The 120,676-nt window shown below is 38.5% G+C and overlaps 1 protein-coding gene across 8 annotated transcripts; it reads right to left on the bottom strand.

Annotated features, from left to right (window-relative positions):
* Nucleotides 1–1,259: 1,259 nt before the first annotated feature.
* Nucleotides 1,260–118,105, bottom strand: ARHGEF10 (Rho guanine nucleotide exchange factor 10). Of its 8 annotated transcripts, none has more exons than XM_074861678.1 (30): nt 117,991–118,028; nt 117,313–117,418; nt 104,069–104,144; nt 86,574–86,744; nt 84,973–85,263; nt 83,655–83,718; nt 82,413–82,492; nt 81,266–81,322; nt 78,457–78,620; nt 75,175–75,291; nt 73,843–73,957; nt 71,812–71,924; nt 67,960–68,037; nt 67,562–67,741; nt 66,143–66,259; nt 63,894–63,986; nt 62,252–62,422; nt 60,286–60,431; nt 57,317–57,492; nt 41,761–41,876; nt 39,969–40,096; nt 39,382–39,482; nt 38,051–38,172; nt 34,501–34,587; nt 32,891–33,114; nt 31,588–31,745; nt 20,162–20,304; nt 14,033–14,207; nt 7,256–7,378; nt 1,260–5,246 (listed from the first exon to the last, which is right to left on the bottom strand). In XM_074861678.1, exons 3-30 carry the CDS (start codon nt 104,103–104,105, stop codon nt 4,732–4,734), a joined length of 4,062 nt encoding a protein of 1,353 aa, XP_074717779.1. In that variant the 5' UTR covers nt 104,106–104,144; nt 117,313–117,418; nt 117,991–118,028; the 3' UTR covers nt 1,260–4,731. The 8 variants fall into 8 exon arrangements, with proteins under 8 accessions (XP_074717779.1, XP_074717780.1, XP_074717777.1 ...); XM_074861679.1 differs by lacking the exon at nt 117,991–118,028 and adding an exon at nt 117,810–117,824; XM_074861676.1 differs by lacking the exon at nt 117,313–117,418 and having other exon boundaries at nt 117,991–118,105.
* Between the last annotated feature and the right edge of the window lie 2,571 nt (nt 118,106–120,676).

Raw genomic sequence — 120,676 nt, 5'->3', positions numbered from 1 at the left:
GTTGTTGCCCTAGTGCTGGCCAGTTCACTAGCAGACAGTTTCAACAGCCACATGTACAGGATGCCAGCAAGGAGGAGGCAGTTTAAAGGGCTAATCATGGGCTTAGAAAGCAGCAATGGCATGAATCTGTGTGCTTTTACAGACTCAGCATGTCTGTAAAACACCAACTCAGTTTCTTCCTAGCTACAGCTGATATTAATCTGCCTTCTTAACAGGATTATTATTATGTGAAGTATTATTACTATGAAGATATGTAAAGCAAACTAAAAATACTGTATCAACTCCATGATATCACTCATTGTAATACGGATTAACCCTTACAGAACTGTCCCTTATAGTTGCACCTTTCAAACCACAATTCTTCTCACCCCCAGATGCATTTTACAAAAACTAATTTGTCTGTACATGGTAAGAAAGTTAAATAGGACAGAAGAGAGAGGAACAGTGAAGTTTAAGCACTGAACCACAGTTCAGGAAACCCTTCCAAATATTCAGTCCTCTCTCAAAAAGGCAGTAAGCAATTTTTGGCCCTCAGCCTCCTACCCATAAATAATGAGTTGTAAATTCCCACTGGATCAGAATCTGTCTTCAGGTGTGCAAATGTACAGTATCCTGCACTCATGCAGCTTGATGTTTTCCAGAATCATAAAGAGATGTGATATGAAAACAGCAGCAAAAAGGCAGTCTTTACTAGCAACCAAACAGTTCTCAGTAACTCTTCTTGTTTATTTGTATTAGTGCAGGTACACACAAAAAGGCTATTGCTGAGTCTAATGAATACAAGTCTCAGTATTTAAACACGATCATGGGATTCTGTATATATCCTTTATTATCCAGATTAATTAAAATGAATTGCCAGTTAGCAACTGAAAATTAATTGCCTCTGTTAATGCTTTTGCTCTGCAATACTCATTTTGAATATTAATGCTTCTCATTTTTACACATCACGCATGCTGCCCAAGTGCTAATGTATATTCCATGTAGACAGCATAGTAGAAATTTAACTGCTTAGACACTATCTGAGTCCATTGATACGGGGATCAAAATTATTATAAGAGACTGCATCATTTTCAGAAATTGCATTTGCTGGTGTTTAAATTTTAGAAACTATAAAACTAAAAAAATATACAACTTAGTGGTCCTAGTCACATATCCTACCTTCCCTTTCATGAGTCCATTAATATATGTTATTCATTAGTGCATGCCACAAATTCTAACCTTATGGTTAAAATGACAACACAAGAAATGTACTTCTGAAGTTAATTTTTAACACATTTTTTATTAAACATTTTTCTCAGTTTATACTTTGAACATAAATACACAAGTTTTATGGCTCGTTATAAAAGACACTACTATGTGTTAGAAAACATATATAGAATAAAGCATAGTGGTTACACTTGCTCCTTTCTTTTCCTAATATTTTCGATAACTTCTATTAATCTAGAAAAGCTGTATCAGAAAGCAAAATCCAACCTACCTAGCAGCACAGTCCACAACAGCTATAAAGACTATTTGCCAGCTGTAAGAGAAACTTTGGTTCCTGCCTGTTTTCATAGTAAGGTAATATCAGTTAGCTGCATATCAGAAAACAAACATTGCACCTTGTGCTCAGTTAGTTACTAAACATCTAGTTCATGACAATGTGTATTTTTAAAGACAGACATACAGCTTCTCTTCTGCTTTACAGCTTAGTAAGATAAATACGTATTTTCAAAACAGTACAATGTAAATGAGGGACCCACTTCTGTTCTTACTGAAGTCACTGGCAAAACTCCAGTGTACTTTCAGAAGAGCAGATCTGTACTTTGTTTCTACTGTTTTATTGAAAAAAATGAAGAGAATTACATTTCAGCTGGAAGATAGGATGAATTTCACTTTAAAATTCTCATGCATTACTGCTAGCAGACCCTGTAATAACGCCATGCATGGATTTCCAGTTGAATGTCTGGTGGACTCTGCTTACTGTGCTAGTGATAAAGATCCATGATAGAGTGGACATGATCCTCCAGTCCCAAAGGCATGTACATGGAATCCCACACCCAAGGAGCATGCAGAATAAAACCTGTGGTCTTTTTACTGCAGTGTAGCAAATGGATACTAGATTATATATGCTTTATACACAGAAGAATCTTTAACTTGTTTTTCAATATACATACATTAAACTGTACAATGTAGTACTTCCACACAGTGGGCAAAGAGCAGCTCCCAGGGCCATAGCTATGGAAGAGTGTAGAAGATGCAACTGGCCTTGATCCCTCAAGCCAGGCAAGCCCAGGCAGTAGGCCAGGGAGAAGAGGAAAAGTTTGGGAAAATGTTGCCAGCTTCCTGGCTTAGAGGCACTCTGCTTTTTTTTTTTTTTTTTTTTTTTTTAAATTAGGACTCATGCCAACACTAAGCCCATGCCAACACTGACAACACCCAACTACAGTTGCAAGATACACAGTGAAAGACACAGAATAAAATCACAAAACAGTAATGAAGACCCTACGCCTACAATCCCGTCTGTAACAAGTGTCCTTTGTGACTCACTGAAGTCCGTGCTATTAGGGCTCAAGAATCCTATTCTGATCAGGATGTAGAATGTGGGCAAAACCTCTGAAAAGAAATCAGGGTGCATATCTGATTTCTGAAATGCCTATTTTGGTGCCACCCAGCAGGCAAAGACTGCTGCACTGGCATTCCCTCTGTCCCGCATTCTTGGTGTCAGGTGGCAAGGAAGACCTGACGTTACTCTGGTGCTCCATCAAGCTTGGTAAGTCAGCCCACTCACCGTTTTTGGGGTCACCTTGATACAGGTTTGCTTTTCAGAGCAGACAGACTGAGAATTTAAGAGATACACAAATCTGCTGCAAAATAAAGAAAATAAATTTCAGCAACATTTTTTAAAAAACTCTACTATTTTGAAAAAAAAAAAAACAACAACCTGCATCTTGTATCGAACAAAATAATTCAGTCTCTAGTACTGTTTCCCTTGAAATGTCATATGCTGGGAAACACTGTAGTTACGGTTCATGTTGATTTAACCTAGGCAGATTGAAACAAAACATGGTAGAATAAAGGAGTTCGTATTAGAAGTAGCAGAAATAATTTCAGAGCAAATCACCACATTACTGGGATAGTAATGGTACCAAAGTAGCCAAAAGTTTTACTTGAATCTAAGTCAATGCATACATCTGACAGACGTTCTGCTTCAGATATATTTAATTTTCATTTTACTGCACTGATGGACAGTAGTAGAGGTTCTTAACATATTCAACTGAAACTTAATCATCCTAATTTCTCTGTATTTTTCAATTTACTGACGAAGGAAAAGGATGTTGTCAGTGATTCCATTCAACATGTTATCTGTATTAAACACATTATGACTGAAGGATGTGTCTCATCACCATTTTTGGCAACATCTTTCTGAGCTGAAGGCTTTGTCCTGTATTTCACATGTTCAGAGGCTAGTGCAAAAAAGCAATTTCAGTAGGAATCCCAAATTCAATGTTTCCTCTGGAAATACATCAATTCATTAAGAAACAATGATTAGGTCTCTATTTAGAATTCAACCCTCTAACACTACCAAAGCAACGGCTTGCCCAAATGAGTGAATGAAGCTGTGCGTGCTATTTTCACAATACCCATTTACATGATCATGCTTTGTTGAAACTCTGGGTGAAAAGAGGTGACCGCCACTCAGATATGACCATATCTCTGCTGTTGCTGTTATGCTGTGACATTATTTGATAGGTGTTTGCCTAAGGACATAGCACAAATCAACTTATGTAGGACCTATACCCACAGTGATTACCTGCATTCCCTATAGATATTCCAATATTAGTATATTTCTTCCCAATTAATGATTTAATTAATAATTTCGTTAGTAATTTACTGGATGTGCCTCCTTAAAAATGGCATAGTCCATGTCTAGCTTTGATAATGAGTTGCCAGGGGCAGAATGTGTCAGCAGCACTACCATGCACAGCTGTCCTGTATCTGTATTTTCTATTTGCCCTAAGCCATAGCGTCTTTCCAGCTTTCTCTGTATAATGAAGGCGAGTCACAGACACATTGCACCTACCAAGAAAATTAATGAGCTTTCTTTACTGCAACATTTTTAATAATACTGAGCATTAGAAATAATAATAAAATCTATTTTCTATGTTGAAATAAACAAATACCCATCAATTAATATAACTGCTTTTACCCAGACCAAACTCTGGCTTGTGGAATGATGTTACAAACTATTGTAGTAATTACCAAATTAATATTAGCTTACATTAGACTATTTATTGTTTTAAAATATTTGCTAATTTGTTAAAATCTACAGTCCATGCAATATGTCACTTTGGAAAAAGAAACAACAGCTGATTTACATAAGCAAAAACCAGCATGAGACACGGCATGTGTTTCTTGCCTTCCCTAAGTGCTATAGAACATAATTATGGTATTTATAAATGTGAATATAAATAAAGTAGAGATTTTAAAACCATTTAAAAGTGTCTAAAAGATCCTTTTTGTTCTAAGTATCAAAGACAGCATCAAGGGCTAAACATTTTTCAACACCCTGACACTGCAGAATGTTCTTAGTATGTGAAGACTGTCGTGCAACCCTTAATCCTGTGATCAAAGCCTACTGAAATTGCTCCCAGGTGTATACAGTCTATCCATTTGGGTCCTAAGCTGGCATTTGCTGTAAAAGGATATCAGACTTTTTTAATAGCAGAAAGTATCTTGGATGTAGTTCAGTTAGATATTTAATAGTGGGATTTGCCAGACCATCACTGAAGACACTAGTTCATCTTGCCGCTGCTGTTTGGTCTTCTTGTTCACTCTTCTGTGTCCTTGGCCACCAGAAATGACTAATACTGAACTTGCTTTCATTTTTCTGGATCTCTGTCTTTTACTTTTAAATGAGATATTTTGATCCTTCAAAAGCTCATAAATGTTGCTGTCCTCTGGCCTATGTTCTAGGGAACTTGATCCGTGAGACAAAGTAAGGGAACCAGAAGATGACGACAAGTCACTTTTTTGTGCAATGGATCCTACTGAACCCCCCAGCCAAACTGCAGCCTCATGGGTGTTACCAAGTGAAGAGCCTGGTCTTTCACTGTGCTGAATATTCTTTTGGTCATCTTCTTTCGGTTCTGAGCCAGGAGGCAGGCTGTTCCTCAATTTGTTTCTGTTCTTCTTGTTTATAGATGTAGCCATTACAAGAAACTTGACTGGGCCATTGTGTGCATGATATGACACCATTCCTCTTCCTGGAGCCAAAAGGAAAAGACAATTAAAGAACTCTGTTTTACCAGTGTTCTACCATAATTAGTTCATGAAATTTACTCAGAAAAGCATAACTCCTAAAACCCTATTACATGCATCCAGTCTGTCTTTCACCTTGTGTGTACGCAATTTACAGAAAAAATGTACCAAAAAAAAAAAAATCTATTGTACCACAAGTGTCTTAGAACTGTACTAATAAATCAGCTGAAACATGGCATTATGAATTTTAGTTGACTTACTTTTGTGCTCTGTTCTCACAACAGCATGAGTACAGAAATGCTGCTAACTTCTTTTTGTTGGCATTGACACAAATGTAAACACTGTGAGTTTTCTCCAGTAATCCACAAACGAAATATGTGGTTTTCAACTAATGCTATTGTACCTCTGTACCTCTCCAAAACAGCATAAGAACATCTGTTTTATTGTAACAGACCCCTCCACACTATACAGCAGGAACTAAAACTCATCCTTCTGAATGGTTGTATAGTTAGCACAGCAGATTCATAAGGAAATGACTGAACAATTATTACTTTTTTCTTTTTTTTTTAAAAGTATTTAAATACTGGGATGTTGGCGGTACAAGGAAGATTTACACTGTGCAAATCATTAGAAATTATGAAAAACAAATTGAATACAGCCTATTTCAGAAGCTATAGCAATATCAGTATATGAGGCTTTTACAGCAAAAAAACAAGGGGGAAAAAAAAAAAAGAGTAGGATTCTGCAAAATCAGCTACAATATGGAAAAGAGCTAGGCTATCAAGGGGAAAAACCCGCAACCCTACAAATCACTCTGTCCATCCCTAGCTCCCTAATGCATTCCAGGTTATAATAAAACATATTCTGCTTTTACAGAAAGTGCAATGATATAAAGATGAATTATCATTATTGGAAGCACAACTGGAAGAAGTCACAATTTTTCAGTTCAAACTCCAAATAGGGGATTAAAGACTATAAAAATAAATCTCTAAATGTAATGTTGATAGATCTGTGAAATCTGACAAATCTTGACCCAAAATAAATGCAAGAACATACAGATGACATAAACCACAAAAATCAAAACAGAAAATGGAAGCATAACGTGAGAGATTTTTTGATTCTGCTACTATGGATTTTTTTTGCATTGCATTTATTTTCACCTATCACAGGTTCCACTTTTTTAAGAAGCATTTACCCTGTGTCATACTGGATTATTGCTGCGTATTTTGCTGAACACAGAGGATTTCATTTTCATTTTGCCGTTACATAAGCTTTTTTTATTCCCCTGAAGGAAGTTGCAAACAGCTTGCCTCATAAAATCTGCCAGCTTCCCTCCACTGTGCAGAAGCTCGAGCAGAATTCTGAACCCAAAACATAGCATGGCAAAGCCCCTATTAAACACATTTTTAAAATCTTGTTTCTGCTAGTAGCTTAAACATTTGCAAAGTGATACAGCAGCATTCACGCATTTGTACTTCAAATGGGGTAGTATGAAAGTAACTCAATAAATACATTTCTCCCAAAATGCAAAAATCTTGATCATTATCAAAAAAATGAAATATAATCTCTTGAGCATTCCAAGTCTCCCATTTGGAGAGAAAGGGCACAAAACCAATTTACTGAATAACTAGTCAGACAACATATTAGATTTTAGGTATCTATGTCTCTAAACCTAATGCATCTATTTTCCCTAAATCTGGAAGAAAGATTGTTTGCATTCTTTTCTCATCCCCATATATTTGACTGTACTTCAACAGGATTAATGCCTATCCTATTCCTATGCCCTAAAGAAAAACAGTTGTCCCAACTCAAACGACTGAGACAAAACTAGACAAGTATCTGGATATACTGTAAAGCTCGGGAAGAACAACAAATATAATTTCATCACAAAGCTCTGATATATATCTAAACAATACAGATAGTTTGACAGGTTCACTTAAGCTACTGACAGAAGAGAAATGAAATCTTAAGTATAAAACCATTGTACTCGATCTGTTTGAAAAATTTCACTCACCAGTTACTTTGGGAATTCCCTGCAAGCGTGGCACTGGTAATGCTACTATTATACCCAGGTTTGTTCCAACCAGCAATAAACCATGGCACACCAGGAGGCTGGTCACAGAAACACGCTGCTGCCCTGCAAAGTTTAGGAAGTGCTTTGTTACTTACAAGTGATGATCTTTGCCTAGATCAAAGTAACTTCAGGCAAACACAATCAGCTGTACCATCTCATTCAGCAAAGCATTCATCGCAAAGGCAAATATTTTGCTGGATTGTGGTATTAAACTGTACATACATGACAATTTAAATACTATTGAACTTCTGAAACCTTCTGTCCTAAATCTCTAAACAACAGTATCTAAAAGTAGACATAGATTATCTTTACAAATATGCTTTTACAAATAGACTATGTTTGCATATTCTCAATATTAAAACTGAAAGGCATTTCACTTCACAATACTCAATAATACGTTGCTATAACACACTATACTCAAGCCTCAAACCTGTTCATGACTACATTTTCTCCTAGTTTTTACTCTGTGAAACTGTATCAGAAGTGCTGTGTCCCGCTGTCTGAGTTTGGGTCCCCCCGTACAAGAATGGCATTGGCATACTGGAACAAGTCCAATGGAAGGTGACCAAGATAATCAGATAGCGTACAAAGAGAGGTTAAAAGAAGTGCTGTCTTCACCCACCCTCGAGGGTGCAGAGAAGACAGAGTCAGACTCTCTTCAGATGTGCACAGCGATAGGATGAGACACAATGGATCAAATCTGGAACATGGGAAATTTGGATTGGAAGTTGGGAAAAGCTTCTTCATTGTAAGGGTGGTCAAACGCTGCAAGAGGTTGCTCAGAGAGGTTGTGGAATCCAAAGATATTACAAATTTGGGTGGACAAGTCCTTGAACAACCAGATTTAATCAGGCCTGCTTCAGGAAAGATGGACAAGATGACCTCCAGAGTAATTTCCAATCAAAATTAATCTATGATTTTCTACAACATATTATTTATGGGATTTTTATTTTTCTAATGAAAACAAAGTCGGTTTTGGTTGCAATGCTTACTAAACAGGTTTGATTCAGATGAAAATGATGCAGTTTCAGATGGCATTGACAAGTTTCAGAAACGGAAACTAAGGCTTGCCCAAACTTTTGTCATGGCTCAAGTTTACGTGGAGGAGCATTTAAACCTTGCTGGAATCCTCTGGGTCCAAAACCTACATGTTCCTGGATTTATGATTAACTTTACATGCAAGAGAGCAGTCATTCCCATCTTCATCACAGCTCTCAAGTTGTTAATCACTTCATCAGTAAGTAGGGAATTTGGATTCCACATCTGATATAATCTGGATGAACCCCTGTGTTCCACACTTTGGAAAAGGACCTTAATTATGGTACATCACAAATGAATGCATTTTCCACCTCATCTCTTGAAGCTGAGCCAATTTACATCCACGAATATATGAATCACAGAGCCAGTGATAAAGCAGTGAAGGAGCAGCTTGGCTGTAGCCCAAAGCACTCAACTGGAAAGCAGGAGGCGGACCACAGTTCAGGTCTTTCCTTACAGAACTTTACAAAACCAAAGTATTAACCCAGCAATGCTGTGTGGTACAAGGCACATGTAGGGCCAGAGCTGGAGTCCCAACTCTGTCTACCCAAAAGCACATTCTAGAATACCCTAAAGGCATGATGATTAGGTCACCCTCAGCAGGGGTAACAAGCATGAGTAAGGTGAAGAGGCTCCATCTACTCATGCAGACCCTTCAGAGACACCAGTTGTTTTCCATAAACTATAGGTGTTTATGCTGGTAGGATTGCATCATTCCTCTTCTGCTAGATAAGCATGGATGGTCTATGCCTATAGATAAATTAGAAGCCTTTTGAAGCTTGGAGTTTGCTCTTTTGATGGTGTTTTTTTGTTTGGTTGGCTTTGTTTTGGTGCATTGTTTTTTTGGTTTGGGTTTTTGAGACATTAATGGGATTAATTTAGTTTCCAAAACAAAGCACACAAAGGCACTCCTTCAGCACAAAAGAAGTTCAAATGGTGATGTCCAAACACCTCTGTGTATTAGTTTTCAAAACTTCAATTTTGTGATTTAGAGCTCAGGCTCATTCGAGTTATGTATGACATGCGAATCCTCTCCCAGAGCCAGTGCCACAGCAAGTGCAAGGTAACTGCCGGTTAGTTTAACCTTACTCCACTTCACTTAAAACTGGTTTTGCATACAGAAATACTTAAGTACAATTTTTAAACTTTTAAAATTATCAAAAACTCCAATTGTACTTTTGCCTCTCAAACCCCTTGCAGAAGCAAGACACATTTTTAGACAATAGATCTTTAATGATTTTTTTAAGCATTTCAAATGTAAAATAACATGGATGATTTCATACTCCAACCCTGAAGCAACTTCTAACCAGTAATTTTTACCAGGGAAAACTGGTAATATGCATTACTGTTTCCATAGGTGAAAACAGCAAATTATCAGCCAACAACTTAGAATGAGCAACAACCTTAAGCATGAGCCATCTATAGTGAGACCAAAAGGACAACCTCTTGCTTTGAAGTCTTGGAAAAGCAGGAAGCATTTGCATCTGAAAATATACTTTGCAATAGCATATAACAACTAAAAAAGTTATATATAGATTTAAAAAACCAAAACAATTAAAACACTAATTTAAAATATTATCTGCTAGCCAAGGTTTGAAATCATACTTTTATTTGTTATTTTGTAACTTTTTATTGTGATATATTTCAAATTCAGAGAAAAAAAAAAGTAAAACCAATTTTCTAGAATGGGTTACGCAGTAAGCACAGAAATGAACAAGAAGGGAAAATTATAAACATAAATGTCAAAACCAATCACTCTTATCTTTAAATGACAACTTCTAAGTCACACTGTCCTAATTCATACAGAACTGTTAAAACCTGTAAAATTATCTGACCAAGACCTTGACTTTATGAAGAACTGAAGACAGCAATTAAGCTTATCGATGGACAAATGGCTTTATTGCCTATGTTCTGCACCATATTCACCTTTCTCAGGTCTCAGTTACAACGACCACCAGACCTGGGTAAATCCTCACATGTTCCCACATAGATTTTCTGAAGTCAACCCCAGGTAGGTGCAAGGGCATACCAGTGCATACCCTCTTACATGACCATGCTGCCCTTACTACATAAAAACAAGCCCACTGGACAGATCTATTGGGCTGACCTAAAGTTTCCCCCAACCTGTTTATCATTTCCCAGCAGTAAAATCATTAAAAAACTGCATTTTATGGTTTGACACCTGGTGGGGTGGATACAAAAGAAAGCTGTAAGCCTCAAATTATAGTTTGTTTTGCACAGAGAGGAAGTGATTTTTTTTTTTTTTTTTTTTTTTTTTACTTTGCTTTTCTCGTCTGTTTTCGGGAAACACACATGACATTACAGGATATATGGATACAAACAGAATACAGCAACTTAAGCAGAAATCATCCCTTTGTTAAACAGATAACTGTCACGGTCCATATAAGCAATGAAATTACATGTATCAAGGTCACAGTAATCTCTTTAAAAGGACAAACTCTTTTAGAGCTGAAAGGAAAAACATGTTTAAGGATATTCTTAAATAATTAAACATTGAATGTGACTATGAAAAAGCAAGTGGACTGTCTATTCATGTACAGTATGATTTTTTTGTGTGTGTGAGCTGAGAAAAAGGCTGGAGAAAAGCTGCCTTCATTGAGATTTCAACTACAGATCACAAATACTAAGCATAAACTTTCTGTACAAATGAAGTACATTGCACTAGTGAATTGTTTACATTTGTCTTCAAATGTTACTAGCTTTTTTTTTTTTCTGCTGCTCAGTATGCCCTCTGCTCAGCTAACAGAGCTGTGCTTGGGTCACTTCTAAGTAATCCAGCTGTACTGTGATTTTATAGATAGTGAAATTAAACAGTTACCTGGACCTATAACAATGATGATGCTCTTCCTCTCAACCATTCTCTTCCTTTCTCACATGGCATTTGTGCTTTTTTGGTGTTTTATTATAGAACACAAGCTTGTTATACGTTAATAAGAATTAGTTCTGATGAGGAGTGAAGTAAAGGTACTGAGGGCCACTCTGGACTGAATGTCTATCCCATGGTTGCCTCCATGACCCTGATTTAATTTCCAGTCCTGCATTCCTACACACAAAGTTCTCATAACACCAGAAAGCAAGAGCCCTCCCAGCTCCATTCTCATAAGTCGACTGCCATAGATTTAAAAAGTTACATCCAGCAGATAAAATATTCTGTCAGACACAGTCTGCTTTTTTACATCACTGAACTTTGCCGAATCGTAAGAACAATCATCTCCTGTGCCATTTCCCTTACACTTCGTTCCTCTCTGATTCTGTCCTGTGTGTTGTGCTTGCATGTCTTCCTCAAAGCAAATGAGGCACATCCTTTACAAGGACATCAGACAGTGATAAAGTCGTCTTCTCCTAAGAACAAAATTGTGAAAATCTAATGCTATGAGTACTGGTTATGAAGGTGAGAACCTCCTACTTCGCTGTCTTAATTAGTTACTACAGCTATCCTTTAAACACAGCACTGTAACTCACAGTAATCATTCCTGACCATGACAGTAAATTTTTCTTTTACTTCTACAGTATAACAACAAAATATTTTCATTAACTTCATGGAGTGACATTCCCCTCATTTACATTGCTTTAAACAAAGACACAGATGACATCTCCAGGTAGCCTATTACATATTGTTGTTCCTACTAAAATTTTGGGAAAAGAAGTCTAGCTTCTTTGAAGTTATATCAAGATCTTGCCTTTTTAATCTCTCTTCTTAAGACTCTTAGCAACATTTTGACACCAATTTCTTCTGTCTCGTTTCAATACCAGTTGAATTTTTACTTATCTGTTATTTTTGCATATTAAGGAACTCCTGCTGGATTTCAGAAAACTAATAGAGCTGTTTCCTTTAAAACTAAAAGTCCTAAAAATCCTCAGTAAAGGCAAATGGATATTTTCCAAATACACAGCTATTTCACTCTTCTTCTGTTTCACTTTATTTTTTTCTTTCTTAATCTCAGTATATACTACACAGAGCTTGATTTATGCTTCAGCTGCTTTTAGTTCCAAAAGGTCCTTACTGCTACTTTATTATGTAAACCTCCTACTCCTCTGTCTTTTAGCCTCTGTTGTTGCAGCATTATTGGGATCATATAAACAGGCCCAAGAGCTGCTGCTAAATAATTGAAATTCATTTCATTTTTAGAATGGATTTTCCCTTGGAACATTTGCTGTAATAATGTTCTGCTCCTGAAATAAATTTCCATTTCCATTCACTAGCGTGTTTTTTGTGAAGACACTGAGATAAAAAAAGGAACTAAAGTGGGTAAGAATGACACCAAGGAGATATAATTAGCTAAAAACTCTTTTACAAGAAAAGATGGTATGTTACATCAGCAATTTTATTACCATGGCAATGAACACTACAGCTAGATTTTTGAAGATTTTTATATGCAGAAAATATGTATAAAGGAGTCCCTACTTCCCTTTTCCCCCCCCCACTATAAACAGCAGAACATCTTAAAAGTTAATCATCTTTTTACAAGTGATCTTGAGTTCTTTGCGTAACTGTGATGAATTCAATCAAATGACCTATTTAAAGGCAGGTGATTTGCTGCTGTCCAGTGTTGGAGCTACAGTCAAACACCACATGTAAAAAACACCCTGTCTAGAACATGATATAAATGAACACAATTTAAAATAGAGCTTCATTGCAAAGCTAATCTCATCTGAAAGAAAACACGATAAGACGACAGAGACTGAAGAAGTGAAACATTTTTGATGCAAGATTTATAGCTAACTCTTGTAAGAATATAAACATCATCTCAGTGCAGGAAGAACTGGCTTCTGGTAGAAATGAAGCAATAAAGCTGGGGCACACATTGCCCATAAAAACTGCAGAAGCTCACGAGACAGACAGAAAGAACGGTTGTCTCCTCAGGAACACCTTGTGCTCAGCCATGCCAGTACCACTTTTCTGTCCGCCTCTTCTCATAGCACTGCCACAGTTTCCACCTGATGTGTTTGCTGATGCCGAGGTCCTAGCCACCCACTTGCAAAACTGATACAGGACAGTGCAACTGTCTGTGACACTGATGATTTGAGGATGATTGAACAGCCTCTGTCTTAAAGCACTTCAAGATCTGCTAAAGTTTATTCTAACAACCACTGGTTCCATCTTTACTTACAAGACTAACCTTTCAATTCAAGAAATTAAAGCTCCAATCAGCAAAACACTGAACTCCGAAATGGCAGCATATGAGTGGTTCAGCTGAGTTCACTGGGACTACTGATGTAACTAAAATTAAGCAAGTGGTTTTTTGGTCCGGATCCTAGGCAAATTGACTCCATCATGTACTTTGATACTAAGCTCCAGAAGCAAATGCTAAACTTTGCAAAGCAAACACATTTTCATGGGAGACTGCATTGTCCTACTGCTTCACTGTCACAAAAAAAAAAAAAGAAAAAGTATTAAACAGAAGAATCCACTTGCTTATCTATATAACTACATTTTAACTTCTAAGGAGGAGACCTGCTACTCAACCAGCTCACTGCACACATTGTTCATCCAGGCAGGCAACAGACTGTGATATAATAAAGCAAATAGTCACAAAACAGTTATCAAACTCAAAGTCCAAGATGGACCTTCTGATTCTGGCCTAATCTACAACACTCTGGAGAACAACACTGATAAAGACAAAACAAAAATGTTACCATACAATATGATTCAGCTACCTGGCAACATATTGTGAACAGGTGTGGCAATGTTAATATCCTGGAGGTGTTTCAGTGTCTCAGTGTGGAACAGGCGAAGCGTAGACCCAGATGTGAAGGCAATCCAGATTCCCACTCCAGCAACAGCCATGTGAGAGATTACCATCCCTTCCTCTTGATGGGCTTCAAAATGGCTCTGTAAGAAAAACAAGGACTCTGTGGGGACATGCAGCTGAACAACATCCTTCAACCTGCCGTATCAGCTCTTCAGTGTAGGCACTGTATCTTTGTCTGCTGTGTCAAGGGCAAAGCTGCCTTCCTCTGCTTTGCTCAGGATATGTTCTGACTGCTGCATATGATGCGTTAATTTTCCTGTTACTTTTTTTTGAAAATACTTCATCATTAGTATGGAAGGATTCTCAGCTCTTGAGCCAAAGTTCTACCTAATGAAAGTAACTTCACAGTAACTTAGATAATATATTTATTAAAAATATTGCATGGTTGGGGCTGGCAAGCCCACCACAGCTCAGACTTCAAAGGATTTTGTATTTCTTTATTGATACTCCTTTGGGAAAACTACCACAGATGAAGTTCCTGGAAGTGATATGTTACTTATCTACAGCAGAACTCCTCTTTAAACAATAAAAAAATATTTTTCTTCTGTTCTGTTAGGGGGTCTTTTCAGAACAAGGATAATAGAATCAAGGAAAAAGCAATCTTTAGAAAGTAGAGTGTTTATGAATATAAATACACAATTATTTGCTCAACTACTTACATAACAATGTGAGCCTTGATACTGTGGCTTGCTTTTTGACTCAGACACTTCTGAACTTCTCAAGGATTAGCTATTTTGTTTTCCTGTCCTTCAAAATATTGATGCTTCTCATTAGAAAGGCCAAAATCCTCCTTCTGAAGATAAGTAATAAAAGACTTTGAGGATAGACCTTTTTCCTTAACGCCTTCACAGTTACAACTTCTGCAGGGCTCCATGAAGGCCGAACCCTCTCTACATGCCCCTGTTAACATGCAGGATAAAGCTGTAGTAAAGTTCTTTAATCATTAAGAAGAAGTAGGGATTTTTTTTTCAAGGTTTGTCTTGTAAGTAACCTGTCTCTGAAGCTAAACACACCCTTTTAATGTTGTGCCAGCTAATATCAAGTAGAGAGAGCTATTCTGATAAACATAAAACTTCCTTGGCTAAATAAATGACAAAGTGTTCCTTGGATACAAGTCTCTCTCTGAGGGATATAGAAGTAAATATCTGCTCTAATATTCACACTACATATTGTATACTCTTAATTATATTTACAGAAAAAAATGCAAAAGTCCCCCCTTCCTCCTTGTAAATGTACACTTAAATTTTCCATGCATTACAATTAAGAGTTACATTTTGGTCATTTTGCATCAAAATCAAAATTACATGTTTCTCAGGATAAGCTCTTAGCCTAAGACAGTTATATTTTTAATATATTATGGTCATAGATATATTGTTCAATTTTACCATCTAAATTCAAGAAACAGGTTAAGATCTGAGATAAAGAATAGAAGTTTAAGCTTTCACAAAGTGTAACTTTTGATATTATACTTAGTAGGCACTTAATTTTCTTTTCATACTTTATTATTCCATAAATTAGTATTTTCCACTGAGAAACTGACTGTGGAGAAATAAGGCAAATTATTTTTTTTCTTTTCATTTGTTAACACTATTCTTCAAATGTTCCATTTTTAATAAATGAACAGAGAAATTTCTCTTCAGCTATTAGGCAGTGGTTCACATTTTGAGTGTTACTGTATTACCTTTTGACTCTTTGAATAACAACACTGCAGAATGCAAGGTAAGCACCTCTGGCAGGCACATTTATATTCATTGCTTTCCTCAAGTAACCTCCATTCATTCTTTACCAAACGATATACACAATTTGAAAATCATAAGATTTATTCAATAGAAGAATTCATCCATGTACAACATCTTTCAAAGCCAGAAACAGCTCTTATGACTAAATTTCCTGATATTCTCATCATGCATGTTTCACTGCGAAAAGGATTTAAAAATAGTAACTTCTGTTTACAGACTCATATATCCCTACACTGATGACCACCTGACTTCTGAAAACTTCTCAGGTACAGAACCAAGACCGCTGAAGTGGACCCGATCAGGAACTTGCACTGTTTGACATTAGAAGAAAAATGAAGCAGATTGTAAGAAATTAATTTTCTCTGGAGTGGTCTGACCACAGCTGACAATTCTGCTGGTGCCACTGTAAACAACTTGCATATGCATTTTTGTCACATTCCGTTTTTACCAGCCAACTCATTATACTCCCACTTAGTCTGTCCTGCCATTCGTACAGCTGTCTGCTGAAACACGTAGACGCATTTAAAGTAAAACTGTAATACTGTCAATGCCACAAGAAGCATGTAAAAAAAGAACTATTCTTCTCATTCAAAGGGTCTTCTAACATAGAGCAGGAACATACCCCAAACCTGTACATTCTTTTACAAATGCATAAGTTTTCATATAGAGGATAGCTTTGACATCTGGTTCAATTACATGTCTATCTGAAAACCAATAGCTGGCCCTTTTCTTCAGTTTTTTTTTCTTCTCATAACAAGAAATACAGATACAAAAGGACAAAAATGTCTTTCTCCCTTTGTTAAAAAAAAATAAATAAAATTGAACTTCATTTTACTTTTTCCTTCCATATCTACATTCCTCTCTATTCAAAGCCCAGCTTCTCTCCCCCTCAGGCTCTCTCGTTCAAACTCTATAGCAACACAAGAGCTGCAGAAGACATTTGGGATGCTGCAGCCCGCCTGCCCAGCAGTGTAGCCCAACATAACTCACTATTGTTTCAGCAGTGCGGGGCATAGCTGGAGTCTTTCTTTTGAGGGGGTGCTCGCTTGCCCCAAACAGCTGCACCAAGAACTGAACTGCGATTTCTCAAGCTTCATGAGAAATGTATAATGGGTACCATTGTCCACAAGGTAAAACAAATTACTTTTACTACTTGAAAGAAGTTACAGTACTCAGGCAAAATACACTCCTGTATAGGGATTTTCGTTTGTTTTGTTTATTCAGCTGAACATTTCAAAATAACTGGTATGTAGTTAGCCAAGTATTAAAAACAAGACAAAACAACCAGGATTGAATGCCATTCAACTGGTGACTTTGTTTTTAAACAAACACATACCACCGTTGTAGAGTATAAGGGTCTACAGGCACAGAGACCACTATGGGAATCAAGGTCTATATCCAACAGCAATACAACAGTCAGAAAAGGTCAAGACTAGGGACTAATTTCTTCTTCAAAGAAGGAATATCGGAGTATGTAATTAATATATAACTGCAGTTGAAGAGGTTTTCACATGTCCCTTGCCAAGGAGCTTGAGGCAATGTGCCCGTTTGGGGCACTGTGCCATAAAAGACATTTCCTAAAACATTCTATTGCAGTAACATATCATTAAAACAAGTGAATTGAGAGTTATCCATATCAGAGGGGAAAAGAAGCACGAAAAGAGAGTAACATCCAAACTCAATATATAGGATGCCAAACCTGTTCGTTTACTAATAGTTACTAAAAAAAAGCTTAAATAAGGATCTTAGAAAAGCAAGGAGGCATGGAATGAGATTGTTTTCAAGGATAATGTACTTTGTACTTTGCAAATACACAGACAGGTAAATATGAGGTACCCGTGAAGCAGGGAGTGCCTCACAAAGTTTGCAAAATGGTCTTGAAAATGCTCATGGGCTTGCACAAATATGGTCTTAAAAACTACTCAGGTCCTTTGTAGATAACTTATATGATTCAGAGCATACAATATCTATGCATGACAGTAGAATGAAATGAACAAAAGCAGCTGTAATTTGAATTATATGGTGATATAAATAACAGCTGAGCCCTGTGCAACACCTGGATTCCTGCTGATAGAGCAAAGATTAATATTATTGAAAAAATCTCGAGTCAAATCACTACTACTCTCAACAAGAGAATTATAGGGAGAGCAAATATTTCCTTGCTGCTATTTCCCTTCATATTGCAAAGCCTACACAATAAGAGGTAGCTCAGATGTATTCAGCTGCTGATATTGTTAAAATATTCCCTATAAACAGAGTCTAAATTGGCTCATGTATAATATAATATTGAAACAATATTGCCAATGAACACAGTATGCACATCATAGCAGATCACTCTTGGAAATATAAACCCAGGAAGTTATCAGAACAAGTCAGGTAACTGAGCAGGTAGCAATAGCGAAAATATTAGTGAGCTGTTTAGTCTGGTAAGGTGATGAAAACAAGGTCAGTATTTGTGTGTGGTTTAGAGCCACTAAAGAGGCAACAGAAGACCATCACTTGTTCACAATTCTATGAGGAAGATGACATGCTATGGTATGGGTATCTGTGTGGAGTAATGACCCTCAGCCAGTCATAGAAAAAATCATCATGTTCTTGAACAAAACTACCCGTGTCGAGAAAACATTATTCAACTCATATGCACTGTTTCCAGTTGCACCATTCCTTATACATTGTTTGCTGCAGCATTCCTTCCCTGTATATTAATTATAGGTATAAAAGTCAGTGCATCTATAACATTCTGAGCTATGAATACAATGGACGTGTCAGTTTACAAAGCACTCTGGAAATGAAGCGAATGCTTCTGTGAAGCTTTTATAGGAAAACTTGTAGTAACAACTGAAAAATGAAACTACCATGTCTGAGAGATACGGATAGAATATTTGTTATTTTATCTCCTAACTTCTGTTTTCAATACTGCAATCCATTATGCTATACTGCATTTTGATAAAGTAAGCTTTATGCATTCTTTAATCCTCAAAACTTGTCTAACTCTGGTTTTGTTCTCTTGTGCCAAAACAGCACAGCATCGCCCAAACTCCAGCCATACAACCTGATCTAGGAAGAGATTTCTGACAGAATCAGGCCAGAATTGCCAAACTTATTTACAGAGATCTGGTTGTACGAAAACAACCTCACACAGCAACACTCTGGTTGTGATCTCTTATAGCTGCTATGTATTTCTTTGTGAGAATCAGAGATTCATCATCAAAGTCTGTAGGACAGTAACCAGGTATCCTAGAGGCTACCCTGCCCCTCAGTGATGGTAACAAATTTAAGGCATCTATCCAAATCACTCTTCCAAAATCTTTCCCTCGTCATACCATTCAAACTATCAACAAAACAAGCCTTAAAGAAAAACAAAGTAGGAAAATATATATTCCAAGCATCTACTTGGAAGAAAAAAATCACCCAGAAAGCACAGATAAAGACAGAGAAAATTAGGATGTTGGCTATTTCCCTGCAAACCCATGACAATGAGTCACAGAATCAATTGTACCAAATAGACAATTGTTGGGAAAAACCACGATCATCAATGAAACAAAAAAGCAGCAACAAAAGCACACAAAGGAGGCGGCTGTGAGCTCATCACGACTCCTGTTTGGAAGAACTTCATGGCTGTAAACATCATGCAACTCAGTGTAATTCTATTGTAGGTTGAAGGAGAGGCTTAATTCCTAATGTTTCACCAACTCCAAACTTTAGACCACTAAGACATTCTTTTGGTGGAGGCTGCAATTTTGCCAGAATTGAGAGCTTAACACTTTCTGGAAAATGTGGTCACAAATATTAGCTTGATTCCTTAACACTCTTCTCTCTCCTTCCAGAAAAGCTGAGTTTATATGTTTATTCACTGGCAAATGTCCTTACACAAAGCAAATTTTTGTAGGCCCCTGGGAAGCAAAACTCTGAAGAAATATATTATGAAATAATCATCTCTTAGTTAAACCTTCTTCCAGAATTAACAGGCAATTCCTATAGGCAGTCACTTCCTTGCTACCCTTCCTCAGATCTCATTTTTAAGCAAACCTCTTGCCCCACATACTCTACGAGTTCCAAGCACCTTATGGAAACCTGGGGGGACATGGCAGCAAACCTAGGTCTAATGAGACATCAGCAGAGAATGAAATGGCAGAATTTCAAACTGCAGGGAGTGTAATTTAACAGAACTGAAATCATATTTCATTAAAAGCTTCCTGAATTGTGAGACTTCTTAAACAGATTTTAATGTTTAAAATTTCACCACTATATACCTTGTAGCACAGTATGTGAGCAATGCTTTTAAAAGAGTTTACCTCTATGGAATGTGTCACAGTGCTGATTATAAAAATTTGTCCACCACATGCAGCCCAGATGGTCTCCTCCATCACAAGCAGACTTCTAACAGGCATAACCCCCAGTTTAACTATCTTCTGAGGTTCCGTGTTCCACGTCCCATCTTCAACAGAAAAGAATAAGAAAGTTAGACACAACAAAATGGTAATCTTTGTTTTAAAACAGTTTTAAAACCACTATCTCTCAAGCCTACTGCTCAAATCTCTGCAAGTTGCCACTTTAAGCTACACTGTGATTTGCATATGTTTAATTTTAGCTTCCAGGGTAAGTTTGTAAGGGTAATACAACATTAAGGGGAAAAACCAAACCCCAGCACTCCTATATTTGTTAACTGAACAAATTTTATCTGGATTAGTTGATAAACAAGGAATCCCACACTGCAGTTCTGATACAACTCCTTTCCTTTCCACAGGAAATACAGTAAGAAAGCCATGGCTGATATAATATATAACAATAAAGGAGCTCACGACTTATTTCAAGATGAATCAACTTCCCACCAGGACAGAATCATCTTTCATGTGAAAAGTAGTTAGCAAGATTTTCACTATAGGCTCTAGTGAGATCAGATGACTCTCTAAGAGCACATTGATGGAATGGACTTCCTGCTACTAGATGCTTGATTCAAGGAAATTTTTAAAAAAAAGAATTAAAACTTAATTTTGTGTCACATGTTCACTTTTCCTATTTTTCCCCCCACCTATAATCCACAGTGTTTTCTCTGGACTGCATTTAGCAGATCCAAATTACATTATGGATGTGTTTGTGGCACAATCAATTATTCAGAGACCTTCAGGTAAAAACGGCATGCTGCCACTTACCACTCTGGTCACTCTCACGTGCTATCTCTTTGAAACAAGGATTAGTAGATTATTTCTCTCCAAATTTAAGAGCTAGCAACACAGACTTCTTCAAATAGTTGTTGCTGTGTCTTTTATACAATTTGACATACTAAATATGTCAGTAATCATTTTAATACTTTTATATTAGTTTACTTCTATTGTAAGTGCTCACTGAACATAAAGCCTCAAAGACTGCATTTCTATCTATTATGTTTTAGTAATATCAAAATCTGTTAAAGTAGCTGTTTTTACATTGAGATAAAATATGTCAAGAAGGCCCCATTTCCTCATTTTAAAGCTTTCTTCCTGCATAAGCTGCAGAAAAGTTGTCTACTGTATTGATACCGGTTTCAACTAAGTAAACACTTAAATTTTGATAGATGAGACCAAGGTAAACACATCTTTAGGCAAGCACTGAAGTACAACTTCTTTTTCCCCCAATGAGAAGTGCATCTTTAATTATCTGCTTAGGTAAAGGGGTACAAAATTTCCTGCTTTACAGTAACAGCAGCAACAACAATGAGAAGCCTCAGCTCTGGAGTACTTCTCATCGCTTCTGCCATCTGCATGATACAATGTTCGCTGAGTCATTCTCAGGATGTGGCCCTCTTCCAAAAGCATCTTTGTAAAAATGACATTTAGTTTCAGGCCTTCAAAATAATTTTCATTATGTTAGTTTGCAAGTGAGAAGAGTGTTTCTAGTTATTAGCCTGCAAACTTTCCCAGCAATGTCAAAATCACTCTGTGTTCTTCGTGACTCATATGTACCATTAGTAATAAAGAAACTTTGGGAAAAGTTTTCATTTCCTAGCAACCACATTATCCTCAAATTAAATTCTTAAATGGAGGCTGCCCATACCATATGAATGCTTTAACCACTGTGGGCAGTTCAGTGCAAAGCCTTCAGAGCGGAGCTGCACTCATGTGTGTATCCTGACTTCTGTTGCACAAATTATGCTGACTGCACAAGTCGTAACAGCATCCAGTACACAGCACCCTTGAGTTTCCTTTTTAGGGATCAAACCAGCATAATTCTAGTGTATTCTTACTGTCTCTTCTGAAGGATAAATGCTATGAATTTGGACAAAGAGCAGATATGCTGAGCAAGCAGCTATCTTTTCTTCTGCAGTTATATTTTCACACTGATTAATGTACAGACAAAACCATTCAGTGAACTCAACAGCTCTTTCTCTTAAATATGTTCAAGCTATACATTAATCTATGCATAAAGCATAGCTGATACTGAAGTGACAGGTGAATAGGGATTTTCAGGATCTCAACTGTGGACTCAAGATTTAAATTTTGCTTTAATTTCATTTCAAGCATCTAAGGTGTTTTGTTTTTTTAAACTGGATCTTTATGCCCTCAACTTCCATGCAATTATCAGATGGCTAAGCATTAAGCCATGTTATTAATTTTAATCAAGTCTTATTTAAAATTATTATCTAGCATTTGTAATAGTTTTGAGTGAAAAGGAAAATTAGTACTGGCATCACGTGGATATGGATTACAAAATAAAAATTCTAAAACAACTTACTGCAAGGTAAGAAGGTGAGTTCAATATTACCAATATTATGAATACTACCAGTGTTATGAATATTTGATTCAACAAATATCAAAACAAATTTAAAAAAAAAAATCAAAAGTTTGTACAAAACCATTTTATGTGGGTGCTGTTACCACAGCATTTAACAATCCAGTGGGCTTTAAGAGTTCAGTGGGATCAGACGTACGTAACAGGCGAGATAGAGATCTGATGTCTTTCATGTTACCATGACTTCATGCAAAGAAACAGCAATCTCACTTGATATATCAGCCCACGAAAAATTCAAAGCTATCACTCTACCCAGAGACCCTAGCCATGTGATAAGGCTATTCTGTATTACTTTTTCATTTCTTCCTGCAAACACTGCTGTTGTTCAGATCAGACAGCATCTAAGACAGATGAAGGGGAAAAAAGGGCAGCAGGGACACTCTATAGCCCGGTAATTAGGGCAGTATTTAAATGATGGGTCAGCTGTGTTCTGGTCCCTACCTTGGTGAATACTTAATTAATTATACAAAGTGGAATGGCACCAGGAGGAGAAATTAAGCACTGGCCATCTCTCTCTTCTTATTTTATGGCAGCCAGGGAAATCTCTTGAGAATTGGAAGCATGGGTACAAATCCTCTCAAACAAGGCAAGGGATTAAGCCTGGTAATCCAACATACTTCTGTGAATGCTTTAACCACAGGCTGCTGGCTAAAAGCAAGATCACGACTTCATTTTCCTGACCAAGAATTTTAATCGCCCATCACCGAGATTAGTTGGCAAGTCTGTGTCTATTTCACAAGTTGTTTAAAGACTCTCAAAATCATATTTTTAAGAAAATGTAATACTCTGTCTGCCTCTCTGTCCAGATCTCAGCACACCCTATTCAATACCTGCCTGCAGATTTTATGTTTGATGTTGGCTATTACTGGCTATCATGTTAACTGTCTGATCCAAAGTTCATTGCTTCTAAAATGTAAGTGAAAAGAAGTTTTTATCTCTATTCTACTTGTGTAAACACCTGCAGATTCAAGACACACTTATGTAAGCAGGTCTTAAAACTCTGTTCAATCGATGTCTTGTTTCTGATCTCTAAAAAAGCATTGTTTTAGTTTTAGGAAGATTTTATTGTCTCTAGAATGCTGAGAAGTCACAGACAGTTGTCTTCTACCTATGAGGTAAGCATATAGATACTGAATGAGATGCAGTATGCAGTACATATATCCTATAACCAGAGGCTAGTCTGTATGTGGAAAAATCAGTTATCTGCACCCTGAGCAAATATAAGATTGAAGCCTCACACCTGTGGAAACAGGAAGGAAACTGGGAGAAGAGATATGGGGTTTCCTTCTGCTTTGTGAGAAAAGTCCATACGAGTATTGACACCACATAAAGATTTCTGTATTTGCAAGTTTTAGTTGACTCAAATCTTAAACTGACCACATCAGAGCAGGTACAGACTCTTACTATAGATACACCAAATGCCTAGTACACAAGACATGACAGTCTCTGGCAGTCTCTACAACATTACTGTAATAGAATATAGGCAGCTCTACGAATTGCAGGTACAGCTATTTGCAGGAATGAGATGTGACTACAGAATCTGAGAACAGGGTCAAATACAAAAACAAACCTAGGGGTTTTTAGAAATAAGATGTCATAACTTCTTATATTTGCATATTAGATGAACATTTAAAACATGAGAACACAGTTTTTAAGCACTATTGTGTCTATGCACTAATAGATCTGTTATGCCACTATTTGTAATACCCTCTGCAAGTTACAGTTCTCCAGTGTTACATGCCAGTTTATACCCCAATGTTGAACAATATCTTTCAATGCTCGTACCAGGCTGTTTAGCTGCATCAAAGGTGTCTTATGATCATAAAATATTTCTAAGACCTTAATACAAAAGGACATTAGTTCCACCAGTGCATTTTGTTATTAGTCTCATGATTTTTATGAATTTTAGAAATTAAGTTATCCTTCTATTTACTACAATTTAATCAGATAGGAAAAGTTTTAAAACAGTGTTCATTTTATAGGACAGAATGTTGGCTATTTTATCTTTCTGTGGTTGGTTTCCATAAAACCCAATGATGGAAAGTAATATTATTTTAGAATAACTCATAAAAATAAGTTTCTTATTGTTACTTAGTTTATAAATAATTTATTAATATTTAGTATTTTTAATAATTTGTTGGTGCTCTCAGGTTTTCATATGTATGAGATAACCTAATAAAATATAGTTTATCTCCTCAGAAGGTCTTTTTAAAGTTTGTAGTTTTCCCTTCCTTTACACCTTCAGTCGAGCTGAACTGAACATGCTTTTCTGTTGGTAGCTTCCTCTCTTGCTCAGCAGCCCTATTGATGATTTCAACAGAGCTGCCAACACAGCCCTGGGAACAGCAGTTGTTGGTTGATCTGTGCAGTGGAGCACAAACATTTTTTCCATCACATGGTACATAAACCAGCACCGTTGAGGAATAAGATGGTAGCTACAGAAGTAAAAAGTTTAGCACATTTCTTATCACTTGGAAATAAGCTGAGAGACTTGGGTCTGCTCTTCTAAACAAGGTGTAACTAGGAATGTCCTGTGCTACACATGCATATAGTAATTTTTTCATACATAAGCAACAAATTCTTCATGCTAAATAAGTACCTAAAATTATAGAGAGGGCTGGTGCTGGAAGTCCCAGCATGAGATAGGCAAATAAGACTGAAAGAAATGTCAACGTATTTCTGGTAACAAGTATTAGGTGGTACTGCTAACATTGATAACACAGTCAAGACAACAGTATTTATTTATTTTTTGATATCACTGCTCTAGTCCTCTCCCTAACAGCTTAATACCATTCCTTACTCTGCATAGCAATACCTCTCACCACATCTACTTTAAGTGGCAATCACATGCCAGAACTGCACTCTTCAGACACTGGAGCAGTGTGTGGATCCACCCAAAGCTCTGAAGTTTGACATCAGTGCTTTACATTCCACATATTCCTCCTTTCCTGCATTTGTCAAAGTACACAATTGTCTTGCCAAATTGATCAAGGTATCTTGCTAATGAACTGACCTGTTACTCCTTTACTGTAGTAACTGTCTCCTCTTACTCATATATTTCCTTTCAGTTTTGGAAGGCCAGCAGAGAGCAGTGGCAAGTGGCATACCTCAGGGGTTGGTATTGTTTTTACAGTGTTGTTAAGTGTTTAACATCTTTGTTGGAGACATGGACAGTGGGATTGAGTGCACCCTCAGCAAGTTTGCCAATGACACCAAGCTGTGTGGTGTGGTTGACATGCTGGAGGCCAGGGATGCCATCTAGAGGGACCTTGACAGGGTTGAGAGGTGGGTCCATGAAGTTCAACAACGACAAGTGCAAGGTCCTGTACATGGGTCGGGGCAATCCCAAGGACAAATACAGGCTGGGTGATGAATGGATTGAGGGCAGCTCTGAAGGAAAGGACTTGAGGGTGGTGGTTCACGAGAAGCTCAACATGACCCAGCAACATGCACTCGCAGTCCAGAAAGCCAAATGTATCCTGGGCTGCATCAAGAGAAGTGTGACCAGCAGGTCAAGGGAGGTGAATCTCCCCCTCCACTCTGCTCTCATGAGACCCTACCTGGAGTACTGTGTCCAGCTCTGGAGCTCCCAATATAAGAAGGACATGGACCTGCTCAAGCGAGTCCAGAGGAGGGCTATGAAGATGAATCAGAGTGCTGCAGCACCTCTCCTATGAAAAGAGGCTGAGAAAGTTGGGTTGTTCAGCCTGGAGAAGAGAAAGCTCCAGAGAGACCTTATAGTGGCCCTCCATTACCTAAAGGGGGCTTACAGGAAAGCTGTAGTGGGACTTTTTACAAGGGCATGTAATGCCAAGGAGTAATTGCTTTAAACTGGAAGAGGGTAGATTTAGATTAGATGTAAGGAAGAAATTCTTCATGGTAAGGGTGGTAAAGCACTGGAACAGGATGCCCAGAGAAGTTGTGGATGTCCCATCCCTGATTCTATGATTCTGTGATTCGGTTTTGGTCGTTTTCCTTGATATTAATCCTCTATAAATGATCACTGATTAGTGTCATGAGGCCTCTTTGGACTGGTGAGTCATCAAAACTCTTGACCAACTTCAGAGCTGCCTAAGTTTTTACCAATGAAGTCTCTCTGAAGAATGCAAACTTCTGTTCTGTGCATGGCCAGAATTGCTTCAGCTGTTGTTCTTGTTCACATTCAACTGCAATCCTCAAAGTTGAGCTTTTCTTCCTTAAGAACACCTCAGGGCCAGAACCTAGCAGCACACACCTACAGGAACAGGCCCTGCAAAAACCTGCTGGAAAATACAGCTTTCATTAAAACATGCAAGAAACTTCCTATTATGGGTGTTCTCTCTATGGCAATGGGAGATTCACAACAGTATCTTTGGGCTTCCAGAAGAGACCCCTAGCTACCCAGGCGAGGACCACTCAGAGTGGCAACAGCGGGATTCCCAATCCCTTCCTCATGTTAAAGCTGAGCCAGTGTTGAAAAAAAGAGTTAAAGACTGTGTGAGAGGCAACAGAGCAAAAGTTTATGTATTAAGTAATCATTTGATAAAATAGAGATCTCTTCGGCTGAAAGCCTAGTGCCTTAGCCATTAGGATACAATATGAGAAATTACATGTCCTATTTCTCCTATCCTGTTTTTAAAGAGAGGCACGATTCACCCTCAGCTTCAGAAACTGATCATAGGTGCAAGCTCAGCACTGTGAATCACAAGTGGCCCTTCTCTAGCTCAGCAGCACCTGGAAGTAGGATGACATTAAGAAACGTCTTGTTTCAATGTCTTACTGGTTGGTTTGGACATGTGTCTACTTAGAGAGTCACAGAATGGCTGAGGTTGGAAGTGACCTCTAGAGGTCATCTTGTCCAACCCCCTTACTCAAGCAGAGTTACCCAGTGCTGGCTGCCCAGGACTGTGTCCAGATGGCTTCTGAATACCTCCAAGGATGGAGACACCACAACCTCTCTGGTCAACCTGTGCCAGTGCTTGGTCACACTCACAGTACCAAAGTGGTTCCTGATGTTCAGGGAGAACCTCCTGTGTTTCAGTTTGTGCCCACTGCCGCTGCTTCTGTCACTGGGCACCACTGACAAGAGCCTGGCTCCATCCTCTTTCCACCCTCCCTGCAGGTATTTATAGACATTGATGAGATCCCCCTGAACCCTCTCTTCTCCAGGCTGAACAGTCCCAGCTCTCTCAGCCTTTCCTCACAGGAGAGGTGCTCCAGTCCCTTCATCATCTGAATGGCCCTGTGCTGGACTCCCTCCAGCATGTCCATGTCTCTCATATTGAGGAACCCAGAAACCGGACCCAATACTTCAAGTGTGGTCTCACCAGTGCTGAGCAGAGGGGGAAGGATCACAAAACATGACGAGTGCTGTGAATATAATTCTAGGGGTAAGCGTGCAAGAGCTTGCTGTGGGTGCTGTACGCATGAGTGAGAGGCTGCACATACCAATCGTGTGCTGAAAGGATAGCCATTACAGTCAAAGCAGCATGTCTTTTTTGTGCATCTGTTCTCTCATCTTAACCAAACTCTTTCTGAAACTACTAATATATTAATTCTTCCACTTTTTGTCACAATCATTCTGAGTTTTTATTTTCTTTTTCCTGTTTTTCTCCACACTCTTTACAGGACATTATGGAAAGGAAATGTATATCAATGTCTAGAAGAAAGGAAGTAGCTGGAACTGACTACAGTATATCAGGAACAATACACCTATATTATATAAAGATTGTGATTTCCCTTTCCTAAGATACTTTTGTGAATGAAAGTCAAACGCGCTGACCTTTTTTGCTATTACATCACTCAAAAAACACATCTGCTGGGCTGTCTGCAATCATCACAAAGGCGTTTTGTTATGTTTTTTAAACAAAGACAATACAATACAATGTACTTTTTCCTTAACCTCATCTAGAAGTATTTTGCCTGGAAATATTCCTAATATTTCAGCCTGAGGCAAACACTAAATACACAATATTTCAGACTGATAACTGTGCAAAAGTTAACAGCACTGTAAACCAGTTCCCAACACACAAGGTGTCAGAACCTTTACAATCTGCATTACCACCATTCCTATATATAACAGCATTTAATGCAATTGTTGTTTCATAGTTCCCCAAACTAGACTTCTCACCCACATAATATTAAGGATTATTGAAGATAATTATCAGAGCTCCTGTTTTTATGATTAACATATTAGCTGACCTAGTCTTTCTGTGACATTTTCACAGATCACCATGTTAGCTTACATTTAAGAACTGAGTAGATTTTATGATATCAGCGCCTCATTGACTTTGCTTTTAATTTATGTTCATTCAGGCTTAAGTACTTTTAAACTCATAAGTGAAAATACACAGATACAGAGGTGTCTCAGTAAAACATGACTACCCTCCATAAAGGCAGAAATCTCACTGTGCACCTTCAAGTCTCCAACTAACATGGCACGTGTTCCTCAGTTTACTATACATACTTCTTAGTTTCCATTTTAAATTACTTCAAGACAAGACTTTCTGCAGTCAGAGTGCACTCTGGATGCTGTCAATCTGACAAAGTTCTCTTGTGAAGAAAGTCAGAAAAGGGCACTTGCTGTTTGTAAACAAGCTGTATATATACATGCACGAAGCCATATGAAAACAACAGGAGAAATTAGGGCTATTTGGGTACTGAAAACTGAACGACAGAAGTTGTGGGTCTTTGACTACATATATAAAGGCATCAAGCTTCAGTCACTGAACTGATCCACTACACTTTCTGCCCAGAGAGCAAGACACAAGGATCACAACTCCAATAGAGACTGCGAGGTGGATTTTCATCCTAGAAGAAAGATTACCCCTTTTCATTCATGGAGTCCCACAACAGGCTGCACAACCATTTCACCTGTGCGTCCTATAGCATTTGTTCTTCTCGGGCTTCAAATCAAGATGCCTTGTAATGTTGTGACCATATTTCATATTCACTTTTAAATCTTTCCTTAATCTCCTTTATGCTGACAGACCAAAACTCAAGTTGAAGTGCATGGCTGGAAAGTGACCCCCTCTGTAGAACAGAAGGCGACCCTGATGAATTGCACAAAGCTCCTTGGAGGCTGCATTCCCCCTCTCTCCTGTTTCACCACTTGGATTCCTTTGTTTGGTAAAATAGGTCAGTGCTCATAAAAACACCCCTCCAGGGCTGGCTGCCTCACATGACCGTGGCAGACAACTATAAGGAATACGAAGGCTAACACGGGAGCAGCCGATTCGCACAACTTTCACGACGCATGAAGAACCAAAATAACACACAGAAACCAAACTGTAAGGAAAGGGACTACAAGATCAGTCAGAAAACCATGAATGCACATTTCCTGCCTCAGAGCTTCAACAATCCTGAAATAGACTGTGATAGCCGGTATGAATATCTAGCTGCACAAAACTGATGTCTTCAGAGGAAGATAAACAGGGGATGCTATGATCCCGGTCAATACAACATAACCTTCAGCTCATAATGTAATTCAGTGTGGTTAACAGCCCTGCCCCATCCTTAACATCCTCTGCAGATAGGCAACCCATGCATCCTTTCTTACCTATACTGCCAAGGATGCCACTTGTGTTTTTGAAGTGGTCTTTTCTGGAAAAAAGTTGAGTGACGGCAACTGCAGTCTTAAAACAGGTTAAATACACCAATCCTTTTCAGAGAAAATGACAGATTCACTTGACTACGCCACCCAGCTACATACAGAAACATCAAAAATTACGTTATGAGACTAGGATCAAGGCCTCACACTCCTGTGCCTCTAAAACAAAGAAAAATTTGCTATTCAGTGGTAAAAAGAAATAAATTTAAAGGGAACTAAGATCTAATGTCTGGCTTCAGATCAGAGACGACAGCTCAACAGGAAACCCACTGGGTTGAAGATGATAACTGGTGAAAGGAAATCTCTTTTCCAGCACTTTTTTCAGATTCTTTGTTGCTTGGAAAAAAAACTTGCACCCTGTACCTTTCCCAAACTAAGTCTTTCTATGATCTAACACTGGACATATAATTTGTTCCAAGATTCAAGATACTGACCTTGGTTCCTCAGTGAGACACTGGCAGGATTTAGTAGCTGAGGTATAGTGCCATACAAATGCAACTGCACTGTTTACAGCGCCCACCTCATTAGAGAAGTATGACAACCATTGTTATGAAGTTCACACTAATAAGGTACATCAGACTTTGCAAGGTTAAGTGTCTCTGTGCTAACATGTCACTTAAAAACTCAGGTTTCAGACTTTGAGTAAAGCCTCGCTAATTTTGAATTGAATTAACTATGTATGTATGCAATATTGCAGAAACCAATACCTACAGTTAGTGAGATGTACTGGAAGTACACAGACAAGTACCCAAACCAGTTCTGGAGAAGACAGCTCTGGTTCAGAAGTATTACCTGGTATTCTCCTTTACTCAAATTATTTTAGCCGATTACTTAGCCAGATACAAAACAACCAACTGTGATGCTAATGGAAAAAGGAGTCCTACTGTGAAATACACAAGCCACACACATGGAAAAGACTTCTTTTATCTGTACAGCAAAAATGGAGTTGTCATTTCAAACAAGCTATACAGGAATGTCTACCAATAGGGAATTTCTGTCTTTCATAAACACTAGTACTGGGTAGTTGAGTGGAAATAGCTTTGTGATGTGTAAAATACAGTATACTGTCTGTTATCACATAAACTTCTGGATTCTTGTAACACTGAAGACTTTAGGGTTAAAGCTAAGGGGTACAAATCAGTTTTCGTATGTATCCTACAGTAAAAGTGGGAACAGTATTAAAGTTTCTACTATCCTTCAAAAAGAGAAAACAAGTCTTTTTGGAAGTACTAAAAAGTGCAGTAACCTTAGTTCAGCAGTCTTACAGTTAATTTTTGGAAAATATAATAGTGGAAAACTACTCCTGCCAAAATATACTAACATGCAAGTTCCTCAGGATGTTATCAAAACATATCACTACACTACCTTCTGCTTTTGTGTAGATTGAGATGTTTCCATTTACCAAGCCAGCAAACAAGTATTGAGACATATATGTTAAGCTCATAACAGTCGATTTTTCAGGAGTGAAGAAGTGCTGAAGTCGAACTTTCTTTGAGCCTTGGCAACTTTTGTAAATAGAAATGCTATAAAAAGAAGGAAAAAAGAAAAAGTAAAATTATGTTTTATTTAGTTCTTATTAGAATATGCACAAAAGAGGTTCAGAATAAAATATTGGGGGCAAATAACCTCTCCTTTCATTCACAGGAAGTATTCAGTATGAGTATTGAAAGGAGTATTCTTGACCCTCCAAAATGTCTATGTAGACAATTTGCATACAGCAACACTTTTCATATTATCTTTTCTGGATAAATATTTATTCAACAAAGAGACATAATAAAAATTCTGCTCAAAGTCCTTACTATGAGTCTATCCAAAAGTTTCTATTAGTTTTAAAAAAAGAAAAATTAAATATTACCTGGAGAACTAGGGAAAAGAAGAAAAACTCACTACCAGACATCAATTCCCACCGTTCCTACAGATTATTACCATGGGTGTGTTAGGAATATTGCATAGTTAAATCTGGAATTAATTGACCTTCACGAGCAAGGATAATCAGTACAATTAGATGTTCGAATTTCTGAAAACATGCGTTTTCTTTGGAGAATTTTGTCTTCCTTCATTTATACCAGTTAGAAACACCTTCAAAAGCCACATGTATTTACATACTTAGGCCCTCACTAGCTGTAAGAAAATCTGTTTGCTTACTGACCTATAAGTTTAGAAAATGTAGCTTTGTTCTTAGCAATGCAGTGAGAGCTCTGACTCCATAAGGTCATCAGTTCAAACAGAGCAAAATAATTCATGTCAATAGTAAACAGCAATATTATTTATTCACATGACAAATCCTGCATGATATCATAGTGGAGAAGGCTAATGGGTTTCTGATTAACACTTTGTCATTCTGAAAATTTTCCAATATCTACAGATTATAACATTACAAAATTAATATTTATATTTTTCAGACATGATGTATGATGAATTAATCCACTTTCATCAAAGATAAACATTATTTTAATTTAAAATACTATATAGCGTATTTTAAAATCACGTAGAGGGTATTTTTTCCTTGATTTAGGTGGAAAGGATAAGTTGAGATCACTGGGTTATTACATGGATACCTTTTTAAAAAGAAAACATTTTGTTGAAAGTGTCCCACACAATTATGCTACAGAATAGTGAACCAAATGAATAAAGTACACTAGTACAGTACACTAGAAATGAGAATCACCTTCCTTCTTCCATGCCAAGGCAAATAGTAGGCACATTAGAAGCTTTTGGAAGAACATTTTCAGAGTCGAGAGCCTTATTTTGCTCTTTCAGTTTCTCCTCCTCTGGTATGTAGACCATGCAGAGAATCCGTGATTCCACATTGAAGCACTCAATAACCTTGGGGCTGGAGCTTTGAAATGAGACTATTGCAATCTGGCCCATCTGATTAGTACAACTGCCAATCTGAATTGGAAAGAGGAAAGGAAAAAAAAGACCAAGACTGATACCTGTGTCCAAGAAGATCAGCATTAACAAGAAGGAATGACTGGAATGTTAACTGAAGAAAGAGTGCCTCTCAAGTTATATTCATGAATATGAGTTTTCATGCATTAAGACATAAACAAGAAAATAATTCAGCGCAAATACAAGAGAGGTCAAACCATTATATACACAAAATTCTCTTGTATACTCAGGAAAACAGTTCATTCTTTTTTGAAAGGAGGAATACTATGGCCTATTCTAATGTCTGACTCATACATATATACATAATGTAATGCATTTACAAGAAGCACCTGTGTAATATATTACTTTAATAACCGGTGTTCTAAGTTATCTCAGATTCTCTTAAAACAGGTAACATATCTGACGCCAGTCCTTTGCACAGTAACAGGTCCACAAATAAATGCTCTGTCCTAACAGAAAGAGGGATTATTAGTATAATCCCTTTTGTAAACTTGCTGATACAGGATCCTAAACTTCTCCCTGATCCAGAACTAAGTATTATCAATATGTCCACAAATGTGTACATTTTAGGGATCTGGGAAGAGTAAAAAAAAAAAAAGAAATCTGCACAAGCAGCAGTAAGCGTTTATATGTAGTAATTCTTTATGTTTATATGAAATAAAAAAAACATAGCAAAGGGAAAGAAAGACATTTTGTGGCAGTAGAAAGATTTTATTGGCATATATTTATGATGACTATTTACAAATAGCAAAGACAAAGAGAAATTATATGGGTCACCTTGAAAAAGAAAGCTGACGATAGCTATTTCTAACTTCTACTTCACAAAGGGTTCCCTTAAAATCTCAGTATTGTAGTAACAAGAAAAGCTACTGAAATAATTTATTTTTTTTTAAAAAAAAAAAGTACTGGCTATTTCACTTAGTCTGCTGGAATATCTGCATATTTGGAGTCATAACAATATGCCAGAATAGTTCTTTTTTCTATGTATGGACTTAAATTATTTATGGCTAAAACATTTTTAAAATATGGAAACAAACAATAGGCCAGTGTGAGCTCATATGGATTTTAGCAGCCCTCATTATAAATTAGCACATAACTCTCTTCTGAATATGCTCACTTTGGAATTCATTCTGAGCTGCACTAACAAGTCATACACACATAAGTGACACCCTACAGAGAACAGTGAGATCACATGGACAAAATTACCAGCTAACCTTCATAGAAGGTCTATCTTAAAACAAATGAACAAAAAAAAAAAAAACACACCAAAAAAAAAAGATAAAACCCCCTAAAATTTATTTCAGATCCATGTTGCTGGGAGTCACAATAAACAATGCAGAGAAACAGGAGACAACCCCCTTTTTAGCTTTGAAAGATTACACTTACCCAAAGAAAACCATGTTCCATGGCACAGGAATCTGACTCCGTTCCGCCAGAGAGGTACAGTTCAGGATTATAAGCAGCACATTCAATCTTCAAACAAAGGAAAAGAGGAGTAGTTACCACATTAAAAAGATATGCCAGTTCCTAATTTAGTCTGTAATTAACTAAAGCATTTAAGGATATCAAAGAATCACAGAAGGCAAGAAGTCAGTTTAGTACATCCAGCTTCCAGTGTGCAGGGTTGACTGCACGTGTGTTGTTCTTGACACGTTCCTTATCATTCTTTATCCTGTAATTCCTTGACACATTACAGACGTTAAAAGCCAAAGACTACAAATTGTCTAGGTGATCTGCTCAAATGTTTCATGAACTTTATTAAGTTTTTCCAAATACCCAAGCTAAGGTCATCCTTGTTGTAATTGTTACTCTGTTTCTTCTCATCTCACCCACCAGGTACTTCTCTGCAGCAGTGTCCTTTTACATATAAGGCTGATGTACGTCATGAACCTCTGAGTCTCCTCCTCATTAGGCTAAATTCACATTATCACTTCATTAATTAAATTTAAAAATTTTTAAAACAATTGATTTTTTTAATTCTTGTTTTTAAAGTTCTTGATTTTTATCACTTTTCCAACTGGCATCGCTCCAGCAGATAGATCAGCTTCATATATTTGAGAGCGCAGAACTTTCTCACCTAAGCACGCTATTCTAGCAGAGCTGTTAGCAGCACTACATCACAGTTACCTCTTTTGAAGTCTGTTTGTACCTGTTCCATTGATTATTTGCTCTTTCTAGCATTACTACATTCTTAACCAATCCTTATCTTGCTGCTCTAATAAAAATTACTTTTACAGACCTTCTACTCAACCACCTCCTCAGTCTGTACTTGTGAATCTCTTTATTTCTGCCTGAGCATACCAAGTGTCTGTCTTACTGACATCCCTTTTTTTTTGTTGTTGTTGTTCCTTTTTTCCCCTCAAATTATTTCTCCAAGTGCTTTACTCATTTTGAATGCTAATGCTATAATCCATAATACTCCTACTCCCTTCCAACTTCATGTCATCATGTTATTGTCAGTAAATCAGTAACCATACTCATGATATTATCATGCAGGCCATTTAAAAAAAGCCTGAAAGCTACACCAGACTCAAGATATGTATTTAAGTCCATCCCAACTCCGAAAATCATTCAAGCACCAAGGCTCTGAAAACAGGCAATTCTATGAGCAGTCATGGATTTCTATTTTCCCTAATATCCATGACAGAGATCCCTAAAGCTTATGTAAACACTTTATAATATATACAAGAAATTCATAACTGTGTAGAGAATAAAAAGATTTCTGATGAGGCATGATACTACATTTTTAGATAAGATTCTCTATAAGTCACACTAATGTTCTCGTCTCAGACATCAATGTCATTGCAATTATACTGCAGTACTAGAGACAATTTGGTTAGTATTAACTTAGACAACTTCACCATAACCTAGCAACATCACCTCCTGACAGTGAATAATTTAAAGAAAAGGAAAAGAGCAGGCATAAGTTAGAGTTCTAAATTTCCAGTTTACTTAATTTTCAAAAGTGCAAAGAATTTCACAAATCTCCCTGAAGTCAGCAGGCATCACCAAGTGATCAGCAGTAGTAAAAATAATGTTATATATTCACAAAAGCATTTCACTATAAGAATAAAAGATGGAAATTGATAGATGAGAAAAAGAAAAAAGAGCTATCCATGCCAGTCTTAGCATGTCTCATTTAACACATGCTGAAGCTATCTACTTGTAGTGGCAATTTACAGCAGCTGCAACAGCTAAATACATCACTAGTGAAAGAAAAGACAGCATGCATGCTGGATATTTCTCAAGCTGCTTGTTACACCTCTGTGTTACTTTGCATCTTAGTCAAAACTGATTTTTTTTCCATAGTTAAACCCTGGTAGTTTAGCTCTCAGTCTTGACAGAAGCCCTTTGCCTGTAACAACAGAAGTTGTTACACACCACCAGGCGGCCTGAGCAGCGCACAGAGAGATAACAAGAAGGATCAACCAAACAAACGGTCTCTTCCCACCCCAAGCTGTGGACTGACACCCAAATTACAGCTGAGGCTGCAGAAAACCGCCAATAACACCTAGATCATCTTTTCCAGTAATATTGAGAACTTAGGAGCATCAGGCATGACAGCTGGGCTCACACTCATGTTATCTTTAGGAGCTGCAAACTGGCAAAGTTGACCCAGAGCTCAGACAAATACTGCCACACACTGTTCCTGAGGTGACCAAGACATTCCTTTGTGACATTCCAATGACATTCCAAGACATTCCAAAACAAACAGATCCTGTTGTAACTCGATTACAAGAGTTGAGCCTGGGCCTTCAAGGCTCCTCGCATAGACCTACAGGAATTACAAACACATAGGCTCTAAGGAAACAAATATTTTAAGTTTCTGAAAAAAATTAAATTAGCTTGGTTATTTCACCAGTGGTGACTTTAGAAAGCATTCAATACTGAAAAAGCTGACTGTTTAATAAAACGAGAATGACTATGGTTGTATGGAGACTGGAGACTTTCAGTAGACTTTGGCTGCTGTAAACCACAGTTCTGCTGTGAAAACCAGTATCATAGGAATGGCTTGATTTAACACCATTACACATTTCAGATGCTTTTCCAGCTAGCAATTATTCCCCCAACATCCAGGCCTATATAATCACACCTGAAGTGAAGCTGACAGGTGAACTTCCCTCCTGTGTAGGCCGTCCTAGCAATGAGGGTCTGCAGACTTACTGCTTTAGGCAGTACCAGTGTGATGATGTTAATTTAACATTGTGATTCTGGTCATACATATACAATGTTATTTCCGTTAGTGTTTTTGCACAAGTCTGACTGACTGATGGTCAATAAGAAATCCTGTTGATGCATAGGAAAAAACAGTATCCAGCACACTTCCCTTCCATCTGTTGGGCTGGACATGCTGTATGTACTTTCATCACTGAAGTCAGTGGTCAATATGACTTCCAACTGACACATTATTTTAGGACATGAACCATTAAGACGATTTCTGTATCATTGTTCAGAACAGAACTACATATATTTATATAAGACTCCATAAAACTGAATTTTTAAAATTATTTTAAAACTCTCTATGCACTAATGAAAACCAGAAATTTGAGGAGGATTCAACACAGGTACAGGTTACACAGGTACAGGACAGCTATCATGGAGATCAGATTCCTGCACCTTGTAAGCTGCAGGTTACTTTGGAGCCTCAAACACACACTTAGAAACCTAAAGACTAATTCAAAATTCCCAGCAGTTTTGTTTTCATTGAGTGATGAATTTACATCTGAAAGTGAACGTCATACTACATAAAAGTAAACACTACGTTCCTTAGTGCCTCAAAGATTGCTGTATTTTGCATTCCTGTGACCCTCTTGGACCTTCCACTGCTACTGCTCTTACGCCAAGGTAATAACCCAAGAGAACTAATAGACGTATTCTTTAGCAGTTATATCACACAAGAAAAGCAACTGTAATCTCATATAAACATTCTGTTCACCTTAAACTCCTGTTGTTTGGCCATCATCACTGGCATGTGTCTAACAAGGAGGGGATGTTTCTCCTTTTTGATTTGATTCCCATCATCTTCTACACAGAACCAACCTAACAGGTTATCCTCTGCTGTAATGGAAAGAAGAAACAACAAACATCTTTAATCACTTTAATCTTTACACCTCTCTACAGGAATAGAAAATTTTCTGTTAGGATTGGTTAATACTGATCAAGCTGTTCTTATGCCATATATGCGTAAATGACAATGTAAAACTATGAGCAAAAATTCAACATGATAGACAACATACATGTTGATAATGCAAAAAAGAACACCTTACACTACCAAAATGTTAAGGGTGTTGTCTTAATGATCTTGTTAATAGGTTATTAAAGGAGGAAGAGGCACATCAAACCTCTCCTCAGACTCTAGGAAATCTGTTTTGCAAGCAGCATTTCTCTGCCTGTGTAAGTGACATAACTACCAACTACTACCTATCATAAGGATCCTCCTCCTGGAATGATGAAGACATCCATTCTCTCTTTTGTTTATTATTTTGCCTGCCTTCAGTGAGATACCATGAAAGCACTTATTTTGAGGATGGGCTGGTGAAACTTGCTTTCTAGCAAGTGCATATCTTCAAAGTTTCTCAACTTAGGCATTCAAAATCCCAGGTATCTTTGGAAACCTATACCCCCTGTGCAAACACAGGAGACTAATAACATCACAGGACAGCATATTCTTTATTGTTCCCACTTAGATCAGGTTTGTTTGTGACGATCCCTCCAGTGAAGACTATAGATTTATGTTAAAAAAACCACACCTCCCCCCAAATAACTTGAGTTTTACATATAAAAATATTGCACTATATTAAAACTACACCCGTAAGTTTATTTCATGCTCAGAAAGCTAAACAAATGCACCCAACAGCTTTATGGATATTTCCTAGATAAAATCATTCTGAGCTAAAACTGAGAAATTTGAAGTTAAGTTTAAAAGCTTCATAAGATCTGAAGAAATAAGTTTATAATGGAATAACTTCCTCACCTGTCTGTCCTGTAGTGTATCTCATTCTTGTTGATTTAGATATAATAATTAATGATTACCACAGAATTAAAATACTGTAGAAATTATATTCCTTCATAATGAAACCCCCAGCCTGTCTAACATCATTACTTTGTAGTGATACACAATCACTACTATTTACTGTATGGCAATTTTAACATCTGCAGAAGATTTCACAAAAAAAATCATCTTCTAAAAAATAAAAATTAAAAAAATTACACTATACATTGAGAGCTACCTTAACCTGTTAGGAAATTTAAGTAACTAGGAATTACCAAGGGCCAGTTTAGCCATTTGTAAATTGTTGATCCAAGACTGTTTGATAGCAGGGGTAAGCGTATTGAACACAGCTGTAAAGAAAGTGGGCCGCCCAGACCTGCAAGACAAAAAAAAAAAAAAGCCACTCTAAATGCACTGAGTATGAGATACAGGCAAGGCTAGAAATATTGAGCAAGATGAAATGTCATTGTTTTCTACTACTTAAAGACACAGGTCCAATACAAGCATGCAGGCTATGATATGCCATATGCCCACCTTCCTACACTTTACATGAAATGGTATGAGAACACCACACTCTTTGGTGAAGGAATATAACAGCGACTGTTCCCTATTAGCTGTCACTGCCACAGTTCATCTCTTGCTTCTTGCATCTGGAACACAGGGCTGAGGAACAGGAGAAAAACTACAACTATGCCCTGAAACATGCAAGTACTCAGCATTTTGGCATGAGAGCAGAAGTCAGAAGCTAACAGTAGAGACAGAAGAGGGGGGAAGAGCTACAGATTCCCAAATCCTCCCTGGTATATCCATGCCTAATACATAATCCCATTTAGAAAGTTTTGTAATCAAGATTGCTACTGACTTGTCCTGTTTTCCTGGGAGTTGCAGCTGAATTCTACAGCGATCTGCCGCTCTGATTTCATCTTCTTTTTTCAAAATCAGTTTTTGTAAACCTGAGGTCCAGTCATGGGCTACAGATTGGTTTAAGTTCTGAAAAATTAAAAAAGCTAAGATTCAACGCCAGCCTACTGGCCTATTTCCAACAGGCTAACTAAGGTGATCTCTGCATATAACAAACAGTTCCCAGCACCAGGGCCTCATTTAGTCCACATTTTAATAATGGATAATTTAGCCATATTCGTAAACACGTTTCAAAAATATCTGTAAAAAATTTGCTAACATATTTTATCTGATTATTTAACCTCACAGTGCTCAGAGTTTGATGACACACAAATGACATTCCCAAGCATCTGTCAGATTAAGAAATGTAAATTTCCATCAGGTGTACACAAAACGCTTTTACTTCGTATCAAGGAGTAGTTATACAGAACCGACATATTCTGTTTCTAAAAGAAAATGTCATGAAGATGTCTACAAATCATACCAACAATACAGTTTTGTTCATATCTTTGAACCAAAATGTTTACAGAGCCATCATGAAAGCTGTCTGCGTGGTTGAAATCTGTTTAAGTAGGATGCTAAACAATAACTCTCTGCAAGCTTAGTGTTCAGTCACAGAGAGTAAAAGCGCACCTGAGTGACACTTAAAGCATCAATAGTAATGAGTATTCATACACAAAAGTACACTAATTTTCAACAGTCACAATTTTATGAAAATTGAAGTTTTTTTCAAAAAACAGAGACACTGATCTTATTCCTCAACTAAGTTGTTCTAATTATCTTACACATCTTTACCTGGAAATATTGACCAAATTTTAGGTTTTCAAAATGTAGTTGGCTCTGACTGGCAGTACAGGCAGAAAGGTTTTATATATGTTAATGTCCTTATGGTATCTGTGCTACACATAGTCCCAATAATGAAGCTGAAATTCTCATTCAAATACTTGTGAAATTTTGTACAAAAGTAGTGTCTATAAATGTTCTTCACAATACATATTTTCACAAAAGTTATGTTTTATTTAATGCTCTTGACTCTGAAGGCAAGATATCCCAAGAGAAACTCAGCTTTCATATACATATTCACACACACACACGTACATATTTACAGCCTATGGTGGCAAGTAGGAGTTAAAAATTGTGCCTAAGCATACATAAAGCATAGAAAACAAAAGGCAAAAAAGCAATTTTCAGTTTTAAGATTGTGAAAAACTCATTCTGAAATTCGGTGTTAAAGTACTATATCTGTTTGCCAGAATATAAGCCAAATAAGAGATGTGAAAAAAGCCAAAGCAAATTACATTCAGAATTCCTCCGAAAATCCTTTTATATTTTTGTGATTTCCACTCAGCTTTAAGTACAGCTTCCCCCGAAAGCCAGGATTATGAGCTCAGGTGGGCATCAAGGGCCTCCTCCAAACAACCATCCTCTAACTGCCTTGTCTAACTGCAAGAATCCAATTTCTTGTGATCAAAATGTAATTCTGTTTCTATATAAGCTTATCAGTTACTCAGAAAAGCAAACACTTGTAGTATCTACCTAAGCTTAAAAATAATAAAGAAAAAAAAGATTAGAAAGACAGCTGTAATCTATTTATAATGCTAAACAGTTAACAGTAAATGCATTACCAGAGGTAAAAAATTATTACACTCTTTAGAGAGAACTAAAGAATGTCTTGCATAGATCCTAGGGAGACACAATTATGCTACTTTAGAACAGGAACATATTTGAAAAATAAATCCAGCTTTGTTTATTACCTGATAGTTTCCTTTAAGGCTGCCTATTAATTGACTAATTTGACCAACTACATTCAAGTCATGTAAAAGGTTCTGCAGGTCATGGTACAGTTGCCCTGGTCCCATATAGAGCTTATCTAAAATGAATAAAAACATAAGGTTATATATAAATAAAAAGATGTAATTCTCAGTTGAAGGAGGAAAGCATGACAAAGATAATAATTTTTAACATTTATCACTATTTCTTAACACTATGAAAATTAAGCTCATCAAAATTGGTGACACTCTCTCTAAATTCTTCAAACAACTAATGCACCAATGTGCAGCTAGGATGTTCATTACTTCTGAAAATCAGAGTGGTTTATTTATACATATATCATTGATATTTCACTTTGCTGCTCCAGGTGCTTTTAATGTCCCTGCAGACAGATAATTGTGAAATGTATCCCAGGAAATTACAGGTAGTAGTATGTTAGCACATACTAGCTTCCCAGGTACAGGCGTTACCATAGGCATTTCCTTTTAGCTCACCTTATCATTGCCTTTTACGGTTACAATCATATTCAAGTTTGTTCATCTAGTATCTTGGAGAGCATTATGTATAGTTTTAACAAGCACATGCTAGAACTGTGACAAACTCTGAAGCTTCACTGGCCCCAAAATCTCTTACTGACATGGAAGTTTTGCTTAGCACCAAGCAGCAGACCCGCTGCTACACCTTAGTTTAAACATCCTTCCTGAAGGTTGCTTTTAGTCACATGATAAAGCAAAAAAATTTATTTGTAGCCTTCACTATGGTGATTTAAAACTCAAAATTTGTTTAATTGATCGCAAGATGGTTCTGGATCATCTATCCACATCCTAACTAACACAAGCCTGCAATTTCACTAAACCACTTGAAATGTTGTTGCAATCATGGTCAAATAAAAAAAAAAAAAAGGATCTGCATTGAGATCATCAAGAAATCTTAACAGCAGCAGTAATATTTTGCCCTAACCATCAATAACTACATATGTTTATAAAATAACATTAACTCTTATAAATATTCTGATTAGTAGGATAAACTGTCTATTTAAATGCACAAAGCCTGCAGAACCCTGCTAATACACTCTGACTCCCAGACATGATGTTAGGAGCAGGATGGCTATCTAATTTTTGTGGAAACAACTCTCCCTCTTCCCTAAAAAATTCCACCCTGTCTCTTACAGAGTCAGTACGTTTCCCTTTGGCTGAATGACAGGAACTAGGCTGAATTATCTTTTCAGGAAACCCCTGCAGATTATTTCGCTCACACAGTGCAGTATCCAAACTATGGGTCCTTCACCCTTACCACAATTTTGGAAGCTAGTCTGCTTCCCTGGAGCAGAAGGATTTCAACCCTGTGTTGGCAAGAACACAATCTAAATATAATGCTGGCTACCCGCTCTGCAGACAGATCAGGAGCAGGGACACGAGCCATGCCACCAGGTTTGGCTGCCAGGGCAGATCAGTGCCGGACACAGTGCAGCTGCCAGCCGAGACACCGCTAGCACCATAATCCCCCAAGTCTGCTACAGGGACCAGTATATGAACTGAAATGCAACAAACCAAACACAAAGCATAAACCAGAATAACCATGAAAAATAAACACACACGAGAAAATTCTTCTTAAATCAGTAGTATATTCAGTTATGTATCAAAGTAACTATTTCTAAAGACATTTTCCTATTTGGAGGCGTCATACAATCGAGGCCAGCACTGGATGTTTTTCTTTAATGCAATTCACTATATTAATCTAGGAGCCTGCCTTAAACCTTGAAGAGTATAAAATTTCAAGGCTTAAGGAAAATGTTAAGGGTTACTTTATCTCTGAATTCTCCACTTCACTGCAAGAAAATGCAACATAAACCTGAGATATTACACATTCCCATAAAATTTCATATTATTCTCTTGCCTTTAAATCTCCTGGTAAATTGAATCAATGAAAGGATTTCTGTGTATTGTCCTTGAGCACTAAACAGGGGAATGACTGCACTTACTACTATTTACCCAGCCAGAGAATAGATGCAACTTTCATCCACCCTTCTTTGCCTGTTCTGAATGTTAATTAGAAGAACAAGCCAGCTTTTCTTATGCTTAGAAACAAATCAGTCCATAAGAAAAGATCATTACATTTATTGTACACAATTAAACAAAATGACTGCAAAGCAGACCTCAAAGGAAGAGTTTTGAGATTATGGTCAGCAGAGTGTATTTGCAGATCTGTTTAAAAAAAAATTAAACACTCCTCTGTAACTGCAACTACATACTTTCATTAAGCTGTATTTTCACTCTCTTCTTACTAACATCTATAACAACTGTAATTTGTTAAGCACGAGAATTGCTAGTTCCTAGTCACGTCGAATTGGCGATTTCAATGGGGCTACTTGCAAAGAAAGGGGTGAGTTACTGTTAAGTCTGGTGAAATCTAACCAAATGCCATGATAATGTGTTTGGCACTGTAAAGAACACACATGAAATCATTCTTGCCCCAAATTTCTGTAACACAGATAACTTCTGCAAAACAAAATTTAGACTGATTAGAAGTAATGGGTGGTTTAGTTGAGTTTTTGGCAGAAGTCCCTTCACTTACCTGCCATTTTTAATCTCCACTACCAAACAAAACAAACTGTTCCACTGAAAAACTTACTACAAACATTTCTGAAATTTATCCTTGTGGGTTTGAACCAAGAGAAAATTTTACAACTGCCAGGCTGTGAAAACCTGAAAGTTTGTGAGGATTTCCTTGTATAGGATGGATATTTTCACTCAAGTGAATTAAATTATTTTTAAGTTTTAAAAGCTAGGACCACTCTTTACAGCTTCATAAAGACAGAGTTACCAGAGATTTCATTTTATTATTGAAAGCAGGTTGGAGAATGAACACTAACCTGCAATATAAATCAGCAAGCATTCAGGCAACTCTTAGATGCTACAGGACTTTATGCCATGGTCTTCAACTGAGGCCATAAAGAAAGCTTTAACTACTTACACAGATGGACTTGCCCTGTGCAGTATATACATTCACTGTGCCTGAGAAGAGCTGTCCTCTACAGTCCTCTTTCTGGAGCTTCAAAAGCTCTTACAAAAATCATTGTTTGAGCCTTGGGAATAAGGCATAAATCTTGAATTTCATTCATTAATTGTCACCTGAGTCTATTTTGTCTTCACCATGCATATTTTATAAGCTTTTAATAAGTTAAGATAAAAAGGTGTGGTGGTTTGACCTTGGCTAAATGCCAGGTACCCACCAAGTCACTCTATCACTTCCCCCCCTTCCCCTTTTTTTCTCAACAGGGCAAATGAAAGTGTCAAAGCAAATAAACTAACCTGACATCTGAAATTCTGTCACATAGAAAAACCAAATGGAAGTCATTTTAGGCTCGTTCATTAAAGACCACATTCTTAGCACAGGAAAGGAAGCCAAAAAGCAAATCAATAAATAATTAAAGAGATCCTGTTTCCATCCCCTGATGTTCTAGAAAAGGCCAGATTAAGAACAAATTTTAATAGTCAATCAAGGCCTAGATCAATAGCCATGGCTAGTATAATTCTTTCATAGAGGTCCTTAGTGGGCACAAACTGGAACACAAAAAAATAACTCTGCTTCAGAGATCAAAAATGGTGGACACATCAGAAGAGAGTTCTCCAAGAACTGACCACTTGGTTTGTGTCTGGATAACCAGTTACAAGTTATAGCGACTTCATCTCTGAACTGGGTCCTGTAAGGGTTACTCACAATGTCTTTTAAAATAGGATTAGCTTCTCGGTGGTTAACAAAATGTTGACTACCAGTTGATCTGGCTGAGAATTGTTTGACAGAGGGTTTTTCCTGGGTGAAGGAGGTGGTGGGGCATGCTAGCCTGTTCATCAGATGCATCCCTTCAGTTCATATCCAAAGACTGGCTGCTTCAGCCCACACATGTTTCCTGACCATTCGATTGCTGCTATTTTGGGGTGGGTGTTCACTCTTTCTTTTTTCCATAGAAAGCACTGAAAAACTCTTGGCTTCACTCCAAAGCAGATATGTCGTTTGTTTCTTTTTGTACTTTGAAATGTTTCACAAATTATAAAGCCATTTCCTTCCTATTTCTAAGCCACTCTTGCTAATTATCAAGCTCCAAAACAACTTACTTTTCCAATGGGAAAAAAAACCCTCCATGAGTTTAGAGAAGGTTCTCCCCAGCTCTACACATCCTACGTGTTACAGAGGATGGTGTGCCCAGGCAGGAGAGAAGGCAGCGTGCTGTAACCGATAACCACATATGTGGCTTCAGACGTAACGTTTTTTGCATTCCGCCTACAGATCAAGGGCGAAATCTTGGCCACATGTAAGTTAGCAGGAATTTTTTTCAACTCCTTTGTTGCTACAATTTTACCAGAGGAATTCTTGCCTCCCTACAACAGGCAAGTTTACTGCCAACAACCAGTAATTCATGCAAAATACCTAATTCCTTGCTCAGCATTATTATGAAATACATTCAAGATTGAAAACAAAACTGCCACTTGCTTTAGAGGGAGGAGAGGAGGTTAAAGTTTAGATTGATTTTTCCTGCTAGGTAAAATTGGGGTGGGAAAATTCCTCTTTTTATAACAATTGCTCCTTAGCAGAGACATATTTGAGTACAATACTAAACACTTATTTTACCTGCTCTGTTTCCCAGTGTTACTGTCAGCACCACAGCTTTAAATTCACCAGTTTTGCCTGGTTTGAAGTAATTCTTACAACTCAAACAGAAGCAATTTTAGCCCATTTACATCCAAGCATTTTCAAAGCCTGCAAGGAAACTCCTGGGGTGTGGTTAAAGTCAGTTTAACTTGGCTCTGGCAAAATTAGGATTTGGGAGGCCGTCCATATATATACACACATGTAAGCGATGTGCCTGTGTGAGAGCGCTTGGGTGTGGGCAGAGGGGGCGAAGTCCCACTGCTGGCAGCAGGCTGCTTTGCCAGGGAGCGCAGCCAGCAGCTGCAGCTCTTTCCCTGCACCACCAGCACAGCAGCAGCTGCTTTAATGGGCGCTGGCAGAGTCACCATTCCCTTAGGCTCACTGTCTATCTAGTTATTCTAAATTTTCAATTCTCATGGGCACAAGAAACGTATTGGTTATTGTAATCCTGAACTGATCACGCCCTATTCTTCCTCTCAAACAATTACTAAGGGACACGTTTATTTACTGTGGTGGTTTGTTACTTGTCATTTTCCAGTAGCTTTTGCTGTGTGTTCTGATTCTCACTTGTGAGTTACTAATTTATCACAGATTTATGCTACTAATGGGGAAAAAATAAAGTGTTATAATGCCTACAAAGATGCAGTCACCCATAATTTAAACATCTATTCAAGGGTAAGAAAATATAATGGCTCAGGTGGTCCCTTCCTGTACTAAATTCCTGTTTGTTCCCAGTTAGGAGGATTTTTTCAAGTAATAGTGTTACATAAAACCAAATGGCATGCAAATAAAATAAAAGCCTCATTCAACATACTCTCAGTATTGCAACTATTCTTGCAAACATTTCTGTATTGTATATCATGTTAAAGTCAAAGACTCTTAATAGATACACTCCTGGGTATCTCTTTTACTGTGGAGTAACTAATCTTGACAAGATCTGCATTGAGTATGATTATAGTAATGACCTTTCCCCCACATAGTTCAAAACTACAATACATCAATATAATATGGCTTTTTCTAAAGCAATTTGACATGAAGTAAGAACCAATTCATCATGGAAATTCAAGGTCCTTAGAAAGATTACTTTGCTTCTGAGAGACACAGAGCCCTGAAGTCAGAGTAGGTGTTACACGAAGTAGAAGCTCACGAATGTTCACATGTGAAAACCACAACCAAAACTGAGAAAGGCTATGTTCCTGACTATAGTTCCAGCATTATTGAGGGATAACACAAAATCAGTGATACACTTGAAGAACATGCCAGATTTGAAGATTTCTCTGAAAGGCTGGTAGATCCCAAATTTGACTTGTCATTTGCAATCTGGTCTTTGAGGCTGAGCGCATTTGTATTACTTCCTCCCACTGAACCATCTGTGTGCATCCAGGCAGCATACTGAAACGTCAAGTGTTATGAAGGGAAGAGATTTGGAAAAGATCCAATCTTCATCTTGAGCATAAAAATCACCTGAGATGGGGGGAGAAGTTATATATGTGGGAGGTAACTTTAAAAGTTGCTGTGTCTGAGGAAGGCATAACAAAGTGGTACTTGTATAGATTATGCACTCAGAACAAATAATAAAAAACATAGGCCCCTTCCACAACATTTAAGTCTACATTTAAACCGGAGAAGCTTGTACAGTGTTCTGGAAAGCAAAGCATCATGATACCAGATGAATTCTTGATGAGTTCATAATAAACTGGACAGATTTCATGAGATTGTTAATGTGTTTAGGTTAAACTGTGATGACGTAGCAGTAATATATTTAAAACTACTTAAGTGCAGTCAGAACTGTTCAATTGATTTGTTTTAAATGTGACTTTGATTGTTCTGGAAATGTTTCAGATTTTTTCATCAATTAATAATAGGCAGACAGCATCTCACTGCTCAGTGTAAGATGCCCACCCACCTTTAGGAAGGACAAGAATGAAGACTGTTTGAGAGACAACATTATACCTGAAGTAAAATAGTTTCTTGTTCTCTGAAGATCTTGATAATTAAAGAAGGAAAACCAGAAACCATTAATAAGGGTCAAGATTCAAATACTGCAACTGAGAAATTCTTCCCTTATACTTGGTACTGGATCCTGCTTCTACAGATACACTGGTACACAGAACACACGGGACAAATGCTTTACAGCTGCTCTGGGGAAGAAAACTTGTCAAATAGAGGAAAAACATTCTCACTGAGGAGATCTAGTGGAACTAATTTTCTCAGTGTAAGTAGAAAAGGAGACCTTTATGTGGCATTTTCATATACAAGCAATCTATTTCAGCAATGGATAAACAGAGCTGGCAAAAAGATTATGAATATTGGGAATACTATGAACGTTGTCATTCATTTAGCAGTTGATACTGATGCCCACTGTTAAGTATTCCCTTGCCCTTTACACAACCTTCTGCACCAGAACACCTAGCTTTCACTGAAAGGCCAGTGATGAGAACCCCCTGCTACTCTGAAACCTTCTCTTGCACAGAACTTAACAAATCCAAACACCAGTTATACACAAGGGAGGCTCCTCTGTACCTCTGATCCCTTCTGCGTGGAAATTCTGTATGAGTGTTAAAGCCAGTGACAAAGCAGATGAGATTTTATTTTTAGATGCTGAACTACAAGCTTCCTGCACATTGTGTTATGTAAGCAAAGCCCTTGACAGCTCCCCCAGCACCACCCTGCTCCTATTTGTGCCTTTCCACTTGCTCACTCATGCTGCTCCTGTTTCCATAGACACCTCAGAGAAGCATGTGGGTGGGTTATGTTTTCTCGTTTCTCATTTATGAGAGCATTTTGATAGCCAATTGGAATTTCAGTAAAGTAAAATAATTTTGTGAATCCAAAATCCTGGTTTAAGACCTAAACAAGCCCATAGGTCAATTTAAAGTTCATAAGAGAAAAGCAGACTTTCTGCTTTACCCCCGTTTGTTCTTTCACGCCAAGTCCAACTCATGATATCCACAGTTGCATGCTCCTGAAAAATCTGAGCCACTGTAGCTCAACTGTAGCTCACTTGAGATTACATCATACTCTCAGGTCCAAACTACACAAATATTTAGGAGAGTGGTGTCAGTGTCCAGGTTTGGAAATTGAAGCAAATGTAGTCAGGCATGATCTCAGAAAACAAGAGCTTAGTTGGCAGCCATCAATGAAAAGCTGAGCAGCTACTCACATGTAGCTTTACAGCATAATCCTAAATTAGGTTTAGTAACCTAGTGCAGAAAGAGTAGCACAAACACATACATAATATTAAGTGATAAGCAATAAACCCCTGAGATTATGAGAACACAAACTATTAAATTCAGACATGGAGTAAGCAACCCTAATTACCAATACAGTCAGGACCTATCATCATTATCAACCAACATGAAGAGTATTATCATAAACATTAAATGACATCATTCAGTCTAATCATACTTTAATCATGTAAGCACCTAAAGGTAATCTTTATGAGCTTAATTATTGAATCTGATAATCTGAGCCTCTAAAACTCTTTAATGTATTTGTTCTCACTGCCATGCAAGACAGGGAAGTTCTTCAAGTCCTAATCACAAAGAATCAAATACCACATGCCACCCAGTACACATAGAACAGAACTGAGAAACAAACCTCCCAAGTCTCAATTCTGACAAAGTATTTTTAACATGCTTCACCTCCCTGTCAGCTGTTAATACCTTACTCTCAGTTGGTAATTATGTGAATGTCTTACTATATGCTCATTCTATCAGATCTGAACACCAAAGAAACAGGTTGCACAAAAACTACAGTCCAACCACAAAACTGCTTATTCACACAGCTTGAGCAATGCAAAGATAAAATCAATAGCTTGCAACTGCAAATACTGAATTAGGTATTAAATTCATAGTGTCATACCATTTGTGAGTAAAATTCTGCAAGAACTTCAAGGAAACACAAAGCCTCTTGAGACGGTGAGAAGTAGCTCATACACTGAGTGGATGGCTTCAGGATTAAACTCCAGCTAATCCTGACTGTGCAGGGAATTTCAGAGATAAAAATGCCATAAATATTTTTCCTGACAGAAGCAGCTGTGCTGAGCCAAAGATGAGGAAAGAAGCAAAAGCAGTAAGGAACAGGAGGGAGGAACACCAGAGCCCCGATACGCTGACAAGTGTGGACCCCACAGTCCGGCTCCTCAGCATCACGTTAGCCCGGATAACAGTCAGATGTCTTCCTGGACTATGTACTGACTGCAGGGACGGATCAGAGGAACTCCAGTTTCTGGCTCTGTTTGCACAAGGAAGGAAAATCCTGGAAGAGACTTCAGAATGAAAGAAAAGAGGTGCTATAGCCCTTTCCTCTCACAGGTCCCAAAGGGGAAGGCTGAGGGCAGCATGGACCTGGAAGCACCTGCCTTCCTAAGGAGGGAGAGGGGCCACGCAGGACCTCTGAGGTATGCCTGCATGGACACGAAGGGCGAGAGAGGAACTGGGTGCGAGAAGATAATCACTGACATAAACAGGCAGTGAAAGTACACATGAAGGCATTTAAACAATGAAAATACTGCAGAGATCTCAAGACAGGTCTGATCGTAAACTGGCCAAGCTGCCACAGGTTTACACTGGAGCTCCCACCAGGCTATCTGTAACAACTCATGTGGAAATTGTACTGTGAGGAGCTTACCTCCCTCTTGCATACTCACTTGCTTATAGCTAGGTTTCTACTCCTTTTACTACTCTGTGTCAAGACACGGATGAGACCCCTGGCAACACAGATAAAGAGTTATAGGAGGTGAACGTTAAGTCCTGTAACCACTATAATGAATACAAAAGGCAAAGAGAAGAATCTCATCCTAAGTGGCTGAGACAAACATGTAACACCTAATTTATTCTACGCCTAATCCACCAGCTAGAAATATATATCCGCTTAACAAGTGAACTATTTAATGTCACCCAGTTTGCTCAGCTGAAAAGGTTGTTTGGAGTTAGATTTATTTAAAATCTCCAGTCTTTTGTTTGCATATATCAGTCATAGTTTACATTTATGAACATATTACATCTCCTTTAGTGTACAGTATTATTTTCAATAGTTTTAAAATAAAGATTTACATGATTACTCTATACATATTTCACAGAGATGAAAGTTAGTTCAACTAGCAATTGATGCCACATCATCCTTTTTAAAACCTCATCACCAATGCTAGAGTTGATATGCCACTTAATATTTAATTTTGCTTACTCTGGACATTGTATTATGATCGTCCAGCCTTAAAGTGATGATAAAGCTGACTTTTTTCTTTTCCTTCACCAATTCTATATTCCTTATTAGACAAACTAGCAAAAAAACCAGCTTTAATGGTTATCACAGTAGAATGGTCTCTGGTTTTGAGAAGAGCTGCCCTTTCACTGAGCGAGACGTTAACAGAAATACAAGTGCACACTGTAGCCCATCAAACATTCCTACCTGTTTCCCTGGCAACGCTCAGAGACCTACATGAAGTGACTGCATCAAGCAGAAGGAAACTCTGAAGAGAAGAATCATGCCTGCACTTCAGCATCGTGTCACTACTACATTTGACAATAAACAAAACCCACAGAGATCAAAACCACAAGCGAGTGGAAATGAAGTACAAATGTATCCCTGGAAGTCTGACCGGGAAAGGAGAGAAGCCATGGTTTAGCAGTGCTGAGGTTCGAGCTCAGTTACAAACTGTTAAACAAAAAACAACACTAAAACACAGCCATACACATAAATGTGCTAATCGTTTTTTTTTCATTTTAACTATCTCTTACACTCAGCCCTGTATGATATATAGTATAGATGGGTCTTGCTCATTTTCTCTTTCATCCTTTATCCATAAGGCTCAAATTAAATGGTTCTTTCCTTAAGTAATATGCTATGCTGTATATGGCTCCTAAGCAACATGATCAGCAGCAGAATGCTGCTGACAGGCGCTGGTTTCCCACCCAGAAATGGCAGGATGCTTAGCTCTCTCCGTTTGCTTCTACAGACTATCTGTAGTCTGCTGGTCTTAAACAAAATCACTGTGAAAAACTTCTACAGCTCAACCCTTTTTGTTCTTGGGAACCAGAGAACAGACAACTCAGGGTGGCTGCTGTCACTGCGGCATGAAACAGGCATTTGTCTCGGTACAGAAACTGCATTTCATGACCCATCAACAGTTTGCATAAAGTGCTGCAAACTCACAACAACATGTGCCAGGAGTCCGAGAAACTGAAACTTAGGTCAGTATATTTGACTTTCCCATTTAAAGGGCAGTGAAATACATGTATTTTCAGTGATTTTATGGATAGATGGATGACTTGCGAGTGAAGGTCAACTTCTGATTCCTCTAAAGGGGAATACAGTACATGTGATAAGAAGTTAAAAATTTGCCTTTGACTATACTTCTTTTTACATTTTTGGAAGGCATATTTAAAAGATGAGCATCTAAAATAATAAAGACAGAAAATTAATCAAAAAAATAGTTAGCAATAACCTAGTACTTGAATAGTCACTGATTACTCTTTCAAACAAAACCGAACCAATATCCCAGATGTGAACACTGATTCCATTACTTTCAGTAGTTCAGAGAGACAGAGGACTTGAAATCAATGCATGTATCAACACAACTGTGTGGAAGAACAGAATTCACTAGTTAACATTACATAAGAAAGATGTATCATTAAGGAAAATGTCTCCTTTTGAGATATTCAATCATTTATAAACTAGGGTCATCCCTATATTACATAATACTTTTGCTGAGTTCTTTTCAGGTCTTGAATCACAGTTGTTTTATAGAATGGTTTGGGGTGGAAGAGACCTTAAGGATCATCTAGTTCAACCCCCCCTGCAATGAGCAGGGACATCTTCAACTAGATGAGGTTGCTCTGAGACCCATCCAACATGACCTTGAATGTTTCCAGGGATGAGGCATCTACCACATCTCTGGGTAACCTGTTCCAGCATTTCACCACCCTCCTCGTAAAAAAATCTATTCTGTATATTTAGTCTGAATCTACCCTCTTTTAGTTTAAAACCATGACCCCCTTGTCCTATTGCAACAGGCCCTACTAAAGGGCCTTCCACTTAGCAACCTCACCTACCATTATAGTAGTTTTCATATCTTACCATAGAATCAAGTCAAATGCTCCCATAACCCCCTAAAACACGCTTCAAATGCCTCTTACTGAACTCCATTACAACACACAATTCTTCCAGCACAAGTAAATCAAAACCAAAAATATACAGCTTCCAGTTCATGCTGAAAATACTCCTCTTTTCCTATATTAATTCACCTTTTCAGTACTATGAATGTGTCTGTGCTTCTGCACATGGACTAATTGGAAAGGAGAGAACAGCAATAGCCTACCAGAAACAGTACATGGATTTACTAGGGAAAAAACTTTATCTTGCATCTTTCTGCAAATGGTTCTACAGAAGAAAATTAACACATCGGGCCTCTTTGTCACAGAGTTAAGATAACTACTTCCACAGAAACCATCCAGTTGGGGTGCTAGAGACTCATGCTCACAGACTTCCAAGCAAGACTAGCTCCAATACATGAAACAGGACTTTGCCTAATTTGCTAAGAGAAATGTGATCTGATAAACATGCTAATTTCTTCTGAAGACTGAGAATGTGAAATGTTTTCTGCTTTAAATATAACCTGTGTTTGCTTCCTGTAATGATAATTGCACTCCACTAGGAAACAATATTAGAACTATACAACTAGAGGACTCTGCCAAACAGCTGAAACTTCAATCCTTCTCCATGTTCATAACTAAAAGAACTCATAGTCTACTTCTGGTGCTGGGGGAGAACAACAGGAATAAGGTAAAAGCACATCAAGGACAGGAGCAGCGTAACAGAACATGCTCTAGGAAAATTTTCCTGCTTTCTCCCCCACACCCACAGACATAGTTTCTCCTGCCAAAAGACAAAGGGCTTAAAAAAAAAAGACATGAACTTAACAAACCCTAAATATGTTCTCCTCTAGAATTCAGAGACAAAAGACTGGTATGCAAAGCAGAACTGGGTAGAAAACTGCAAATTGATGATTTTGCCAAGTGAAAAACAAGTTCATGCAGCCCTTGCTTTCCACCTTAGAACAGTACTAAAGCATGTCCTTGATTTATATATACTCATAAAAATTTCAACCTTTCAGCAGTTGCATATTACAGTTTGTATGAGATGAATTCAAATTGAGCTATTAATTTCTCTGTAGCACCCACAGTAAAGTTTGTATCTTTAAACTATACTATCCTTTCTTGCAGCATCATAGAAAGCTGAAAGCACCAACTGCATTTAGGCAATAATAAATAGTAAGATATGCTTATGACAGTTGCCTCCTCATAAAAAAAGATTTTGGTGGAGGAAAAAAGTGCCATCATAAGAGAAATGTAACTAATAACCAGTAATCCTCACAAGGACACAACCAGAATCCATCAAGAATCCTTGTTAATCACAGCAGTAACATGAGAATACTGATCTAATACCTAATACAGGGGTCAATTACTTAAACTGGAGCGCTGCAGATACAAACCTACTTTTCTTAGCCCTTCAGAAATGGAAGTGGTGAACCCTCCTACTACTTTCACACAGAATCCTCATTATTCTGTATCTCTACAGTTCCCACAAACAGGAAATGAGAGTTGAAAATAAGGTCTGAGACACAGTTCTACCTCACTGAAGCAGGATTTTTCCTGCAGCATCCCAAATTGTTCTTGATCATTAGATGTTATTAAAACCATATACTATGAGGCCACTGGGATTTCACCACAGCAGTTCCTAGGTATACTTTGAAAACAGAGGGAAACATAACATAACTTTATGACGACTGCAAAGTCATACAGTTTCAGGCAGAGAATGACAGTATTTTGCTGGTAGGGTTTTGCAATTTGTGGTAAATACCCAGTAGGCTCACCAATTATGAGATACTACCATGATAAAGGTTGTGTCATCATCAACTATAAAGTGCAGCATGTTGGTGGGTGCAACAAGCAACAAGTGAACCATTACCCAAAGTCTTACCAGTCCTTTCCCTCTGCAAGAAGGTTGTACTTTCTGAGCTTCTGTAATCTTTAGCAGCCAAGACTGGAACTAAGGGGGCAACTCTACATAATAACTAATACAGTTAGGTGTGTATTCAAACTTGTCTATACAGGCCAATTTGGACAAGTCTGCATCCAGAGTAGCAGCTAGCACAGACACAGCAGTACATGCAAATAGCAAGGCTATGCTCTTCCTCTTTCATGATTGATTATATTCAGTTTAGTTGAATCCTTAGGCAGAAGTGTTTGATTAAAGCTGAGGGAAGACTTATTCATTTGTATGACCAATATCCTTCATATCTTCTTTAATTCTTATTATCTGACACCTTTTATTAGGAGAAGACTGAATACAATGATCAGAGCTTACCAAGAGAACAATTAGTTCAGCTCATCCTCAACCTACTGAGTACCATTTAACCTGAAGGTTGAGACTACAAATGATGTACGAAGCGATTTCATTTTTTGGTGATATTGTCACCAAACATCACGAAGCTAAGAAACCTCAGAGACATGAGGTTTAAATAGGTTCTACAGGACTGTCTGGGCGAGAGTTTTTCTTTCTCCCCTCATGCTCTACTTCCCCACCTGATCTTGCTGACAGGCAAGGATTTGGTCTAATCAGCTGTGAAGCTGCTGCACAAAGTCTCAGTAGGAATATTCAACAAGCTGCCCCTCCCACACTCACCTACAAGAGGGACCCCCAGTTCTAAGTAATACGCTCCCTTATATACATTCGCCTAGGGTCATGCATGCAGCAGCTGGTAAAACAAAAGAGCTTTAATCTCGTTGTCTAAGTAGTCCATTAATGCTTAAAAGGAGTTACAAGAATGGAGTCATCTTTGAAATTGAGACATAAGTACCTATACAAATTTTCTGTGGCTATTTACAAAGGGAGGAGCAAGACGACCTGACAATAACCATCGTAGAAAATATGAAGGGTATTAAATGCTGCAGCTGCACCTCAGATCATTCTGAAGTGTAACATTTATGCCTCCTTACAGCACAACTGGGGGAAAATTCATGAGGCCAAGGGTGCAATATTAAATAAGTGTAGTGTGAAATAATGCCCAGAGCTAGCATTGAAATCCATGTAAATTGTAGTCCATTAACAGGGATCACAATCTAGATATATTAAATGCACTTAAAAATACAATATTTAGGCAAAATTACAGGATATAAAAATAACTCATTATATACGAAAGGTTAACTACCAAATAAAGTCTTGAAATTCATACGTCTCTTGAGGGTAATTGGCAGGTTTGTAGGAGGGATTAACAAGCACAGAAAAAACTTGCAAACTTCAGAGCCTAAAGTTATTTTTGGAGAGAGGCTAGGAGGAAATTACATATTGGCATATTGTTTCAAAAACATTCATTAAAATTAAAATTGACATTTTTTTTCTGAAGCACTTGTTACTATCTTTGAAGAGTGGGATACTATGGGCCTGAGAGAAGTAACTTCTACCCTGCAGTAACCACTTGTGTCCACTCTTATTCCAGAGCAATAGGGTGGGCAGTCATTTTTATTGAAACTTCCTTGCTTTACCTATGGGATAAAGAACAAGTACAAGCAGCTACCATGGGACCACTGGCACACCACACCAAAACAACCTTTTTGCATGCCCACACACATTCATGCTTTAAAACTCTTTATGCATTCATGCGTGAAACTTTAAACTAGAACAAATGCAAGTAATTCATGTTGCAAGGCAGGAGACTGGCTATCACTAAGATTCTCAGTTTCCAAAGGAAAAGGTTGCTGTGTTACTGTTCATGTTACAGAAGTTTTCATGCACGAAATGCTTTCCTTTGTCTTCAGTAGCTCATTGAAATTCAAATATGGATTTTCACAAAAAAGTCTGTAAAAGTCAGTAACTTCTGTCACTTACTTGGCTTACAGTTAATGACGACATTTTCGGCAGAGTGCTGGGGTGGAAACCTGGAGTTCTCTCCTTGGCCCTCACCACTGCCATACTCTATGACTTCCACTTGGCCCAGTGGTACACTCCACTTCAATAAATACCTCTGGCCAGTTGTCACGGTGCCACTGCTTTCATAGGAAGAGCTGGAAGATACACAAATTATTGGTGTGACAAGCAACTGTGTTTCATGGCATTCTATTAATTATTTTAGCTTCTAAAGTCTGCTGTTTATCAGTCTGAGTACCATGCACAACTAGAAACAAATACATGCATCAGGCTGACTTTTGTGACTGACCTTTCCTGAAGTGCAAAGAGCAGCTATGCAGGTGCAGATAATCTTGTTTACAAACAGCATAGAACTGCCAACAACAGTCATATAACATAAATGACTATCTTTTAAGATCAACGTGTATTTTGACATCCTAATACAAGTGCTTAGGATGATACTTTGGCTCCATATTTTCCTAATTCTTTTGAAACAGTGCTCAAAAGTAATTGCTACGTTTAGGGAAGTGTGGATGATGGGACCCTAGAACCACTACCGGCAGAAGGAAGGGCAATGTAACCTCCCAAGGGCTGACAAGCTAACATTTCTGCCGAGCCCCACAGCCCAGGATGTTCTTTACAGCAGACTTTTGTAACTGCTGTGACTTCTGAAAGTAATCCCATGTAAGCTGCTGCTAAAGGAAGCGTGTATCACAACAGGCATTTCAGAGGAAAAAGCACACTGAGGAAGCTCACTTGGAACAGAAATGGCATTAATACTCCTTTTCCTTTGTTTCTTTTATTCCCTTATCCACATTCAAGCACATATAACAAATATTTATTATCAAGGACAAAAGAGATGCTAAAGTGAACAAAAAAGGTTTACTTCACAGAAAGCATGACTGAAATAGAGACGTTAAATGTTTGGGAGAAATCGGCAAAATGCATTTATTGAGAACAGTACCTAAATGCTGATGTTCAACTAGTCAGCTACCTATTTGCAACACAGTCCTATTTTTGTTTCAATGAAGAGTCAAGTACAAACAAAAACCACAAGTGCCACAGCTTAAGTAAATATTTATAGACTCTTGGTCTAGTTCAGAAAACAAGACTAGGCAGGATACAGCTGTTCAGTCACTAGGGATAGCATCCACCCCATCCAACTGCTGCTTCTTAAAAGTTAGGTCTCCAGTTTGAGTGGATCATCTAGACTACATGTGAAGAAGGACCTCCCAAAGGTCATGTACTCTGTAAAGCTTCTGAAAAAGTCTACAGCTCCAGAGTAAATCTGCAGGCATGCACCTTGAAAACCACTGCTATAACAAAATCTTAGATGCCTAACTTCTATACAGCTAAAATGAAGAGAAATAAAGCTCATCCTGCATAAGCCAAACAGGCAAGTGGTACATTCTATAGCATAGGCTTATTTTGGACAAAAACTTCTGGACTGGATATAGGTGTCGTATGAAATCTGGCAGATTATTTCCTTTATTCCCTAACTATACTCTGCATGACAAAGGTAGTTCCTTCTGCAGTAAAAAAAAAAAAAAAAAAAAAAAATCTAAGAGCAGCCCATGAAATCATGGAAGAATCCTAAATCCACACACACACTTTGCAGGTGGGCCCATCCACAACTGAACACCCCAAGGAAGTCACAAACCTTTTTTTTTTGCTAGTGAATAAAGCTAAAAGTGTGTTCAACTACTTTTAAAACCCACTGTTCTATAAATAAGTGGACAGTTGGAAAGCAAACCTTAACGTCTAGAGAAAACCATAATTTAACTTTTTCAGAATTAGCAAACCCCCATGACACATGCATGCCCAATTACCATCCCAAAGGAGGTTGCTCAGAACCAGCTAATGCCCATGGAAACAACAGTGCTGTGATAACCAGAACTGTTGACTTAATATGGTACCCAGAGACTTGGCATAATCATGAACTTTTCACATGGAAAACAAGAACAGATTGCACATTTCCACTTCAGGGACAAATACAGAAAATCCAAGATGATGGTATGGAAGAAGATAAAATATAAATGGTTAGAAGTGATTTTCTTGCAAACAAACATGAGAAAATATCCAGGTGTTACTAAGGAACTATAGAATTTGTAAAGGAAAAGAATCACAGGATAATTGACATAAGCTTGTTCATTTTCTGAAGTGCAGTTCCTACATGGCACTTCTCACTCACTAACATGAGACCAAGCATTCACACAACTACAAAAATATGTACTGTATTCATACTTCAGTAATAAAATATCAACTCATATTATGCTTAAGAAAAGCTGTTCTTGGCAGATTTTAATGGTCTGCATTTTTTTTGTCAGACTGTACCATCACATAAAAGAATTTATGATACAAGCAGCATTTAAATGTGTGATCTTGGCACACAAAGAGGTATAGTAACAGTAATAATTACAGCCAACTAAAACACAGAAGGTACTATAAAAAAATGCTTTCCTCAAAGCACCTTAGCTTTAAACCTTCAATGTTTGGTCTGAGAGATGAAAACCCTTCCCCAGCTGGAGTTTTTTCAGTGAGTTCCAGGTTTGTTCTGGCTACATGCATTAATTTTGTGGTTTGGTTTTTTTTAAATTTGCAAATTGTGTCCAGTTAAATTTGTGCGTGTATGACAGTATGAATTTAAAAAAGAAAAGAAAAAATCCTACCTTGGCATGCCTGTGCTCCACTAAACATTAATACACAGCAATAATCAGACACTACAGAGAAAGTCTATCTGTAATCTCCAACTGTTATAATTGTCTTACAAATTTACTCTAGAACTTCCAAACATCATCAGGCAATTTAGAGGACTGTAAAAAATCTAGTTATCCATTTATTATGACTACTCCTAGAAATCATTAGCCACAGTAAAAAAAAAAAAAAAATTCAGTGTAATTTTTTCCAGCTGAAGCTTGAATGATCATTTAAAAAAAAGAGTCAAATCTTACCGAATATTTACTGTTGCACACATCAGCACATCATTTAACATGAAAAGTCGCCGTTCTTTGGTTTTGATAATTTCTCCTTTGTCACTGTAAACAGTCTCAACCATATCATCAGTCCGTATGAGGTATCTGTTTCCACTGCTGAGTAGCTAGATTTTGAAAACAATCAACACTGTAAATTATACATGGTACATCTAACATCTGGTGCAAAAAATAAAAAGAAAATTACAATGCGTTATCACTTGGCATCCTAGTACAAGTGTTCACACGTGGATTTGCCAAGTGAATTAAGCCTCTTTACTAACTTGATTTTCATTTAGAGAAGCAGTAACTTCTGCTGCCACCAACATGGCCTGCAGGGGTTTTCAGTCCTAATATTGAATGTAATTGCTCTGAAAATCTTCCACGCTGGTAAAGGTCCCCCAGCAAAAAACCTGATAAGCTTCCACAATTTCTGTGGTTTCCTTCCCTCACCCCTTTGTTCAGAGCCCAGTTAAGCACTACACATGGTTCCAGCTACTCCAAAGGGGAAGGTCAGGGTGGGAGGAGGAAGAGTGCTCCTGCCGGCTCTGCCCACCAGGGCCAAGGAGCACAGCTGGCAGGTGGCCACAGGCTGCAGAGAAGATGACATGTACAAGAGATGCATGGCATGTAAGCTGCCATTTGCCTTCAAGGACTAAGGATCAGCACTGTGTGCAAGAGTGAACCAATCCCTCACAGGTCAAACACACCTCTGTAGTGGCCAAGAGAACAAAATGGTTCATAACTCACTTATTTCCTACCCACCCACATCCTTCAACACCTGTTTCACCCTGCCTGGCATTGTTCCAAAACTGTATATGCAAATATTAACCCAGAAAGCACACAGAGCCCTATGCGATTTGGAGTGATTATCGATGTATGTATCAACTCATCCTCCCAGTGCATATCATACAAGATTTTACAGTTGTTATTGACTGATAAAAGGAAACCTGGACCACCTCTTAAAAAGCACATTCTGTGCCTTGAACTCCTTCAACTATCTGTAGCTGATCAGTAGCTGCTTCAAGAAGCAGGAATATGAGAACTGTAAAAGAAAGTAAAATGTCTGAATCCATCTTCTAATGCACTTAGAATGAAAATACTGTTCCACTATGACAATAAATTCAGTATCCCATTTCTGATAAAAAGATTAAAACAAGTGTGTTCTAGTTGACTACTAGTATCCTAAGAACTATGCTTTTACGCATCACAAAAAACCCCCACTCCTGGCACTCCTGCAGCTGGTCCCCATTACTCCATCCCAGAATGAGTATAATCATCTGTAACTTCACAAAAGCAATTAATTGAAGCATTTATGCCCCATCTCATGGGAAAGGAGGAACCATTCATGATGCGAATAAGAAAAGCATACATGTATCCACAGTACACAGACCTGCTAACAAACTCAAATGAAGAAAATTGTCCTTCCTTCTTACTGAATGTCTTCTACAGTTCTTTAAAGACATTTCTATTGGGTGATCTGAACGCATGAATGAAATACACTGGGATGTTCCTTAAAACAAGGAAGATGTAGGACACATTCAATAGCACATCTTGAACTGCTCCATAGTTGGAAGCACTGCAGTATAAGGAACTGGTTCCTTCCTTTTTACAGCAGTAATTCCTCCATTCTAGGATAAATTAAAAGTTCTATTTTCCTGTGCAGAAAATGTGCATGAGACTTTACTATATAGGCATTATTTCCTACATTGCCACAGAACACCAATACTGCTGCTACTTCAGCATGTCACCTACTCCAGCGCACAGTGGTTTAACCAGCAAGCCTGTTCAGTTCTGGAGGTAGGTCACATCTCACACCTAACACTAGAATGACCCCATGTTGTTGAGCTCTACAGAAAAAAATGTAGGCATCTCTTTGATGTCCATTTTAGGGATTGCTCAAGGCCCAGAAACTAACTCTTCCATCATACATTCCTACTTTCCTAACCTTGTTCAGGTAACGTTCCTTCATGGCTTTAGCTATTTGTTTTATTTCACAGCGCTGATCTGCATCCCTTTTCCTTTCATTTAACTTCTCTGCCAGTGTTTCAAGTTCTGTAAGAGCCATCTGTAGAGGTAATCTGTCGGGATGTCCTTTATTAGTGTTCTTCAACATATCCTGAGGGGAAATGATAAACAAAACAAAAATCAGGTTTAATTTCAAAGTCACGTTCAAAAGATTACAGGATGTAAAGTTACCACTACATTCTTCACATGAGTACTACTAAAGAATAAGACCAATGAACACCCAGCAAATATTCAGACAGCACATTGCTTACTTTTCCAAATATCATAATAGTTGTTAAAAAGATAGTGAATGAGGTCACATACAGCTTATTTATAGGACAAAATTACAGAGAAAGAATTTGAAAATAAATGTAAAAACTGCAAATGTAAATATAAATATAAAAAAGATGCACATAATATTAAACACAATTTGAAAATCAATATTATAGTATACGTAGGTGTTTGTAAACAATGATTTTAAATTAAACTTTTCTGATATTTACTGTCATAATAATATTGTATTATTTATTACTGTTATTATTCCTCAACAAAACACTGACAGCATGCTCATCCCAAAGCAGGAGACATTACTTACTTTGTGGAGGTGACAACAGCTTCTCAAAGTCCTTCCCTTTTGTGGGCATACAGTAGGAATAATTTGAACTATATTTTTTCTCCTTTCCCACAGCACTTCAAAATCCCTACATATTCACTACGACTTCCTGCCACAATAAACTCCATCTCTTCTGCTACCTCAAAAATTCTCACTGTGGCTTCCTACCCACATGCTACCCCCAAAACTACCTCTCCTCCTTCTCCCACAGTAATACCCGGATCTGCATCCCAAAGCCTGTCCTTCTCTGTGGCACCCGCAACACACAGCTAATTTGTAACACTCACTGGGATAGAGTTGTCATGGTCTGGAAGGAGTTACAATCAGTGTAAATTGGTCTGGAGCTGGTCTACACTGGGGAACTGTGCTCTTCCTGCAGCTCAAGTGCCTGTTCAGATGAGACCCAAAGTCTCCTTGTCAAATCCCCAGTTTCCACAGGAAGGAAAAAAAAGATGCTGCAAGTCAGAAGGAAACTGCAACACACTCCAGTAGGTCCTGTGAGCCTAGTAGTCAGGGAGAGAGCGTGTTTTTGTTCTACATCCCACATATATTCTGAACTATCAAAGGCATGAATTACATCCTCATGTATTTTTCTTAAATGGAAAGTAATGCCACAAAGTTCCTAGTGGTGTTTTGAAGTGTTATTAGCTAACAAACTGATATGAAAAAGTAGCACCCTTGAACTACAGCTTTCCTGCAAACTGACAAGCTAAATCTAACCTGGGAAGTAATCTAGAGTACATCTAGTCTACTAAGATTTTCTGCAGTGTATTTACTGCCTACCCCTGAAATCAGACTACAGGATCAGCATGTTATGATGCACTGAAATTTTTTCTTTGTTATTTTCCCATGATCCATTGGTCACTTTCACTGCAGTGTGCTCCTGCAACAGAAGACAGCTACCACGCAATCCCGCAAGCAAACCACGTCAGAATGTGACAAGAGCACCCCTTTGGTAAACATTATTTACCTGCAATAGTAGAATGAACTGTGGAAAGCGCTGGATAGGTTTCATCATTAAACCATACAGTGTAATTCGATCGGGGCTTGACTCCTGGCACTGCTGCAAGGCAAGAAAGCCACACTATTTACTACCGTGAGCGTATTTCCATCAGTTACAGAATGGAAGGAAAACATTTCCTAAAAATTCTTCTACATCATTTACATTAACTATAACAGTGGTACTGTAAAGATTTGTTGTGGTTTAACCCCAGCAGGCAACTAAGCACCACGCAGCTGCTCGCTCACTCCTCCAAAACATGGCCTCATACTAGCTCCCTATGAAGGAAATTAACTCTATGCCAGTCGAAACCAGCACAAGATTCCATTTACTATAAAGATTTCATTTAAAATATTAAATCTTTAAAAAAAATAATCACTATTAAAATGATGGCATGTCACTGAACTGTAATCTCCTCCTTAAATAAATACAGCTGGGAAAAGCCACACCAGCAATGCAGCACCTATGTATGTATTGATACAGCCAGCACATTCATGCTTTCTACATAAGCAGTGCACTGAAATGTCTGCTTAACTTCAAGCACAACAAAGGGAATGTACGTGTTCAAGGTCTTAAATTTGAAAAATGTAAGTGATCTGTTGATTTATAGTCCGTAATTTACTATTGCTGCTCTGTTTCTTGAGGCTAAGAGACTAAAAAACACATTTGAGATTTAAAGATGAAATCTAAGGAAACATCATAATCTCAGTGCTATGCAAACAAAAAGATTTTTATTTTCTTTATTAGAAGAAACTAAGGAAAAAAACATTGACTTATGTTTGGAAAGAAAAACATAATAATCCATTATTTTGGTTATCAGGACTAGCAGATAAAACCAGACAAATTTCATCTGCATGTGCAGAAAAGTCCTGTTTCTATAAGACATTTCAACATCGGGAAATATTTTGGTCAGAATCACAGCTGACCCAAAATAAGGAGAGCAGAGGAAATACTCAATATTAAAAAAAAAAAAAAGAAAACCTAAACAATATTAATCTGGTCTTGTGCTTAAATTAATATTTATTTCTACAACTATCAGCTTCACAACAGTTTGTTTCCATATTTCTCTCCACAAACATTTTTATTGCCAAACAGCAATAGTGAAGATTCTGGTCTTTGTTGTTGGTGGGCAAACAAAAAAAGAAAGGTACAGAAATATATTCTGGCCTCAGAGTTGAGCAGCACCAGTGCCAGCACTGACAAGCAGTGATGAGAGGTTTAAGTTATGCCTCTATTGGAACAACAGGCTTTTAACAGTCTCAGAGGTATGAAGTGACTACACGCTCACTAGAGAGTCTGATCTTCATGGTGTCTAAGGCTTCCAGAGTATAATCCTGCGTAGTGCTGGCCATACTCCAAAAAATTGTTAGTTAATTTTAAGATCTGAAGACAAATTAGGAATCATTCCCCCCTGCCACCCCACTCTAGACAACTTAAGAGCATCACTAATTAGCTTGCCTAGAGCACCCAGTTCCAGTGTTTGGTGGACCACTGCAACAGACTTAACAGGACGACAGTTCTGAGAGGCACAACTCAATCCAGGACTCTCGGGGAATGGGACAAGCAGAGCTTCCAGGCCCTCAGCAGTGATGTAGGCAGCCTAAAAGCCTTGCAGTGAATTTTGTGTATCCTCTGTAAAGGTAGGAAACCCTAGGGATTCACAGCACTTCTACTGCATGTACTAGGCCCTCCATGTACATCATCAGAAGGGTAGTATGCATTCTGAAAAAAAACTTTCAATTTCAACACCAAATTGGAAATAATGATTTTCAAAATACTAGAAAAATGTTGGGGAATGGAAATCTAGTTACACTACTCTGCACAATACAATAAAAAAGTTAGAAGTAAAATAAATTCCAAATAAGAAGAGGCCTCAGATGGTGAGCTATTATTGGAAGCTCACCTGACATGAAAGAATCACAATGGTTTGCTAAGTGCAGTCATGCAAACACCAATAAACTGATCTGAACAACAACAAAACTACCCTGCATTTCAAAATACATCCTAGATCTAACATCATGTTATTATTCTGAAAATACAGTAGTGGAAGTGAATTCTCTAGAGATTTTTTTGTGCCAAACCCATAAAACATAAAACCAAAGTCCATAAAAACAGTCACACAATATAGAGTATCAGCAGTGAAATTTCCCCTTAACTTATAACTTATACTGTCTTATTTATATCATATGCCCAGATGTTTTCAGATTGAACGAACTCACCTTTAAGAAGTCTAAAAAGGCAGGTTTGGTGGCACATGTTTTCTTGAGAATCCCTACTGCTGTACTGAAGTTGTTTACGTATTCGCTGTATGCATCCAATACCATAGATTTAGAAAACTGAAAAGATAAAAGGGTAAACCTTAAGTATAAATACAAAATATCCCTAGAAGCATAACTATCTAGACCTTTGACCATTAAGGACTCGCCTTGCTCGGAGCTAAGGGCTTTGCTTGGTCTAGTGCTAGATCTACAGAAATACTGGCAACGACCAAAATAACCTTCCTGTAGAAAACAGGTTAGAAACCTAAAGATGTAACAGCTGTGAATTACAAAATGTAATTTAGAGAAATAATTTCACCTTGGCTACAACATTAGGGCAGAGCCTGAGCACTATGGGCAATCAAAGGGCATCCACTGAGATTCAAAGCAGCTGCTGAGATGCCCTGATCATCTCACTGCTGCCTGTCTTCCAGATTCGGTGAACCAGCGAAGTCGCAGGGCCTTCATGCCCCATCTTCAGCTGGTAAGGGTTTACCAAGAAAGCAGAGAGATTGTGTGGCATGCAAATGGCCTTGTGAAGGGTAAGATCATTGCCCACTGCCTTCTTCGTAATTTTATCCCTCTTTCTTCTGCAGAGCTGGCCTCATTAACACTACCTAACTTGCTTCAGTCAAAACAGGACAGGTTTGCTTTAAACAGCAAATCTTTAGTAACTGTTTCATTTTGATTGAAATGGGGTCAAAGCACTCAGACACAGATCCCAGCTCTCTTACAGCAGGCATGAAAAGGTGGTAATTTCCAGCAGCTGGGTGGCAACAAAACAAAGCACTGAAACCAGCAGGTAGGCAGCCTTTTCTGTCCACACATTCATGGTGGGAACAATGTCTTTCTATCAACCAAGGCCACTTCTTGTTTTATCTGATTTAAAGCAGTGGCTAGTTCAGTCCTTTACTGGATGGACTTCCACTAAGGGTGGAATAGTGTTTTACAAATACTCTTTACTTGTGCCCCAGACTCAGGTAAAACCCAGGGATTTAGGACATCACCTACTGTGTTTTTTTCTACTCCCAACAAACATACTATGTATGACTACCTACTTTTTAAGAGATGCTGAGCCTCAATCTCCTTAATCTTGGTGGGTTTGTGAATCTCCTTAGGAAAAGAAACTGTTTACTTAAATGTCTAAAAGCTTGATCAAAGTCTGAAAATTTTGCCCACAATCCTTTCATATCTGCCAACCAAGCTGAAGACATGTGTTGGTGTCAGTTTCCTTACCAGGATGGTACATACATACTCTGACAGTTGCCACAGGCATTGGAGAGTATAGGAGTAAAGTGGCCAAGATAGATAGAAAGATATGGAGCTGGAATAACAAGCCTAAACTAAAAACAGATTATCTATTCAGATGCATTTGCTTACTGAAGCAACAAAGACATCACCAATCATTTCAACAGAGTCCCACTCAGATACACGACTCGCCAGCGCAATCTGAAACATTGAATGGCACTGAAGAATTTCCTTAATTCGATAAAAGACCATTTTGAGTTTTCTTTCACTCAGTAATTTTGGTTCCATATCTGAAAGGGGCTTCTCATATTGCTGTGGAGAAAAAAAAAAAAAAAAAGATTTAACACAAAAAAAGGGTCTTCTACAAGCAGAAAGAAAACAACTTATGTAACAGTATACACACAGAAAGTCTCTAAACATTTGGCATGAAGCATCTGTACCAAAATCTATGTGAGTCATACTACAGATCTTTAAGGATGTGATTATTTTTCAAATTTCCAAGTTATAAAATGCAAAAAATATTAAGGTACCTCCAGGATTCTTTTGAGAGCATCCACATAATTCTTCTCACTGTCAACTACAGAGCCCAAAATATACCTTCTCACAACCTGTTGAAGAAACAGAGTTTTCTCTAAAGCTCTAATCGGGTAACACGTTCATCATAGTTGGGAATGCTGATGATAAAATTCTTACATTAATAAAACACAAGAAACACAAAGCAATTTCAATACTGGAACTGTAATAAAATAACACTGTACCTCCTCAAAAGTAATTAGATTTACTATTACTCTAAAATTACTTATTTTAAAGAACACAACAGTAATTGTATCTATATCTACAATCTGCTGACTGTTGCAATCCTAAACTTTACTTTTGAAACTTGTCTTTTAATTTTAGATGTATAAATTTAGGCACTAATATAAATGATAATAGGTATAAGATGATGTTGGCTACTTCAGTGAATTGCTGCAACAAAATAGGTAACCAGTTTTCAAAAATCAGTCTTCAACATTAATTTTCTTTTTGTAATACGTTTTATAAATTTATTAGGAGTAACCTGAAGGACAAACAAGCAAACATTAATTGTCTTTTTAAGGTAAGGTCATATAAACTGTACCACTGAGAAAGTGTCTAAGGAAGTCAGCATTCTTCTTTGGGCATTACCATGCATGTGAAAATCCCATCTCATCTATATTCATACCCACTGACAGAGTTGTAAGAGCTTCAGGAAATCCTACCATATTTCATGTTTACAAACTACAGGCTATTTATCACACCTCCTTCTCCACCTCCTGCTTCTCTAATTCAGCTGAAAAGCACATTGTATGCATGTGCAGGTGACGTGACAGGAAGGACTGGGGAACTGATCTGGTTTAAAATTTAAACTTCTTACTGTTATTGATTAGATTTCTTGCTGGTTTTAAGGATTCGTTTTCACCCAAATCCATTTCCTAATCCAGCTCATCCCCAGGGCTTTCAAAAGCAGGACTCTGAGGGAGAAGACTGCACAAGGGCAGCGTTAAACCACTCCCCACAACTACAAGGGAAGGCAAAACTGCTTCTTTTGCTATTTTAAGCTAGTCTAAATGACCATGAAACTCAAATCTCAGACTTGCTTCTCTCTGCTCCTGATCCCCACAGCCTCCTGCCTCCACCGCCACGGCTGCCTTTAATTCTCCACACTTGTATTTTGCATTATTAAGTTAAGTGCAGGTTATGTGAGGATTTTCTTTCAAGTGGTGGCATTTCAAAGGAAGGCTTTAAAATGCTTAAAGATCTATATGGTCAAATTAATTGTGTCTAATTTGTGTTTAGAATGGATTTAGCAGTGTCATATTTGGTATAATGTATCAGCTGTTCTGGTAAAGGATACTAACTCCACTTTTAGTCACAGTTCAGTCTTCTGAAAAGATTAAACATCTGTAGAAATTATTTGTTTTCAGGCTCTAATACACAAAATAGATACTTAACAGTGCCTCTATTGCAATACTTATGCATAACTTGCATGCAAGTCTTGCATTTATATTCACATTTTTGCTAGTAACAGTAGCAAACAAACAACTTATGGTAAGAATTCAGGTCCCAGTATTAAAACAAAGCAAAAGCTAACATGACTGAGACATGTTAGAGCCAGGACATAATATTTAAACAGGCACCAGATTTTAAACAAAAGCTATCGTGCCACCTGCTGTTTAAAAGCAGCACATTCATAAAGTCTGTGCGTTCATGGCAGAGCAGTCCAGGTTGGAAGGGATTTCTGACCTTCACTCTCTCCAGCCAGCTGGGATGCCCAGGAATGCTGTGCAGTCTGCTGGCTCCCAGCCTGTGTCATGGCACGGGGTCACTCCATCCCAGTGCCAGAACTTGTGTTGGCCTCTGTTGAGCTGCTTGAGTTTTTCAGTCAACCTCAGCCCACCAAAGCCACACTGACCAGCAGCCCTACCCTCCCACACACGGCCTGCTGTACCCCTCCAATTTGGTATTGCCTCCAAACGTGCACTGCAGCTGGTATCCAGATCATTAACAAAGGCATTAAACACCACAGGCCCTGTATCTGCTCCTGAGGGATACCACTAACACTGGTCACCCACTGGACTTTGTACTACAGACTACAAATTTCTGAGCATGGTGTCCTTGCCTGTTTTCCACCCACCTTCTAGTCTACCCATACAAATTATATCTCACCTATACATCTACAAGGGTACTTTAGGAGACTGCTGAAAGCCTTGCTAAAGCAGAGGTAAATGACATCCTCTGCTATTCTCTGTCCACAAGACACTCATCTCCAAGGGACTCAAGCTGGTCAGGCACAAATGGACTCTGGTCCACCTATGCTGACTGTTGACAATCATCCTCCTGTCCTTCTGAACCCAGAAATAGCTCCCAGGAACATTTGCTCCATCACCTTTGCAGGGGCTGAGGCAAGGCCAGTTGGATCCTCCTTCTTGCTCTTCTTGAGCATGAGTGTGACATTTACTTTTTTCCAGTCTTCTGATCACTGTGATCTTAGACAACAGAGAACAGCCTTACCCTCAGCACCCTTAAATCTATCCCACCTGGTCCCACAGACACCTCCATATCCAACTGGCCTCAGTACCCCCTAACTGCAGGCAATGCTTCATTTCAGCAGGACCTGCCTCTAGGCTCAGGAGTTTCAGAGGCCTGAGGACAAACCTCACCAAGTAAAAGCTGAGGCAAAGGTGGCACTGAGTACCTCGGTCTTTTCGGCGCCCTTTGTCACTAGGTCCCTGACCCATCAAGCAGCAGACTCATATTTTTTTTAGCCTTCCTTTTGCTGCCAATGTACATATAAGAAACCTTTAATTGTTGCCCTTCACACCTCACTAGCTCAAGCTGAGATTTGGCTTTCCTAAACTCCATTCCTACCCTCTCGGGCAGCTCCTCCTGGGTAGATAAGCAACACACAGAATGACCTACACAACAATTACTAGTTTTCTCCAAATCAAGAGCGCTCTATTTTTCCAAAAGAGGGTACATTTATTTTTAATTACCTACAAAAAACCCCAGTGAAACTCTCAAACCCCATCTCAATTCAGATTGATGCTGAGATCTTATGTTATAATTAAATGTTACAGCAACATAACACAGTTTGGTAGTTGCATTGTTACAAGATTAGCACTTCACTGTGCTAAACACATTAGAAAAATAAACCTCACCAAGCAACAGGAAAAACTTATACCAGTCTCTTCAACTGCCCCTAGTTTGTTTTTTTGCTCATTTTCTGACCAAGTCATAACACCACAAGAAGCTAAAAATTCTATATAGTTATTACTTGTCATAACTACAGTAACATGAACCCACAGGGTTTATTTTCAGCCAAAATTTCTAACTGATGCTGATTTCTGTGGTTTTGAAGTGGTTTCCACAGTGACTATAGAGTTTGAGGTACAGAACAGCAAAATATACTCTTCTGTAGACTTGACTTTATTGGGAACAAGGTTTTTTTAATCAGGAGAAAACTTAAGATTCAGACAGCATACAGGATATTCTCTACATTTAAAACAGAAAACCTGGAGCACCTGGAACTATGTCTTCTGACTCAATAGAAATGTTTAAATTATTTTTTTTCACTCAAAACCATCACATTTAGTTTAAGTGTTCAGGTGGGAAAACAATATAGTTATTATAGATAATTTTATAATGCAAACCAGCATTTTGCATCTCTGGCTGAATTCAGGACTGATGCAAATATACGTACACATACCAATTTTCAATAAGCTACTTATTCAGTTCTGAATTTGATGTCCACTTTATTTATGTTAAACGCCAATATGTTTGAAGAGCAAGGCACCTGGGAGCCATTGACATAGAGCTGAAGGAGAGGAAAAATGCAGAAGACCGTATTTCCAAAAGCCTACTACCTGCTGCTGTGATAATCCTTCAGGCATAGGAGTCATAATGGCTTCTGTATGCATACAGTCCACATCAATAAATAAATTTAGCTCCTCTTCTTCCAGACATGATGATCTATGATCTACAAATAATTGAATAACCAAAATGCCAGCTTTTACAACATTGATTGAAAGAAGAAAAAAAATAAAGCAAAGATCCTATCATCCAAGCACAGTAATTACACGGCAGTCTTATTTTCACTTGCCGAAGAAATTTCCCACTTCTGTACCACCCACATCTGTATCACCTGTGAAATCACATAAATACCACTACCAATAGTGGTTCTAATACACAATATCTTTCAAAGGTATCTCAAAATCCTAAAATCCACAGAGCAGGAGACAGCCTATGCACCTTTTGCTTGACCTCTACTCTCTCTTCACAGCCAGGAGAACAGGGCTGTCCAGAGTGCAGGACATGACAATTAGGGTTAAAATACTGCAGCTCCAGGGCCGGCAGTTTTGAAATAAATGCCCTTTGGGAAATTAAACACACACATAATATGATCCAGCTTAAAAAATTCCATACACCCTTCTGTAACTGAACTAAGTAGCCAAATGTAGCAAAATGTTGGGTTTCAACAGAAATGAGTGTAAGGGATTCTGCATTGCTCCCTACATACTAATTTTACGCAAAAAGCACCACCAAAGTACAGTGATAGGTGGCAGTATGCAGCCAGCCAAAGACACAGACAGGGACAAAGAACAGATAAAGAACAGTATGAGGAACCGTGTTTTAGGAAAAAAAAAAAAAAAAAAAAAAAGAGAGAAGGGAGGGGAAGAGGGGAAGCAGATCTGTTGGCTGGGAGGAATTCATGAGTTTATTGGACAAATTTGTCACTAGCTCCCTGATGATTTGCTAAGTGGTTTAGGGATTAAACCATCCACAGATACCCTGTCTCTGCTACCTAACTTCTAGAAATGTAAGGAGGAATGCTGGATCCTCATAACATTTCCCTGCTGAAGCAGATCATTTTCTCCTGTGCAACAGCAAGAAGTTGAGAATACATTTTTGACCATTAAAGTTTGAGCAAATAACTTTCTATTTTCTGTCTGTGAATTAGGTAAATTCAGAAGCAGTTAGAGGCCGTAACAGGGATACAAGACGCGTCCTGGTCCTTACAGATAGGATGACGCTTTATGTTAGCTTGCTCACTAAAAATGTCTTGTTCCAGTCTTGTGGCTTTAGCTTCCTAACATTGTAGTTCTGTAAGCTCTGAAGTTACAACCATTCAATTAGTTGGGCAGAAATTAGAGCAGAAAGACATACTACCTCTCAAACTTATCCCGAAGAAGAAATAAATTTGTGTTCAGTTACTATCCCCTGCCTCTTGCAAAAATTAACTGTGGACTCCTGCTGCTGAGGCTCATAACAGAGGGCTGACATTTGTTCTTAACTAGAGAAAGAACACAAAAACTTTCAGCTTTTTGATTTCAGACCACTTCCTGTTTTCCCAATTCAAACTCAGCTTTCATCAAAAATCATCAAACTGTGATAAAGCAGAACAGTCTCATCTACTTCCACTCTTAAGCATGAAAAATGTTTGTTATCCCTCGGCCATGAGAGGGATAGTCAACTGTCACTCCACTGAAAACCATGTCATAACACCATAATTTCCTGACCTTCAGGAGTTACTTCATGGAGGGAACTGGACAGACTTAGTAACTTAAGATAATTTCCATACTCCCATATATGTGTACCTAGATAGTCTCTATGACACTGTTTGATGGGATTTTTTATTTTTGTTGTTTTTAAGCAGACTCTTCTCTGTGGTCCTCAGTTTTCTCACATCGCTCAGGTTCTTGCCCCCAACCTAAAACTAGTCAAGATGCATTGACCATACTCTCATGTGAACTGGATATTCCACCATATTTTATTGCTATAAAGCTGATTTCATGCATGCAGTACTCAGCTCTCAGTACAGAAGCCTGCTAGGCTATTCACTTCCTTTCTCAGAAATGACTGAAGAGAGTAACAAAGACAGTATAATTGGCACATACCTTGAGAAATAAAAGATTTTGTTCTAATGAAAGAACGACCCTTTTTCACAGCTGCTTTTGTCTTTTCGAGCCCATCTTTGGTACCTTCTCTAGCAGCTCTCATAAGTTTTTGCATCTGTAAGATAAAAAATACAGTCTACATGTTCAGTGAATAATAGGAACGCATTTGAGCATACCATGCAAAATACTTTTGATCAAAATAGCTTTAGAAAGAACACTGTCAAGTAGTTTATGCTATAAATATAGCCCAAAGTCAAAGGAATATATAGTAAGTACACAGATCCATCAAAGCTGAGATCTGAGCACCTGTACTTTTTCTTAATAAAATCAAACCTGGAGAAAGGGACTTACTTCATGGCAATATTGTATGCAAGCCTAAAATAGCAGAAATGCTTAACTCTTCTGAATCTAACATCTGAACTCAAAATAGTCTCAAATGCTTGGCTTTACATCATATAACAAATAAATACTACGAACAGGTCATTAATGGCCAGGGCTCTTGTTCATCTTCCAACGTCCCACTATCTCTGCCAAAGTGTTTCTGACCTAATCTCCTAGGCTCAGTTCTATATTAACTATATTCTTAAATAAACACTGTTTTGCAGAAAATGTTACAACTAATAATTTCATTGACTGAAGAAATAAGTTGACTTAATTAAGAATTACATAATTTTATAGTACATTACTACAGAAAAAAAAAATTATGGAAAAAAAATGGAGTGTTGTTTCGCTAGGAAATGTTTATTAAAAAAAACCCTGCTTTGTACTTTTGCTTTCCAAAAATGCCACCACAGCAAAAAATCCCCACTATTGTCAGAGCTGTGCTGACATGATCAGTAGCATCAGAACGCAAACAAAGCTGTCTTGCTGCAATCAATTTCTCAGTTTGAGCTGAAGCTTTTAGCAAAAACTCAGCCTCTTAATACTGCCTCCATTCAGAATGGAGAGCAGGGAGATTGACTCCCACAATTTGATCCTGTGTGGCTGGAGAGCCAGGGTCAGGCTAGCCCTGTGGAGCTCACCCGGGTCTTGGAGAGGTCCCAGGACTGTACACCTGGTTCATGCTCTGGGATAAGGGCACTAGCCAGCAGGGAAGGACAATGCCCTACCTCGTCTTTTGAAAGTGTTACCATTAAAAATAAGCATGAGAAAATGTCCTTAACAAAGTACTTAGGACAAACTGCATAATAATAAAAATCCAGCACATTCAGAATTCATTTCATACAAATTATTGTCCACTTTTTTCAAGTTATTAAAAGAAAAAGACAACATTGTCTGTATTGGAAAAGCAATCATTTAAACATAGCTAGTTACAAAAATCAACTACACTACCTTCAGCTCATGTTTTTGCTTTAGTTGCTGAATCTCTACCGCTCCCACAGTGTTTGCCATCAAATCTTTCATCTTTTTTTCATAATGCTCCTTTAAACGCGTTAGGTCATGAGAAAGCTACAGTGTATAAAAAGACACAGTCTTTTCAAAAATCCTGTAGTGCAAACTTCATGCTAAAGTACTTGCATATATCATGCATGTTGCCCCATCTGCCAACTGAGGGAAAATTATCATTTATGGAAGCTCCAACCTGTCAAATGGACCATCACTCCAGTGCATCACTGAACTTTCTGAAACTCAGCCAGGCGCCTTTCTACTACACTGGCAACTATGTAAAGAGAGAGGCAAAGTCACTTAGGCTAAGCTAACTGTGTATTAACTGTATTGTGCACATCTCTTATAAACCGTATGGAAACAACACATCAGCTTTAACCACGAGCATCATTCATTGGAGGACAAACCCTAGTGAGTATATTTTTGACTATCCTTCAAAACAGTGAATCGGGAGAATTCTCAAAGGCTGAAGAACCTGTGGACACTACTGGCACCTAAGAAGATGGAGATTGACGGTGCCAGCAAGTTGGTTAAGGAGACACTAAAGGGAAGGAGGCACAGTCTTGTAACTTCCACGTGCATCTATCATAGCATTGTATGACCGTGGGTGTAACCATCTCGTACATTTGTAAGGAAAGGAAACTATTGCAGAGAAATGCTCTGGAATACTAATTAACATTTGTTAAAGTTTTGAAAAAGCCAGATACAAGAGGTTAAAAACGTAACCAGAAAAAATAAAAGAAAATATTTAGTGCACCTTATAATGGAATTCCAATGAAAAAACTCTCAGCTTGATGTCAACAGAGTTATTTGGCAAGAGATGAAAGCATCAGGAAAGAGGAGGCCTACTGAGTTGAAAACAAAGGGACAGGTCCAACATTTAGCTCAACTAGGCTCGGTCAGGATGCGATTACCTCTAACATGATGATTCTGGCATTACAGCAGTATAATTAACAACAGCATCTGGTTCACAGACTAGAAATATTTAACAGCACAAAAACCTTTCCATCTTTAAAAAAAAAATAATCAAGAGTCATGATGAAAAAGTGATTAACGTGACTTTGAGGGAAGTCATATCAGCATTTAAAAATAAATTCCCACCTCAAACCTTCCCATACTTTTCAACAGACACTAAAAATAATAAGCAAGGCAAGTCCCTCGTAGACTCTGAAAGGCTACAGAAGATGATGTCCTGGGAAAAACATCCACCACAAGACCTGAGGAGAAGTGAAAGCTAGTGCAAAGAATGGATACAGAGAAAAGGTATAAAGTGGAATAGTTTCTGCCTGTGCTGAAGTGCTGGTGCAGGGAGGGAGGGTTGGGTGTTTTTTTGTTTTGGTCAGTTGGTTAGGGGTTTTTTTTGTTTGGGTTTGTTGTGGTTTTTTTTCTTTCAGCAAACTTAAAAGTATCTGTTTTTCCTCATTCTCTGCAAAATCCCTTCTCTAGTTTCCTGACTTTCCCACCTCCCAGTAACCTATCCAGGTGCAGCAGCCTCTCTGACTTTTCTATGGACCAACTAATGTGTTCCTAGGCTCCACATCCCCATCCTCACAAAGCAATTGTCAAAACCTTTTGTCACAGGCTTGGAAGTCAGCTGCAGTGCAGTACCCCCCAAGCACACTTCTCTCCTCCCGCTACTTCTCGATCTCTTGCTCAGACACTCTGTGTCTGATCCTGGCACCATCACTCTCAACCCACTGCCAACAGATCAAAGAGTACTTATAAGTGTTCAAAAAATGGCTTTAAACCTTGCTTTGTGCACATGTGTAAATAGATTCCTATGACTATGGCCAAAGCTGAAGCTACAGATAACAGGAACAGATTAAAAAAAAACGCAAATCAAACCAGCAGCCATGTTAAGACTTACACACTCACATGCAAAGTAATTTCCTAGTCTCTTCCAAAGGTATTAAAAAAACCCAAACAACTCAGTTTTCTCCAGTCTAGTTAAAAAACTCCCCAGAGAGAAACAGCTGCAATAGTTTAAACTTGTCAAGACAAAACCAAAACAAAACCAGAAGATGAGCAGTCAGCTTACAAAGTGCTGATTTCAGTGGGCTCAAGTCTTGCAGTTAATTGCTTGTTCCCTGATTTCTAAAGGACTGGCAGCAAGGATGGAGGTGGGGGGAGAGCAGATAATGTGTACTGGAGGGAAACAGACAGTAAGACTTTTATTCTCATCAAGATAAGAAACCTGTAACATAAAAATATGGGTCCCATGGAAGAAGACCCTGGCTGCTAGCCGTACATCCTCCAGCCCCGGGGTACTGGAGCAGTCAACAGTACACAGCTGTGGAGTGGCCCTTGGGTGTCTATCCCCAGCCAGCACACTGGGGGACCCTGAGAATTTTGCAGTGACTCCAGGCACTGATCCTGGCCCTGCCTGTTCCCAGTGCCCTGCACCCCTGTCCTCCACGTGCTCAGAGCAGGAACCGGCAGTGGGAGGCTGCCCAAGTCCCAGGCAAGGCTTCCCTCACACAGAGAGGGCACAAGGGCAGAAGGAGAGAAGCTGAAGCAGCCCAGGGCTCCTCCCGAGGTGCAATGAGATACACGCAGCGAGGGCAGGCACCCATGGCGTCAGTGTCTTCCTGCTTCCTGTAGCATGGATGTAGCCAAAGACACTAGACCAGAGATGTGTCACAAATGGATCATTTTAATCACGCCACCTCTCTTCTCTCCTTAATAAATGTTACAGACTTCTCTTTGATCACAGAACCCTTTTATTTTCAGGATTTTTTTTTTTTTTAAGCTCTGTCACCTTCAAACAACCAAAGTGATCCAGATATAAGACTGAAAGGTAGGGAACACTGGTGAATAGTTTTGTGACTTTTGAGAACCTGAAGGATCCCAAAACTTCAAGTCTTGTCAGGTTTACCCCCATTTGTTCTTCACATTATTTTCCACACTCATTTACCACTTACACTAATCCAGCAGCTGCAAAAGAAGAAAAGGTGAGGAACTGCTCACAAGCAAAAATAATGAATTTTTAAATTTCACTTTTATCCAATCTGAGTTTTTTCTTTCTTAAGGAGCTTCTGTTTAATATTTTTATCTTCTCCCTGTTCCATTTTGTTGTGGACTGTCACTCCCACACTGATTCATGTCTCCTTTAAAAAGATGCTGTTGGCATTTGAAACTGAATTGAGGAGAAGGGAAATACAGGTGAGAAAGTCAAGTGTTGGAAATCAGGATAACCTCAATGACTGAGCAGCATGGCAGGATACATACATGTCTCTTGTGATTGCCTCGCAAAAAGGAGCTGGGAATTCCATTTTTACACTCAGAATCACTCTGTTCTTCATAGCTTTCAAACTCACTTGAACTCCACCCATATTCCAGCGAGCTGTTTCCACCATCATCACCATTTTCAACGTCATCATAAATCATTTCCTCTGCAAGAATTAAACCAAATTAAAAAAGCTACACTGAAATTTGTGATTGCTTAAACACCAAAAAAACTTGTTCAGCATGTACTATAAAGAAATATACAGACTATTGTATGCACATTTTTAAGTGTGAGTTAAGTCCAATATTCAAATAGCTGTTGAAACAGAGTGCTAAAAGAGGACAGTGTTATGGGTACACACCACAATCCTTTTAAAAACATGCCCTTCTCAAACTGCACTTATGTCCAAATCCCACAACATGTTTTAGAAGAAATTCAAAGGAAATTCAAACTGTAGCTGTGAACACACGTCTGCACTGAGAAGCATCCTTCCATTTGCAAGCCTGCCACTTGTCCCTAGGAACATCTTCATCATCAGCTTAAATGACAAATGCTAAAACATTACAAGAATCAAAGGAAAATGTCACTACTTCAAGCAGAACAGATCAGACCACAGTAGCAAGAAACATGTTACACTATGATATTTTATGACTCGTCATTCTTGCAACTCCACCAATCATTAGTAGTCTCCCATATCTTCAGGTTGCCTTACCCATCATAATCTAGTCCAAGAGCTTGAAGTATTAACCTTTTCAAGATACAGAAAGTGATATCGCAAAGGCTGACCAAAGTATTACCTGTTAAAGACACAGGTATTTTTGTTGGCACAGATGTCAAGTACAACAAACTGACTCAAAACAAAATGGAAAATTTTTAGTGCCAATTACTTATCAGTAAACAGGCACGCACTCTACATAACAACATCATTTGTCATTTCAAGTAGAGAAGTGTGGACACTTCTGCCAGGGATCCCTACTGTCAGAGGTTATAATGCAGCATTTAAACTGTCTCATATTAAATTCAGTAAACAAAAGTTGTGCTTTCATAATTTAAGATTGAAGTTTTATTTAAATTGAGAAAAAAATATACTTGAAAGAAAAGCTGACATATTTTACACATGCATCTAAACCCTGGATTCTGTGATTTAAAACCTACATTTTCAGCAATAATAATATTCTAATATTACCATTAACTAAATTATAATTAACACAGAGGAATTTCCTCTAGTTTGGAAGAATCAAATTTTAAGAATTTTTTTTTTTTTTTTTAAAACCTCCATGCATATCAAGACTGTCCTTAAAATATAGTTACTGAAGATGACATTTTAGGGGTAATCTAGCACAATGAATAATTTAAGAGAATCATCACAAGTCAAAATAAGTCAAGACTTATATAAGTCAAACTTTTGCAATATCAGTATTGGGACAGGATTTACCCAGCGATTTGTTGGACTTTTCTTGTCCACGTGCTAATGTAGGCTGAGCTCTGACTGTGACATTTTTTGAATAGTTGTGTCCCCCTGACAAAATATACAATTAATAAATATCAAGATCATGCATGTACAAAGATGAAGTTTCCCTCACTACCTATTTTCTCAGAATCTTTCAATGTCTTTGGGGACAAACGGAAAGCCAAAATTTTAATTGATGTCTTTTGGGTTAAGCTGAAAATTCTGACCAAGATGCTCAGCAGATCTTTGCTGCATGTCCCATATCCCTCCCCAGCTCAGCCTCCTGGCCTTGGTGTACATGTTTCCTGACTGAGCAGCAACACTGCAAAGATGTCCCTGCCCAAGCAGTACAGTCCATGGAGAGACCTTCCAGTAATAAAAGCATTCAAGTCACAAATGTAACATAATACTTTCAAATAATAAATGAAACAAATTTCAGTTATAATTTGTAAATCACCTCGCCTGAACACCACTAAGGACAAGAAATTAAAATGTTACAGCTATAAAGATAAATGTGATTTTCACACAAGGAAGATTAAGTGTTTTCTTGAATCATTAACAACTTCAGTATCAAACACTACACATTCTGAGAGCCATGACAAGTAGATGTTGAGTTCCTAATAAGTCAGTCCACTCAAACACAAAATCAGTTAGCAGCAACCAATCTTTAAAGACAGTCTTCACTATAACCAAAAACTCCAAAACAAATCTGAGCTTATTCAAATAAGCTTCTTGAGCCCTAGCTCCACCATTCCCAGTAAAGGTAGAATCTTGGCTCCAGCAAGTACTTCAAGATCTATTCTGCTCCTCCCAAACATGGTCACACCATCAGGAGCTGGACCACTCCAAAGCTAAAATAAAACACTTCTGTAGAGTCACAGTCAGGAAGTTAAACAGCCTCTCTGAATCACCTCTTCCATCTATCAGGTATTTTTATGTTGAAGGGCCACTTTCAAGAAAATAACAGGTGTCTCTATAACTGTGACAATGATGGATTATCATACATTATTTAACTATTGAAAACACCCTTTTCCTACCTACCTTGCCTTGTTTAGGTCACCATAGCTACAACACCCAACACTAACTCTCTAATATACAGAACACTCAAGCGTTTGGGACAGTATCTATAGAACAAAGTAGAATTCGGCTTCTGAGAAGAGCAGCGTAGGAGACCTGCAGAGATAAAGTCTTTCAAGAGTTAGTTTAATTCTGAACTTTGTAAGACCTACTGATTATTGACACAGTGTTAATTCCATTTGCATATAATTTAGGTCCTTAGTGAATGTATCTATTCAGTATACATGCACATAATTCCATATTGCATTGCTTCCAATGTGGGCTGTATTACAAAGACCTCAAACCTGGTTCAGAGTCTGAATTTTCTCTTGGCACATCATCATAAATTACTTCATCTGGGTCTAAAAGCAAAACAGAAAAAAAAAAACAAATGAGAAACTTGCTAAAATTTGAATGGGACCAATAAACAGTGTTTAAGAGGCATTTGGACAATGACCTTAATAACATGCTTTAGCTTTTGGTCAGTCCTGAAGCAGTCAGGCAGCTGGACTAGATGATCATTGTATGGCCCTTCCAACTGAAATATTCTATTATATTCTGAAGAATTCTGGTTATGTTGGCACATATGAATACAAAGGAGATACAACTCATTCTCCACTAGCATTTTGCTAGTACATCTCTTCATCATTCAAATAATGCAATACTGCACAAAACCAGTATAAGGTATTTGTGAAATTTCACACAGTTTTATCTGCATTGTTTATGATGACCTTTGGTAGCCTGAAAACAGAAATGCACTTCAACAGCCAACACTTCTCTCTCCTTTTTACAGCAGTATGGCATGTTCTGTGCTTGTCAAGGGCTGTTCTAGAGAAGCTGTAATAGACATTTTTTGAAAAGAACCAAAACTAAGTAATATAATGATCATTGTAGTTCATTAAGAGGCAGAACAAGGATGCAAATTCTTTAGTCATTTCAAGTGATATGTAAGATGAATCTCCAGCCCAGTGGGAACAGCTGAGAACAGGCAAGATAACCTGTCCTCAGATGACACGGGCCCTGTTCTGGTTTAAAGGGCGGCTGCCAGCCAAGGGCACAAACCAGGAAAAAGCAGCAATTCCTTCCCTTCCACCTTCTCCAAGAACATATTTGCCAGTTACTGCATGAGAAGAAAAATTTCATATACAGACACAGAGCAGACTCTGAACTTGAGCAAATTTCCACCGGACCAGTATCGATGAAGTCAAATGATTTCCTTAAGACAGTGATTCCACAGACTCCAAAAAGCACTTCACAAACAAGTGAGTGCTAACTTTATTCTAAAATACACAGTTTTATGACACCGCTGAATGTTCTGGAACATATCTGAAAAAATACAATAAATGTGAACACGGACATTTCTCTAAAATAGATAAATCCACACACACTGTTGATCACAAGTTAAAATTGACCATTTTCTATACTTTTACTTCTGTGCTTATTGATACTTACTTTCCATCCATGCTGTATTCGCAGGATCTGCAACCCATTTAGCCAGAGCATCATCCTCTCTCTTGGTCTGATTATCTTCACTTGAAAAAAAAGGCCATAAAATAAAAGCATTAAAATCTACACCACAATGTTTTTCAACAACTGTGAAGACAAGACAATAAATATATTGCTGCCTTCCAGATCTCATTCTGAAGCTGCTGATTATTCAAAAACACTGCTTCAGTATGTAATTAGGAGATTAATAATCTATTCTATTTAAGTCTGACAATTTTAGTCAAGAAATTGAAAATGTTTCCCTTCCAATCTCAAAAAATATTTTCCTTTTGAGTTCTTCTACCAGAACACAGAAAACTCTCTCTCAGAAAGCAGTGAAATGAGAGCTGCTCTTTCACTGCAAATAAGACTAAAGACGTTCTGGGCTACATGAGGAGCCATTGGGCTTGACAAGGCTGTTATCCTCCTCTGGCTAGTGCTGGTAAAGCTGAAGCTGCAGCAGCATGTCCACTTTTGTGTTCTCAACACTCCCCTCTAGAGAGTTGTGGAGAAATTGAAGCTACCTCTAGAGAGAAGTGGAGAAATTGAAGTCAGGACTAAAGCACATGGCCTACAAGGAAAGAGATGGAAGACATGGAGCTTATTTAGTCTGGTGAAAAGAATGTTATGGGGTGATCCAACAGGAGCTACAACTATCTGAGAGATACAGAGGTGGGTTGTTTGGGGGTTTTTTTGTTTGGGTTTGTTTTGAGGTTTTTGGGGATGGTTTTTTTCAGTGCCAGATGATACACAGGGGAAATGGTCAACAAACTGCGCATTGAAAGATTTGGTTTGGACATTTGGAAAAAAAAATTCACCAAAAGGTAGTACAGCAGGGAAGACCACCAGGAAAGCTGCAGCACCTCCATCCTTGGTTTTCAAGGCTTAGCTATGAAGGCCATGGCTGATCTAATGGTGTGTTGGCAGTGGTCCTGCTGAAAGCAGCAGGCTAGACTACAAGATTGCCAGCAGCTGACGTTGCTATGACTCTATAAAAATTAAACCTAGTTCCTTCAAAAATGCCATGCACAGTTATACATACAAGACCTCAATAAGTGCTGATTTTGGTACACAGAGTTATGGATTTAAGAAAATGAAAATAATCAAACATGGAAGTATCACACAAGAAAAACAGATACTTATCAAATGCAAGCTTTCTTTGGAATTAAAGTTTTACAGATCATTAAAACATGTTGAACTGGCAATCACCTATTTTGAGGCTCCTCTGAGTTTACAGAATTATAATGACATTCTTCAGTTGCTGACTGCGTACCTGTTAAGTAGAAAAAAAATATATCACCAAAATGTTTGGAATAAAATGTTGGTGTGGTTCAAATGGTATGTTTTAGGATAAGAAACTGATTTTACTAGTTCATTGCTAATGAACAATCTACTTCTATACAGTATTTTTATTCTTAAACACATCTAAAAAAACTTAAAAGTTTCTTCACACTACTCATTTTTGCAAATGAAAGAATTCAGAGACACAGCAATTTGGTATAAGAGCTGTTAAAAGCAAATTACAATGTCTGATGCATTTAATTCTAATCTCTCAAACATATATTCCTCTAACAACCACACAAACATTTGCTTTTACTTGCCAATATTCCTAACAGTGGTAGACAGCAAAGGCTGCAAAAACAAAGTATCACCGTACATGGAATTACAGTAGAACTGCTGCCTAGCTAAAGAAGAGTATATTCAAAATACAAGAAAGAAAAAAAAAGGCAGGATATGGGGAGCTTTCTGTTCCTTCTGGTCTCTTGACATTAAGCTGTCAGTTTTGCCGATTCTGGTTACAAAATGAGGGATTGTTCCTGTTTCTGTAATAATCCATAGTTATGTCTCTTTCAAGTTTCCTCTTCTATCTTAATATTGTATGAAAGTACAAACAGAATTCATCAATTCATCAAGGAAAAAATCCCACAGCAACTCTAAATCCACGAGGATTGGAAAATAAACAGAAGTGCATCTAGAAAGGGTAAAAGGGACAGGAACTCTGCTAGGACCTAGATAAAGCATAAGGTCTGAGAAGAAACCATTTGGCTTGAACACTGAAGTATGGCTCTGGAAATTATTTCATGACATTAAAAGAGAATTAGCATTAATCACTCTTAATGGCAAGATAAGACAGGAGTCTTCCCTTGTACTACATGTTATAATATGGTGCCAGCAAAACAAAGGTCAAGCAACACCAACTTAAAGAAGGGTTGAGAAAGAACTGACCACGTATATTTGATTTTTTTTATGGATCTTTACTTAGGTATCTCAATCCTGGTACAGCAAGCAAAGTCCCATAGGAACGTTTTTCCTTTTTTTTTAATTTTAAAGAAACTGCCATTTTTCTTCCAAGTCTGACAAGAAATTTTAGTTCATACTGCAGAATAGAGTTCTTTTTCTATTTTGACACAAAATCTCCCGCACGTGTCCAGGCTGAGTGCTACACAATCATTTACAAAACAGCACAGGTAACTGAAGTTAGACGAGGATTCCCCTTCAAATAAACTAAGGTGTGTAAATACAGTACCTTCTTCATCTACAGAAACACTGCGTATTATGACAGGACTGGAGTATGCTGGCAGTAGCAAAGGTAAATTAGATGGCACAGCATAGCCACAGGGAACAGGAACAGAATATCCACCAGACAAGTTTGGACTTGGACATTCATCTTGAGGACTTGGTTCTGGTGATGAGGATGGATCCTTGTCTTGGATTGGCGAAATATTTATGACTGAGTAGGGATTTACTTTGGCTGGAGTGCCGTCTACTGCAGGTTCTGATGTCCGTAGTTTCTCACTGTCTTCTACATTATCAACCCCTGTAGTTGAAAAATCAAACAAAAAAATGAAGTTTAATTTTTCATACCCGTTCAAGCCACTTAATATTGCTCTTTGCAAACATCCTAAACACTAATATGATCCTTAGTATATTGCTTACAATCTACAACTCAAAATTCCCACACGGTAGTGGTATCCTTCCCATTCTACAGATGAGGAATGCAACAGCAGCAAAACAAGCTGGGTTACAAGGATGCCTATGGAAAAATAACTGGATTCAAAATCCTGAATAGAAGGATTTCTGACAAGTAGCCAGGGCCCTCTTTTGCTTGTCATAAGCACACGTCTCAAAACAGGCTTAAACCCTGAAGGTTAAAATCTGGATTCTAGATGAATTTGGATCTTATAAAACACAAATACAAGAAAAATTTTAGGAATAGCCATGAGGAGAGAAAAAGTTCTCTGGAGGGACACTCCTTGAAGAACAGTCCTGAAAATGCTTTGTTAAAAAAAGGGGAAACAAAATAACTTTCAAAGTTGTCCTCTTTGAAAAGAAATTATTTTCTGTTACACAAAGTTCCTGATATTCCTTGAGACAAGCTGAGGTACAGCAGAACCAAAGGCCCCTCTGAAGCGAGCTGCAGAACTGCAGCCCAAGCAATCAAAAGTTTCTGAGCTGTAAGTACAACTTCACAAAAGAGCGAGCAACAAATTTTCAGGGAAAGATAGTGTTTAAGTTCCAGGTTGTCAAACTGCATAGTCACCTGAAGAGTTCTCCATCTTCAATTGCCATGAGCACAATGACTCTGCTTACAAAAGGAAATTGGATCAAAGTCAGTAAAATCACCTGTTGTCAATTTGAGCAGAATACAGCAATTTCCAGCCTACACCTCAGCACTGGGAACATCTGCACATGTTGTAATAAATGTTCTGTTTAATAAAATAAGACTTCTGTTTATGAACAAAATTCATATATTAACTCCATTTATTCTTATGCACGTCATCTTGAGATCAGCAACCAGCAAGCTTAGCTGTGAAAGCAGCTTATCTCAAGCCATCCACATGCCATTAAAGCTGCAAGGGCATAAAGTTTTCCTGTAGCATGGCACTGTGACTGAGACCAATCCATTGGTTTGGATGGGAAACCTCACAGGAATTACATGGGATGGTCATATTTGCCTTGTCAAATCTGCCATGACTGTAACTAGAAGGAATATTCAAAACACTTGTATGATATTTCCATGAAAACCTCTTTTTATACGTATTTTTATTGCATCGCCAAGAAAATGCATCCTGTAACCAGTCTTCACTATATAGCCTAGCAGAGGCGCAGCCTGACAGGCTGACTTACCTGTGGCGTTAACCTCTTGGTGCTCTATGTCATTTCCAGGACCAGGAGGAGGTGGCACAAGGGCTTGCCTGTCTGCTTCTGGTATCTCATCTCCACTGTCAAAGTCAAACTGTTCTCCCTCATCCTCCTCTTCGTCGTTCGTACCTGTGGCTTTTGGTTCATGCTCTAGAACTGTGCAGAAAGACATGCTTTTTGTTGTTTGCTCTTAATAATGATTTCATGGGACCAGTAAGTGTTCCATATTACAAATGAAGCTTATACAATGAACCCTTAGATTTTTAGGTTACTGGAACAGAACAAGATATCTTCATGCAGTTTTCAATCAATCCTGTAGTGTACACAATGAAAATACTTAGAAATCAATTAAGAAGTGATAATAAATAAACCCTTGCTTTTGTCATAGTGAACCAAAACCAGAACATTTTTAGGAAAACACTTAAGTAGCAGATACTTTAAACAAGTAGAGTTCACAGATTAATTTATTTGTACAGTGACTTTGGGACTTTATAACTTCAAGTCATTTTTCCTTTCTAACCCAAACTTCTAAGTCTATCCTTTCTTAACAGTGTCACAATGCCAGTGACGGTAACTTGTTTCACACATATTATGAGGGACCAGCAGATCAGTTTTCCTACTCCAATCTGAGATAGTTTTAAACTAATGACCTTATGCAGCATGCTATTAGCCCTACTACCACACACAAGGTGCACTTTAGTGGAGGTGGAGGGGGCTGACTTTTCTGTTCTTACCTTTGAAGCAGTAATGGCTGAAATAATTACACCTTAATACAGATAGGAGGTGGAAGCGTGGAGTGGTTTGTTTGTCTTTGCTTGTGAAGACTCTGCAACACAGATTTGGCACTGTACGTAGGGCTGGGGACGGGGAGAAGAAAGAAGCGCTGGGCAGCTTCCCTCCATGCTATTGTTCTTACCTGCAGGATTCTGGAGAATTCATGAAGATTTAAACTCCCTCACTGCCTTACCTATCACTGTTTTTGCTGTGCGTTCACATCACAAGAAACCTGCTCACAGCATCCAAAGCTTCTGTCAGAGACACTGCACAGAGGAGGCATAGCCAGAGCAGCTGCAGGGAGGGCTGCCCAAACCCGCCAGCCTCATATCTGCTTCAAGAAGCCTTCACCAAAGCTCCCCAAAACAAAAGGGCTTCATCCCTCCCTCCCTTGATCTTCCTTAGCTGCTCTCCCACATTCTGGAAGAGAAACTCTTATCAGAGGTCCCCTTGAGGCAGAAATGTCATCTGTGGAAATTTTTTGGCCCAGCTGACCCTCCTTCCACGCTCTTCCCCAAATCCACCATTGATACCTAACTTATACAAATGTGTTCAAAAATTTATTTAGAATGTTATAAAAAAAATATATATACACTAAAATAGATAAACATGTAAGTACACCAATATGTTATAAAAATATACATGAAGTTGATAGGATTTCCCCTGCCCCCTCTTCAGGTAACACAATATGAAAGACAAAGTCTTTCAAGGACAATTGGATCTCCTGAGTCATGATGATATTATCAGCTTTTCTACCATCAAGGACACGTTTTGTATCTTTATGATAAAACCCACACAAACCACAGCTCTAGACTGCTTAGATTGTCATGGTAATCAGCATTCCTGCCAAGGCTTCTGTTTCTTCAGGCAGGCTGAGCCAGCATATTTTATCACAGCCACAAATAACAAGATCTTTCATGCAGCCTCTCTGCAGGAGAAAAAGTGAACTAATTGCAAAAATAGTAAGGAACAAAAAAGGGGTTATCCTGCATTTATTGTCATGGTTTATGGCTAAAGCAGCAGGACATTTAATAGTGATGCTTTTTAAAAATATTTCTGTACAAATTCAGCCTTTGGATTCAGGCTTTTCATTTTTGCTTTTGCCCATTAGCCATATTTTTTTTTTCTGAAAGATGTAAGAAATCCTGCAGAGGTCTTCCAAGTGATTCAAGACAACCACAGCATTCTTCTCAATTTGTGATCAAACCGACTAGACTCTACTACTTGCTGCTTGACAGTAATGGGGAAAAGAAAGAAAAGGGGGGGGGGGTGGTATTTTATTTATGCTTTTTTTTTGTTTCTTTATGTTTTCAGTATGTCTGCATACTTCAAATTTGGAAAGCATAAACTTGTAAAATACGAAGTAGAGTGGGTTTTGTGATTACCAGTGTGTGAAATGTTGGTTAGCCATGCAGACTAGGAAGATAAGTAAGTAGACGGCAGTCACAAGCAGGTAACAGCCACAAAACCACAACTTTTCATGTACATGCACTGCTATCTGCCACTCCTCTTGCTGTGCTATACAAGTGAATCACAGCAGCAACCACTTCAAATACATGAAGTCTGCACTTCATATGGTGGGAAGAGGGGGACAATGAGGTTACTGGAATGAGTTGATCATTTCTGCAGGATTGGGCCACTCAGAAAACTGGGGTGTTGCTGGAGTAAGGCTCAGCTGAGAGTCATGAAGCCACCTGCTCACTGGAGGTGAATTCTAGTCATCAGCAAAAGAAAAAGTGTGTATGTTTACAAAACATCCCAGTCACACAGGGAAACATCGTGGGAACAGCAGGCACCTCTGAGTTTTTGTGGCTGTGAGCACAGGGAGCGTCTAGATTCAAATACTTCCTGGAGGCATATACAGGTAATTTAGGTATCAGTTGCCTGATAACTCTCTACTCTAGCACTTTTACACTGATGCAATTCCCCAGGCACTCAAGTCCAGTGCCAGTGACATTTGTCAGAGACAGAAAAGACCTGCCACAGGCAAAAGAAAAGGTAATTTGAGACACTAAAAGCAAAAGGAATGACTCTGGACCCAAAAGCAAAACCTGGCCAACTGATGCACAATTCCCCTTCAACGTGCCTCCCCATTCCCCCTAAAAAAGCAACCAACCCATACTTTATGATTGTGGGAAGAAATCTTAACACAGGAGTTGATTTTCTCAACTTGGGTTAAAAAAAAAATAAATTGAAGATGGCACCTAATTTTTTTTCTGTTATGGCTACTAATGCTGCCCTGTTTTGTTTATTCAGAAATATTTACTTTGCATCATAAATAAACAAGGCACAGAACCCTATAATTGGGGATTACAGCCTGGAAAGATCCCTTAAATCACATCACTGATGAGACAATGGGTTAAGATTACAAAACAGACAAAAAAAGAGAGAGAGAAATTCCTTTCTCAGATTACACGTCCTTTAGAAAGGGCAGACTGGAGACAAATATCCTCACTACAGAAAGTTTTAAAACTGTATTTCAGCTTTGCATCACTTCTGTATTTGCTTAATTCTAAGGGATAAACTTTAAGTCTTTAAATTTACTCATCCCTTCAGTCTCATATATACTCCTTTAAGTTTTTAATCTCAAGGGCATACTATTTCATTTGATGGAAAAAGTATTTTAATAACAAAAATAAAGAGAAGGTGGGGGGCTTTTTGCTTCAGCTGAAGAGCTGCTCAGAACTACAGATAAATACAGATTATGTCATACAAAAAAGATGTCTTAAATAACTACAGTTTTGAAAATATGTAGTTTTTCTACAGTTGTTTGTGTTATGTCAAAACAACACACACACACAAGCACTTGTGAAGTGCTACAATAAATTAGGAAGACACAGCATAGTTACACTTGGACTGAATCTGGCTACAAAAAACCACCACAGATCTTGCAAAATTTCATGCTCATGAAGAAAGCTGCAGTTCCTCCAACCCTTTAACTGTAAATCAAAAGGATCAAACCAAAAAGTTCATTTCCAGGCAACTGTGCTTGCTGAGAAAAATTGCTGAGGTGAGGGGGGGGATTTCCAAAGGTGCACTCCCACACTCCCCTCTCCAAAAATCATAGCAGACAGCTACTTTTTTCTTTAACATAATGTTAAAATTCACTATTTTTTTGGTCAAAGTAATAATCATAGACTGCTTAGCATTAGAGACTCTGCCCGGAATTACTTCAAATAATTAAATTAGTTACTAAAAATCCAATTTGCTTTTTCACCACTACTCACCCTTAACTTTACGCAATGAGAATACAATAACTGATTAAAGTTTTTCGTCTTATGCCAATACCATTCTGCAGCATTTGCTTTGCAAATGCTTCAAGGAATTTCTTGTGTTTCTAAAAATCTCTATTTGGAGTTTTAAAGCATGAAAAAAATGAATCTGATATAACAGAAATTTATATTCAAGTTAAATTAAGTGTGAAAGTGCAAATTTAGGATGAGGAAAAGGAATATATACTCTCATAATTGTTAGCACAACACATGGATTTATGACTTTCTCTGTGGTATGTTATTTGGTGAAATGTCTTTTTCTTAAACTTACTTCAAAAACAAGCTAACTTAGGCTGTATTTACAGAGACCTGCTGGGGCATAAGCAAATTTAAACAATTTTTGGTTGCTCTGCCAACTGCAAAGCATTCTTGGCACCATCTGCTTTCCCATTTATTTTCCTTAAATTATTTATAGTTCAATGTAATACAGCTAAAGAGTTAAAAGAGTGACATTAATTTTAAAGCTGAGATTAAGCTAGTGAAGCTTCATTAATAGTTTTCTTCAACAGTTTATTTTAGAGATACAGAAGACAACATAGCTCTGTGGTTACTATCAAGTGCCCTTTGAATACAGTGCAAACACATGGGGGCGGGGGGGGGGGAAGCACCCAAAAACTCTGTCCTCCCTTGCAATGGTGTAAATCAGAGATGATCCTGAAGAAGTCAACTAAGTTTCTATCATGGAAAACCATGAGAAAGAAAGAAACAGAACCCCAAGCAGGAACAGTTCAGCAGTCTGGAGCATGGTAACAACAAATCCGGAAGCCTTGGACACAAATAGGCACACTGTCATCAAGAAATATGAATATTTTATGGTATGTTTTAAGGTTTGAAAAATATCTTTAGAAATCGAAGTAAGGCTTATGTATAATTAGGAAGGTCATTCTCGCAATCAGTTGTAGTCTTTTTCAATTTTTTTTTTAATTAAAGTTAGTAGGGAACTATGGAACAAAAAGAGGAAATTCATCTATTAGATATAAAAGACTCCATGACAAAGAATTTTCTAAAGACTGCAGGGCATGGTAAATATGCATGTTCTTAGAAGGGAAAACTATTTTTCCTTTCTTCCTCTAATAGTCACTTTTCTTCCAACAGATAACTTTTTTACAATTGGGGGGCGAAGGCTCTAGAGTGTAATCTCTCTTGCATATTCACTGAATGCCAAATTTTCTTTTTTTTCTAAATGATAAACATTTTTAGTCACTTTTACCATATCACCACCTTACACTGATCAGTGAAGAAAATAAGTGTACAATGCTTCAGATGGAAAATACCTAATTATTATTTAGTGAAAAAAATATTAATACAATTGAACCTAAAGTAGACTGGCAGGAACTGCTTGTTCTTATTCCAATGTGCAGTTTTAAACATTTATCTTTTTTACTCATTTATTTTGGATTGCAACAAGACACTTGGGACTGCATGGACCCACCTTCCTTCAAAGTGAATTCCCTAAATGTTTCAACTTTCTACAAATTCTTGAGTATCTTGAAATATGCAAAACTTTTCAGTAAAAAATATAAAGAAATCTTACTATCTCAGAATATTTTTAAGTATTATTAAAATTTGATAACTTACAGATCAAAGCAAATGGCCAGGCATAGCAACCTAAATGCTTCCTATTTAACCTGGATACACTCCAGAGATTCTCAGATGAAACACACTTGCCTTTTCAGACCCTTATTTCTAAAGAGTTAAAATCTGCCCAGCTCCTTATGTAAGTGTACCACGGACTAGATAGAAATAAGAAATGGAAATGTGCAGATACCGGGAAATAACTGATTTCTTAAAGTTATCATTACTTCTGTAAAACTAACCATTTGGGCCCAAACATGCCATGCTGACTGTGCTTCATAATGAATGGGCTCCTAAGCTGTTCACTTTTTGTTTCAGGTGAAATTTCATTACAGAGGCTTGGCATCTGTCAGGAAGGTAAGCCTTGTGCTAGGAAACACTCATGCCTACAAAAGTTCCCAAATTTGGCCAACTTGTAAACTTTTGAAAAATGATTGTTGATTCATATTCAGCAGGAACTTGCAAAAAAGGTTTTAAGAGACTCAGTCACCACTGGACAGCCTCTAGTTTCTCCCAGCTTTTTAGCACTGATTACACTATGTTCCTACAGCTAGAAAGCAACACAGTATTTTCTACCTGCTCGCATCTCCCGCTTGTGACCACTACTACTGCGGTATCAGGAGAGAAACCTGAAGTTAAATATTCTTTTGCTCTGGTACCTGGCTTACACATCTCTCTCCTGCCCTTCCCCGAATGACCCCTCTGCCGGCAGCTGCGCAGGGAGAGGGGCGAGGTGTGCAGAGTGAGCCCGTAGGGGGGCAGGAGGCACCCCGTAAGAGGAAGGCTGGCTTTTAGGATCAAGTGCTCCTGCAAACACTGCCCTTCACTGACACTTCCAAGTCACAACATGTCATCTGCCAGCACACCACTGGCATCCATAGATCAACTCCTCATACAGTCACAACAGGTGGAAAGCAACTATTTTGTTGAGGGAAAGAAAAGTTTAAGGCAAAACTGTATTCAAAAACACACAGGTGAGCACTCCTTCCCATGGGAAGCAGATCAGAGCCAAGGACTTTCATGCCCATTGTGCTAAGCTGACGCTGCAGGAAACCCAGGTCCCTGCGGTCCAGGCACGCTGCTAATTACACACAGCTCATGGATGCATCCAAAGCATGACCACAACTTGTCAGTGTTACAAGTCTCTGTGGAAAACAGTTACCAAAAAAACCCAACAAAACTAAACAGTACACATTCATGCAAAAAGTGTTTCCAGTAATGGAAACAAAAGCAAAACCACATGAATTAACAGGCTCTCCCTGCAAATAAACAACAAAGAAATAAGTAAAAAATCCTCTTTAGTATTTCATAAACACACACATTACATACTAATTATGTTGTCAAGCATGCACAACAGATTATTCTTCTGGATAAAAACAAAGTCAAAATTGAAGTCAAAAGAATGATGAATCTGCCTGCTCAAGTTTCAGAGAGACTGCTAACAACAGCATGCTTAATACTAAAGAATTTTATTTCTTGAAATAAAGCCCAGACCTGTGGATGTTAGGAAAGGTTTACAAGTACTGAAAACATTGAACCTTACAAACTACTCCCAATGCTAAAAATTAAGCTCAAAGTTAGCTAAAAATCAAAAGAATCGAGTTGCAAAAAATCAGAAATCTAAAATAAAAACATTAGACATGAACTAGGCTGCCCAGGGACTAGTGACAGCAACACCAGCAGACCTGTGCTCCTTTGTGACTCCACAAGATGCTTTTCAGTGCTGACTACACTATAATTGGAAAAGCTGCTATGTAAAATCGGCATTTTGTGACCACCTACTTTAACTGCCTTTACACTCAGCATGCCATGGCTAGAAACATAGACCGAGCCTGATCCCAAGCAGGTCTTTTCTACCTCAGCACCATACGAGTAGATTCTGCCATTAAAATTTCACCAAGAAATGTTGCTGATGTGCAGCAAGTGAAGTCCTTAAAAGGAGATGCTGTAAGGAATGTATGTACAGTCATTATTTGAAAATCTGCATAAATACATGATAGATCCCTATCTACACTGAAAAGCATCTATCCATATTAAAGGCTATTAGCTTTCTATCAGTCATAAAGGAATACTAATACACTTAACACTTTATAGTACCAAGGTTACCAGTCTGAATTAGTGTAAATGCCACCAGGCACCGAACATGAGGTATAACAGTCAAAATAACAAAAGCTACCTTGCTGTCAGACATGTCTGTTGGTAGAGATAGGTGCTGAGGATGGCTGCATAGCTGATATGAACTGCTGAACTCGCCTACAACATGCTGCTGAATGGACAATCCACACAGGGAATGGGAAAACCAAAGAGATTTAATAAAACAGAAACCAAACAGCAGAAGGACTACAACGTCATCGGGAAAATGAAGCTCCATCCCTGCACTGTCAGAGCTGGATACATGTTGGTTAACCACAGGATACAAGTGTCATGTGAAGGAAAAGGAAAACTTTCTAGGAAATGTAGTTTTGACCACACAGTTGATATATTTTTGAGAAAATAAGAATTTTTAAGGAAATTTCCACCAGTGAGAGCAGTCTGGATTGTTCTTTATTTTTTCACTTTTTTTTTAGCAGACATCTATTAATATCAGTTTTACAAGTAATTACTTTTTACATTGAAGCAGTTACTGTTTAATGGTTTAAGGAATATGCATTTCTCTAATACAGTCTGTTTAATTCTAATTAGCAACATGAAACTGCTGTAACATCTCATCATACCTTGGACTGAAAGGACTTTAAGAGTAATTGGGAGTCCCATGAAGCAGAAAGTGGCAGAAAGAAACCCTGGAAGCCTACGCCAGGGAGCGTGAGATCCCACTTCTACAGAAAGTAAACATACAGTTTGGGTACATAAACTGTATATTGTACTAAAAAGAGCTGAAACCCACCTAGAGCAAAAGCTTAAGTATCCTAGGTCTTGGCTCATGTCTAACAACACCTTTTTACCAGGCCGACACATTTTGGATATAAAGTAGCAAGGGATTTTACTTCATTTTCAGATCATGTTTCTTCCTCTACTTTGCCAGCAACTGTACACACTTCCTAGACTGAACCTTCAGATGACTTAGGCAAAGGAATCCCTAAATTCTGGGTCATTGGTCCAGGCTCAACAACCATTTACCTAGCAATGTGAAAACTGAAGCACTTGCTGGCACTCCCAAAATCAGCACTTCGAACACATAACAGCATCTGACTTGCTTATCAGTATCATTCATATGCTCAGCCTCCTTCTGCGGCAATGGCCCAGGCAGGTCTCAGAAGACGCACGCGGCTTTGGGAATCATTTTATCTTTTTGGACACACTGTCACAGGTTCCTTTTTCCCAACAATAACTCCATCTGACACTCCCAGAACACTGCATGCCACCCGTGCACACGCTTAAAAGTAACTTACTTAGATCAATATATTCTGAACAAGGAAACAATCTAGAAATCAACTTCTACAGCAACTTACAGTATCTTTTACTACAGGGAAATTTATGGACTAGAACAGAACAGTTATGTCCTGTAAATCCAGGACAATACTAGAAATACTTTGGATTTCAGCTGGGTTCTGACCCACTCATTTCTGTTGTTACCCTTTCACTCAGCCTGAAGAGCACTATGCAGATAGACTGATTTTTAAACAAAGTTTAATATATGCAAAGTTTGACAAATCCATTATGCCAGCAACTAAGGGGGAGGGAGTTTTATAGCATCCCCTTCCTTAGCATTTGTTTTAATTATTGTTTTAATGCGTCTTGCTCTTCTTTGCCCTAACATACTAAGATCCTGTTATAGCTCAAAAAAGTATACCTGTGGAATTCAAGGAAACTCAGGAAAACAGTAATTCTTACATCAAGACTCACTAACTGAACTCTCCAAAATTCTGTTTTACAATACCCTTTTAACACAGCTTCTACCAGAAATTCTATCACCTCAGTGGACAATGGCTTGAAGTGGGTAACGATGGTGTTTCCTTGGAACCCTTCAGTCCATCAGACTCGGAGTCCTCATTGCCTCCTTTCATAAGCCATGGAGGGGAAAAAAGCCCAACATTGGCTGAAGACAACTGCCATAACCAAACTTCATGATTCAGAGCTTCAGCCAGTCCACATGAAAGTCAGGAAGGAATTTCTTTCACCATGAACAGTCTTCTGAAGAATTTGGCTGGCAAGCGTTCTTCATGTGCAAACACGAGCGGGTCACCACCAGATATGCAAGTGGGAAAGAGCAATCCCAGCCAAAGTTAATTTTACTTCCACCTTCCTCTGCAATACAGGAGACTGCTAAGATCCTCTGGACACATTACACTGAACCAATTCACTGGTCCCAGGGCAGCACCTGGATTTCCCTTTGTCTCTCCCTGTGACATACAGGACTGGAAATACAGAGACCAGAAGTTGACCATCAGCGTCGGCATCCCTGTGGCACAGGAGCACACACATATTCTTCCAGCCCCCAGAGAAATCTGCACTAGCGTAACAGAAGATTTTTCAGGAACTATCATGCTTTCACCTAACCAAAGTTATTGAGCTCAACAACAGACTATTCAACAACAAGATGCATTCCTGCAACAACCCTTCTTTGAGAGACTAAATCATCTTCTGTGGTCATTTTACTGAAACTACGACAAGGTTACATTTCCTGGAAAGATTATTTCAATGAGGAAAAAAAAAAAAAAAAAAGAATCTATATAGGGGGTTGGAGGGTTTTTCCAAAAAAATGTTTATCAGGTATGTTTTCCTCAGTTTTATCCATGCTCATGCACAAGATAAAACAATTATAACAATGTATAAAAAAAAGTTAATCTCAGTAAACTCTAGAGTAGAATCCTTACAGAGCCTTTAGGCATGGTGAGTGAATATTTACTGGGATCAGTGAAACAGAATTAAAAAAACCCAAACTAAAAAATGCCTCAGTAATTTGGCAGCAATTTCTCCTGGCCAGTTAATGCTAGATACAAGTCCTATAAGGCAAGAGACGCAAAGGAAAAAACAATTCATACCTCTCCTTATACATTAGCTCAGTGTTTGAAATTAAAATTTCAGAACTTCACTTACACATATATTCATTTCAAGAATACCCCAAAATCAGTATCAATTCCTTCATAATTTGCTTGGTTTTTAAGCAAACAGTACTGGTTACCCCAGACCAAAGACAAAGTTTTGCTGCAATCCCTTGGAAGCCCTTTATCTCATCATCGGTTGCTCTTTTCAATCAACATGTCTGGGCCTTGTCCCTGCACACAAGTTAAGTCCAGAAGTAAAGTCAACTTACAGAGCAGCTGCATGAATAGAAAAAAAAAAACCAAACACCTATCACTTATTATTTAGAAAGAAAACACCAAATACTATCAAAAGGATGAAGTCAACATTCAGAAATCTATGACAGTAAATCACATTTGATCATGTAACACATTACAAATATCTAGCAAAGATTTTACTGTATTACTTCAAAACTAAGTAAGATATAATTACATCTATGTAAACTATGTTTTCTTTGGGGATGTTAAAAACAGAAACAAGTTTTTAATTAATCTATTTATTTTCTTTCTATTTCTTGTTTTTCCCAACACTCAAATATACTTGGCTAGAAGAAAAAGCACATAATTAGGAGCGAAGTGACACCATAGCTGCGTTTTTGCAATGGGAATTTTCTTGTTACTCTTTGTTACACAGCTTGTCTGAATTGTCACACAAAATAATTGATCCTTACCTTAAACAATGCATTTTCCTTTATTTACTGAGAGAAATGTGATCTTTAGAAACAAATAAATTGTTCTGTTACAGATGGGATGTCAGACATCAGCAAGCTACTGCCAGCTTCAAAAACAAGGGACCATTCATAACTACAATTCATATTCTGTTCTCATTCTTCTGAAATCTTGGCTCCCCTTTTACCATCATTTGTAACTGTCTGTATGCTGAAAATAGATACCTAACAAACAATGCTGTTTAGCCCAAGACCAACTCCCTTTATAGCTGCAGTTTAATTTAAGCAGTGTTCTTATTTCAATCCCCTAATCATAGTAAGAAACATCTTTTCATTTTACTTTAGTCCAAAATACAAGCTTAGGTACCCCCAGTGTTCTTCACTTCTATAAACTAAATCATAAAACATACAAGTGCTTCTCCTGTCAATATTATAAAAGTCCCAATTTAACTGCCTCTTGTCTCAGTCACAAAATCAGCTTTTTAAAACAGTTAAAACCTAAAATGTGAAATCAATCACTAAACAGCACAAAAACTAAATAATCTGAAAGAAATATATACAGGACACACAATAAAAAGCAGTTCCCCTAGCAGAGACATACAGTCCACTCTACAGCGAAACACGGCAGCCGTCCAGCAGCTCCCTACTAGGGTTAATCAAAAACTTTTCTAAGTTTTTTTTGTAAAGTCATCCTAATGGGTACTTTTATGAGAGTACAGTTGTTCCTACTTCACTCTTACCCACAGACTCAAGCCAGACTTCCTTCTTAGGGACAGAGGAACTAACGACTATTTTAGTGTTCTGGCACTGGCAGGCAAACAACAAAAAATAACTGCAGGAAGACACAATCACAGCACTCGATCACATACCGGATATCCAGATTTAAGTCCTCGGTCTCCTTGCTCTATGTCTCTCCGTATCAGAAACAAAAAAATATCCCACTCACAGCTCTAGAGAGCTGATCATTTGTATAAAAAGGGGTATAAAATGCTTTTACAGTCGGTGTCTAGGAGATATCCTCATTCTGTTTTCAGTTTAAACCCCCCCCCCAACAAACCAAATTTCATTCCACTGAAGAATACCTTAAATCCCAAACTTCACCAGAACAAGATCTCTCACCTAGCTTTACCCATGGTACTGAGGACAGTGGTGTAGCTGAGTGAACATCCAGCTTTCTACTACTCCTGGTCTTTGAAGGCCCCTCACCCATCCCAAATTAAGAGTTACAAGTACTTCTCTCTCAGGTAAAGAGAGTATTTGGCAGTAATACAAAGACTATACTATCAAATTCATTCTCATAATGTCCTTGAACAAACACTGACATTTCCATATTTCATTTAAAAATTTAATATTATGCTGGTTTTGGCTGGGGTAGTTAATTTTCTTCATAGTATCTAATATGGGGCTGTTTTGGATTTGTGCTGGAGACAGTGTTGATAATAATGGAGTGTTTTAGTTACTGCGGAGCAGTGCTTACACACAGTCAAGGTCTTTTCTGCTTCTCACTCCACCCCACCAATGAGTGGGCTGGGGGTGCACAAGGAGTTGGGAGGGGACACAGCCAGGACAGCTGACCCCAGCAGACCAAAGAGATGTCCCAGACCATCATGCTCAGCATATAAAGAAGGAGGGAGGGGACATTCTGAGTTACGGCATTTGCCTTCCCAAGTAACCATTATGCATGATGGATCCCTGCTTTCCTGGAGATAGCTGAACACCTGCCTGCTGATGGGAAGCAGTGAATGAATTCCTTGTTTTGCTTTGCTTGCATGTGTGGCTTTTGTTTTACCTATTAAATTGTCTTCATCTCAACCCACAATTTTTCTCACTTTTACTCTTCCTCACAGCTGGGGTTAAACTGTGACAAATATAAATAATATGTTAATTTCCTATAAATAGGAAACAAAATATACCATCTGTTCATGATTCGAGAACTGTATTGTGATCCAGTCATGCTCTAAACCTCATCACTATATATTAACCTACCTTGATAGACTCAATTAATTATAAAACAGCTTAAAGTTTATTTTAGGTCTTACAACTGTTGTAAAAGGCAATTCAGTGTATGACAACTGGGATGAACTGTTGACAAGTATACTCAGTATGAGGAAATACACCCAACATTTTCTAATAGTTTTCACAAAGAAATCATATGATGTATAGTGCCATGTACCAGAAATAGCGAGAGAGAGAAATAGACAGAGATAAAAATGCAAAACCAGAAGTCTATTTAACACAGAGAATACACTCTCTCTCCCAGCTTCCCTTGGGCAAGAAGCTGTTTGTCAGGTATCCATCCTGCTGAGCAAACAAAGCTGGTCTTCCTCTTGAAACAAGCCCACATAAACACCTCTTAAGTCCTCAATTGAAGAAAAGGACTTCCACTTTGCAAGATCATAAAGTGTTTTTCAAGTAAAGAAATAAAAAACAGCCATAGACCTCATCTCCTAATAAAGTAGTAATAGCACAAGCACAGGCTGTCACATGTAAACACCATCCTAGCATTAAGCATCTAATCTCCACTCCTAGGTGGCCAGCATGAAGAGGACTCCTTTACAGGAGAAGCATAATGTGATTCCTGATTCTCAGAATTACTAGCTTTTTAATTCCTCGCTGCATAGTCTGCAGTCCACACCATATCCTTTTCTCATCTAAATGGGTTTGGTTAAGGACACTCGATTACAACAACCAATTAAAAACATAATTATAACTTACAGCCATGATAAAATTTGCCATTTTCATTTAGCTTTTAAAAAAGGATTTTTTTTTTATTGATAGAGAGAACAAGAATCATCCTCTATTTTATTTCACAAAATAATCATAGAAATTTTTTGTTTACGAAATCTTAAATACCAGCACTTTGTGCATACATTCATATGCACAGACATACTAAAGAAGGGAATGTGAGCTAGTACTATCATCTCAAGTGTCAGTTTTGGAAGTAGTTTTTTGGATTATGCTCTTAGACAAGGAAGCCTTTGCATCCACCCCTCTCCAACTGCTCCCTGGTTGCTAACACCTACATTCATTCAAAATATACAGAGAAAAAAATACTACAGAATTTTTAATCATGGCTAGAAGAATCTCTTTTTAAAGCAGTCTGGAGGAAACAGCATATGGGCATTAATTTTTCCAAAGTTACTCAGTACTTGAATTTGCTCTGGGGTAGGGGAATTAACCAGCACAGACTTGCCACTGCCTAATTAACAATGCATGAATGGAATGTCCAAACAGCTATGAGCAGATATGTTGCATAAGCATAATAAATTAAATAAAGGTTAAAATATGTTACCTTCCATTCTTTCATCGCATGTAGTCATTCTCTATCAAGAAGTGGCAGAGAAGCTCTACTGTTGATATTAATTGTACCTTAACTTAAACAAGGTATAGGTTCAGATGGTTATTGCTAAAATACATTATTTAACATTAATTTAATTGCATAGCTTTCTTATACATTTACAACATCCCTATGACAAAGATGAAGGTTCACCATTATTTTTCCTCTTTGTGTACATTAGGATTGATACAAATAAATTTGTGGCATTTACTTGTCAAAACCATAGAAAACTTAATTGACAAGAATAAAATTGAAATTGATAATGCAAGGTATGCACCTGTAAATGGAAAGGAACCCACGCAGCTTTAAACACTATGGCTATATTTGTTAGGACAACAAATAGACAAAAAATTCACATGGTGTTTAAAAAAAAAAAAGCAAGTGATTTCATCTGTGGCCCCAGTTCAGGATTTTAGAATCATTATGCAAAAACTAAATTTTTTTTTTTTTTTATGATGTATCAAAGGGTCCTGCACCCAACAGGAGCTTCATCCTCACTACAAGCCACAGTAACTCACCCATCTACCCACTGTCTGAAGGTACTGGCAGGTGCTGCTCATCCCTTCTAAGCAGACACCATGGGTAGCCAGTGTATATGCATGCCAAAAAAACCCTCAACCATTACAAAAATATCCTATGTTTCCTTCCTTTGTCATGTGTATTTGCAGTTGTACTTGGGCCTACAATCCTCACTTATTTTCCACCTGCAAAACGACTCATTGAAATTATCTAGAAAGTGAATTAAAGTGTATTTTAGTTTAATTATTAAAATTTATATTCACTGATATTCCCTTTATTAATATGTTTAAGAGAGTTAGCAATGATAAAGTAAAAAACCACGCAAGTTCCAATAGTGTCAGACAAAGCTTTTTGAGATGACAGGCAAAAAGCATCTGTTGATGCATGATCAGGTAGAGCAGAATCTCAATTTATGTTGAATAAATCTAACACTAGCCTATTAAGGAGTGACATGTCTGAAAATAAGAATGTGATACATAGTTCTACATGTCAAAGAGCTTTGCAGAGAAAGAACCTGAATTCCGGAATTGTACTGAACTACGCCACTCTGAATTTTTGTCAGAGTATCCCACACATTGACATGCTACACAAAGTTGGAGCTGTTGCTGCAATTATTAGCTGTCTTTGAAAAATTGCAGCCCCTGCTCAAGTGGAAATATTAATTCCTTAGGGATGACTCTTCCCCCACAGCACTACATTGCTTTGGAGATGGATTATCCGATTGAGACAGTTTCACAGTAACTGTCACTAAACAAAACAGACCTAAATTCAGGGTCCTGACCACATGGATTAGTAGAAAGACTGGAAAAGCATTTTTGCCAACTATAACCTCAGTGACATTTCAGAGAATAAATAAAACTGTCAATAATGCTGGCCAAAAATCTAACCCATTAAAAGCTGATTTCACAACTTTCTGCTTCTCTCGTGCCCAATTTCCTAGGTAGTACCTAGTAACAGACCTCTATCTGTGGCAGTGTCTAAGCTAGAGAGCGAGAAGTTTTGATCTAGAATGGCAATTCCCAAATTTCTAAAGAGTTACGGCTGAATAAAACTAAGATAAATTCTCTTTCATACTTAAATGGCTTCATATAGGTATAAGTTCTGCGTGAACAGTAAAGAAAATGTCCTATAAGCAACAATGTATATTATTTATAAATATACACATATATCAGTGTATATTACAGAATGTAAGTCTATAAGTAATAATGTCCTATGTAAGGCAGAGATCAAAAATTTATGGGGAAGTCACTATCTATACAAACAATACTAGCAACTTAACTAAGAACAGCTGTACCAAGTTCAACCACAGGTCTCCATAACCCATGTCTCCATAGATTTGTGCTTTGGGGTGATCAGAACAAGCATATGATACTTCTCTAAGAAGTCTCCCAGCATCCAACTACCAAAAGCCAAATCCTTTTAAGACTTAAAATACACAATAACAAGCACTACAGAAAGGTGTGTTTACAGGAAATCAAACAGGGAAAGAAAGAGCCACATGAAGTAGCTCTTAAAGTGAGCATAAACACAGAAGGCAACGACACAGTGTCTTTGTAGACCCTACCTTTGTGCCCTCTGAAACTTGAGCTATACCAGTAGCCATACAGCTACCAGCATACAGCAGGCAAGGGGCACCGAGTGCTAGATTTACAGAACCAGCTCCATAGTCCAGCATACATAACACTCTTCCATAAGTCTCTGTGCTCTGACCACACAGAGGTTCAGCTGTGCATGCTTCCCATGGGAATGCATGCTGGCTAGAGAACTGCAGCATCAGAAGAAGGTCCTTCAGCTACAGCCCTCAGCAGACATTGCCCAGATTAAGTATGCTTGGTGGAAGCAGCACTGCTCTAACTGAAAACAACTCGCCCCTCTCCACCCTCTCAATTCAGACTCCAAACCAGTCCTGGCATTTGAGACACTCGTCCAAATATCCTGACTGTGCCACAGACTTCACTCGTTTTTTCTCTACAGAGCACCATGTGCATGAACAATTGAGGTTGCCAAAGAACACAATGAAGGTGCGATGATATGGTCCACAAGTGTTGTCTTAGAAAACACGTATTTGCAGATTTGGACTCTAAGGACCAATTGTTCCCCAGGTTTCTTCCCATCATGCTCTTGCAATACCAGCAAGCAAGGTCTGAGAACAAGGCAGGGTAAATGACAGGAGCTCATGTTTCAGCAAAATACCACTGGGACCAAGTCTTAAGGTGATATGGAGAAAGCGAGTGTTGGGGAAATAAAAACTTTTGGAAATATAATGAAATTGTTACAATAAAATTGGCTTTAAACCCCAAACTATTTCAATTACCTTCTGGTGGTGGGGGAGGAAATTCCTCTGTGTCCATCCTAGTATATCCACTGCACCTTTAGGAGACTGAAAAACCCTGCAAAAATGAAGGAAACATGTTTTGTAGATTAACAGAATTTCCAAATACTGAGACACTCCTTTTCAATTTGGCCAAGCTCATACCTATTAGCTAATACCATTATGGAAAGAGGAAATGTGCCTGGCTTCTTGCTTCAAAATACATCTAGTCCAAATTTTTATGTACACAGCCCTCAGTATTGAAGCCAGTTCTTTTAATGATCTCAATAAGCCAGCTGAAGAAAGATGAAGTTTTCAAACTATTTGGTACTCTGCAGCTCCCACTGTGACAATCACAAGCAGATTACTAAAACATGTTATTTCAATGCCTGTTTGGAGTGTGTATTGTTTCAAAATCTTCATGAAGAGGAGAGAGATAAAAATTCTAGGAAGCTCATCAGTCTTGATGATGCTTTTCTCCATTTGTCAATCAGAAATCACAACTTTTAACTATATACTTTATACACAGCTGCTTTGCTTTTCTTTTTTTTTTTTTTGTCAGTCTTAAAAATTCCACTTGATCCCCTTTACTTTCACCTCTCCTGAAGAGAGTGAAGTACCAGCAAGCTGTCTCATGAGTGCCTTCTCTTTCCTCCTCTTTTCTTAAATGCTGTCGATCTCATGTTCCGAGGAAAAGATAAAGCTACAAAGCATTCCCATACTTTGGTCCTGAACACACACTGGGAGAGAGCAAAGCCCAGAACCCACATGAGAAATTTTCCTTCCTTCCCCATAACAATACTCAATAGTGATATTCCACTATCATGTGGAAGGAAAAACTGGACCTGTTGTGCTGAGCAATGCACACACTCTGCCCCAAACCCATTTTCAATCTAATTCAAGAGACAGTACGTCAAAAAGATAGATTTCAGAAAAAGGCTGAAGAGGAAAAAATAAGTTTCCAAAAGCCACATAAGACAGTGGAATAGCCAATGCTGAATTTTCTGTCCTATTCTTGAGTAGCCCATAGATGTTAATCTCAGAAGCTACCATTTCTGCTGGCAACAGCACACAAAACAGCTCAAGCCCCTGGAAATTCTCCATAGCTGAAGTATGAAAAGAGTAAGTTGAAGGAGATAGTGAAATTCAAGGTACGGTGGAGAAATGATAAACTAAATGAATTGGGATACAGAGGTCAAATCAATTGCCCCTTACAGAAGAGGTGGCACTGAATGGAAGGAAGTGCCTCAAAAAAGGATCCAACCTTAGGAGGTATCAGGCAATTAATCTCCCTGCATTGGGTATGCAAGGGCAAATCATCAGGACAGACATGCCAGGAAGGATAAAAACTCTGGTAGCACAAGCTCCTCATATAATGAGACAATTCATAACAACTTGCATTTTCTAAGCATATGAAATTCCCTTTTAATTCGTCTTAAGCTTTGGTAATTCTTAATCAAATCCTAGACAAAACCAAGTAGCTTCAGAGCCAAGGCTCAGAAAGGATTCATCCACATATACAACATAAGTCTGTAACACAGAAAATATGCCATTATGTGCTTTCACTATACAGTGTCCCTTCTAAAGCCTCTCTCTACAATTTATAGCAGCAGAGCTCAAAGGCGTGTTCCTGCTTACAACTGACTGGAATGCATCTTGCCACACCAAAATTGTCAGCCAAAATGAGGGAAAATTATGGTTTGAAGAAAAGGCTATTTTTCTTTATTCTTCTAAAGTTGATTCATCACTGGAACATAGATTTTCAAGGGTGAAACACTTGAATAACCAGCAAACCACTGAAATTTAGTCTCAGCACCTCTTCCAAATACATCTTTAAGAGAGTAGCTAAAAGACCTTCAGAATATTTTTTTCGTTTAAATGTATGATGCAAGTTTTTAAACACCTGTGGAAGTTAACTTCGACAATGATTTTTAAAATCAGTTTCTTCCTCACAAGCAAATGCTAACAATATGCAGAACTGAGCTATGGAAGTTTTCAGCTTGTTTTCCATTTTGATATATCTTACAGTGACATGCTTCAAATTACATAAGAATTATGTCGAGGAAGGACACAGACCCAGTGTTAGAGTCCTAGCCACTGACCTGTTTGCTCCCATCCGAACAGTGCAGTTATTCATAGGAAGAAAGATACACTTTCTCACTTAAGAATGCCTTAAGGGTTGACTTATACATTGCATTAATTCATCTTGAAGTTCCACAGATTTTTCTCTACTTTTTAGATGCTGAGAAAAACATTGCAGCAGCAGCGAGCTTGTGTATTGTACATTCCAGTAATACCCTTCATAAAAATAAAATAATTTCCATTTTATGTAGCAGATGGCATGTTCATGAATGACTTCTAACTGCACCATATTTCAAAGAGTTTTTCACTCTTCTATTGAGAGGCAGGGGAACTAACTCAAGTCAAAGATGTTTAAATCAAGATTAAGCCAGATGATTTAATTTGACTATACAGGTGTATTCAAACAATACTCATGGAAATCACAACTCAAATTAAGCTGAAATGGACCTCTGAATATTCTCTCATACACTCAGGACAGGTGTCTTCAAAATTAGATCAGGTTGCTCAGGGTCTTTCCCACCCAAGTTCTGAAATCGTCTGAAGGTGGAGGTTTCACCACCTCCCTGGTAGCCAGCCACTCCAGGAGAGTTTTTCCCTTATGCCCCACTGGAATTACCCTTGCAGCAGCTTGCAGCTGTTGCCTCTCATTCTCCTGCTGTGCACCTCTGAAAAAAGCCTGGCTCTGCCTTCTTTCCAACCCCACCTTAAGGAGCATAGGACTGTAATTCAATCCCCCTCAGTCCTTTCTTCTCAAAATGACACAAACCCAGTTGCCTCAGCCTCTTCTGACCTGTTCCTACCTCCAACCATGGCAGTGGCCTTCGCTGGACTCGCTCCAGTTTGCCAGTCCCTCACTTGTACTGGGGCCCCACAATGAACACTGAATTCCAGATGCAACATCATGACCACCAAGTAGATATTATTTAGTTTAACATAAAATTATTTAAGAAATTCAACAGCTATGTGCTTTTAAGACACAGAATATTAAAATTCTGTTCCAAATGTATTTAAAAACTGCAAATAAAAAAATAACCTATTAAACATGAAACATATGATCTATTATATTCATGTGCATTGCAATATAAAATTATGAATCGAATAACTGAACAACTGCCCCGACATACTGGACGTGACACAGAGGTTATAAGAATACGGAGCTTTTTTCCATATAAAATTGATTTCTCAAATGCAGTATAGCCTCTGCTTAATGATTTAAACTTCTCCCTTCCAGGCTCCACAGCAATCACAGAAACACGGGGACATAAAGAAGCTCTTGAAGTCACCTAGCCCAAAGTGTAAGATTTCCCATGGGCTTCCAGATACCTGACAAATTTACCTGACTCAGTGCTTATCACCTTCTTCGCTTCAGATGTGGGTAGAGGTAGCAGTGGCTGGTGTGGACCACAGTGGTGGTCTACAGACTGTCTCCTTTCCACCTCTTCCCCATTTCCCCTGTGTATCCAACATAAAACAGATGCAGGGAGAGAAGCCAAGGAGCTCCCAGACACTTATGAAAGGCAGGTGACCCACTCTGGCCAAAATACTGGCCCTCGCTTCCCCTGTCTGCTTTCTGATGTTTTAACCTGGTCCCTTCCTGTCAAACTGTTAGGAGGAACAGGTAACTCTTACTCATATTTACAGACTGGAAGAGGAAAGGCAGCTTTCCAACTCTGTAAGTTCCCAGTTTAACTGTCCACTTATAACAGGTTGGTCATTGAATCAATCTATCTGAGAAAATCCCAAATATTCCAAGCCTGAAAGTACTGCTGTTAAAAAAACCCCTATTTGTAGCAGGGTAGCGTGCTTTTATTCCAGCTGTTTAACCATTAACTTCATAAGTTTGTCTTTAAAAATCAGCAATAAGCATGTTAAATGCATCCCTTTGAAAGAAAAAACATCAGATCCCTTAATATACTGCAATATGTTCAGGTCCTCACCAAGTTTGTAATGATTTCTAAATTCTAAATAGATATTTAAGAAAAAAAAGTAATTAAAATACCACATTAAAATCAGATATTCCTGGGCAATGTTTCTCATGCAGAGAAGTCCCACGTAGTCAAAGCAGTCAGATCTCAAATGACACTCACACCAGAAAGCAGAATCAGCCGAGTGTGAAATGATCCCCAAGGAAGCCTCCCAACACTTATTTTAAATTTTCCACCAAGAGCGCTCACCTTTGACCATGAAAGCTGGTATGGAAGGAAGTGGGAGTCTGTGATGTTCCACAGCAGACCTTACAATCTCAGAGTTCTAACACATGTATAACAGAGGCTGGTGGCCTGGCATCCGTGAGACTGAAATTCTGATTCCACAGCAAATGGCAGTTTTAGCAAAGAAAACAAAGACACCTTTATACCTGTCCAAAGACTACAGAAGAAAGTCAATGGTCTTCTCTGTGACTCAGTTTCCCTTTTCATTACCTCTGGTAACTCCTTCTGCCTCCAGGACTAGGTTTCTCAGCTACAGCTGCGCATCAGATTTTGTTTGATAGTTTCCTCTAATTGTGGGATGAACAACAGACCACCACTTCTCAGCTACAAGAATACAATACTGATCAACACCTGCATTTCCACTTCATCGAAACTTTTCCCAAAGCCATTACTTGTACAATAGTCACTAGGTAACAGAAGTGGGACCAGTGCAAAATCTGCCAAAACTATGAGGCAGCACAGCGTTTAGACCTGGGGGCACACCCTGTCAAGTTTTCCAGCTCTACCACCCTAAGAACTGTAAAGACAACATACCTTCTCTTTAAGAAGGAGTGTGCACTATAACTGCAGCGACGTCAGGATTCTTCATTCTTAACACTGCAGAAAGAATGAGTCAGTGAGCATTTTTTAATAGAAAACAGAAAAGATGAAACAAGTAGACTGATTTCCAAGGAACTCATAGAGAAAGCTTAATGCAGGCAAGCTGAGAAAGCCTGAAAGCCTAACAATTAAATAAAATTTAAACAAGGAAAAAAAAGAGAAAAACTGAAGACAAAGCCCATGAATGTCTAAAATCTTCATGTCCACGTCACCTACTGATTATTGCTGCATAACGCCCAACTGAGTCTCCTTCCACCTATAACTACAGAACTCCCGCTGGAAAGTAAATCTTGCTGAAATTTGATATATAGACTATTTTGGGGGCGCAGAGAAGCAAGGAGAGAAAAGAACACAGAAGAAGGAAGGTTAATTTCCTTTTTTCCCCCTATACCTCAAGATGGCTCTGTTACACAGAAAAAATAAAAAGTGATAGCACACAAGGCTGAAACAGAAACACATACTGTAGAAATTTTTTTTAAGAGATGTTTTTATACTACAGTGGGTGTGAATGAAACAGGCATTTGAATTATGACAGCTTACCATCACATGCTGTAAGCCATAGAAGAAGGCTGTATCAAGACTAGACTGTTATTTCTTTTAATGTATATTTGTTTTATTAATAGCCAACAGTCCTGTACTGTGATAAATTTAAGAAATAAAATTGGTAAAGAAAATCACCTAAATCATAAGCAATGGAATAACAAGGAACTGTGTAGGTTTAAGTAGAAAATAAGTATGAAGCCCAGTTCCTGGCTCAGTTAAAGTCAGGGGAAATTCTATTACCAGCTGCAATGCAAACAAGTTCAGATCCACAGAGATGCACATTTTTTTCAGACTACATGCAGAATCCACTTCCCCAAAAGCTACTTTGCTTCTTTTTCTGCCACCCTTTCTTGCACCAACCAGCATCTTGCTCAAAGCTAGAGAACAATGTGGCAGCAAGTCCTGAACAAGCAGGAATCTCCAGCGACACCCTGAGAACATGATCCTTGTTTTAAAGGATATTATTTACAATATTTCTGCACCTTGAGCAGATTCCTGCCCAATACATCATCAGAAGGAGAAAAGAGGAAGAAAGCAAAGACTACATTTGTAGATTTGTCTGAGGGCTCCTACCCACAATGCAAGCAGAAAGCACTATGGATTTTTTAATATTTATGTTCTTTCCCTCTACAGATTATTATTGCAAGGCAAAATACATAATCACTGATTGATAGACTCATTCAGGTTGGCAGGTACCTTAGGAGGTCATGTAGTCCACCCTGCAGCTCAAAGCCAGGTGAGACGAGGCTGCTTTATCTACTGAGATCCTGAAAATCTCCAAAGACAGAGACTGCACAACCTTGCCAAGCAATGTGTTCTCCTACTTGGTTGTCCTCCTAGAGAAAAACATTGCCCTTATATCTAGTTAGAACCACCCTTGCTTCAGTTTATGACCATTGCCTGTTGTTCTGACATCTTCTTGATAACATACCAGCAGCTGGGGGCAGGCAACCATTAGGCCCCTCAAAGCATCTCTTCTCCAGGCCGAACAAGCCTGGCTCATTCAGCCTCTCCTCCAGGGCAGTGCTACAACTCCCTGACATCGTGGTGGCCTTGTGCTGAACTTGCTCTAGTTTATCCACATCTTTCTTGCACTGTGGCAGGGTGGGCTGGGGTGTGGTGTGGTCACAAAGCTGGATGCAGTACTCCAGGTGTGGTCTGACAAGGGCTGAGTGAAGGGGAACCCTTCCCCTCAGAGGAGCTCTCCCCTCCCACAGGCGCAACGTTGCCCTCATCATTGCTGAATTTCATAAAGTTCCTGCCAGCCAGCTCCTCCAACCTGCCCAGGTCCTTCTGAATGACAGTCCTAATCTCAAGCACATCCACTTCCCCCAATCTCGTGCCACCTGAAAACTTCATGAGCAAGGGCTGGTTGACTTCCAAGTCATGCATAACACTAAACAGGATACATCTTCTGACAGACAGCTGGGGCACTCCACTGGCTACGACCCTTCAGGTAAGTTATAACCAACTAGCCATCTCCAAACCCAACCATCTCACCAGTTTTTCACCCATCTAGTAGTACACCCACTCAGATCGTAACAACATTCTGTAAAAGACCTTGCTGAAACAAACACGAACATATGGTTTTATTAAGCTCAGTAGTACTATACTTAATTTACAGATGTGACAAAACCTACAAATATTTAAGGAATGAGAGAGAGTATGGGTAAAAAGAAACCAGGGAAGGCAACAGGTTCCCAAACACGCACATAGGGAACCTGACATTTAGTAAATAAGCCTTTGCTCCTACCTTTTGCGCTGGCAACTGTTTGAATACCCAAAAGAAGAAGAGGGTCATCACCTTGCATTTTGGAAGCCATCCTGGAGGTCAAGTGTACCATAACAAATCGCAAGCATCCAAAGAATTAAAAGTGAATGCTGGTGTCACATACTTTTAGTCAGGACTGAATTTTTTTGTTGTTGTTCTGTGCCACACAAACTAGAGGACTGTGTCACTGGTTCAAGACCATGATCTTCCATGTCGCACACACAAGCACAATAAAAATATATCAATACTAAGAGCATTTTACTTAATTTGATTACAATCAAGTAACTTCATCTGGAAAAGTAATCTTATTTCTGAAATTCCCTCTTTTAAACTTAATCCAAACTAGCCCCTTCCAATATTGGAGATCAAGTATTAACTTAACTGGAAATATCCTCAGCAAGACTTCTGTTTCTAAGTCAGAGAAGATCCTAGCATGCTGCACAACACTTCAGCTGTGATGTAAAGCTACATACGGTTTAGTTGCATACATATAATTTTAATGCACATTATTAGAATCATTATGCAGAGACTTTATAAATGTTTTTGTTATTTAAAAGTGCACCACAACAGTAATTTACACTAGTAATTCTGATCATTCTCACATGCAAAATACAGTATTTTTCTCACAGGGAAAATGCCCCCTCCTGAAACCTATTTTGATTGCCCAGTAAATCAAGTTCTTAGTTTCAAAAAAAAAAAAAAAAAAAAGGCGGGAGAGGAATTTTTTTTATGGACACAGTTGATAAAGTACAATTTTCCCCTCCAGTTGTATTTCATCTGCACATCCACTGCAAAAGCAGAAAGTCCTGGTCAAACTTGCATTAAATCTACGAGTCCTAGTTTTACAAGGCATAGACTGTCTTTCAAGATACTGATGACAATTGATAAAAATTTCCATCAGAAGCTCTTTCCAATGATACAAACGAAATGATACACTGAACTGAAGATTCAGTTTCTACTGCTTTCTGCAAACCTAGTCCTAAGAGAGACACTTTTCTGAAACATTTTCAGTTCTTTGGGTACTACTGTCCTTGGAAAAGTAACCATAGTGTTTTTCATCGAGAACAATCCATTACATCTGATCATTACAAAAGTGTCCAGTTGAACAAATTTATTTCACCTGATGAAGTTATTAAGAATATAAATATAGACTCTTATTTCTATGTTTCTAAAATAACTATTTGGAGTAAAATATGGGAATATATTTCTAATCAGAGTCATCATGCATGCTCTAGAAAAATAGCACAATTTTCACTGAATTTCGTGTTATAACACCATATTATTCAAATAAACCAGAAATTTGATAAGGCAGCCATTAAATCAATTAAAGTAAGAAAGAAAAATAGTAATAGCACCTGCACAAAACAGCCCTCATCTTCAAAAAATGTACAATGGAAGGTAGTTTTCTGTGGAAGTTTAAATTCTGCATCTAGTCCTAACATCAGTGATCTTCACTCTTTCTTTGATTTGGAAATGATCAAGTAGTCCTCTTTCTTCTACATCTTCTATAGTTCAAACTCGAAGTTTTTAAGACTCAAATTACTCAGTCCATGGTTTGCAACAATATTAAATACGACATATAAAATTCTAAAAGAACACTGAGGATGAGACACTGAATGCTTTAGAAAGGTGAAAAATATAAAGTCAAGAGTCGTAAGCTCAAGACTCACTGTGGTCCTAGCAGGAAACCTAAATATTGCCATCTACTTCCCAATAACTTATGATCCCTTTTTACAGATGAGGAAATAATGTTCATCCCCTTTCTTGAAATTTCCAAGATATATATTCTGTATCTCTAATGAATAAAAAAATACTCAAATGATTTCTGTAATATTTTTGAAAGCATTTCAAGAAAAGAGATTACAGAACAGAAACAAGAGTGAATGTTTGACCTTGAGCCTGGATCCTAATAGTTCTTATTCATGGTTCAGTCCCAAGTAACAAGTATTGTACAGTACAGTAAGTCACTGAAACAGATTTTCCCAAGATAATGCCCCTATTCAGCACCATGAAAGTAGAACAATTTATTTTGCTCTGGTTAACTGCTTCACCCACGCATTTGACATTAAGCTTCAGGCTTCCTGACTGAGCAGCGAACATGTAGGACATGAATCAATGTTGTGCAGTTATGCATCACTTCCCACAGTCTTGCTGATTCAGGCAACTCGGAATAAAATATAAGTCAAGTTTTTGATCTGAAAACACAATTTGAAAATATAATTTTCAAATCTTGTTTATCATTACCTGTCATCACTCCCTTAAAAACAAATTGTACTTTTACATGTCCCTGGTTTCAAAATAACCTGAAGTTTTCGGTTCGAGTAAAACTCAGATTGTCTACTGTAAGAAAATGTCCAAGTGATTTAAGTCTCAAAAGATGCTAATAATGCAGCAGTTTCCTTCTACAGGTATGTGACACATATTGAGCCCCAAGATTTTGCTCTCTGCAAATCACATATGCATACAATGACATTACTGAGAGAGATGTATTTGAAAACAGAAAGAGTATTAAGACGTAGTTGTATGGGTCCATAATGAGAATTTTGGTTTATCTTGTTCATGTACCGCCCCTCCTTATTATAAAGAACACCTCACCCTCGTAACGTGCCTTCAGTCTCCCTAATTCTCAAGCTTCAGTTTATGAATCCCTGATAACTTCCAAGCATCCAGGCTTGTAGCTTTTCCACTCTTTAAACTATTCCTAGATTCAAAAATGGATTTACCAATATTAATTTTCCACCAACAGATGTAATAACAAGAAAGACTTTGTACAAACAGGAAGAGGAGTGAAAAAAAATATCTGCAATGAATGCTGATTTTAACAAAAGAAGGTCTTGGATATGAAAAATGCCTCCCTCACGTGTTGTAGAATATACACAAAATGAAAGACTAATTCATAACACTATCAATGAAGCCCCATTTATTGTCCCATTATAACATACAGAATGTTCAAAAAGTAAGACTCATTTGACACTGTAACTCCAAAGGAAGTTTCTCTAAGGGGCAACTGCTACACTAGATATTCCACAAGAAGCATCCAAGGATGCTATGGACATGCACTTGCAGCTCAAAAAGCCATCAGTAAGCTGAACTTATGGAAAGAGTTTCAAAAATGCCTTTAAATTTGAGGCCCTAAGACCTCGTGAGATGTCTTCCACAGTTCTAAACTAAAACTGTAAAATGGAAAGACATAACTAAAGAAAAAGCAAAAAGTGAAACAGCAGTCACCTTACAGAAGCAGAAAGAAAATTACTATCCTGCATATGTAAAGATGAAGAAAATAAGTACTACACACTGCTCATTTCTCCATCACATACAGAATTGAAAGCAGTGTAGTATTACAGATGCATGAATAAACTGACTGCAGCTCTGCACAATATATAAATTTTAATCTGAAAGACTGAATCAAAACTACTCCTCCTCCTCCTGGATTGCAGAATTTCTTTCCTGGCTACTTCAGAAACATACCAAAGTTTATAAATTTTCTACAACAAATTCTAAAAATAATTTCTACTGTATACAGAAGCAGTTAATAGACTTCCTGTTTTACAAATGAGTAATGCACTATTCCCAGTTGCATTAAATTCCATTAACAATTATGAAGTTTGACAATAGCCCTTCGGGTTTTAGACAAGGTTGTTGTCTTCCTTCAAATGTTTATAAACTATGTAAGGACTCCTAAACAGCTTAGAACCAACAGAACCCCTCCAGTGTTGAGATTTCTTCATATCAAATTTATCAACGCTGAGACTAAATACCCTCAACTGTTAAAGAAAAGCAAAACAAAAGACATTCCCACCCACCCAGCAGTAAGTAGTAGTGTCCTGGCAAAAATTAAAAAAAAAAAAAAAAAAAAAAAATCAGTACAAGATTTTATATATAAAATATACTTTATATTTTTATATAAAATTATAACCAAGAAAACAAACAAAGGAAAAGCTCTGTTAAAAAAGAGTAACTTAAGTAGACTGAAAAATGCTAAAAAATTTCAAAAGCATTTAAAAAAAGCTGTGATGTCTATCATTAAAAATTCAGCCTACTCAAAACTAAAGCTGTACCTTACTTAAGACACACTACAGAGCTACTAGGTTTAGGATAATCAGAACCTTTTATATTCAGCCTATGACTAGAGTAAGTGTTTAGCCTTAGTATTTCAACCCAGTGTAAGTCAGAACATTTCTGCGGAAGTTAATAGTCTAGAGGAAAAAAAGACCCACAAGATGCTGAGGTACCTAGACCCTTGATTTCAATCACAATAAAAATGAGAATGTAAATATGATTTCTGTAATATTTTGGATTTTTAAAGTTAATATCAATAAACGTTAAAGCTTGTTTCACAGTATTCTACTCCGGGAAGGACTGTCGCCGTCTACAGATGAGTGAAGCCATATTCTATCTGCTGGGAGCACCCATAGCTCCTGGTCAGAAGAGAGCTGCTTCTGCACGGGCACGGAGGGGGGCAACCGCCTCTGCAGTACTTTGGTGTGCTCACCACCGACCTGTCAAAGTGAATAGCACAAGACTTGCACATTTGGTCTCAATGTCTCAGAGGTGCAATGCCAGCCTGCACGCACCCATCACACAGCACTGTGGGTCTTCTCCATATCCTGTGGTGTATGAACTCTGAAGGATCCTGCCAGGTCCTGGCACTCAGCAGGAGCTGATGGACAGCACGTTCCTCAAGCATCTATCTGCTTCCAGAGTCCTTTCTCTCACCACATCCACCTGCGGGCATCAGCCATGAAAGCACCACACACTGGGCACCTGGTGCCTGTCCCATCACAAGACACTTGTTGCCACTCATGCAGTAGGTCATGTCTCACATTCAACACCACAGGTAAGTTAAGAAATCCATAGACTGTACTATAAAAGTCTTGAAATCTCACTGTAAAGCCTTCAGAAATATCAGATTTCAAGGTAGTGTCTAATAAACTACTGTTCATAACCAGATTAAACACATGTAACTAGTTCATGGGCTACTGAGCCTGAGGGTGAAAAAAAAAAACACCACAAGATGGATTAAACAAAGCAAGTCAGACAGATTATCAAGATCAAACAGATCACCCAAGTGAAAAAACTGAAGGGCCCACTGAAGAAAACAGCTGAACAGTCAGAACCCCTGCTTGAATAATGGGCTTGCAGTTGTAGGCGCCCAACACGTCCCACATTCAGGCAACAAATCTGCATCTCCTGAGTGCCAAAAGAAAATTTTAAAAATGTAATATTTCATTTCTACTGCAGAACAGATTGGTCACTGGGGTTCACTGAGCAGAGTAAAAGCTTTGGGAAAACATTTATTTTCTTTACAATAATGATAGTCACAAATGAACATACGTTGATACATCCTCACTGTATTTATTCAGCATGAGACAGTTTTCAAACAATCAATCTTTCTTATTTTCTGACTCATGCAAAAAAATCCTATACCTTTTCATGGTAACAGTTAAATTGCACAACTGAAAAAAAAAAAAAAGAACATACGTTTTACATTGCAATTAAAAAGCCATGATCTTAGGAGGATTGAACAAGTATTTAAATGAAAGAGGACAGAATTTAGGATGGATAAAATCTTTCTGGTCAAAAATACAAGCACCACCTAAAGGCCTTTAAAATAAGCCTTTGCTAGGGGCAAATTATTAGTAGCTGTCTTTCCAAGAACCTTTCCAAGCCTACCAACAAACCTCACTCACTCACCCAGGTGAATGACTGGCCAATCTTTTAAAGCTATCCCTACCTTTACCCTGTTAGAACAGGGCATCTTTCAAAAGTCTGGTATCACCACAAGCAACTGTGTAACTCCTCCAACAGTTACAGTGTTAATTACAAAGAAACCAAGGCAATTTTAAAACCTCCTTTGAAAATAGAAAAAAAGTAATGGACAGTTGTTATTGTACTGAAGCATTTTTCCTCTGTTTCAAGAAAGCCAATTTAACGGCAGATGCCAACTCCAAAGCTGGTGTTGAACACAGTTTTTAAGAAGGGGGAAGGAAAGAAACTCCAGTTCCCCTGGGAGTTCGGATTTCCAATAGCTTTGTCCGTACCTGATGAAAAGGAGAGGGCAGCTGAGGCCGGGCAGCTCCCGACGCCGGACACCATGAAGAGGCACACACCCGAGCAAAAACCCCAGCGAGAGCCCTGGGGAAGAAACTTCACCAAAGATCAAGAGCTAGGAGTTTGGAAGAGGAGTAAATGCGTTTATTAACGACCTCTTGCACCCTCGCTTCGGTGACTCGCCAAGCCGCGTTACACTGGCAGAACCAATTTAATAATACATTTTAAAACACCGGGTTTTCCTCTCCTCCACCGAGGCGGGCCGAGATCCCCAGCTGCCACCCGCGGGCCCCCGCAGCCCCAGCAAGGCACCCCCGGCGCCCCGGGGACGGCGGCGGGAAGCGGGGGGGCGGCAGTTCCCGGGCGAGGAGAGGTGTCTCCACACGAGTCACCGAGCCCAGCCTCGGAGGACGAAACTTTCCGTGACTAACGCCGGAGCGGGACCCCGGCGCTCCCCGCCGGCCCCAGCCGCGGAGGGAACACCCACCTCCTCCGCCGCGACCGGCGCTGCCGCCAAGAGCCCTGAGGCCGCCGCCCGGCCCGCTCCGCTCCGGCGGGGCTCCGGCGGCTGCCCCGCTCCCCGGACACGTCACTCACACACCCGTTCCCCTCCACCCTCCGACACACCCCGGCCCGGGGCTGCCGCCGTCGAGCGCGCATTCACCCACCGCCGAGCGGAGCTCCTGAGTCCCGGCGGGGACCCGCCTGCCCCCGCCTGGCTCCGGCCGCCGCTGCCGTTACCGCCTCCCCGGGGCCGCCGCCGCCGCCGCTCCCGGGCCGCCGCGCCCCGCCCGCTGCCGGGCCTTTCGGGCAGCGCCCGCCGCCATTGGGGCAGCGCGAGGCCCCGCCGCCTCCCGGTTGGCGCAGCGGCCCGCCGGTCGCGACGGGGCGGGGCGGGCAGCCGTGTGTGTGTGTGTGTGCGCGCGTCCCTCCCCGGACCCCCGCCGCATTCCTGCCGCCGCACGTCACGCCGCCGCCGGGGCGGGGGCCCGGCCCGCTGCTGCCCCGGGGGCACCTGCCAGCGGTCGGCAGTCCCGGGGGGCGGGGGGCGGCTGTGTCACGGGCGAAGGGCAGAGCGGCCCGGCTGCCGGCGGGAGGGCGGCCCGCCGGGCCCACCCCGGGAGAACGGGGCACACGCGGGACAGACTTTTTTCCACCCTCAGCCTCATTCTCCCGAATAGCCCACGAGCACGCCGGGAGGCACACAAGGCCACGGTGGCTATTCTGGAATTTAATCTCGGGTATCACTTGAAACTCTTCGTTTTCAAAATCAAAGTTTTTCTAAAGGTGCTGGCACCTCATACCTGACCTTTAGATCTTTGCTCTTTTCTCGTCCTTCTCGCGTGGCTTCCCCACAGCAAGATTCACTGCGGACCGGTGCTGACCAAGTCAGCCACACTGCCACTCCAACGCCCCGTCACACCAGCGCCTGACGCTGGTCCTGGAAGTCATGTCAAGCACCCGCACATTCACCTGAATATGAGTTAGGACTGAACGTGCCCCTTCCACAAAATTGAAGAAAAAACCCCAAACCTTTACAAGATTCAATAGTTTTGAAAACGTGTACTTTACAATATATGATGTACACATCCGTCACACTTTGATGAAAATAAATGCTCTTAAGTACAAGTCTTTAAATACATTATAAGTTCTTGATATCAACTACAAAAATTTAATATTGCTAAACATTATTTAAAATCTTTGGACCACTTCTAAGCATGAAAACTTCAAGCTAAATGCTGTTCAAAGATCCATGCATCATCCAGCAGCGATCCTTGCCTATTTAAGTGCATTCATGCTGCAGCCAGTCATGAAATACGCTCGGGTATATTCAATTCATTATCATTACGTGAAAATGTTAGTAGGAAATGGTGGCATTTCAAAAGACATTTGATTAATACACCTTTTTTCTACATTTTTCATTTGCCTATAGTTTAATAACACACTTTCACAAGTATCCCATGTCTTCATGTGGGTTCATACAACCTGAATTACAAACTAAATATTTAAAAGTTTTCTTTTTTTCTTTGTTTTCAGAAAGGTATTTCTTCAGAATCAATTTGTCACAGTGTGAACATAAAATAGTTCTCACATAGCTCTATAGACTCTACATAAGAAAGAAAATGAGAATTAAAAAATTGGGCCATATGTAAAGGTTAAGACCAGGAAAACCATTATGGCAATCAGTTCAGCTTCCAGCAGGGAGACCACTTTATCCTGTTGTTTCTGTAATTTTTTTTATATGTTGCACTTCATTCACATCCAGCTATCATTTCAGGAGCTGAAATGGCAGGGAATCAGCCTTTGGCAAACAGTTTAATAACTGCTTATCATTAGAGGCCACGTTAAAGAACAGACACATATTTAGACTAAGTGCAACTAGCTCACTTCCATGGTTAAAAATATAATTTACTAGCAATATCTTTCTCCTTTCGGCAGTCAACTCATTATCCATGTGCATTAATTTCTCCCTTTCATAATTGTCTTTCACTATTCGAGACACTCCTTCCTGCAGTTCTTCTCTGAACCTTTTTGATCTTTGACATCCACTCCTTTGATTCTGGTGACCATACATAAATAATCTTCTCTAATTCCAACAAAAGGTCACTGTGGAAACCTCATTGGACAAATCCGACAATAGCAGATCAACTTATAAAAAAGCAAAACGAACTTTCAAAAGAACTTGCACTCTTCCTACTATTTTCTAAGGCAACATCCTATTAGCAGTCCTAATTAGCACCCTAATCATTGCAATCGCAAATTCATTATTTATCCACCCATAATTAGTTGTCGATAATTAGGGTACTGATAATGGCTGTCTCCAGAGTTAAATGACGCTTTTCATAACCAGGTCCTAAAATGAAGATGTTTAAACGGGTTTTACTGGTGATACATGTACAATGAGACCTCACCAGAATTTACTTACTCTCATTGCTGCCTGCTGGGGCTTCAGCCAAGATACCTCTCGCCTCCAAGCTGCCATAGGTCATGCATCTACTCCAGTACATGCACTAGGCATCTTAAGGACACCATGGACACTGAGCAGTGTCCTGGCCCATGTGACACAATGCTGTGAAGAAGAAACCCTTTTTTTCTCTCTCCATGAAAATTGGGGTAGTTGAATGTAAACTTAAATTTATGACAGCTAAGGACATACAACATCATTCCTATGGCTTGCCTTCCAAAATGTTGCATGAAATCTGAACAAGGTAACTAAAACTTAGATCACCAAATTCTCCAGTGAAGCCTGATTTTCTCAGTTTCTTCCTTCTATTTACAAGCTGATGTAGCCGGCACTTTCTCTTAGGGAGTTTTCATCCACTGGAAACTCAGAAATAGTTTCTCCTGTTGTTC

The sequence above is a fragment of the Strix uralensis genome, chromosome 3 (genome assembly GCF_047716275.1).
Source record: "Strix uralensis isolate ZFMK-TIS-50842 chromosome 3, bStrUra1, whole genome shotgun sequence".
Lineage (NCBI taxonomy): Eukaryota > Metazoa > Chordata > Aves > Strigiformes > Strigidae > Strix > Strix uralensis.
The sequence above is the reverse complement of the archived record's forward strand: the minus strand, read 5'-3'. Positions and strand labels throughout refer to the sequence as shown.

Coding starts and splice junctions, on each gene's coding strand:
- ARHGEF10 (XM_074861676.1), bottom strand. CDS start 104,105: ATGGACACAGAGGAATTTCCTCCCCCACCACCAGAAG. Junction 63,987..66,142: donor CCTTTTTAGACTTCTTAAAG/GTGAGTTCGTTC, acceptor CTTGCCTTGCAG/CAGTGCCAGGAGTCAAGCCC. Junction 7,379..14,032: donor TGTTCACAATATGTTGCCAG/GTAGCTGAATCA, acceptor TAAACTTTGCAG/GGCAGCAGCGTGTTTCTGTG.